At 42.9% G+C, this 144,179-nt stretch overlaps 1 protein-coding gene across 3 annotated transcripts; it reads left to right on the forward strand.

The window, feature by feature from the left end:
* Positions 1 to 52,309: 52,309 nt before the first annotated feature.
* Positions 52,310 to 117,803, forward strand: GNA12 (G protein subunit alpha 12). 3 transcript variants are annotated; one of them, XM_033963826.1, is made up of 5 exons: positions 52,310 to 52,425; positions 53,241 to 53,598; positions 85,029 to 85,244; positions 112,683 to 112,733; positions 115,211 to 117,803. In XM_033963826.1, exons 2-5 carry the CDS (start codon positions 53,284 to 53,286, stop codon positions 115,778 to 115,780), a joined length of 1,152 nt encoding a protein of 383 aa, XP_033819717.1. In that variant the 5' UTR covers positions 52,310 to 52,425; positions 53,241 to 53,283; the 3' UTR covers positions 115,781 to 117,803. The 3 variants fall into 3 exon arrangements, with proteins under 3 accessions (XP_033819717.1, XP_033819715.1, XP_033819716.1); XM_033963824.1 differs by lacking the exon at positions 52,310 to 52,425 and adding an exon at positions 52,650 to 52,757; XM_033963825.1 differs by lacking the exon at positions 52,310 to 52,425 and having other exon boundaries at positions 52,853 to 53,598.
* The last annotated feature ends 26,376 nt before the right edge of the window (positions 117,804 to 144,179 follow it).

Here is a 144,179-nt window from a genome sequence, read left to right on the forward strand (position 1 = left end):
AGCAGAGGAGATTGAAAGGGGATATGATCAAAACAGTCAAAGGACTTAGTAGATAAGGACAGGTTGTTCACCCTCTCCAAGGTAGGGAGAACGAGAGGGCACTTTCTAAAGTTGAAAGGGGATAGATTCCATACGAACATAAGGAAGTTCTTCTTCACCCAGAGAGTGGTGGAAAACTGGAACGCTCTTCCAGAGGCTGTTATAGGGAAAAACACCCTCCAGGGTTTCAAGACTAAGCTGGACAAGTTCCTTGTAAACTGGGACGTACGCAGGTGAGGCTGGACTCATTTAGAGCACTGGTCTTTGACCTGGGGGCCGCCACGTGAGCAGACTGCCAGGCATACTGGTCTGACCCAGCAGCGGCAATTCTTATGTTCTTATGACCCACTAAGGCTATTCTTATGTTCTTACGTGAGCCAAGTATAGGCAGTCAAGCCATTGTAACATCACTGATGAGGCTGGCTCTTAGGTACTGTGGAATGAGGCATTATGACATCATAATCTCAGCTCTGGAATGTTGCTCTCAATGGGGTTCCATAATCTTGCTATTCTTTGAGATGCTGGAATGTTGCTACTTTTTGGATTTTGGCCAAGTACTAGTGATCTGGATTGGTGCGATCAGATGGGGGGGGGGAGAGGGCAGGGGAGGGGCGCCTCTCACCCACGCAATGCTACTGACCTATTCTTAAGTGGGAGCCTTGTCCATGCCCCGTTCACATATTCACCACTTACATTTATGAACTATGCAAATAATATGTCCTTTGATAAAGCCAGAGGTGTAGTTTGGGGTGGGGAAGGGGCAGGGGTGAACCTCCCTGGGTGCCATCTTGCTAATGGTGCAACATCCCTTCTCCTCTCCACCACCCGCCCACTCCTGCGTGTCAAAGCAGCTTCTGATTGGTGAGGCCCGACTTTAGTGCAGGAAGAGGCGGGCGGAGCATACCGCGAGTGATTTCCTTCACTCGCTGGCGCTCCGACTGCCCTCTCCTGCCTCTCCGGGTGCCCTCTCCTATCTACCCTGCTAAAAACCGTATTCGCGGTGGTTCCTGGAATGGAACCCCTGCAAATATTGGGGGAGTACTGTAATGGAATCTGGGAGCCCATGTGATATTGCAGAATAGGCTCCCACCGCGTCTACCTGGGGCATCTAAATGCAAGTACACAGTTGGCAAATCGTCCCCTTAGGGCTGGATTCAGTGAATGGCACTCAAAAATTCAGCACCCCAAAAAACAAAAAATCAGCGCTGAACAGTAACATAATATAAACTACTTCTGGCTCTCTTCAGGCACACTTCATGTTTCAAGTTTATTATAAAATTTGTTTAATCGCTTATTCCAAATTCTAAGCGATGAACAAATCGATATAATTACAAAGTTAGGGGAAACAAACATAACTAACAAAAAAGACTAAATCTATGAAACATAATAAAAGCCAACTTTACAAACATAATAAAACACAAGGAAAGAATAGGAAAGAAATACAATTTGATTAATAAAAAGAAAGACAATTAAGGTCAAAAAATCAATAGGAAGGGGAAGGACAAAAACTCTCAAAAGATATAAAGATAAAATGAAACTCCTGAGCAATTCATTTAGTTTATTTAGTCATTAAATGCATCTTTAAAAAGAAAGCTTTTGAGTTTGCTCTTAAATTTTTCCAAATTTTTTTCCTCTCTTAAGTAAATTGGAAGGGAATTCCATGTTTGAGGAGCTGTAACGGAAAAGATGAATTGCCGTTGTGTGTTAATAATTTTAAGGGAGGGAATGATTAATAAGTGTTGGTCACTAATGAAAAATGCCCATTATTATTATTTTTTTTAATTCTTTATTTAAATTTTATAATTTGACATAATAATCAGTCAAATCAAAGAAATATTCCAATACCAGTCTCAACAATACTTAACAAGATAATCAAAAAGATAAATTTAGATGAAAAAAGAAAACAAAACTAAAATACAATAGGAAAAATTTTTTTTTTTTTACAATTTTAAATATGCTGGATTGAAAAATTAGACCTCAATAAGAGGGGAGAAAGCTACATTCGCTGAATTTCAATCAAACATTACTAAGAAAATAAGGATAGCATTGAGTGGGGACAAGAACCTAATTAAACTGAGCAGGGTTGAAGCAACAATTCTCTCAAGAATATTAAGTTTGCTCTTTCGCAGAAATAAATTTTATCAGCTGCTGAGGTTCAAAATAAACATGTCTATTCCCCTGATAGACCATCACACATTTACATGGGTATCTGAGTACGAACGTAGCACCCAGCTGTAGGACCCTCGGTCTCAAAATGAGAAACTGTTTTCTTCTCTTTTGGGTCATCCTTGACACATCAGGATACATTCTCACTGTTTTGGTCATAAATGGTATGTCCTTGAACTTGAAAAACAACTTAAGCATCCATTCTCTGTCAGAGTCTATAGCAAACTGTACTAGCAGCGTTGCAGTTGCCGGTGACTCATTATCTGACCTCTCAAGGAAATTTGTCATGTCCAAACTATCAGCAGACAAATTCTGCTGGTCTGGTTTCTGAACAGGTGATCTAGTTGGTAAATAATATATTTTAGTGAGAGCTGGATAAGAGGTTTCGGGAACTTTCAAAGTCTCTTTCAGGTATTTCTTAAACATATCTTGTGGAGAAATAAGTGGTAATCTTGGAAAATTTATAATCCGAAGATTACATCTTCTGGTCATGTTTTCCAGCATTTCAACCTTAAAATTAAGATTTCCACTGTCCCTAACCCACACCGGGGCCTGGGACTCCACAGATTTTATTCTGGTCTCATGACCCTCCACTTTTGTTTCCACACTAGATAAGTCTATTTTTCAGTTCCAAATTTTCAGAAACAACAGTAGTATATCGTGTAGTAAGTTGCTGCATTTGAGATCCTATAGAGAGTTGTAAAGTAGATATTACTTCCCATAATGTTTCCATAGTGAAAACTTTGGGCCTCTACATAGGTGTTAGTTCAGACCCCCAGACCCTCTGTTACAGATAAGTTACCTAAAACCTCAGCTGGAGATATATTCAGTCTCAGGAAATCTTGAGGAATTTGCCACTCCAGTCTCTCCAGGTGCACAGATGTCTGGTTTGGCTTCCCTTCTCCGCCCGCCGAGTCGTCTCCCGAACTCGGTTATGCTGGCGAGGGAACACCCTGGGACGCTCCGACCTCCATCTGCTGGTCTAACGCCCCCGGGCGACTCGGAGGACTCCGCTCCTCCGGAGACAGCTATGTTGCTTCGAGGGAGAGAACTGATGCTTCAGCCGGCGTGTCTCTCCTAGCCGAAGAAAGCTCCGGATGACTCGTTCCAGCCCCACGCTGGAGGAAAACATCCGTCGGGCCCGCAGCTGTTGCCAAAGATTCTTCCGGGAAAACCCGGAGCTTAGATTTGCGTTTTACTATCTTAAGGTGAGAACCAACAGCTCCAACGCCTCCGTGAGTGCTTAACTCCAGCTACTCGCAGCCATCTTGCTAGGCTGCACCCCCCTCAAAAATGCCCATTATTAAAGCATAAGCTACCTCTAGGAGATCTCTTAAGATAGTCTCCACAGCCACACTGTGAACTCAGCCTAGGCCCCCCACCCCCACCCCCTAGGCTCACATTACCTATATAGGCCCACCCACCAATCACCCTTCACCTGTTGCCCAACCAAATCCAACCAGCACAGAATAAAAGTTACGAAATTAAAAATATAATTCAACCACCCCAATGCTATACCTTAAACCTATAATAATCTTCCCCATCATGTGCTTTCCTATCCCAGTTATCAACCAGGGCCGATATGCTGACCCAAAAAGTCCCTCCCAACACAGCCCCTACAACCTGAGAGGAATCTCCTTCTCATCGTACTCTCTGATAAATGCCAGACCAAAGACATCAGACTAACAGACCTCGCAGATAAAAACTGGGACGTATCACTGACTATTAAAACCTGGCTTAAAGACAGCGATAGTGACACCAGGTATATTTCCCTTACACTATCACATTTTAGCCATTACCTGCCCATGACAAATGGATGGCAAAGAAATGTATATTGGCACTGCCTTATTCGACAGAAATATCACCTAAAAAGTATCTACACCAAACACTAAATCAAATTCTATTATTTCAAATATGTCCACTCCTGCGTATAAGTCTGAAATTTTTTAACAATTTTTAAGATTCTGCATATTGTAACTCGCTGACTGTCCAGCTCTCTTCAATGTGAACCGCCCTAGAAGTCTCACGACTATGGCGGTATAGAAGAATAAAGTTATTATTATTATTAATATGTGTCACATCAGGTTAAAAACTTGTCTTGAAAAAATATGCGCTGCCAGGGATAACTATGCAAATAGTAACCGGAAAATTGAATTGTTTGTTCTAGATCCCTAGTTTGTATCAAGTTAGGATTCAGCCTTGTATAGTAAACTTATTCTGTAGTTTCAAGTTTCAAGTTTTATTGATTTTGATACACCAACCATCAAATTAATATCTGGCCGGTTAACAATCGGATTATGTCAAATTGTAACCTGTCAACTATATAATATGTATGATTAACCTGTAAGCCGTTCTGAGCTCTTCGGGGGCAACGGGAATGAAAATGAATGAAATAAATAACATAAAATTTTTATTTGTATACTGCAATGCACCATGAAGTTCAGTGCACTTAACAGGGGTTAAATAGAAGATTATACATAAGAGGTGAGGGTACAATGACAAATAATATAGGAATGTAAATAACAAAGGATCGTGGCATGGTCTGAGTCAAATATAATGGAGGTGAGGCAATATAAGCAGTAGAGAATGACACGGGGAAAAAATTTGTCCCCATCTATGCCTCGTCCCCATGAGCTTGGTCCCCCATCCCCACAAACTATCTGATCCCATCCCATCCAGCGACCCTCTCCCTCCCTCCCGCCCACCCGCCTGCTCGCTCGCCGCAGTCCGAGCATCTCCCTTCCCTTCCCTTCTTTGGCTTCTTTTCATTTTCTCTTAACAAGCATCCGGAGCCTTGAAGTTGCATGCAGCTGCCGGCAGGCGATGATGGAATTGAAGTGCAAAAGGTGGGTGGGGGGGAGGGGGGTAAACTCAAATACTTTAGTCATGTAATTTGGGCATGGCCAGTGTTCCCAGATATGTGCCTATTACCCCAGTCCTGAGAGAATTATACTGGTTATCAATCCAGGTGTGCATTGAATTTAAAGTAATGTGCAGAATTTTCAAACTCTTGAATGATGGCTGTCCAAAGATGATGTGCTCACTTTTGCATCTATATCAGCCAAAGCGGATAAATTGTGTCTGGATGTTCCTCCTTTGAGTGTAGTTAGGTGGGCAGGAGCACATAAGGCTATGTTTTCCGTACAGGGTTCAACTGGTTGGAATGTGCTACCGCTGGATTTGATACTCTACTTGAAACTCGACAGTGATCTTAACCATCAGAGATTATAAACACCTTTGCTATGCAGTTTTTCTGGAACCTCAGGCCACCACTCAGAGCTCAAACTCGTTCATTGCTCTAAGCTTTATGTGGAAGCTCCTCATCGGATCCTTTTATATTTTTTTATATAAAACCACTTTTTACTTTTGTGATTCGTTTTTTGTTTTTTCTTAAACAGTTTTTTAATGAAACTCAGAGCTTAAAACATTAAGCAATACTTAGCTCGATCTTGTGGTCTTTGGCTAGGGGGGACTTCATACCAACATGTTTCGCTAAACAGCTTTATCAAGGTTTAACCCCTAAAATATAACAAAAGCCAAATTTACCATCTCAATAGAAACACAACCAGATACTAACTTTACTAGAGTGCCCTATTATCACGCTTACCTTTCGAATTTACCGCCAAGACTTGTGACCACTTATCCACAAATATGGCGGCTGGATTTGAGACATGCTACAAGACAGTTTAATAACTTGTAAGTTTCAAGGCTGCATGTCATATTTATTTCTTCAGTTTTCTATACTGTTTTCCCAGAGGAGCTCCGAACGGTTTCATTCATTTATTCAGGCATTTTTCCCCGTCTGTCCCGGTGGGCTCACAATCAAGTTTCAAGTTTTAATTTATTTGATGTATCGCTTATTACAAACTAAGCGATTAACAAAATATAACAAACATTGTTAAAATTATATATTATTAAACATTAAAGGGGTAAAATTAACAATATATTAATACTACTTTAACAGAAAGGGAATTGGACACACAAGACAATATAACCATACTATGACACATAAGGAATGAACATGAGGACTAAAAGTTACAAAAATATTGTTTCCCTAAAGGGAGAGAGAGTGATCTGAGAGGGGAGGGAGGAAACATTTAGGAAGGGATTGAAAGTTCTAAAATAGAAATTAGCAATGAAGTGAATTTAGAGGTCAAAAGAGATTTTAAAAAGAAATGATTTTAAATTAGTTTTAAATTGATTTAAATTTTTATTATTTCTGATATATAGAGGAAGAGTATTCCAAGTGAGAGGAGCTACTACAGAGAAAATATCGTGGCGTTTTGTCCCTACTATTTTTAAAGAGGGAACCATTAGTAGTTCTTGGGTTTCGGATCGTAAAGAACGATTTGAAGAATGGGGGATTAATAGACGATCTATAAATTGTGGTTCATTAGTATTTAATGTTTTAAAAATCAGTAGAGCTATTTTATAAATTATTCGGTTATTTATGGGCAGCCAGTGTGATTTGATTAGAAGAGGTGTTACGTGGTCATATTTTTTACCATTATGAATTATTTTAATTGCTATGTTCTGAACAATTTGTAAATCTATCTAATGTACCTGGGGCAATGGGGGGATTAAGTGACTGGCCCAGGGTCCCAAGGAGCAGCGTGGGTTTGAACCCACAACCTCAGGGTGCTGAGGCTGTAGCTTTAACCATTGCGCCACTCTAGAAATCAAGATGTAATAAAGGTGAGCTGAGTATAGGACAATCAAACCATTGTGACATCACTGATGAGGTTGGCTCATATTGGTGGAATGAGGCATTACGACGTCACAATACCAGCTCTGATCATCAGAGGCTGAAACTAGTCACACTATTTATTTATTCAATTTTCCATGCTGTTCTCCCAGGAAGGCTCAGAATGGTTTACATGAATTTATTCAGGTACTCAAGCGTTTTTCCCTATCTGTCATGGCAGGCTCACAATCTATCTATTGTACCTGGGGCCATGGGGAGATTAAATGACTTGTGCAGGGTCACAAGGAGCAGCATGGGTTTCAGGGTGCTGAGGCCGTATCTTTAACCATTGCGCCACGCTCTCATGACTCCCAAAACAGGTTCACATTTGGGACTATGCAGCTACCATCAAGCTAGCTACAAATCTGGCATAGATATGTGGGGTGGGGACTGTTCTCTGAAATTTATATATAGGACAATTGATTTGGTATAAACATGTATGTAGAAATAGGATGATGGATTATGGCATAATCATGGCAGTATTAATAACTGTAGCACCACCTCACGACTCCTTATGGCAGGAGTGTCAAAGTCCCTCCTCGAGGGCCACAATCCAGTCGGGTTTTCAGGATTTCCCCAATGAATATGCATGAGATCAATTTACATGCACTGCTTTCATTGTATGCTAATAGATCTCATGCATATTCAAGTTCAAGTTTATTAATTTTTAATATACCGACCATCTATAGGAATTTAGCTGGTTTACAATAAAATGTTAAAAGAAGAATAAAAATAATACTAGTAGGGAATAAAGTATAAAGAAGGGAAGGGAAGTGTACATTGAAGACATTAACAAGACGAACTGGAAAGTGATGATAAAAAAAAGAAAGTTACATTACATTATTAAAGATTTAAAAAACTTCAAAAAAAAAAAAAAAAAAGGTTGAAAGAAAATGGAAGGGAAAGGAATAAAACATTATAAGAACATAAGCAATGCCTCTGCTGGGTCAGACCTGAGGTCCATCGTGCCCAGCAGTCCGCTCACGCGGCGGCCCAACAGGTCCAGGACCTGTGCAGTAATCCTCTATCTATACCCCTCTATCCCCTTTTCCAACAGGAAATTGTCCAATCCTTTCTTAAACCCCAGTACCGTACTCTGCCCTATTACGTCCTCTGGAAGCGCATTCCAGGTGTCCACCACCCGCTGAGTAAAGAAAAACTTCCTAGCATTTGTTTTGAATCTATCCCCTTCCATTGGGGATGGAATTACTTCTTTAAAGCGGTTGGCTGATTTGAAGATGAGAAGGATCAAGAGCAGTAGAATGCATCTTGAAATAGGAATGTTTTTAAATTTGTCTTGAATTTATCGATTAATTTTTCGTGGCGAAGTTGATATGGCAGAGCATTCCATAAGGTTGGAGCTATTCATTGGGGAAATCCTGAAAACCCGACTGGATTGCGGCCCTCAAGGAGGGACTTTGACACCCCTGCCTTATGGTAACATCTCTACAGAAGCTAATGTATCATAACACCTTTACAGAAACTCGTGTAGTGTAGCGCTTTTGCAGAGGGTCATGTAGACCGCTCTGAATTGACTGCCCAGTCATTAGCGGTATAGAAGCTCACAATAAACAAATTGTTACAATAATGTCTCAACAGGAGTTATATGCGAGTGGGTTTGCAGCCCTCTAGGCTGCTGTGGTATTGCTCACAATCACTGCTGGAGTTATTTGTTGCACATTATCCAAAACAAGAAATGCATGGAGGCCAAACACAGAATTGAAGATAGTAGCAGGTTGCTAAGAAGATTAACATGGCATAGGTGAAAGATTACAGTTTTCTTTGCTTCTCTGGTTTGTTGTCTGCTGGGATAACAGTGACATCTAGTGGTTGTATAAGAGAACAGTAGGCAGTACATTCTGAGCTTGTGGATTTGTTGTTGATGGTTTATGTAGGAAATGTTAAACAGATGCTATTTCTATTAGTTTGAAAACAGTCAATCTGAATATTAAAATTAGACCACAGCAGGAAGAGCTCAGAAGCTGCATCTTTGCTAGCACAGTAGAATATGCACCCAGTACAGACCTACCAACTGCTACAAATATTTGCTCTTTTACACAATTAAACTGTGGGCTACATCATTTTTAAAAATATGGAAGAGGGAGAGAATTGAAATTCTCCCACAATGGCTCACCAATCCCAACATACATTTGTGTACTAATGCTTCTGGGCCAAATATGTGCAAATGGATAGAATGATGATCTTGTAATTTGAAGAAGCAGAATGTAGATTTTTGATTGCTTTGTTGTACTGGAGATGCCAACACTTCACATAAAAACTGATGACTCTAACAAATAATGGCTGTACAGAATAAGATGCTTTATTTTCAGACATTCAGATTCAACAACAGATTGCTATTTATTTTTCCTAAGCAGCAAACAAGGGAGAAATCAACTATTTCCCGTGCCGCATTTGAAAGCTTTTATCTAGCCAAATGCCTTGGGGAGAAGCTGTCAGATGCTTTGCTGTTTCTTCACAGTTCATGAATAAAAATTTCCACTTCAAGTTATTTATATGAATACTTTAAGGATATTTTTCAAAAACTCAAAGATTATGAAGTCATTATAAATCCCTGTGGGTAGGGATCTAAAAGCCTCTATGCTCATTTGTCTTTTCAATGTATATATTGTGTTCATTTTCATTTTTTCCCCCTTTTATGCACAACTTTCTACAAATGTACAACCTTTTATACTGATCTTCTATAAATAAGAATAAAATATTTAAAGAAAGAATATGGAACACATGAATCTCAAAGACAATGGTATTCGCGGTAATAAATCCCAATTTATTACAACCATTAAGAGCTATATTGCACAAACCCACCGCCCAGAAATCCTTTCAGAGATTCCTCACAGCACCTTTGACACTGTTTCACACAGGAGACTCATAAACAAAGCGGACAGTCTGCAGATAGGTCCTAAGTAGTAAACTAGATTAGATAATGGCTGGGTAATAAGCAATACAGGGGGCAGATAATGAAGCTCACCCTGTGGAGAAGGTGACTAATGGGCTGACAGAAGGGTCAGTGCAGAATCACAGTTTAGTCTTTTCTTAGATAATGCTGCAGAGGGGTGAGATGGGAAAGACATAACTTTTGCAGATGATGGCGACAGCTGTAATAAGGTAGATACCCTAAAGATGAGTTTCCTCAGCCCTTCGCTTACATCCAGTTTTTAACTAGTCCAGTACTTAAAAGAATGGTATACAAGTACAGTTCATTAACATTATCCTTATTGGAGGTCCAGTTGGTCCTGGTATATCTTGTTCTGTTCCATGTCCCGCCCCACTGAGAACTGCTTTGCTGCATCTCTCTTGTCTCTGGATTCATCTGCTGCTGATGACAAGGAAAGAAAAATGATGTTCTTACCTGATACTTTTCGTTCCTTTAGTCACAGCAGATGAATCCAGAGTCCCGCCCTGTTCTGTAGGGACTGGCCAGCTGGCAGCCTCTGAAGCATTACTCGGATCCTTTTTTGCTGGGGAATCCATGAACCAGTTGGAAACGGGGTGCATAAATTCTATCTGATAATGTCCAGGAACCAGCGGACAGACGTTATCTGTTCCCAAGCCTCCAGATAGTCTGAGAACCGTCCGCCAGTCTTCAAAGGAGCAGCATGAGGACTGGTGTCATTGGGGCTCTTTGGCTGGCACTACAGAGCGGGAACTTGAACCTTGGTTCCTCCGGTTCTCGGAGAATTTCTATCTGGAACCTAGAAAGGCTCTCTGAGTAGATGCTCCTGATGAATACTGGCAAGAGCGGCAGGACCACGAAAGGACCCCCCAGCTCTGGCCTCTGGCTGCTCAGGGTCTGCAATCTGGCACACTGGCCATGAGATCATCTGTCCCCTGAAAGGGAGCTGCTGTGTCACTTTAGAGGTTGAATCACCTGCCCATTGCCTGATCCAAAGCATATGACAAGCAGCGATTGAAAATGCTGAGACTTTTCCCATGACTCTGATAATGTCATAGAGTGCATCTGCTATGTAGTCTATTCCCGCCAGCACAATCTCTGATTTCTCAGCCTAGAATGACAGGTGCATGCCACAAAGGAGGCGCTAAAGCAGTGTCTGGCAAACTTTTTTACCTCCAGCATGCTAAACAGAGCAAAATGCTTTTTGCAGCTCATTATACCTGAAATTATACCACTGTAAATGTTCGCCGACAGGAAATGACATCAGAAGGGAGCCAAGGCTGGCGGGAGCAGCAGGTGGAAGATGACAGACTCTTGCATACATGAAGTACAAGTCATCTATTCTAGTGTATATTTATTTTTATGATTTCTTATGAAGGGAATTTAAAAAATAAATTCTGGAATCTCTTGTGGTACACCACTGTGCTGTAAACCCTGGTGTAAACCTTTCTAAAACTATGCATTCAAGCTGTAGCTTACTTCAGTGATTCCCAACCCTGTCCTGGAGGAACACCAGGCCAATCGGGTTTTCAGGCTAGCCCTAATGAATATGCATGAGAGAGATTTGCATATAATGGACGTGACAGGCATGCAAATCTGCTCCATGCATTTTCATTAGGGCTATCCTGAAAACCCGATTGGCCTGGTGGTCCTCCAGGACAGGGTTGGGAACCACTGCTGTAGCACAGTTTGCGAGTCACTGAGCTAAAGCCTCTAACTGCCTCTGGAGGACCATATCCACTCTTTGATCCTGCAGATCCTTTAAGACCATGCCTCCCTCACTGGTAAGGAAGTGCGTTTGGTCACCTGGGCTACCAGGGAGTTCATTGGAGAATACAGAAGTAGATTGCCGGGCCTTTCTTTTGTGCAGTATAAATTTGATGATGTCGCATCAAATGCAATCCTTCGCCTCCAACACTGCCCATCTGCTGCTGCTGCCCAGATGGGTGGCACATCGTTAGTCTGAAACCTGTCCTCCTTGGGAGGCCCTGCTGGTAGTGAAACTACCGATGGCATAGCTTTCAGCTTGACAGATGCACGCAAGCCCCAGTGGCACAAGCCTGTGTGCAATGACTGGAGGGACAGCAATTACCAGCCTGAAAGTGTCTTTTCCCACAGTAAACAATGTTATTGTTTCTGAGCTTTAATCCGATTCTCAGCCTCTTAGGGTTTTGGAACAGCAGGGTTAATGCTCTCCAACAAACAAATGTTCCATGCATATGGAATGTATGTCTGTGCAAAATAAAATAGAGGCTCTAGAGCAGTGGTTTCAAACTTGCGGCCCTCGGTATGTTTATCATAATCACAAAAGTAAAATAAAAGTTTCTTGATCATCATATGTCTCCTTAGCTATAAATGACAATATTATGATAAAGACTTAGCCAAAAGGAAAGATTAATAAACTATAAAGAGTTTTACCTCATGCAAAGTTGTCATTTCTTTAATAAGACATGAACTATTTTTTCTGAGGCCCTCCAAGTACCGACAAATCCAAAATGTGGCCCTGCAAAGGGGTTGAGTTTGAGACCACTGCTCTAGAGAGTTCTGCTTGGATACCTAACCTGCACATTATATATGGTAGTCTATTTTCAAGATCCATATGTACTTTGTACCCACAGAGGCAGCACCAGTTCTCAAAGCAAATGTACACATCCATATTCATTTTCAAAGTTTCTACAGACATAAAGTATGTGCAATCACTTGGACGAGCTATTTCTGCAAGTAAAATTTTGCTGGAAAAATATGTGCAAAGTTTTGAAAATGCAAGCTAAGAGCAGGCTTTTTTCCTCCCAACAACTTAAACCCATCCCTGGGGATGCCTCTTTTTCTTTTTATTTATTTATCATTTTCATATTGGAACGATCAAGCATAAACTTGTACAGAAAGCTTTAAGCATAAAGCAATACTTTGAAAATTATTATATAAAGTAACAATAAATGCTAAAACTAGCTCTAGTCCCCAGTTAATGGGTTCCAAGATTTAACTTAACGGAATCAAGAAAAATGAATAATGAATTCAAAGGCTGACTTGGCTGAGATCAAGTTGACATGATCACCTCATTACTATCTCTAATATTGGGTTTTTCCTTCTCCAGGCGCGACAGGGATAGGAAAGTTGTCAATTGAGCAGGTTCAAAAAATACATACTTTTGAGAAGAGTATCGCACCACACATTTACAAGGATGACGTAAGTAAAATGTCGAGGGGGGTCACCTCCTTTTCAGCTTTCAACAAGGTACAAACCTTCAGTTCCATTGAGTGAGGTCAATTTTCAGATAGCCAACCAATTTGGGTAAGATGCATTTTATCCACGTACATTGCTTTGAAATTTTACCTTTCTAAATTTTCCTAGGTCTCCTCATATGACTCCTAGAATCATGTTTAAAAATAATTTTGCTGGAAATTAAAAAAAAATACCTTTAAAATATTTATTTATTTAAAAATTTTCTTCTCCGCTTAGTACCTTTTAAACCATAAATACATGAATGAGTTATCTGGTTTTGAGGGGGAACCCCTCTGATATGCCCATGTTCCCCCTTCCTAATGTGCTTGCATAAGAACATAAGAACATAAGAAGTTGCCTCCGCTGAGGCAGACCATAGGTCCATCCTGCTCAGCGGTCCGCTCCCGCGGCGGCCCATCAGGCCCATTGCCTGAGCAATGGTCTATACCTATCTGTACCCCCCAATCCCTTTTTCTTCTAGGAATCTATCCAAACCTTCTTTGAAACCATTTAATGTTTTCTTGTCTCCAACAGCCTCTGGAAGCGCGTTCCATGTATCCACCACCCTCTGAGTGAAAAAGAACTTCCTAGCGTTTGTTCTGAACCTGTCCCCTTTCAATTTCTCCGAGTGCCCCCTTGTGCTTGTGGTGCCCCTTAATTTGAAAAATCTGTCCCTGTCTACTTTTTCAATGCCCTTCAGGATCTTGAAGGTTTCTATCATGTCTCCCCTAAGTCTTCGCTTTTCCAGGGAGAAAAGTCCCAACTGCTTCAATCTGTCGGTATATGGGAGATTTTCCATTCCCTTTATCAGTTTAGTTGCTCTTCTCTGTACTCCCTCAAGTACCGCCATGTCTTTCTTGAGGTACGGCGACCAGTACTGGACACAGTACTCCAGATGCGGCCGTACCATTGCACGATACAGCGGCATGATGACTTCCTTCGTCCTGGTCGTAATACCCTTCTTAATGATACCCAGCATTCTGTTTGCTTTCCTAGAGGCTGTGGCGCATTGCGCCGATGCCTTCAGTGTTGCGTCTACCATCACTCCCAGGTCTCTCTCCAGGTTACTAACCCCTAGTGGTGTTCCCCCCATTTTGTATGTGAACATCGGGTTCTTTTTCCCCACGTGCATGACCTTGCATTTCCCCACGTTGAAGCTCATCTGCCACTTTTCGGCCCACTTTTCCAGCTGCGTTAGATCCTTTTGGAGATCCTCGCAGTCTTCCTTGGTTTGAGCCCTGCTGTATAGTTTGGTGTCATCTGCAAATTTAATGACTTCACACTTAGTTCCCGCCTCTAGGTCATTTATGTAGATATTGAACAAGAGCGGTCCCAGCACCGACCCCTGCGGAACTCCGCTCGTGACCCCTTTCCAGTCTGAGTAGTGGCCCTGTGCATGCTGTGGTCTGGCCAGTAGTAGCCAATCACGTCTGAATCTGTGGAACATCCGGTATGCCTAGAAAGGAGAATCCCAGTCAGCTGGTTTGTGCTAGCAGCTGCTTAAGAGCCCCATATACTAAGCTACACTAAGGGCTCCTTTTATCAAGGTGCGGTAGGAGGTTAACGCGCGGAATACCGCGTGTTCAACTACCTGCCGCGCTAGTCGCTAACGCCTCCATTGACAAGGCGTTAGTTTTTTGGCTTGCCGCAGGGGTTAGCGCGTGATGAAATGTCCGTCGCGCTAACCCCCTTAGCGCGCCTTGATAAAAGGAGCCCTAAGGATTTCCAAGTACTACGTGACAATTTTGGAGTGGAGGAGAAGCCTAATGGTTAGTGTAGTGGACTATGATTACGGGGAACTGGGGTCAATTCCCACTGGAGCTCCTTGTGACCCTAGGTAAGTCATTGAGATTGTGAGCCTAAAGTACCTGCAATAATAATGTGCACAATGCTGCATAGGTTCTATAGAAATTAGTAGCAGTAATAATTTTGACAATTAGCATGGTTAACTTGGGGTGATCCCCAAATTTATGGCATACAGGTAACATTAAAAAAAATTCATGGCTGCAGTCAGCTACTCCTCAGGAGGTAGCGACAACCAGGGCTGTGGAGTCGGTAGATAAATGTTCCGACTCCGACTCCTCAGTTTTTTGTACTTCAGACTCCGACTCCAGGTACCCGAAATTTCCTCCGACTCCGACTCCTCGACTCCGACTCCAACTCCACAGCACTGGTTAATTTTCAGATCGTTAAAATGGAATGTCAAGTTGAGAGAAATGAGCATTTTCGACACCACCTTCTTTTTGCTTTTAAGCAAGGTTCTAAGGCCGCAGAAGCTGCTCGCAACATTTGTGCTGTGTATATAGTGGGTGCTATAGCTGAAAGAATCGCTCGTGATTGGTATGCCAAGTTCAAAAATGGAGTCGGTAGATAAATGTTCCGACTCCGACTCCTCAGTTTTTTGTACTTCTGACTCCGACTCCAGGTACCCGAAATTTCCTCCGACTCCGACTCCACAGCCCTGGCGACAACGTTGGTTATTGACTCGGATGCATGGAGAGACTAAATTGGAGTAAGGCTGAGGTGGGGGCAGGATAGGCAGAGCAAGTTAAAATACTTAGAGTGGGTTTAGGGGTGGCATCTACAGTAGTGTTCAGCAGCACCGTAACAGAAATCCTCTGGTTCTTGGCAACCCTAAAATGGTTTGTCTAGCAATGTTTTAATAGGTTGTCAAATGGCCACCAGGATTCAGATCTGCTGGCCTTGAGTTTATTGTTCTGTTCTCAAACACGTTTAGAATAAGTACGAGGGGTACCTAATGCACAGAGCAGCAGGCCGAGAACCAGGGAAGCATGGGTTCAAATCCCAATGCTATTTCTTGAGCATTTACAAAACTGGTAAGGGGTTTGAACCAAATGAATGAGAAGATGTACTGTTTACTCTGGAAGAGAGGAGGGACAGGGGAGATATGATACAGACGTTTAATAATAATAATAATAATAATAATTTATTTTTATATACCGCCATACCCACAAGTTCTAGGCCAGTGTTCTTCAACCACCGGTCCATGGACCAGTGCCGGTCCACAGAAATTTCCTGACGGCCCACCAGCATGTGCCCAAAAACAGTGTTCTTCAACCGCCGGTCCACGGTGCGATCGATGCGGCGTTATCTTCCTAACTGATTCAGTGCACAAAGCCACGGACAGCGGCTCCTACGGGCATCCTGCGCTTGAACCGGAAGCCTTCTCTCTGATGTTGCAACGTCAGAGGAAAGGTTTCCAGATGAGGCACGGGACGTGCAAGGTGCAATTAGTACTTGGCACGGGACGTGCAAGGTGCAATTAGTACTATTATGGGGGCAGGGTCTGGGGTGGAGATTGGGTAGAGATGGGCGGGGTCTAGCCCACGACTTAGCCCCGTGTTCTTCAACTGCCGGTCCACGTACCGATGCCGGTCCACAGAATAATTCTTTTATTTCTGCCGGTCCATAGGTGTTAAAAGGTTGAAAAACACTGTTCTAGGCAGTTATCAACAGTCAAGCTTAATACATGCAATGCAAATGAATACATCAAATTGAGGGACGTGGTGGAGAGGAAAACAGTGATGGATTTCAAAAATGCATTGGATAAACATATAGCATCCCTAATTAGCAAATGAAGGATGTAAATTAAAGAACTAAGGCCGGTACTGGACTAACTTGCACGGTCTCTATCACATATGTGGTGATTTGGTGTAGGATGGGCTGGGGAGGGCATCAGTGGGAACTCCAGTAACTTGGAACATGAGGATGTTACTGGCCAGACTTTATGGTAGAGATCCTGCAAACAATGGAATGGTTGGATAGGCTGGAGTGAGCTTGGACGGCAACTTCAGCATTTGGAACCTACGACAATACCAGGTGGACTTTACAATCTATGACCTAGAATTATCAAAGAAGGGACAAGTTAATTTAATCATGTATTTTTAATAAGTATAACTAATTGGCAGACTGGATGGACTGTTTAGGTCTTTATCTGCCGTCATTTACTATGTTACTATGTAAGTAAAAGGGTCCTGTCAAACTGCACGAGAAAAGGGGTGGAAAATAGGAACAAGGCAAAGAGCTGATAGTCAGCAAGCCGCGCTCAGCATTTTGCTGACCACCACAACCGTGGGATCTTGAGAGCTAGATTTACAGACTTGAGATCCAGAATGGGTCCCCAGTCCTTCCAAGTCTTTCTTGGGTACATTGAAATATATGTAGTATCTGCCCCAGCCCAATTCTCCTTTCAGAATGTGCTGCATGGCCTCTGGCCAGAAGGTGCTGTACTGTCGCCCATACTTTCTTTTCATTGTCCGAGCGGCTGTAGGGTGACTCGACAAAGAGATCTGGAAGAGGGAAGGCAAACTCCAACGTGTAGCCTTCTTGAATAATGTCCAGCACCCACTGATCTGATGAGATGGCCACCCAGGTCTCCCAGTGCTCTGTAAGCTGACCCCCTATCCTGGGTGGGTCGCCTACCAGCCTAGCATCATTGCATTTTCTTAGCTCCCCCTGTCAGATGCTGAGATACTCCTTGGGGGCATCTGGCTCCCTATCCTTGCTGTCTGTGGGGCTGAGAACACTCTCTGAACAAAGGAGCCTGTGGAGCTCTGACAGAAACGTCGAGAGTCTCAAAAGGAACCATGACCAGATCCACCAAAGGCACTTGATCGATCTGTGCTGTCCGGTAGGGATTTAGGCCAATGATCTGCTATGCAGGCCATGTGACTGTCTAAACCCTTGCCAAAAAGCATCTGTTCCTTAAAGGGCAAATGGCTCAAAGTGGCTCTAGAAGCCGAGTCAGCATTCTCTGGGCAGACACCACTAAGGCTGAGGCCTTGCTCAGGACTCTAAAGGTATCATAAAGAGCATCAGCTACATAATCTACTCCTTCCAGATCAAACTGGGAGTAAGCATCCCAGGGTCCTGAAGGAATTAAAGGAGGAGATAGCGGAACTACTGCAGCAAATTTGCAACCTATCCTTGAAAACAGGCATGATCCCGGAGGATTGGAAGATAGCCAATGTCACGCCCATCTTTAAAAAGGGATCAAGAGGTGACCCGGGAAACTACAGACCAGTGAGTTTGACTTCGGTTCCGGGGAAACTGACGGAAGCACTGATTAAAGAACACATCGATGAACATCTGGAAAGAAACGAACTTTTGAAAACAACCCAACATGGTTTCTGCAGGGGGAGATCGTGCCTAACGAACTTATTGCACTTCTTCGAAGGAATTAACAAACGGATGGACAGAGGAGACCCCATAGACATCATATACCTTGATTTCCAAAAAGCCTTTGACAAGGTGCCTCACGAACGTCTACTCCGGAAACTGAAGAACCATGGAGTGGACGGAGACGTACATAGATGGATCAGAAACTGGTTGGCGGGTAGGAAACAGAGGGTAGGGGTGAAGGGCCACTACTCGGACTGGATGGGGGTCACGAGTGGTGTTCCGCAGGGCTCAGTGCTCGGGCCGCTGCTATTTAATATATTCATAAATGATCTAGAAACAGGCACGAAGTGTGAGATAATAAAATTTGCGGACGATACAAAACTATTTAGTGGAGCTGGGACTAAAGAGGAATGCGAAGAATTGCAAAGGGACTTGAACAAATTGGGGGAATGGGCGGCGAGATGGCAGATGAAGTTCAACGTTGAGAAATGTAAAGTATTGCATGTTGGAAACAGAAACCCGAGGTACAACTATACGATGGGAGGGATATTATTGAATGAGAGCAACCAAGAAAGGGACTTGGGGGTAATGGTGGACATGACAATGAAGCCGACGGCACAGTGCGCAACAGCCGCTAAGAAAGCAAATAGAATGCTAGGCATAATCAAGAAGGGTATTACAACAAGGACAAAAGAAGTTATCCTGCCATTGTATCGGGCGATGGTGCGCCCGCATCTGGAATACTGCGTCCAATATTGGTCTCCGTACCTTAGGAAGGATATGGCGTTACTCGAGAGGGTTCAGAGGAGAGCGACACGCTTGATAAAAGGGATGGAAAACCTCTCATACGCTGAGAGATTGGAGAAACTGGGTCTCTTTTCCCTGGAGAAGAGGAGACTTAGAGGGGATATGATAGAGACTTATAAGATCATGAAGGGCATAGAGAGAGTAGAGAAGGACAGATTCTTCAAACTTTCGAAAAATAAAAGAACAAGAGGACACTTGGAAAAGTTGAAAGGGGACAGATTTAAAACGAATGCTAGGAAGTTCTTCTTTACCCAACGAGTGGTGGACACCTGGAATGCGCTTCCAGAGGGAGTAATAGGGCAGAGTACAGTACAGGGGTTTAAGAAAGGATTGGACAATTTCCTGCTGGAAAAGGGGATAGAGGGGTATAAATAGAGGATTACTGCACAGGTCCTGGACCTGTTGGGCCGCCGCGTGAGCGGACTGCTGGGCATGATGGACCTCAGGTCTGACCCAGCAGAGGCATTGCTTATGTTCTTATGTTCTTATGTTCTCCTCAGAGAGAGCCTGACACAATAGTGTGGCACACACATACCACAAAGGAGGCAGCTGCTGCCACTTTCAACACGAAGGCTGAAACCTCAAACAGCTGTTTGAGGACCAAGTATACCCTGTGGTCCTGTACATTTTTAAGGATCTATACTTCCTCACAGGGAAGGGAGGTATGCCTGGTGACCTGCGCCACCAAAGAATCTACCTTATGTTGTACCAAAAAGGTCTGAAAATCCAGCACTGGCAGGCACAACCTTAACAGGGTCTGAGACACTTACAGGGGACTTTCCAGGGCATCCCACTGCTCCGTAAGTGTAGCAGTGATCTCCAGATGAGAAGGAAAACAATCTGACTGGGGTTTAGAACTGCTCAAAGCAAATCTTTGAGCAGAGGTAGATGCAGGAGCATCTACATGCAAGATAATCTTCATTAAAGCTGCTGGTTTGAAAAGCCGGCATACTGCTGGATCCTTCTGGTCCAGGGACATTGGGGACTCCGGACCCTGAGAGACACTGGGTGAGCCTGTATCCTCAAAACCAGAGAATTCTTGGTTGAGGACAAAAGGCATCTCATCCAATTAGAGAATGACACGGTGACAAAATTCATCACTGTTCCTGTCCCCGCGGATAACCGTGGAAACCATCTTCATGTCATTCTTTAAGGAGAGAGGAAAGAATCAGAGTATAATTGGGCACAACCACTGACCCGTAAGCTTTGCTTTGAAGAATGCTGGTGTAGAAGGACCGAGGTTGAAATAGACACTAGAAAATGACATGGGGATTATTTCCCGCGGTTATCCGTGGGGACGGGAACGGTGATGAATTTTGTCACCGTGTCATTCTCTAATCCGAATCCCAATCCACCCTGTCTCCCTCCAACTTCTCCTCAATCTCCTTAGGCTGAACCCCCCGTGGGGGAGGAGCTCACTGAGATGGAAAAACCTGTCCTCCAGACTGACTCTGGCACCACACAGCTTGCACTCAAACCCTAAATGTCTGATATACATGAGGGGTGAGCAGTGCTTCAAGGGGAATGGTTCCCAAGCCACAGCAGAGTTAAGCAGGCTGGCTAAGCAGGTGCCCTACAACAGGGTCTCACAACCCAGGTGTGTCTGTGTCTCCACCAAAGCAGAGCTGACCTAGGAGTGCTGGGTACCTCTAAAGCACCAAAGGCCTCAAAGGTGGTCAGAAAAAAAAAATGAAAATAACAAATCTGAAACGCAGAGCACAAGATAACTTCAACTCACAAGTAGAAGTCAGAACTGAGGAGGTCAGAGCTGGAGCATAGGAGTCAAAAATGTAGATGATGACGTCTACACCAAAACTCGCAAATAAAGATACACAACCCACTAGTCAAGACTCATATGCCTTTTGCAATAGAAAAATACCATAGTGCCCAGAGTTTGATATATTGTAAATGCCTACTGTGAGAGAATTATAAAAATCCAAATATAAGAATGTCTTATGAATCACTGAAGGACGGTTCAGAAGACAAGACATTTTAAAATGAACTTTTATTACAAGCTGAGAGAAGCGAGAGGTTTTCTCTCTCATGAATCTCATTAACAATGGTGCTGCACCAGTGCACTGAAAATGAATGTAGTAGAGGTGAGCAGTTGACATTTGTTACAGGAGAATCTAATGTAAAAAAATTAGACACCAGATGAGTTCAGTTTTAAGGGGAAGATTTGTTTTTGTGCTTTTCCTGGCTATAGACTTTCTAAGGTGGGGGGGGGGGGCTTGGTGAATACAATGCAGAAAATAGGGCAGCACCATGCTAAGTGATTAAAGAAGATAAAAATATAACATATCTGTAGTGCTATAGTGCAGTTAGATTCTTGCGACTATCCATCAGACATTGTACCATGTTTCCCCAAAGATTTTACAGAAACTCTCTGAAATTTATAAACCGAGAAGAGATCTTAGATCTGTAAATGAGATGAAATTAAGTTTGGAGGGCAGGATGTTGATTACGCATGTTTGGCTTGGGTGCCTAAGACCCCTCCCATGGGCACCCGGGCCAATCAGGGCCTTATGGCCCTCCCCGGTGCATTCCAGGTTGCACCGAGAAGGGGAAGGCCCACCATTGTGAAGAGGTGGGCCTGCTGGACGGAGGGAGCAGGCATCCCTCTGGCTAGCTCTACTACAAAAGGTACATGAAGGGGATCGGGGTGGGCATAGGGGTGCCGGGGTAGGGTGTTGGGCTTTGGGGGATGTTGGGGTAGGGGATTTGGGGGTGTCAACAGTTGGGGGGTCTTGGGTTTTGGAGGGCCTGTCGGCAGGAGGGAGTGTATATAAAAGTACTCTTTCAAACTGAGCTCATTACGAGATGTTAATAAGAACATAAGGGTTGCCGCTGCTGGGTCAGACCAGTGGTCCATCCTGCCCAGTAGCCCGCTCGCGCGGTGGCCCTCAGGTCAAAGACCAGTACTCAAACTCAGGGGCGGAAAATTTCATGGCGACACCAGAAAGTATTTCTTCACAGAGAGAGTGGTTGATCATTGGAACAAGCTTCCAGTGCAGGTGATCGAGGCAGACAGCGTGCCAGACTTTAAGAATAAATGGGATACCCATGTGGGATCCCTACGAGGGTCAAGATAAGGAAATTGGGTCATTAGGGCATAGACAGGGGGTGGGTAAGCAGAGTGGGCAGACTTGATAGGCTGTAGCCCTTTTCTGCCGTCATCTTCTATGTTTCTATGTTTCATGTTAGGATTGGAGCATCAATGATGTCTGTGGCCAGTGTAAAACTCTGGAATGCCCTGCCTGGTATTCTATGATGCTGTACTGGGAGGATACATTTTAAGAAAATGATGAAAAACACAATTATTTGCTAATGCTTTTCCATGCTAATGTTTATTCCTTTCGAAAATGTCATCTTCAGAATATTCTGACAGGAATGTACGATTTAACGCTTGTTTGCATTTCTAAATTGTTTGACTTTGATTTGTTCTTGCCTGTATATGCTGATTGTTTTTTGTCACCTACCATAGAATGGATCATTTGATCTAATGCTTTTCTTGCTTCCTCAACTGCTGAAATTTGATTTGACACCATGTATGGGGGGGATGTTAATGGAGTTATCCAGTTATATCTATGTTATATGTATGGAAACCATAGGGAACGTAAGATACTATGTGTATGATATGTAAACCGTATAATAATAATAACTTTATTTTTTTTTTACCGCCATACCACAAACAGTTCTAAGCGGTTTACAAGGGAAGAGACTGTATACAGACAGCGACATTACAGAGAACTTTCGAAATTACATTGGCATGCTAAGTTTAGTCAGGTTTATCTGGAAGTGTTTTGGAAGTACATCCAGGTTGAAGTGGGGTCAGAGGAATTTGTCAAAGACATAAGTTTTGATTGACTTCCTAAACGTTTGGTACGAAAGTGCATTTGAGATGAAGTTGGTTCAACATTTGTTCCATTTGCCTGCTTGGAACGATAGTGTTCTATCGAGGTATCTCTTGTAGGTGCAGCCCTTTAGGGATGGAAAAGCGAACAAGTAGGTACTGCGTGTATTAATTGTGCCTGGGAATTCGAATTGGTGAGACAGATTGGATGGGGATGAACCTGTCATGGTTTGGAAGCAAAGGCAAGCAAACATAAAAACGACCCTTGCTTCCACAGGCAGCCAGTGTAGTTTTCTGTAATATGGGCTTACATGGTCTGATTTCTTGAGGCCATAAATGAGACGGACTGCAGCATTTTGGATGACTCTCAGTCGTTTGATGGTTTTCTTGAGAGATCCCAAGTATATAATATTGCAGTAGTCTAAGGTACTTAAGATCAGGGATTGAACCAGCAGTCTAAAGGAAAAGAAATCGAAGTATAGTTGTATGCGGTATATACATTTTTTAAATAAATAAATAACAACAGTGGAGTGGGGGGAGTAACTTAATAGATAGTGCAGCAGCCTGAGAACCAGCAGAACTGGGTTTCAATCTCACTACAGTTCCGTGTGACTCTGGGCACATCACTTAACCTAAGGCAGGTACTGGGCAGACTTGCACGGGCTGTGTCTGTATATGGCCTTTTGGTTGAGGATGGGCTGGGGAGGGCTTTAATGGCTGGGAGGGTGTAGATGGGCTGAAGTGAGCTTTGACGGAGACTTCAGCAGTTGGAACCCAAGCATAGGATTGGGTAGAGCTTTGGATTCTTGCCCAGAAATAGCTAAAATGAAAAAAATTAAATTGAATCAGACTGGATGGACCATTCGGGTCTTTATCTGCCGTCATCTACTATGTTACTATGATAACCCATCATTGCCCCAGGCACAACATAAGTACTTGTTTATAATATATAAACTATTTTGATTGTAACCACAGAAAGGAAGAATATGAAATGAAATCCCATCCTCCTTTCCCTTTGCTATTGAACAAATACAATACAATACTATGTAATGGGATAAGTATTCAAGTCCCTCCATTGAGCTTACAATCTAAGGTGGCAATTCTATAAAGTCATGACAAAATATAGATGGCATATGTAGCACAAATTCTATAATGGCATTAGGACACACATAAGAACAGCCTTACTGGGTCAGACCAATGGTCCATCAAGCCCAATAGCCCGTTCTCAAGGTAGTCAATCCAGGTCACTAGTACCTGGCCAAAACCCAAAGAGTAGCAACATTCTATGCTACCGATCCAGGGTAAGCTGTGGCTTCCTCCATGCCTTTCTCGTTATAGAATACTAGAAAAATCTGCCTTAGCAGGCTGATATGCAGCAACCACATCTCGTAGCATGCTACAAGTTGTGTGTGTCACCAGGTGGAATGCCTATGACATGTCCACGATTTGCCCATGTACAGGTCTCCCTCCATATTCGCGGGTTCAGCACTCGCACCTTCAATTATTCGCGGTTTTCATCTTGCTGACTCCACCCCCAAGTGACATGGGGTGACGAGAGAAAAGTTCAGCGCTTTTTTTCAGCATGGTCAAATAAATCGCCAGCGTCGATGAAAGTGTGTGATTTGCTGGGATGCCGAGAGAAAAGTTCAGCACTTTGCTTCAGTGTGGTCCGGCAGCACTGTAGAAGTGAGTGACTGTGAATTTTGCTGCAGCTACACCAGAGATACTGTATGAAGTGTGTGACACCATCCAGTGCGAAAGAAGAGTGTTACTGTGAGTTGTGCTGCAGCTACATATGAAGGGAAGGTTTATTATTCACAATTTCATGGTACTCACGAAGGCTATACCTCCCAAACCCCATGAATATGAAAGCAAAACGTTATTCATGATTTTTTGGTATTCGTGGACCAGCTTTGTCCCTAAGCCCTGCGAATATGGAGCTTCCAATTGGGCACTAAGGGCTAGATTCACTAAAGCTCACCGATCTTTGCGATCCGTGGCCGAGTCCCGGCGGGTGACCAATTCACTACAGCTTCCTGATGCAAATGAAGTGATCGGATGCACGCCCTTTACCGACCCCATGGATCGCTGAGGAGCGATCCAGACTCATGGGCAGACCATCTCTTTGCCTGTAGATGTGATCCACACATGCGCCTGCTCTCCGCACAAGCTTGAGGTCAAAATGAAAGGGGGAGAGGTGGCTGCACTCGCTGGAACACGCTTTACAGGGTAACAGAACACGCCATAAAGCCCTGCTTTAAACCCGCGGGTTAAAAACACAGGCTTGCAGAAAGGCGGCAGAGAGCAGGGCACTTTTTTGCATAAGGGCGATGTTTTATTTTGTTGTTTTTACTTTTGATACTAGTGGATTTCAGGGCTGCAAAGAGCAGGCCAATCGGCAAAGGACGTGAGCGACTGGTCGTCAGCAGTCGCTTCTTTTTGGATTGGCCAGCCCAATCAGTGTTCCTTCTTCAGTTTAGTGAATCGCTGCCTTCCTACTTTGCATGCCATTTCCCCTCATTTGCATGCGTGGATCGGGAAGGTTAGTGAATCGGGTCGGGGTAAAATTGCTTTGGTAGTACTGCTTGACCTATCTGCCACATTCGACCTAGTCGATCATAATCTCCTACTTTCCAGATATAGCAAATTAAATAAAACAGAAACTAAAGTCTGTCATTCAGAAAATGCAGTAAACCCCAGACCACAGTGAATCATTAAACTAAGCAATGGACTAAGAATTACTATGAAATAAATAAACGTCCTTCAAAACTTTTCCATTATGTGAAAATACTTGAGTATCTACAATAAAATTAAGGCTTCTATTATTAGGTATTTATAAATTGTACATTGAAATGTTTCTTTTCCAGTTAAGGAGAGGTTCTTGCCTATCGGTGTTTTGTGGCACAAGTACTATTATTGGGTATCTTTTCTGGCTGAATCAAATATATACATTTGTGCGGCTGATGAGGAAAGGAACAAAAATAGAAAGGAAGATCCAAAGCAGCCAAGGGGAGAAATCAACCTCATTTATTTATTTTATACAGTGGAACCTTGGTTTACTAGCATAATTCGTTAAAGAAGCATGCTCGTAAACCAAATTGCTCGTATATCAAAGCAAGTTTCCCCATAGGAAGTAAGGGAAACTGCTTTGATTGGTTCCACCTCCTCCCCCCCCCCCCCCCGAGGCTACTGGCACTGCTCCATTCTCCCCCCACCCTTGAGGAATCCGATGCTGTTCCAACCCCCCCCCCCCCGCGATCCGGCATCCCCCCCGCTCGCGTTGCCCCCTCTCCACCGCGATCCTACTTCCCCCCCCCGAGCAGTCAATGACACCCTTTACCCGACTTGGCACCAGTGCCAGTGTCCGAAGATCCTCCCTCTTCTGGCGCGGCTGGGCGGTACGTCGGAGATCCTCCTTCTTCTAGACCAGAAGGTCTCTCAGAGAGAGCGAGACCAGAAGGCTTTGAGCATGCGCAAATGCTCAAAGCCAGTCCAGCCCAGCCCAGACCAGATGAAGGAGGATCTCCGACGCACCGCCCAGCCCAGGCCGCGCCGGAAGAGGGAGGATCTTCGGGCACCGGCACTGGTGCCAAGTTGGGTAAAGGGTGTCATTGACTGCTCGGGGGGAGGGAAGTAGGATCGCGGTGGAGGGGGGGCAACGCGAGCGGGGGGGGAGGATGCCGGATCGCTGGGGGGATGCCGGATCACGGGGGGGGGGGGGCGCTCGTACAGTGAGGCAAGCTCGGTTTACGAGGCACCAAGTTTGCGAATGTTTTGCTCGTCTTGCAAAACACTCGTAAACTGGTACACTCGTAAACCGAGGTACCACTGTACTAGCTTATCACCCAGCGTTGGCCCGGATATAAATTCACTTGAGGATTAACACCACACAAATTTTCAGTTTTTACTTTCTATTTAGGCTTCATCACACCACAGCTGCACTTCCTTATATATTCTTGACTGTGACATCATTCTGACTGTGTGACATCATTTTCCAAGTTTCACACCCCCTTCTCATCCCCACAGTATTTTCTCCCAGATAGTAATTGATATGTATTCCAAGTCTGTCCATGCGTTTCAGAGTTATGCTGGAACATACATACATACATCCGATTTTATATAGAGAAAGATTAGAGGTGTTTTAAAACCTAAAATTAAATGCCCTAAATGTAATATGAATTGCATAAAGGATTTTCCCTTGGTAAAGAAAATAGTTTTAAGAAGAATCATTACAATGTATACAAACCAGATTAGTGAAGCTCAAGTTTTGTCCATGAAGCAAATACTGTATTGACTTTTGTTTCACCTTGATCAATATTTAGCTCAAATACCAATCTTTACACTCAACTCAACAGAAGTCAATGTTTGCTGAACATCTTACAGGTGTACAACTGAACCTGTTAAACATCTTACAATGAACTGTTTTCTTTATAAAACCCTGCTGTGAATACTAAAACATAGCAGGGAATTAATTAAAAATAAGCTAGAGCTTTAGCAGTTGTGTTCTTGTGGTTTACATATTTGTTAAAATCCTTTCATGAACAGAACTGTATCAATAGCTCAGAAAATATACTTTTCTACTATGCAATATTTCAAAGCTGCATATAACAGTAACATTCACCCATTTGTGGGCATGCATTCAGTTCAGCAAAGCACCATTAAAATGTTGGGGTACACATCCCCCCCCCTCCAGTATTCAGCTGTTGTGGTCAGTGTTTTCTTAAGCGCTGACCACCGGCTAAATTATGTTCCAAGTGGCTGATCAACCACTTCTTCTGAGAAAGGAACCACCATCTCTGAAGCTGATGCCCTTTGCAATGTGCACCCCAACCATATAGGCCAGCTAAATTATGCACTGATGTTCAGTGCGGGCTAATATCAGTGTATAAATATGGGCAGCCTGACCGCCCGGACTGAATATTGAACCAGCCACAAATTTTTTTAAAGCAAAAATACCCTCCCAACCTCCTGCCCTCCCCCCAGCCCCTCTTGTCCTCTACACCCCCCAGCCCACAGCAAAAGCCATCCATTCATCCCTCTCTCTCCTCCCCGGAAGGCTCCCCGCCCTCCAGATCCTTCTCCCAACCCATCATGGACCCTCTTTCTGTCTCCCTCCCTGCAGTAAAATTCATCCCTCCTTCCCCTACCCCCCTTCCAAGGGCTCCCACCTCCCTGTGCCTATCTGCATCTGTTGTGGTCCAGCGGCTTTGATGGGGGCAGCCTCCTCACTCCTGCCCCTTGTAGTGCCTTTGGAAAATGGCTGCCTCTTCTCCATCCCTTTAACACTCTCCAACTTGTTTTTTCAGCCACCTCCTATGCCCCTCACTCTCTACTTGCTCTCCCTCCCTCTACGACTTTCTCCCACTTCCATGTCCCTTGTACACACTCTCCTATTTGCTCTCACCCTTATTTCTCATGCACTCTTTCACCCACCATTATCCATCTCCACTCCCTCTTGCTCAACTGTAATTCTCTCCCTCTGCTCTCTCACACCCAACTCCTTGTCCTATTAGGCTTCTTCCACCTCCCCCCATGCTCTTTCCTCTCCTCTCACTTGCTCTTTTCCTTACACATGACATTTTGATTCCTAAATAATACAACATATGGTAAGAACATAAGAATTGCCATACTGGAGCAGACTGAAGGCCTATCAAGCCCAGTATCCTGTTTCCAACAGTGGTCAACCCAGGCCCCAAGTACCTAGCTAGATCCCAAGTAGCAAAACAGATTCCAAGCTGCTTATCCTAGGAATAAGCAGTGGATAAATACCTGAACTGCTACATAAAATAGAAGAAACTTTTTTTTTTTTTTTACAATTAAACCAGGAAGCTTAACATTAGAATAGTGCAATGATGAAAAGGAACAGTAAGCAAGAGAACAAAGAGGTAAGGAAAGATTACGTTCTAACCTTGGTAATCTTCTTTCTAGTAGACAGACACATTATTCCTGAACCTGTGGGCAGTCAATCCAGTCCCATGAGAATTCTTGTAGAGAGCCTCATTAGCATTTTTTAGCTCTGCCTCCCATCTCTCTGGGCTGTCCTCCAATTCCTCATTTTGTACCAAAGCAGATGGTCAGCCATGGAGAAGAAATAGAATAGGAAGGGTGTGGGGATGAGAAGGGGAACTCCTCTGGTTAGAAACTGAGGCTCCAACCTCCAGGCTAAACTGCTAAGTGCTTCTGCTGTCCAAGGTAGCTGCTGCAGCAGCATATTCCTCTGTGGGCACCACTGGGAGAAGAGCACATTCTGGAGCAGATGCAAGTGTGCCCTTGCCCAGTGAACCAAACCACAACCATGGCCACTACCTGCAAGTAATGCCAGACCATCAGGACTGCCTCACTCCAAAACTTTCATTATCTGACACAGGAGCTTCTCTCTACGGGCTTCCAGAAGAAGCACCTTGTTCTCCCTTGTGTTGAACTGGACTCTCAGATACTCCAAGATCTGCATCGACTCTAGGTAGCTTTATCAAAAGTTGACCACCCAGCCCAGCCTCTGCAGTAGCTGGATCACTCTTTGCATAGCTGTTCTGTATTTGCATTCAAACTAGGCTCTTATCAGCCAATTGTCCAGACAGCGATGTACCTGGGTACCTACTCTGTGTAGGTGTGCTGCAACTACCACCATCACCTTTGTGAAGGTGTGTGGTGCCATAGCCAGCCCAAAGGATAAGGCTGCAAACTGGAAGTGTTTCTCCACCACATGGAAACGTAAGAACTTCCTGTGCTCTGGAAAAATGGGAATCTGCAGATAGGCCTCTGTCAAATTCAGCGAGGCGAGAAATTTCCCAGGTGCCACCAAAGCAATTATTGACCTCACCGTCTCCATCTGGAAATGTGGTATCTTGAGGTCTGCATTGACCACCTTGAGATCTAGAATAAGCCTCCACTCTTCTGAGCCTCTCTTGGGCACTATGAATTATATTGAGAATGCTTCTGGTATGGGCTTCTATGGTTTCCAGATCTAGCAGTCTTTGTACTGTTACTCAGTCTGACCACTTTTTCTGGCTTCCCAGCCAGAGAGTCCATAAAGAGGTCTGGGAGGGGCCGAAAGAACTTGAGCTTGTACCCCTCCTGTATAATATTCAGCACCCAGTGGGCTGTAGTGATCTCTGCCCCTGCTTCCCAATAGGCCAATAACCTCCCCCTTGATGGATGGAGGCCCAGCTGATGGTTTGACATCATAATTGCTTCTTGGGAGCGGCTGTGGAGTGAGATCCTGATTGGGGGCAGCTGGCCCCTCCAAATCTTTGTCTCGAGCTTTGAAATGATCTCTCACCCAAAGGCCCTCCCGAGAATTGGCAATATCCCCTTGAGGCCTGAAAATTACTACGACATGAGCCCCTAGGGGTTCGAGGTCTATTGTTCTGTAAGGTCTTCAGTTTGCGATCCTGCACACTGGCTACAAGATTGTCCAGACCTTTCCCAAAGTGCAATTTTCCTTTAAATGGTAATTTACTCAAGGTTGCCTTGGAGGAGGAGTCCCCCATCTACTAATGCTGCCTGATTCACGATTTGAATCGATTCACCGATTAATTTTGGGTGAATCGGTTTGAATCGATTCAAAAACAACAAAAAAATTGGCCTCCCGGTTTGGGACTGACCCTCCCCGTCGCCCCCTAAAGCAGGATCAGCAGCACTGCCTCTTGCTGGCTGGCTGCTGCTGTTCCTGCTTTAGAGGGCAAGTGTAAAGACAACACTGCAGCTGCTTTTAAATCTGAGACCACAGCTTCAAACAGCTTCTTAAGAACGAAATCCAATCTGCAGTCCTGATCATCTTTTAATACCACGCCACCTTCACTGGGAAGGGAAGTACACTTGGTAACTTGTGCCACCAGGGAATCAACTTTCAGTGGAACAAAGAGCTGGTTAAATTCCCCTCTCATCAAGACATTACAAAAATGCTATCCAGGCAATAACACCCCCCCCCCCCCCCGAGGGACTAGAGGAGGCTAAGCCAGCAGCTACCACCCCCACACATAACGCGACACGTGGAACATGGACAATCTTCACATGGCCAACCAGTGCAAATCTGGTATGAATTCAAAGTATATTCATCTGAGGAGTCCATCACACCTGTTTTTGATCAAAATCGAGGTGTTCTGAAGCAGATAGCTTTTGTTTTCAAATCGTGAAATCCAAGATGGCTGTCGCAGCAGCGATTTTAGCACCAAAAATGGCCTGTGGGATCTACACTGGGGTCTAAAAACTTCCTATTTGGGGATTTTAGAGATGGGGGACCCTGGCGCTAATCCCAAAACACAAAGAAATAAATTTAAAGACCCTCCACGATCTTGATTTAAAGGCTGTCACCTGTTACTCACTGTGTCATGTTATGTGCTGGGGGCTGCTTGTGATAAAACTGCAGACAGCTTACAGGAAGAACCTCTGCCTCAAAACAAGCCTATAATTGTCTCTTCAGACTGCCTCTTGAGCCCAGCAACTGGCCAAAGTCCTCAAATCCCACCAGAACCTTGCCCATGCAATCGGAGGGGAAGAAAGCACTCTGCCCCAATTCTGGAAAACCCCCTCGGAGCCACTCGTCTGTGTTCAAGCCTATTGTGGACAGAACCTGGGGCTAGCCTTACTCCCAAGGAACTGGTCCCTGAGCTCCCGGACTGTTAGTGCAGGCTGTCCAAATGGGTGAACTGCACTCTACCACAGGCAGAGAAGTCCCAAAAACGGGATCCTCTGCAGCCCTGAAAAGCCTCTCAAATGGTAAGCAAAAACCGAATTTAATGGAAAAATAAACATGATCAGAAAAGACAGGCTCCTACCATCTCACTTGTAGAGAGACAACTGAGGACTTGGAGGACAGCCCAGAGAGATCGGAGGTGGAGCAAAAGAATGCTAATGAGGCTCTACAAGAATTCTTGCAGGAATGGATTGACTACCCACAAGTTCAGGAATAATGTGTGTCACACTAGAAGCTTATATTGTATGTCAAAGAGACTCCCCCCAAACCCAGGAACTATTATTTTTCCTTAACAAACTACAAGAAAATAGGAATCTTGTCGGCACTTTTTTTCTTCCTGGCAGCATTCAGTTCACTGACCCACAACTCTTCAAACCATGTAACATTTGCACCAAGAAAAAGGGAGAGATTCCTGGTCCAGACTCTGAAAAGCAGCCATAATTCAAGCATGCTGGCATGGAGGCAGCTGACAGAGACAAAGATAGAAGGGAGAGCAAGGATTTGGGGCAATACCAAGATTCAGGGCACAGGTTCCATGCATCCAGGCTTAACAACACCCTGAGTATAACAATTACAAATTACAAAAGATGAAGAAAATGATGATAAACTCCATTAGTAAAGTATTTGCCCGCAAGCAATGTCTGTTGGATTCTAACAGTTTGTTATAATACAGACAATAAATTGGACTAAATCCAACAGCAATATAAAGCAAAAGAGGCTAAGTTTTACATGAAGAGTGTTCAGCAAAAGAGAACTTTAAAGGTTCTACAGTGGTGTGCACTTGTGAATTTTACATTCTTTCAACTTTCTTTTTTTTTTTTTTTTTTTTTCATCTTTATTCCTTTTTATTTCTTTCAACAAGTGTACAATATTATTACAAGTAATTCACATCACTCACTTGACATTCTTAAGCAATATTATTACACATGTTTTAATTCCCTCCACCCACCTCCCATCCCCTCCCCTATCAACAAAATATTTTATCCAAACATATACATATTTAGACTCTCCCTCCCCCCCATTTTTACAAATTATCCCCTAAGGAAAAAGAATAACCCTTAATCATTACAATATTCAATTAATGGCCTCCACACCTCCTTAAACCTTTTAAAATATCCCCTCTGTACGGCAAGAAATCTTTCCATCTTATATAAATGACAAACTGAGTTCCACCAAAAACTACAATTCAATCTAGAACAGTCTTTCCAATTAGTCGTTATTTGTTGAATTCCCACTCCAGTAAGAATCATCAATAATTTGTTGTTTGCTGCAGATATTTGACTTTTGGCCCTCATACACATTCCAAAAATCACTGTGTCGTAGGATAATGCTACATGATTTTCCATCAATATATTAACTTGATCCCATATTGATATCCAAAATGCCTGAATACATGGACAATAAAATAAAAGATGGTCTAAAGTTCCAATTTCAATTTTACAATGCCAGCATCTATTAGACTTAGAGCAATCTAATTTTTGTAATCTAGTAGGGGTCCAGAATGCTCTATGCAACAAAAAGAACCATGTTTGCCTAATAGATGCCGACATCGTACCTTTAATTCTCCAAGACCAAATACGTGGCCATTGAGATGCATTAATTTGATGCTTAATCTCAATGCTCCAAATATCTCTTAATCCATTTTTTGGTTTCTTATTCAAATAATTAGATATCATTTTATACCACTTTGCGGCCTGGTGTCCCAGAAAATCTGCCTGGAAACATAAGAATTCTAAGCTGTAATGATCATTTAAAGATTTCCATTCAGGGAACCCCACCTGAATAGCCTGCTTCAATTGCAACCACTTATAACTTTGTTTTTTATTCAGACCATATTTATGTTGCAATTGTGAAAAATCAAGCAGCTTACCATTATCAATTACTTCCGTTAAGGATCTTATACCTGCTTTAATCCAATCCTTCCAGACAATCTTAAACCCGCCTATTTGTATCTTGGAGTTTACCCAAATAGTCTGCTGTTTCGATTTTAAAATAGAATCACTAGTTAATTTATCTACAAATCTTAATGTTTTCCAAGTATCCATTAATACTCTATTGTCTTTACGTATTCTAGGCACTTTTATACCAAGCAGAAGATCAAGCCTAAGTGGAAAAATAAGTGATCTCTCCACCCTTAACCACTCTGGTAATTGTTCCAAAAGCTCTGGGAGGACCCAATACATACCTTGGCGCATGATATAGGCCTGATGATACCTATAAAAATTGGGAAAATTTACCCCACCCTCCTCAATTGGTCTTTGCAAAGACACTAGAGCCACTCTTGCAATTTTACCCAGCCAAATAAATTTAACCAGAATACTATTTAATTTTTTATAAAAAGACCCCTGAAAAAACACTGGTATCATTCCCAATTGATAGCAAACTACAGGCAAAATCATCATTTTAACAGTTTGAACTCTTCCCCACCATGACAAATGTAAAGGATTCCATTGCTCACATAACTCTGTTACTTTTTGTAATAAAAATTTTTCGTTTATTCTCATTGTCTCTTCAAGTGTTTTATTCAACCAAATACCTAAGTATTTTATACCATCCTCTTTCCAAATAAAAGGGAAAGAATCAAGTATACCTTTTGTACAATGCACATTTAAAGGTAAAATTTCTGATTTATTCCAATTTATTTTGTATCCTGAGAATTTTCCAAATGTATCTATTATCTCCAGTAGACATGGAATTGTTGTTTCCGGATTCCTCAAATGAAGCAATATATCATCTGCATAAGCGGATACTTTATATTCCACTCCAGCACATGGAATACCCTCTATGTCCTTTGCCTGTTGAATAGCTAACAACAAGGGTTCAAGAACTATATCAAAGAGCAAAGGAGATAATGGACAACCCTGTCTAACTCCCCTCTGCAATTTAAAAGCATCTGAAAAATTATTATTTATGTATAAACGAGCAGTTGGGGAGCTATACAGTGCTTGAATCATTTGTATAAATCCGGATCCAATACCAAACCATTCCATAGCTTGATACATGAAATTCCATTCTACACGATCAAAAGCCTTCTCAGCATCTAGTGATACTGAAAAAGCCGGATCATTAATTTGTCTTGTTAAATAATACATCTGAAATGCCAGTCTAGTATTATTTGAAGAGTGTCTTTGAGCAACAAATCCAGTTTGATTTATTCCTATTATATGCGGAAGAGCTTTAGCCAATCTTAATGCTAAAATCTTAGCTAATATTTTACCATCTACATTTATTAAAGATATAGGCCTGTAATTTGACACCAATGTTGGATCTTTATTTGGCTTTGGCAAAACAATAGTTAAAGATTCTGCCATAGTGCCTGATATACAACCTTTATTCAGTTGGTCCTGATATAGTTTTAATAAATATGGTAAAAGGGAAATTTGAAATTCTTTATAAAACTCCACTGTAAATCCATCTCCACCTGGAGCGGTCCCAACTCTAAGGGATTTCAATGCCATTTGTAACTCTTTTAATGATATAGGTTTATCTAAACTTCCTTTTATATGATCAGGAACCTTAGGTCCTTTAACTAAACTCAAAAAATCCAACCCATCTTTCTCTTTATCTAAATAAGACTCAGAAGAATACAGTGACTTATAATATTTTAAAAATTGTTTTAATATATTTCCAATTTGAGAATGAGAATGTCCTAATTCATCCTTAATTATGCTTATTTTCTCCTTTCTTTTCTTTGCTTTTAAATAATTTGCCAATAATCTTCCAGCCTTATTTGCACTACCATAATACATCGTTTGCTGAGCAAAAATATCTTTCCTTACTAATCCAGAGGAAATTTCATTATATTCACATTTTTTTTTTAACAATAATTGAAATGTCTCTTGTTCCCATTTATTAACCAATTTTAATTCCAAATTTTTAATTTCTTTTTCCAAATTTGCAAATTGCTTTCTTATCTGTTTCTTTTTATACGCAGAATATGATATAATTTGTCCTCTCATAGTTGCTTTGAAAGCATCCCATAATATTCCAATCGACATTTCCTCTAGGTCATTAAGTCTGAAATATTCATTCATTTTTATCTGAAATTCAGTGCAAAATTTAGAATCAGCAAGCAAAGTATTATCAAACCTCCATACAGGTTTGGAATTATCTTGATCTAATAAGTTAACTTCTATCCACACACCACCATGATCAGATATTACTATTGGTTCTATGTCAGCTTTTACAACTTGCTGTACAATCTGATCTGAAACAAATATATAATCAATTCTTGAAAACGATTGATGAACATGTGAACAAAATGTAAATTCCCGATCATTAAAATGAAGAATACGCCATATATCTTTCAAATTACATGCTTGTATCAAATTTTCTAATCCCATTGATTTCATAATTCTACTAGGCTTTTTATCCATTATTGGATCTATAACAGCATTGAAATCCCCAGCCACCACTAAATTAGTAGTAGCCAGTGGTAAAACTAATTGTTGTAGAGATTTAAAGAATTCACTTTGATTCGAATTAGGTGCATATATATTTAGTAACGCCATTGTATTACTGCCCATGCTCATGTCAACAAGTACCCACCTTCCTTGAGGATCTGCCTTTACCATATTAAATGTTGCTGAACATTTTTTATTAATCAATATTGCTACTCCTGCCTTCTTTTTTACCGCTGGTGCAAATAAACATTGTTTTATCCACTTATCTGTCAGCTTCATAGACTCTGTTCCAGACAAATGTGTCTCTTGCAAGAAACATATATCTATATTTTGTTGTTTAATATATTCCAATACCTTTTTCCTTTTTATAGGGTGATTAAGGCCATTTACATTCAAAGAAAAAATTTTAAAACCCATTTTACAAATAAAATATAAAATACATATATAATCCACTCAAACATAAAATATACATTTTTTCTTTTTCCTTAAACCAATATATGAGTCTCCCTCCCTCCCCTCTTTCCCCATCCCCCCTATTCCCATCCCCCACCCTCCCCTCCCCTAACACAAATGCAAACTTCGAAACGCACATATTACTGAGCAAAAATAAACTCCCCACAGGCAATAACATACTCATTTTTCTTTCTCTAATCTTTCAAACAACCAACACTAAATTATCCTGCAGTCAATCCATTCTTCAATACCCTAAATACCTATATTTACTATAATTCTTTATTATATACTTCCCCTCTCATTCAAATTTCCAAACATTCTTCCATCCTATACCTCTAATATATTTATAAAAGTATATACCCAATATTTCGGAAACCATTTCTTACAATATATACCCCCCCAAGATTAATATTATTATTTTATTTTATTTTTTTTTTTTTTTAACCTAAGTTTCTCACAACTTCAATGGAACATACATCACTCCATCCTATAATATTCATTTTTTTTTTTTTTTTTTAACCTTACATCAAAAGAAGGATCAAACATTTCAACCAAGCAGACCTCATATTTTTAAAACTCTCATTAATTTTCATTGCATCTTCAATCTATTACAGTCTATTCTCCATTCTGCACAACTGTAACACTTGTACATCTTCATCCTGCTGTTTCAGTCTCTTATTCCATCTTCTTGCAGATTGCTATTTCATCTTTCTCCAATAAAGTATTTTTGCAACATCATCCTTATATCTCAGTCAATTTCAGATGCAAATTGTAAATCTAAATAATGCTCAAGTCATTTCCATCAGTCCATCTTCACATCTTCTTCTCTTTACATCAATAGTCTTTTGTATTTTTCATCTTATTATATTCTAAGTTCCCACATTTCTCCAATGCAGCATTTATGTGTCCTCATATTATCTCAGTCACGCTCAAATGCAAATTATAAATTCACATTAAGAAACCATCCAAATCTTATAATTGTTCCTCATATTTTCTTCACTTCCTATATGCTCCATCCCTCTTCTTACCTTGTCAAAATCTTCTTTTCTTCTTTTCTTATTGTCTCTTTAAAATTTTTCATTTCTTTTCTTTAAATCTTGTTTGAAATGTTGATCCCCCTTAAACCTAACTGCAACAATTTTCTAGAAAATATTTTCTCCTTTTCTATTTTTTTTCCACTTTTTCCTTCTTTATAAAATATCTTTCAATTTTCACTCAAAAATATAAACCAAAAATAATCTAAGTATATTATTTATTACATTTTCTAAATAATTTCATGAAACCATAGGCAAATTATATTGATCTAGAAATTCCTGTAATTTGCCTGCTTCTTCAAAATTATAAGTTTTATTCTCATAAGTTACCCTCATAATAGCAGGGTATATCAATCCGTATCTTGCTCCCATTGCTCTCAGTTTAGGTCTTAAATCCAAAAGCTGTTTTCTTCTGTAGGCTGTAGCTTTTGCAAAGTCAGGTACTATAAAGATCTTAGAATCCTGGCATTTAAGATCCTTGTTTGTTTTAGCCAGCTTTATAATCTCTACCACCTGCTGATGTCTTAGCAGCTTAAAGATTATTGGACGGGGACCCTTCTGACTATTTGATCTTTTCATCGGTATCCGATGTGCTCTTTCTATCTCCAAAGGAAAAGAACTTTTAAATGGCAAGATCTTTGGGATAAAATTAGTCACAAATTGAATAGGATCATTCTGCTCAATCCCCTCAGGTATTCCAATCAGACGCAAATTATTCCTTCTTTCACGATTTGATAAGTCTTCAAAATCCTTTTTCAACGCCTCTATTTCTCTGTGATCTTTTTTACACACCAGCATCTCTGCCTCAGATTTCTCAGCATGCTTTTCTAACTGCTCAATTTTGAAGTCAACTGCCTGCATTCTATTTGTCAGACTCTCTATTTCCTTCTTCACATCTTTTATATTTTTAGCGTTATCACTTACTATTTCTTTAATTTTCTGAAGTTCATTCATCAAATCACTGTTATCAATTTCTTCCTGAGGCAAAGGGACCGCTGTCGGGGATACCGAATCAATTTTTGTTCTTTTTTTACTTCCTGCTCCTGAATTCACCGGATTACTTTTACTAGTTTTACCCGAAGCCATTTCTTACTTCAATTCTCTCTTTTCCTTCACTTTTCTTTAATTTTAACTGCCAAAATCTTAATAAAATTTGCCTGTCACAACAGAGCTAATCCTCTACCCAGCCATCTTCGTGCGCTGCAAAGTTCTCATTCTTTCAACTTTCTGACCTTTTAATTTCTTTGTTGACCCATTAGATTTGTCTGTGTACCATATTATAAGGGATACATTTGGCTATTAGAATCAACTTTTTAAGATCACTAATTTTATAATTTTGTTGTTATTGGAACATAGCTACTATAACTTTTACAGATCATGCTTCAAAATCGGATTGAGACTGTCCAATCAGCATGTGTTATTTCTGACCAATCAGGAGGCTACTTTCATCAGCCAATCACAGTTAAGATGTCTAGGTAACAGGGCAGCTATAAAATGTGCAGGCTTTGGGGGTTTCATATACTTTATGCATTAACTGTGAACTAGACTCAGAACCTGACGTTGGAGGAGTTTAATCATGTGTCAATGATGAGCAAAGAGGGATTTTTGTGCCGCCAGAAGACCAACAAAGTCGGCTGCAGTCATAGCGCAATAGTAAAGATTGTGCATATGAAGAAAGCAATGGGTTCAATGGTAGACAAGCCTTGGTTCAGTCATCCAAGTGCATCAACATCATGTCAAGTCTGTGCACTTTGACGCATTTCACTGACCAATCGCAAGTTGACCTCACTTCAGTACTGTGGGGGAAGAGGGGGGGTCAGATGAGTGTCAGCTGATTAACAATTCATTGCCGGTGCCTGAAGTTTGGTCTGTAGGGCTGCAAAGCACAAATCAAGCCACTACTGACTGACATCCAAAGGTGCAACCAGATCAAGTGGGCTTTGAAGCATGCAAGCTGGACATGTGAAATGTGGGACAAGGTGCTTTTCAGCGATGAAAGCACCTTCTGCCTGTTTGGTAACCAGGCCCACACCTACGTGAGGAGGTTTCCTGGAAAGGAGATCAAGCCTGAGTGCCTCAACTTCACTGTGAAGCATCCTTGGAAGGTCATGATCTGGGGCTGCATGGCTGCCAGTGGCATTGGACGCCTGCACATTGTTGATGGAATGGTCAACGGGACTAAGTACATCACAATACTGCAAAAGTGCATGATGCCATCAGCTTAGTAGCTATTTCCAGGCCAGTTCCTATTCCAAGATGACAATGCATCTTGCCATCGCTCCAAACAGGTGATCAACTAGAAGCGTCAGAACAAAATCGAGTCAATCAACTGGAATACGATCGAGATCTTGTGGTACAAGGTTGCCTGGGAGATATCCAAGAGACTTCCAACATCAAAACATGAGTTGACTGAATCACTCATTGAAGCCTGGAATTGCACTGTCACCCATGATCACCTCAAACTGGTTTATTCAATGCCAACATGGTGCAAACAGGTGATCAAAAACAGAGGGTTTCTCATCAAATACTGAGCCACCACTGACACACAAAACAGCCTTTTGCAAAGCCACCTACATGAATATGAAGAATAGATGACGCTCTTATGTGCTTTTTTGGCCAATGAAGTACATTACTTGATTTATGCAGAAAAACAATATAGCAACTTTAACAAACAAACTTAGAAATTTAATAATAAGTTGATTCTAATAGCCAAATGTATCCCTTATACAAGTGGTTCTAGACTTTTGCAAACCACTGTAGATCCAACAGTCTCTTGGACTCAGGGCTGACCAACAGTCTCTTGGACTCAGGGCTGACCTTCAACAGGGCCATTCCTACTTTAAAATTCAGCGCCAGACAGATCCGGAAATCCCAGGGCCATAGCTGTAGCCAAAGACTTTGGCGTCTAAGACAGACCTTAAATTTGGAGCCATTCCAAACTACATATTAGCACATTGTACACCTAACCTTGGTCACACATGCAGAGCACAGACAGAGCCTCACCACATATAGAACAAGTGACCACAAATTAGAAACATAATATGCAGCCAAAATTTGAACAGGAAACTCAAAGAAGCCAAACTGTACACTGTGCAACAACGGAGAAATAAAAACGGAAATGCATTTCTTCCTGTATTAAGTTTAACAAAAATAATACTAAGAAAAACAGTATAACAATAAGAAAATTAAAAATAACCTATTTGGCAATATGTGGAACTAACTACTGGTCTTAAATTCATACATTTTAATTATAAGCCATTTTGGAAGCCACTTTTACAGCAGGACAGGAACTTTCCCCTGATGCAGCTCGTACAACTATATATGAAACAAGGATTTCCTACTGGGAAAATACTGTAGCTATTTGGTCTCCTTGAATTTTTGAGGTGTATCAGAAGATTGGAGCAGTTGAACCTAAGTTAAGATTATTATAAGATTTTTTTTTTTTTTTTTAAATAGTGCACATCAAATTTGAAATGTTATGGTTTGTTTTTTTTTAAATATATGTGGAGTCTTAATTACTATTCTTTTTCAGAGATTTTTGGTGGTTTTTGTGACTCCCCCGTTCTATTTTAGATGTTTAAAAATTTTTTCCTCCACCAAATTTTTATAACTAGTAATTTTGTAGTTACTAACTTAACTTTTTTCTTCTCCCCCTCATTTCACTTACGTCAGTCTGTTTATGCTCCCGTTTTCTTTATTTTTCTTTTCATTTATTTTAACTTTAGATATGATATATTTTTTATTCTTTTCTTTTACACTTCATTTCATTGTAAACCGTTTAGATACCTGACTGATAAACAATACAGTAAAACCTTGGTTTACAAGCATAATTTGTTCCAAAAGCATGAAAGTAATCCAAAGCATTCATATATCAAAGCGAATGTCCCCATAGAAAATAATGGAAACTGACAATTCATTCATTCATTCCACAACCCAAAAACTTTAGTACAAAATACTATATGTACTTAAATTGCAAGACCTCGTTCATTTAGAACAGTCACTACACTCCTGCAGCGTCAGAGAGAAAAGAACCATCGGCTCAGTTGTGATGATGTGACACATGTCTACTGTATATACTCGTATTGCAAGACCTCGCTCGTTTAGAACAGTCACTACACTCTTGCAGCGTCAGAGAGAGAAAAACCATTGGCTCAGTTGTGATGTGTGTATACTGTATGTACTTGTATTACAAGACAATGCTTGTATATCAAGTTAAAATTTAATAAAATGTTTTGCTTGTCTTGCAAAACACTTGCAAACCAAGTTACTTGCAATCCAAGGTTTTACTGTATTTCAAAATATAAAGAAAACTTGAAACTTGAAAACTTAAGTGGAAGTGTGAATCTAAGATTGGTAGCTAGCTCCACACATTGCAGAAACAGGTTATTTTCATATTCCTGTACAAAGCAACATATACTAGGGCAAGGAGCCCATCAAAAAATTATTTTGAGGGGGGAGGAGCCATGCACAACTATACATTCCCACACCAATGAAAATGCTCTTTCCTAAGTGGCTGAAAGTATGCACACTGCATAATAGTGCAAAGACTTTCCCTATAAGACACATGAGCTTTGCTAGCTCAACACACACTTCTCCCAGCTGGAAAAAGTGCACCCACTGTTATACACCGCAAGCACCTTCATGCACACAGAAGCTGGACCATAGCCCAAATACCATCTTGCATGCATAATGTTATTTCTTCCTGCATGAAAATCATTTTCCATGCATTTCATTTATCCTTCATTGCCTCAGGTACAACTTAGATTGTGAGCCAATTTGGGCAGGGAAATAACTCATGTATCTGAATATGTAACTCTCTTTGAGCTAAGATTTGGAAAAGGTGAGTAATAAATCTAAAATGCAAAATTGTCAATTAAGGTTATTAAGACACAGTTGTTGGCAAGATGTCAAAAAAACACCTTAAAGAAATAAAATCAATCATTAAGGGGTCTAAGTTATGCTAGCTGCCAATGTGGCACCTTAGCAGTTAATATATGGAATAGGACGGAGAATGAGCAAGGACTGACTATAGTTAACACACAGAAAAATATCATGCATTAACTAGAGTGACCGAGTTTCAGTTTTTGTTACATAGAAACATGACAGCAGAAAAGGAACCTGGCCAAAAATTGTTTTTCTGCTTTTTTCAGTTGAAAGGCTAGGGCCATGGTTTTTGTTTTGGCCAAAACTGACCATGTGTTTTCAGTGGAAGCTAAAACTTTGAACTTTGTCCTGTTTGTCTCCCTCCTTCCAAACAGAACTTGCCTCTCCCCTCTGCCCACATACAGGGTCTATCTCACAATCCCTGGAGGTTAGGGTTGTCCAGAAAAACCTAAAGTTGGAAAAATTGTGCAAATGGAAGCTATTCCCATGAATTTTATTGTGCTTGATCAGAAAATAACTTTTTTTAAAATTTTTGAAAGCTCATCCTGGAGTCCCTCAAAGACACAGATAACATAAAGCTCCATTATTCTTAAAATTTGATATTACTTTTCCTTAATAAAGCAAATTTATTGCTATTATAGCTATTTTATGTTTTCACACTCAGCAATTGATAAAAATACTTTTTATGCAAAAAAATCTAGCACTATTTTACTAAATGAACCTTCAATATCTGCACTTTATTTTGGAAAATAACAAATTTAACAAACTTTACTAACAGCTAAACATGAACACTTTGGTGTAGTCATCTACCAACGGTGTTCTAAACACTATGGTGGTGGTGGTGGTTAAGCTCTGCTGATAAAACCTGAGGCTTTTTCTTCCATTTGAGCAAGTGGAGCTTTTTGCACTACTTTATTTATATTTCCCCACTTCACCTTTTGCAATGTTGTTCTAAACACTCAAGCATTCAATATGTTTATTTGCTACTAACACTACCAGTATTTAAAAAGTATCTAAAGTGTTTGGAGTTGGAGTTTTTATTTAAAAAAAGAGAAAAAATAAAAGGCAGAGAAGTTAATATAAAGGAAATTTAGGGAGAGGTTTTTTTGCCTATGATTGGAATGGAAGTATTGCAAAAGCTGATTCACCCGATAAGGTATATAGCTCCCTTTTTGTGAGGTGTGATCCCCAGTCACTTCTGCCCATGCTGGCTCTACTCACACAATGGCTGCTATGACTTCTAGAGGTAACTTTGAGATTGCCGTGGGACATCATGACAGCTATTTTTGATAATAGAACTGACATGAGCAAGAGCAACTGGGGATAGTAACATAGTAGATGACGGCAGATAAAGACCCGAATGGACCATCCAGTCTGCCCAACCTGATTCAATTTAAATTTTTAAATTTTTTCTTCTTAGCTTTACCCAGTACTGTGCTTGGGTTCCAACTGCCGAAATCTCTGTTAAGACTTACTCCAGCCCATCTACACCCTCCCAGCCATTGAAGCCCTCCCCAGCCCATCCTCCACCAAACGGCCATATACAGACACAGACCGGGCAAGTCTGCCCAGTACTGGCCTTAGTTCAATATTTAATCTTATTTTCTGATTCTAGATCCTTTGTGTTCATCCCACGCTTCTTTGAACTCAGTCACAGTTTTACTCTCCACCACCTCTCTCGGGAGCGCATTCCAGGCATCCACCACCCTCTCCGTAAAGTAGAATTTCTTAACATTGCCTTTGAATCTACCACCCCTCAACCTCAAATTATGTCCTCTGGTTTTACCATTTTCCTTTCTCTGAAAAAGATTTTGTTCTACGTTAATACCCTTCAAGTATTTGAACGTCTGAATCATATCTCCCCTGTCTCTCCTTTCCTCTAGGGTAGACATATTCAGGGCTTCCAGTCTCTCCTCATACGTCTTCTGGCGCAAGCCTCCTATCATTTTCGTCGCCCTCCTCTGGACCGCCTCAAGTCTTCTTACGTCCTTCGCCAGATACGGTCTCCAAAATTGAACACAATACTCCAAGTGGGGCCTTACCAATGACCTGTACAGGGGCATCAACACCTTCTTCCTTCTACTGACTACGCCTCTCTTTATACAGCCCAGCATCCTTCTGGTAGCAGCCACTGCCTTGTCACACTGTTTTTTCACCTTTAGATCTTCGGACACTATCACCCTAAGGTCCCTCTCCCCGTCCGTGCATATCAGCTTCTCTCCTCCCAGCATATACAGTTCCTTCCTATTATTAATCCCCAAATGCATTACTCTGCATTTCTTTGCATTGAATTTTAGTTGCCAGACATTAGACCATTCCTCTAACTTTTGCAGATCCTTTTTCATATTTTCCACTCCCTCTTCGGTGTCTACTCTGTTACAAATCTTGGTATCATCAGCAAAAAGGCACTTTTCCTTCTAACACTTCAGCAATGTCACTCACAAACATATTGAACAGGATTGGACCCAGCACTGATCCCTGAGGGACTCCACTAGTCGCCTTTCCTTCCTTCAAGCGACTTCCATTAACCACCACCCTCTGGCGTCTGTCCGACCACTTTGGGTCCTAACTTCAGCCCTTCAAGTTTGTTCAACAGCCTCCTATGAGGAACTGTATCAAAGGCTTTGCTGAAATCCAAGTAAATTACATCTAGCATATGTCCTCGATCCAGCTCTCTGGTCACCCAATCAAAAAATTCAATCAGGTTCGTTTGGCACGATTTACCTTTTGTAAAGCCATGTTGCCTCAGATCCTGTAACCCATTAGATTCAAGGAAGTACACTATCCTTTCTTTCAGCAAAACTTCCATTATTTTTCCAACATCGGCCTGTAGTTTCCTGCTTCATCCCTGTGACCACTTTTATGAATAGGGACCACATCCGCTCTCCTCCAATCCCCAGGAATCACTCCCGTCTCCAGAGATTTGTTGAACAAGTCTTTAATAGGACTCGCCAGAACCTCTCTGAGCTCCCTTAGTATCCTGGGATGGAGCCTGTCTGGTCCCATCGCTTTGTCCACCTTCAGTTTTTCAAGTTGCTCATAAACACCCTCCTCAGTGAACGGCGCAGAATCTACTCCATTTTCTCGTGTAACTTTGCTAGACAATCTCGGTCCTTCTCCAGGATTTTCTTCTGTGAACACAGAACAGAAGTATTTGTTTAGCACATTCGCTTTCTCCTCATCACTTTCCACATATTGGTTCTCAGCATCTTTTAGCCTAGCAATTCCATTTTTCATCTTCCTCCTTTCACTAATATATCTGAAAAAATTTTTATCTCCCTTTTTTACATTTTTAGCCATTTGTTCTTCCGCCTGTGCTTTCGCCAGACGTATAGACAAGTGTCTGGACTCCTTTAGCCTATTTTTGGAAGAATCTGTATCATGCTTGTTCTTAATCGGTTTTATAACTGAATATAAAATGGGAAACACCTCAATGCTTTTTCTTGTTACCTGTGCACAGTTTGGAAACACATTAAAAACAGGTAATCATGACCTTTTTTATGTGCTTTTACAAAGTTCTTGTCTCAGAAGGTATCTAAATACTTCTGCATTGACTTGGGAACCTAAATGTGCTAGACTCATTGAGAAGTCCTTGTTAAAATAGCTTGTCAGTCTGTGCTTGCAGTTTCTAGGGCAGAAGGGTAATAACCTCCTGTGGGTTTAGTAGAGGGCCTCATTGGTTCACATTCACACAACTAATCTTTAGTTTCAGTTTTGGATGAAATCAGGCGATAAGTTTCAGCAGTTTGTGTTTTGGCTGAAACTGACAAAAGCAGTTTCGGTCGGCCTCTAAACTGGAGTGGAAAAGTAGGCTAGTAGTTAGAGCCTTGGGCTGACAGCCAGGAACGCCCGTTTCAAATTCCCGCTGCTGCTCCTTGTGATCTAGGACAAGTCATTTAACCCTATATTGCCTCAGGTCTGAACTTAGATTGTAAGTCCTTCAGGGATCTACCATAAATCATAGTACACCAGAATATAACTCACCTTGAGCTACTACTGACAAAAGAATAAGGTAAACTCAAATGGATATGGCAGATAACTTCTTTTACCTCCCTTTTTACAAAACCACAAAAGCAGTTTTTAGCGCAGGCCGGTGCGCTGAATAAAGTTCCTATGAGCATCGGGAGCAGCGCAGAGCATTCAGAGCGCCGGCCTGCGCTAAAAACCACTTCTGTGGTTTTGTAAAAGGGCGGGGGGGGGGGGGTGTTAATCAGAAGTGGAAGTTAACTCACATCTCTGATTACTAGAGTAATAAAAAGTCACAAACTTACTGGTTCATAAATCTAAGTTGAAGATCCCTGGACCTCCAATCCTTCAAATCACCTCTCATAGCCCACTAACTCATGCTATTTGTGAGGCTGCATGGTCCCATTTCTCCTCCCCTCTCATAATTCTTGGTCTCTGATTTGAAAGAGTTTGTATAGCCTACTAGATGTCACACATCAGCCACTTAGATAACATGCCCATAAGGTAAGGATTTTGCTGAAATCTCAATTGTTTAAATAGTTGCAATATGCTGTAACGCCTTTGTGCGAGTCTCCATCCAGTATATGTAGGGTTACCATACGGCTCCAGAAAAAGGAGGACGGATTGACACATCCAGATTTTACTTAACATAACATAAAATTGTATTTATATACTGCAAAACATCATGAAGTTCGATGCGGTTAACAGGAATTAAGTAAAAGACCGTACATAAGAGGTGAGGGTACAAGTACAAATAACAGGAGGAAGACAACATGGTAAGACAGTACGGCAAAAAAGAACTCAAGTAAGTGAACAGCTTTTGATAACCGGTACAGATAGGGTTATGGAGACCCAAAAATGGGTGGTGAGAGGGAAGGGGCGCTAGGTAGTAAGAGTTACAAGTATCAAACTGTGCATGGAGCTTTATCGTCGTCTTGAGGAGCATGTGAGACATGCATAGAGAGCGCAGGGTTTAATGCTCTACTAGGAATTACTTCCATTGCTTTCAATGGAAGTAACACCTGGATGTCTCAATCCGTCCTCCTTTTTTTGGAGCCATATGTTAACCCTAAGTATATGTAAATTCCCAGCAAAGATCCTGAAAAAAAACAATTCCAACTGACTGAAATGCCTGGGGTAAATATCTAATCTAATCTTTGTGCGTCGCGCATACCTAATCAGGGTCTAGGCCACTTAAGGGAAGGGAAAGGGTAGGGGTCATGAAACCTAAAACTTAGGCAAATAAGTAAAGGTCAGATGCTTATGATGATCTTGGAAGATTAGTTGTCGAAGAGTGAAGTTTTCAGTTTCTTTCGAAATAGGGTGTGGTTGGTTTCCGTTCTTGTAGTCTCTGTGAGTTCATTCCAGTTTTTAACTCCTAGGTAGGTGAACATGGATTTGAATATTCTTTTGTATTTATGATTTTTTGTCGAGGGGAGGTTCAATTGGATTCTGTTAAGAATTCTATGTGATTTGGCCCATGCATCTGTTAAGAGATTGATAAGTGGGACTGCTGAGTTGCCGTAGGTAATGTGATACATGATACTGGCTGTTTTTAATTTTATACGAGCTGTGATTGGTAGCCAGTGGAGTTGTTTGTGGTAGGCTGAAATGGAGTCGTATTTTTTCAGACCAAAGATAAGCCTTACTGCAGTGTTTTGGATCAGTTGCATTTTATGGATGAGAGTGGCATCGATTCCTAGGTAGGCGGAGTTGCAGTAATCTAGTTGGGATAGAATCATCATCTGGACAATGATGGCAAAGTGACATTGGTGGAAGTAGAACAGGCTTTAAACTAAGAGAAAGGGGAAAGCCGACAGTCGACCTAGCATCGATGATTCGGAAGAAGGTATCCCGTGAAGATACTGAGGGGAAAAAAGGCAGGGAAGAAACAAGAGACAAATTACAGGAGTCAACTAACCCAGAAGAGGAGGTTAGAAAGATTGTAGCAAAAGAGAAGACACCAAAGACTGAAGCACAGGGAAAAGAAATGAAGACGACAAAATGCCAGGATCTAAACTGCATATATACTAATGCAAGGAGTTTAAGAAACAAAATGGGGGAGCTAGAAGCCATGGCTAATGCAGAGGACATAGACATCATTGGAATCTCTGAAACGTGGTGGAATGAGGAAAACAAATGGGATACAGCACTGCCGGGGTACAAGCTCTATCACCGGGATAGGTCAGGTCAGAAAGGAGGAGGAATAGCCCTATACATAAAAGAAAGCATACAATCGACAAGAATGGACACAGCAGAGATGATCAACAAACTGGAATCGCTATGGGTTAAAATACCGGGTAGGAAAGGGCATGAAATAAAGATGGGCCTATACTATCGTCCACCCGGGCAAACCGGAGATAGCGATAAAGAAATGGATGCCGAGATGAAGCGAGAATGCAAAAGTGGTTACACAGTTGTTATGGGAGACTTCAACTATCCTGGGATAGACTGGAGTCTTGGAAGCTCAAGATGCACTAGGGAGACAGAATTCCTGGAGGCTATACAAGATTGCTTCATGGAACAGCTTGTAAGAGAACCGACGAGAGGAAATGCCACTCTGGATTTAATCCTAAATGGACTAAGGGGACCTGCAAAGGAAGTGGAAGTAGTGGGACCGTTGGGAAACAGTGATCATAATATGATCAAGTTCAAGGTTGAAGTAGGCATACCGAACAGAAAGAGAACCATAGCGACATCTTTCAACTTCAGGAAAGGAAACTATGAAGCAATGAGGGAAATGGTAAGGAAGAAACTTAGGAAACACTTCCAAAAAATGGCAAACAGTAGAACATGCCTGGTCTTTTTTCAAAGACACAGTGAGCGAGGCACAAAATCTGCACATCCCCAGATTCAGAAAGGGGTGCAAAAAGGGTCGAACAAAAGACCCAGTATGGATGACTAAAATAGTGAAGGAAGCGATAGGCAATAAGAAAAATTCATTCAGGGAATGGAAAAAGGACAAAACTGAAGGGAACCAGAAGGAGCACAGGAAGTATCAAAAAGAATGTCACCGTGTGGTTCGAAAAGCCAAAAGAGAGTATGAAGAGAGGCTAGCCAGGGAGGCACGAAATTTCAAAACCGTTCTTCAGATATGTTAAAGGGAAACAGCCAGCTAGGGAGGAGGTAGGACCGCTGGACGAAGGAGACAGGAAGGGAGCGGTGAAGGAGGAGAAAGAAGTCACAGAAAGACTCAACATGTTCTTCTCGTCTGTATTTACAAACGAAGACACAACCAACATACCGGAACCTGAACAAATCTTCAATGGAAATCAAGCAGAAAAATTAACATCCATGGAAGTGAGCCTTGATGATGTACACAGGCAGATAGAAAAACTTAAAACTGACAAATCCCCGGGTCCGGACGGAATCCATCCCAGGGTTCTGAAGGAATTAAAGGAGGAGATAGCGGAACTACTGCAGCAAATTTGCAACCTATCCTTGAAAACGGGCATGATCCCGGAGGATTGGAAGATAGCCAATGTCATGCCCATCTTTAAAAAGGGATCAAGAGGTGACCCGGGAAACTACAGACCAGTGAGTTTGACCTCGGTTCCGGGGAAACTGACGGAAGCACTGATTAAAGAACACATCGATGAACATCTGGAAAGAAACGAACTTTTGAAAACAACCCAACATGGTTTCTGCAGGGGGAGATCGTGCCTAACGAACTTATTGCACTTCTTCGAAGGAATTAACAAACGGATGGACAGAGGAGACCCCATAGACATCATATACCTTGATTTCCAAAAAGCCTTTGACAAGGTGCCTCACGAACGTCTACTCCGGAAACTGAAGAACCATGGAGTGGACGGAGACGTACATAGATGGATCAGAAACTGGTTGGCGGGTAGGAAACAGAGGGTAGGGGTGAAGGGCCACTACTCGGACTGGATGGGGGTCACGAGTGGTGTTCCGCAGGGCTCAGTGCTCGGGCCGCTGCTATTTAATATATTCATAAATGATCTAGAAACAGGCACGAAGTGTGAGATAATAAAATTTGCGGACGATACAAAACTATTTAGTGGAGCTGGGACTAAAGAGGAATGCGAAGAATTGCAAAGGGACTTGAACAAATTGAATGGGCGGCGAGATGGCAGATGAAGTTCAACGTTGAGAAATGTAAAGTATTGCATGTTGGAAACAGAAACCCGAGGTACAACTATACGATGGGAGGGATATTATTGAATGAGAGCAACCAAGAAAGGGACTTGGGGGTAATGGTGGACATGACAATGAAGCCGACGGCACAGTGCGCAACAGCCGCTAAGAAAGCAAATAGAATGCTAGGCATAATCAAGAAGGGTATTACAACAAGGACAAAAGAAGTTATCCTGCCATTGTATCGGGCGATGGTGCGCCCGCATCTGGAATACTGCGTCCAATATTGGTCTCCGTACCTTAGGAAGGATATGGCGTTACTCGAGAGGGTCCAGAGGAGAGCGACACGCTTGATAAAAGGGATGGAAAACCTCTCATACGCTGAGAGATTGGAGAAACTGGGTCTCTTTTCCCTGGAGAAGAGGAGACTTAGAGGGGATATGATAGAGACTTATAAGATCATGAAGGGCATAGAGAGAGTAGAGAAGGACAGATTCTTCAAACTTTCGAAAAATAAAAGAACAAGAGGACACTTGGAAAAGTTGAAAGGGGACAGATTTAAAACGAATGCTAGGAAGTTCTTCTTTACCCAACGAGTGATGGACACCTGGAATGCGCTTCCAGAGGGAGTAATAGGGCAGAGTACAGTACAGGGGTTTAAGAAAGGATTGGACAATTTCCTGCTGGAAAAGGGGATAGAGGGGTATAAATAGAGGATTACTGCACAGGTCCTGGACCTGTTGGGCCGCCGCGTGAGCGGACTGCTGGGCATGATGGACCTCAGGTCTGACCCAGCAGAGGCATTGCTTATGTTCTTATGTATGGCCTTATGAGTCTTAAGTTGTTTCATGGTGAAGAAGGCTTTCTTTCGAAGTTGGGATATTTGCGACTCCATGGATAATGTGGAGTCTAATATACATCCTAGAATTTTGGAGGTTTTTTTCTACAGCAAGTATGTTGCCCGACTGGAGTGTGATACTCGTTGGTGCTGTTTGTTGGGCACTGTGGAAATAGAGGACTTTGGTTTTGGTACTATGAGTTTTAATGCGGTCAATGAATTTAAACTTAGATCTCTTATACCAGGGGTGTCCAACCAAGAGGCCCCGTGAAGTATTTTGTGCGGCCCTGGTTAAGGGCGATGCAGAGATGATGTTGCTGGATAACAGAGGAAAAACCCTTACAGAGCACCACAGAAGCCAAGAAAACCACAATAAAATTTCAAATTTCTAGACTGCTCACTCATAAGCCAGCGAATGGCCACCAGGATGGTCTCAGGTCTCAAGGATCTCCCGTCTGAGGAACGACTGGGTAAGTTGCAGCTGTACTCACTCGAGGAACGCAGAAAGAGGGGAGACATGATCGAGATATGTCACGGCCGTATCAAGGTGGAAGAGGATCTCTTTTTCCTTAAAGGACCCACGGCAACAAGAGGGCATCCGTTGAAAATCAGGGGTGGGAAATTTCATGGTGACACCAGAAAATATTTCTTCACCGAAAGGGTGGTTGATCGCTGGAATAATCTTCCACAACAGGTAATTGAGGCCAGCAGCGTACCAGATTTTAAGAAAAGATGGGATTGGCATGTGGGATCTCTTCATGGAGGTAGTTAGGGGGTGGGCCATTAGTGTGGGCAGACTAGATGGGCTGTGGCCCTATTCTGCCGTCATGTTCTATGTTTCTACATCTGAAACACAGTGAAATGTCAGTTCTGGATCAATTGCTTTCATCTTAGGCCGTTGCAGAGTTTGATGCAAAATACTAGGAAAAAAAACACCCCCCCCCCCGGCCTCAACTGTACGGTCCAGTCCAAAAGCCAATATTAGCGCCCTAACTTGATTTCCCAGAAAGCCAGTCCCAAATCGCTGCTCCTAACGGGGTCTGCCAGCAGGAGCGACCGAGGCCTAGTTTTGTTTATTCGCGCTCCACCTCGCCCCTCTTTCCTCCCAAACCCAGTGATAAGCGAGAGAAAGTCCTGGGAGACCGACTCTGGCGGAACAGGTCAAAGGTAGCGGCCGATTTCTCACATGAACAAACAGTTCGGCGGCAACTTTACCCGTCCCCGGACCTTTTTTTTTTTAATACTATTATTTAAATAATTAATTATTGTTATTGTTAAGGGGAAAAAAACCCGGCCTTTTTCTCATGGCCTAGAGATAATCACAGTAGCGACTCGGCCAACTAGAGAGCGCGCAACTTTTGACGGACAGATCGTGGCCCAATGATCTCGCGGGGGGAGGGCGCGTGCGTCGCGGAGGGGTGGGGGAGGCCCCGCCTCCGCCCGTTTCTTCGCCTCCGCCCAGTCCCCAGTGCCGGGGGTCGGAGTTTGTGGCTTTTCGAGTACGCGAATAAAAACATCCGCGAGTTGACTGAAGTTTTCGCAAGTTTTATTTTTTTTTTGGGGGGGGGAGGGGGTGAGATTTAAGTCGGGGTGTCCCGTCATACTTTTCTTTTTTTGTTCCCGGGGTGATCTGGGGTGGGGGCGCGGCTGTTAAGTCTGTTTTGGTTGCCGGCGCGCGCGCGTGTGACGGGAACCGAGGTTCGGTGACAAGTTGCGCTCGCGCTGTTTCGCGCCTCATCCACCTCCACGAGCCCCGGGGTCGTTTTTTTTTTTGGGGGGGGGTCCCCCCTTCTCCGACGGGAGAATCCCGGGGGCTTGGGAAGGGGGAGGAGGAGAACGACGTCAGCCTCGCGGGCGGCGCTGACCTTGAGCCAGTGGCGGAGTTCTCGTCAGCGACTTTCTGGGAAGTTTTGTCCGGGGGAGGGGGAGGGGTCCGCCTAAGCCCGCCTCTCGCCCCACTTGTCATTCTCTTGTCCATGCAGGCTCTGTAAGGCGTCGCCTCATCGTCCCCCCCACCCCGCCGTCATGTCCGCGGTGGTGCGGAGCCTGAGCCGATGCTTGCTGCCCGCCGAAGCGGGCCGCGAGGGGGGCGGTGGCGGCAGCAGCAAGGAGAGGAGCCGCCACCTGGAGCGGGAGGCTCGGCGGCGCAGCCGGGAGATCGACGCGCTGCTGTCCCGGGAGAGGCGCGCCGTCCGCCGCCTCGTCAAGATCCTGCTGCTGGGCGCCGGCGAGAGCGGCAAGTCCACGTTCCTGAAGCAGATGAGGATCATCCACGGCCGCGAGTTCGACCGCGGCGCCCTGCTCGACTTCAGGGATACCATTTTCGACAACGTGATCAAGGTAATCGGTGCCTCGCTAAACTCGCTGCCTATGTATGTTGGGCTCTCCTGAACTTTCATCCCGGGAGGGAAAGGGTTTGGGGTGCCGGAGGGAATCTGATCTCTCCTTGCCCCGCTAAAGATCTCGTTGTCTCATGAATCCGCCCCTTCTCTTTCCTTACAAGGGATATGTCCTTCCTCCCCCCCCCCCAAAAAAAAAAAAAAAAAGACTTTGGAATAACATCAGAGTAGCAACTCTTTCCTCTTTTTTGTACATTAAACAGGTGATCCTGTTTGGGTTTGGGGAGCCAGAGGGAATCTGATCCCTCCTTTCCCTGCTAAAGATGAATCCACCCCTTCTCTTTCCTTACAAGGGATATGGCTACTATGTCCTTCCTCCTCCCCCCCCCCAAAAAAAAAAATAAAAAAATAAAAAGACTTTGGAATAACATCAGAGTAGCAACTCTTTCGTCTTTTTTGTACATTAAACAGGTGATCCTGTTTGGGTTTGGGGAGCCAGAGGGAATCTGATCCCTCCTTTCCCTGTTAAAGATCTTTAGGCATCTCATCTTTCTTGTCTCATGAATCCACCCCTTCTCTTTCCTTACAAGGGATATGTCATTCCTCCCCCCCCCCCCCCAAAAAAAAAAAAAAAGACTTTGGAATAACATCAGAGTAGCAACTCTTTCCTCTTTTTTTTTTTATTTATCAAATTTTTCATACAATTCTTAAACAACAGTAAAGGATAAAGAGAGACATCAAAAGGAAAAAAATATCATAAATATCTAATACAAATCTTTCAAGCCCACATTAATTTAGGGGAGCCACCCTAAGTTCAAGTACAATTAAAGAAAATAAGATATTAATCTTAAGAAAAGATACATAGAAACATAGAAATAGATGGCAGATAAGGGCCACGTCCCATCTAGTCTGCGCACCCCAATGACCCTCCCCTACCTATCTACTTTGAATAGATCCCACATGTCTATCCCAGGTATTATACAGGTATAATCTATAAAATCGGAGGTGTGTATGTATGTGTGTATGTGCCGCGATCACGCAAAAACGGCTTGACCGATTTGAACGAAACTTGGTATGCAGATCCCTCACTACCTGGGGTGATATGTTCTGGGGGTCTCGCGGCCCACCTGCACACGTGGGCGGAGCTACAAACAGAAAATCAGATTTCACCCATTCATGTCAATGGAAAAAATGTAAAAAGCTGCCATTCTCACAGTAATTCAAAAACGGCTTGACCGATTTGAACGAAACTTGGTATGCAGATCCCTCACTACCTGGGGTGATATGTTCTGGGGGTCTCGCGGCCCACCTGCACACGTGGCGGAGCTACAAACAAAATCAGATTTCACCCATTCATGTCAATGGAAAAAATGTAAAAAGCTGCCATTCTCACAGTAATTCAAAAACGGCTTGACCGATTTGAACGAAACTTGGTATGCAGATCCCTCACTACCTGGGGTAATATGTACTGGGGGTCTCGCGGCCCACCTGCACACGTGGGCGGAGCTACAAACAGAAAATCAGATTTCACCCATTCATGTCAATGGAAAAAATGTAAAAAGCTGCCATTCTCACAGTAATTCAAAAACGGCTTGACCGATTTGAACGAAACTTGGTATGCAGATCCCTCACTACCTGGGGTGATATGTTCTGGGGATCTCGCGGCCCACAACTCTATGTTGCTTGCTCAGGGCTGGGTTCACCCAAGAATTTATATGTTCTTGCTCCAGGAGGTGAAACTAAAAATGTTGTTTATAATCACGTTTTGCGTTAGTTGTATTGTATTCATTTTGTCAAATATTTCACATTACAATTTGAATATTGTACTTTTTATTAAGCTGTAAAAAAATAATTTCATTCACCACTATAAAGTATCTTTATTTGAATCCATTTACAGTGTTATTGCTATAATTAAATACCCGTGCAACGCCGGGGCATCAGCTAGTTGAGAAATAAATAAATCTAACATGAGAAAATAGAAGTCTTCCCCCAAGTTACATCATTAGTGCTTCACTTCTTATTCTCGGACTCCTTTTAAAGGTCAGTTGATAACTATTTTACTTTATCTCTCTCTTGTTCACAAAACTTAAAAATTGTTGAAGCTGTGTGGGTTCCCAAAAAAATACATTCTTTCTCTTGTAGTTTAATTATACATTTACAAGGGGAATTTTAGAAAACAACTTCTTCAGTTAAAACCTAGGGTTTTAGCCCTAGCTGCTAGGTTTTTTTTTTCTAAAATTCCCTCTTTTTAAAAAATTAAACAGGTGATCCGGTTTTGGGTGCGAGAGGGAATCTGATCCCTCCTTTCCCTGCTAAAGATCTTTAGGCATCTCATCTTCATCTCATGAATCCCCTTCTCTTTCCTTACAAGGGATATGCCCCCCCCCCTAAAAAAAGACTTTGGAATAACATCAGAGTAGCTAGCAACTCTTTCTCTCTTTTTTTGTACATTAAACAGGTAATCCTGTTTGGGTTTGGGGTGCGAGAGGGAATCTGATCCCTCCTTTCCCTGCTAAAGATGAATCCACCCCTTCTCTTTCCTTACAAGGGATATGGCTATGTCCTTCCTCCTCCTCCCCCCCCCCCAAAAAAAAAAAAGACTTTGGAATAACATCAGAGTGGCAACTCTTTCCTCTTTTTTTGTACATTAAACAGGAGATCCTGTTTCTTTTAGGTCATGGATGTAAACTTCTTGAAGCATAAATTTTTAAAAAAGGTTGATTTTCCCTTTAAAAAGTTCACGTTTAGTTAAATGAATACAAAAATAATGCTTGATGGACCCTTGAATGGTTAGCTTCCATGTTGTGGAGAGATTTAAATGCCACCACTAGGCCTTTGAAGATACATTTGTCTATGGGTAACCAGTGAGCTGGGGTGACAAAGGTCATGGGCTTGTAGGTTTTTCAATAGCCTAATTGCTGTATTTTGAACTCGTTGCAATCCCGTTGAATGTTTTTCGATTTGTAACCTAAGACCTCTTTGCCTGACCTCTTATTCCCAAGTTCTCTTAGGCCTCCCCCCTATCTTCCAGCTCACCTTCACATATGGCCCCTCTACACTGTACCTGTGTCCCGCTTACCTATTTAAATTGTATCTTTATCTGCTGATTGTACCTATATTTGCTGATTGTCCAGCCCTTCTTTGTTGTAAACCGCCTGAAACTACTACGGCTTTGGCGGTATATAAGAAATAAATTATTATTATTAAGTCATGCATTGTAGTAGTCCAGGCACAAGAGGATGAAGGCATAGAGCAGTTGGTGAAGTCCTGTTCAGAGAAGTAGCTTTGTATTTTCCGGAGTTGCCAGAGATAGAAAGAGGAGGAAACCCCATTTGAGATGTGGTTATACAGGGAAATAACTACTGCACCTGAATAACATACTGCTGAGTAAGATAAACTTGTGGCATGTGTTGCAATATAACACACACATTCTTGATCTGCCCTTGTCAATTTTCGGGGCACAGACTGTAGAAGTCTACCTGGCACCGACTTTATTTCCAAATTACTAGAGCTACTACTAAAACAGAGGCATGCATTAAACATAAATTTATTTACCTTTGTTAGCCCTAGGTACAAAACTTAGGTTGTGAACCCACTAGCTACAGCGAAAGTAAGTTCCAGGCCAGCCAGGCAGTGATTGGCTGGCTCAGAACTTCCTCTCCGACGTCAGAATTGACGTCAGGGAGAGGAATGCTGGTCAGTTCGACGCTTCTGTAGGGAGAGCTTGGGGCGGTGGTGAGGGATGTCGGGGAGAGGAAGGCTGATCAGCCCGGTAGATCGGGACGGCAACACGAGCCTATCGCAGAGCCCAGGATGGGCTCCGCGATCGACTCGCATTGCCTTCCCGATCTACCGGTCGATCGCGATCGACATATTGGGCACCCCTGCTGTAGACAGTCAGCCTGTGCTGGCGCCTCTCCTTCTCCCTGGCATCTGGCAGCACACAGTTTGCAATATACCGATATAAGTGCACCCAGCAAACTTATCTATTACTAATTTTATGTTGTTTGCCATTCTAGTAAGAGATGCATATTTGTGCGTTGAAACTCCGGGAATTCGTCACATACTCATAAGATCATAAGAAATGCCATCTCCGGATCAGACCTTCGGTCCATCAAGTCCGGCGATCCGCACACGCGGAGGCCCTGCCAGGTGTACACCTGTCGTAATTTATAGTCCACCATATCCTTACATGCCTCTCTTAAGGAGATATGCATCTAGTTTGCTCTTGAAGCCTAGGACGGTCGATTCCGCAATAATCTCATCTGGGAGGGCATTCCAGGTGTCAACCACTCTCTGAGTAAAGCAGAACTTCCTGACATTAGTCCTGAACCTGTCCCCCCTTAGCTTCATTACATGTCCTCTAGTCCGTGTCAAATTGGACAATGTAAATACTCGGCTATGTATTCTGGTTTGTTTAAGTAGTTCAGGTGGTATAGTTTGTTCTTGTGTAATTTTAACAATGTTTTATGCTTTCTGCTAGCAGCAAATTGAAATCTAATGAAGTGGGCTTTAAATTCTGGAGCCAGTATATATCCATTTCATGTTTTTGTATATATTTTAAATCTACCTCATCTTTGGAGTTACTGCTGACTAATCTTAATTCAGACATAAACCATCAAGCCTACAAATTAGTAGAATAACTTAAATACATTGACATTTCTGAACCTGCAGTTGGATTGCCGTAGACTTCATTGTTGGGTCACAGGGAGAGGAATTGCAAGAGGATTGTAAAAAATTGCAAGAAAACCTTGGGAGACTGAGCATCAGAATGGCAGATAATGTTTAATGTGAGAAAGTGCAAAGTTATGTATATGGGAAAGAGGAACTCAAACTATAGCTATATGATGCTGGGTTCTATGTTAGAAGTCACTGCCCAGGAAAAGGATCTAGGTGTCATTGTTGAAGATATGTTTAAACTCTCAGCTCAATGTGCGGCAGCGGCTAAGAAAGCAAATAGAATGTTAGGAATTATCAGGAAAGGAATGCAAAATAAAGATGAAAATCTTATAATGCCCTTGTATTGCTCTATAGTACAGCTGCATCGCCAAACTGTGCAGGTCTGGTTGCTGTATCTCAAAAAAGATACAGCAGAATTAGAAAAGATACAGAGAAGGGAGATGAAAATGATAAAAGGAATAGGACGACTTCCCTATGAGGAAAGGCTAAAGCAGCTAGGGCTCTTCAGTTTAGAGAAGAGATGGCTCAGGAAAAACACATTCAGACCAAGGAGAACACAGACACACTTACCCCCCACTCCCCGGTCAAAGGCATACAAAGCAAAAAATATATATGAAGGACTATTAGCCACCAGAGCAGCGAGACTAGACTGCCACCTCTCCAATCTGCTGACCATGACGCCCAACTACAAAACATTCAGGAAGGAATTACCGTATTTTTCCACATAAGACGCATCTGACCATAAAACGCACCCACCTGTAGAGGAGGAAAAACCAAGAAAAAAAAATTCTGAACCAAATGGTGTGCCCTGTACCCTGTCCCCCCTCTAGTGGTCTAGTAGTAGGCTGGGACAGGGTACAGGGCACGTCTATTGGTGTGCATGTCTAATGGTAGGCTCGTCTAGTGGCCCCCAGCCAACCCCAAGCCAGCCAGCCCCAAGGCAACCAGCCAGCCCAAAAGCACAGGCAGGCACACACCCCCCTCGGTACCTTTTTTTTGGCATCCCGGTGGTCCAGGGCGCTTTCCGTGCTCCTGCCTCAGTTCCCCTGCTCTCTTCCCGGCAGCGGCACAGTGGTGCACGAGGCAGGCACACACTTTTTGCGTGCCTGCTTGGTCCCACACTGCACTCTGAATGGCTGCCTGTCAGTTCTCATCCCACGAGAACTGACAGGCAGCCATTCGGAGTGCAGGGTGGGACCAAGCAGGCATGCAAAAAGCGCACGCCTGCCTCGTGCACTGCTGTGCCACTGACGCTGCCGGAAGAGAGCAGGGGAACCGAGGCAGGAGCACGGAAAGCGCATGGACCGCCAGAATGCCAAAAAGAGGTACGGGTTTTGTTTTGGGATTTTTTATATTTGCTTCTTAAGACGCACCCTTATTTCCACCCCCTTTTTGGGGGTGAAAAAAGTGCATCTTATGGAGCGAAAAATACAGTAAAAACTATGCTATTCAAGAAATTTGTCAAATGCTCTAACTAAACTTTATCGACCCTTCCCCAGATCCTAATGTATATTCTTTCTATCAACCTTGTTATCTCCCTGGGAATGCCCAGGCTAGTTCTTTTTGTAAACCGCCTAGAACTGAAAGGTATTGGCAGAATAGAAGACACCAATCTAATGTAATGTCTATAAAATACTGAGTGGAGTGGAAAGGGCATATGTGAATCACTTGTTTACTCTTTTTCCAAAAACGCTAGGACCAGGGGGCATGCAATGAAGCTGCTAAGTAGTAGATTTAAAAAACAAACTGGAGAAAATATTTCTTCATACAGCGTGTAATTAAACTCTGGAATTCATTTCCGGAGAATGTGGTGAAATCGGATAACTTAGTGGGACCTAAAAAAGATTTGGATAAATTCCTAAAAGAGATGTCCATAGGCCACTATTGAGATGGCTTGGGGAAGTCCACTGCTTATTCTTAGGATCTAGTTGGCAACTGTTGGAAACAGGATACTGGGCTTGATAGGCCTTCAGTAAAGATGTGTCTGAGAGTACGCAGCATGGCCAATTGTTTCACTACTGCCATAACATTTCAAGAGTTTAATTAACCACTTTTTCCAAATTTAACACATTTCAATCACACATCTCTAATGTAGTCTCAAAGGCATGTCTTTCTCATTTGCCATGATGACATATACAAAGTTCTTCCTCTTGCTGTGACCCAACAATAACGACAGTCCAACTGCATGTTCAGAAACAATGTATGTATGAGCTTCACACGAAACAGCACAGTGTTGCCACATCAATTTCTTGGAAAGAAAAACAGACGCAGTCTCATTATTTTTCAATCTGCCCTCGTATTTAAGGGAACAATTTTGCTTTTTAGATTGGATGCGCTTGGGTTGCCTTTAAAATGAAGAGAAATTTTCCATTAGTAAATTCAGAGAGAAATGTCTTTGGCCATTAATTCATGGGACTTTTCCTACGCTGATGTGTAAAATTGTCTTTCCTCTATAACCCTTAAATCTTTATATAAAACTTTAACAATGAGTTTTAGCTGAGTGGTGTTTTGATTTTCATCCATCTTTGACTTGAGAATTAGAACTCCATTTTTGGTGGTTTCTGGTTATGGTTCATGTCTCTTGGACTAAACAATTTTCTTCTTCACTGCACTCAGTGTAATTTAAGATTTTAACTGGGCAAGATCTATTTTGTAGATGCTGTATACTAAACTTCATTTAGTTGTAAAACATTTTGCTGATGTTACTGAGTAGAATAAGTAATTTTAAATAGCATTTGCTTGATGTCAGGTGCATCATTACTTCACCTTGCCTCAGGTAAGACAAGTATTTGTTTTTATTTCCAAACTTGGTTGTAGCTATAACAAGTATAAGAATGGCTGCCTTCTTTTAAGTCATTTTTCATTAATAAGTGAAGGTCATCTATGTTCTTGGCTTGCAATTCAGTTCTCTCTCTCATTTAGGACACAGGGTTCTTTATTGTACAATCAGTTCACTTCAACAAAAATAGTTCATACAATTTTATAAACTGACTGTCTTAAAAGACAACTAATGCTAGCAGGTCATTTTTGTATTGATGTATCTTTCCTATTTAGGGATACATTCTTTATTGCTGGTGACAAACTAGTTGCTATTGTGGCTAACAGCTGCCTCATGTGTCAGTTTAATTACAAATTCTAGCACTTTTTTTTCTCTTAACATCAACTCCACTTCTGAATCAATGGGTTGTTGAGAAACTGAATTCTACTAGTGGCATCATTACGTAAGCTGTGGCTTCCCTGGAACAATCCAGTATTTCTCTGCCTTCCAGCAGCCTTGGTCAGAAGTGGAATCTCTCTCTTCCCTCCATGGCCTCTTGTGAAATGACTGTTGTGCAGGATTGCGCATCAGCCTCATCTGATCTTGTTTGTGGCGTTGGAATGGTCTTATGGGCCTTGGTATGTGGATCTCCAGTGCCTGCAAGTGGAGAGCTGACTTCCACTGCCTAAGAGTTGGGATATTCTCCAGCAAGGGCTGTTAAAGAGAGAAATATGGATCCTTTTTGGCTTATGGATGGCCATTGAAAAGTGGCAATGGGAGAAGTGCAGGTATTCTCTACTTAGTCCAGGTGCTGACAATGGTGCTCTGCACTGGCATACATCAATAAACAAGGCAGCACCTGGAGCCGTGGTGGTTTGGAGACCTTAGATCTCTTCTATACCAAGAATACCAAAACATAAAATTAATGAAATGTTTAATTTATTAATTTCTTTAATTAAATTCATATCCTAAAAACTAACAAAATTTATTTCATCAACATTTAAAATCTACAATAACAAGTAATACAAAGTGCAGAGTGCTACTAATGACAAAATCAAAGGCTGGGAAAAGCTACAGGTACTATCTAAAGCTTTTAAATAGAGTCCATCAATCAATTTTTAAGGCTCTTGATAAGTATTGAAGCCATTCAGACCCAATAAAGCTCACTTAACATGATGATGAGTCAATTAAAAGTCCCAATATCTCCTTGAATTGTAATCCGTAGACTTGACCAAGCTAGTTGTTCCTTATATTCATGATCCAATAAGAAATGCTTAATCAGTTCTGAGGTTCTCTCTTCTTAATCCTTATTGTTTTCCAGTTTTAGTTACCGTATTTTTCGCTCCATAAGATGCACCTGACCATAAAATTTAGAGGAGAAAAAACAAGAAAAAAATATTCTGAACCAAATTGTGCCTCTGAACCCAGCCCCCTAGAAAAATAGACAAATATACTGCAGCAGACAGATTTTGATCACTAAATTGAAATCCTACCTTTGTTGTCTGGTGATTTTTGGTTGCACTAGATAGTTTTCTTTCTTTCCTTCCTTACTTCCTCAGACCCAACAATTGTCTCTTTCTATTCCCTTCCTTCCTGAGTTCTTGCCCTCTCCCCCTCACTGCCTTCCAGCCTTTGTCCTTCCTCCCGCACTGAAGCCTGCATGCCTTCCTCCCTGCCATGCCAATTCCTCCTCCCTGGTACGCCAACAGACACTGCCACCGCTGCAGAACGACCCCTCCAAACTCCACCACCCATCCCTCCCCTGGAACCAGACTTTTTACCAGGCGCCATAAGAAGCACAAAAAAACCTCTTCACCAAACCCTGGTAAACCCCAACACCCCAAATAACCAGAGGCTCACCTCCCAGGCCATACACCAGTGCCAATAACACACCCGCACCAAGCTATCTCCCCCTGAACACACACACACCCCTGAACTTGCCACAGGAACAATCCACCTCTCAGGAGCCCGAAGATCCTCTACAGAAGATCAAATACCGGCTCCTCTGACCAAAACGAGGATCCTGCACTCCTGGACCACAACGCACTCAAAACGAGGCTCCTGCACTCCTGGACCACAGAGCACACCCAAACGCCGCTGCCGACACGGCAGCAGCTGACTCCTGCTGCCGACAGGGCAAAGCGACTGCTGACTCTTGTGCACAGCTCCACGAAGGGTCAGTGGCTTGCAATCGGGCCCACAAGCCTTCCTCCAATGTCAATTCTGATGTCGGAGATAAGGTCTGAGCCAGCGATTGGCTGGCCTGGACCTTCTCTCTGACATTGGGGCAAGACTTGTGGGCCCGATTGCACACTGCTGTCCCTTCTCTTCCTTTTCTGCAGCGGCGAGCAAGTAAGAGGGCAGCGAGGGGATGGCGGGGTGGCGACGAGCATCAGCAGAACGCCGGGGGGGGGGGGGCGCAGAGGTGCATTTGTCCATAAGATGCACCCTCTTTTCCACCCCCTTTTTTGGGGTGGAAAAAGTGCGTCTTATGGAGTGAAAAATACGGTACTTATATTGTTCAATCAGCATAAGCCTCCAATTCCAGCTGAGTTTCAGTTGAGTCCATCATCAGGGAGGTTGAAGATAAAAGTACTAAGACAATAAGAAGAGTTTTCTAAATACTAAATACTACAACTAATGCGTTTACTATAGTCAAATACATTCCAATAACAATTAATCCTCAGTTCCTAGTTAATGTTTAAACTATTTAAAATTATAACTTTTACCTGAAATTACTTCCGATACAGATCTCCGGCTGAGAGTTCCTGCTGGGAAACATCAAGTGAGGGAACTACCACCACAGAGCTCCTTATATAGGAGGAGACTATCTGTTCACATGACTCGCAATGACCTATCCTCTGGGAGCTTAATTGCTATCCAATTTAACATCCAAGGAATGGAATTAAATTGGAATGAAGTTAAATTAGAATCAATTGAGATAAATTAAATTAAATTAAAATGTCCCCCAATAGTAAAAGAGAGCTAGAACATTTTGGCAGGCCATTCAATTTAATGGTTAAGACCCCATGGCTCCACTGTGTGCCAGTCATATTAATTTTTGTTCTTTATAAAGCAAAGATTGAAATAAATCTCCTCATTAAGGTAAAGTTACTTTTATCAGAACTGTATCTTAATTCATTTAAAGTGTGGCCAGCTGTTATCCAATGTTGAGTCAAGGGAGCCTCCATTTTGCTTGTCCTAATGGTGCTCAAATGTTCCATAATTCTCCATTTAATCTGACGACGTGTGTGGCCTATATAGTATAGGCCACAGGGACAAACTATGCATATACCACCCCCTGAGATTTACAATTTGTGGAAGATCTGAATTTAAACACTTTTTGTGAATGTGGCATTATTTCAGTAATGTGCATAGATGCATAACAAACTGAACACTGCCCACAAGGGGCGTGTCCCGAGGAACATTCCATACTGTAAGGTTGGATATCTGCCATTGGGTGGAGGTATACATAGTTAGCAGGGACAGTGTCCAAGCAGACTTGCTCAGCTACTCCCTAGTTGGACTCGGGGAAGTGCTAGCTGAAAACAGAGGTCTACCAGCTAATTCAAAACCATTGGGGGCCACCAGTGTTCAATTTGATGGCCATGATCTCCTGTGCCAAAATGAAGAGATTCTTCATCCGTCACAGGGAGATGGTGTTGTAGGACATAGATGCTTTGGTGCAGCTGTGGCTAGCAGAGGAACCCCAGTATGTGTTTTTCTCTGTGGTCTCTAATAGACTGATTCTTGTGCAGAATTGTGTGTCATCCTTATATGGTGGTTCTTGTGGCTCCCAGATTAACCCTGCTGACCATTGTATATGTACCTTGTTGACCTCCTGGTGTCTGGGCCCTGGGCCACAGGCTTCTTTGGCAAGGACTGATGAAAAAGGAAGATCAGATCCCTTCTGGCTTATGTTCTGGCTCTTAAAAGGCAGCGATTGATAAGGCATGGCTTTTCATCCATGGTGACTTCCATCTTGCTTAGGTCCCAGAAATCTTCCACTTCCTTGGTTTATGTGCAGGTCTGGAAGGTCTTTGAGCAATGGTATTCTGACTGCTCTAATCTCCATGGAAAGCATAGATTCCAGAAGTCTTAGCCTTTGCAGCAAAATTTGGATCGGTGTGAATTGAAATGCAAGTGTGAACTCTTTTCAGTTTTAGGGACCGAGTGCAGGGCCCCTCTCTAGCTGAATATGGGGAGTTGCTTGGTTTTTGAAGGGGTCGCTCATTTGCTGCCTAACTTTGTACTTCCTTCCGTCCTGGAACATGTACCTGGTTCTTAAAGTACTCTCCAAGTTTTCCTTTGAACTGTTGCGGTGGGCCTCCATTAAAGATGTTACACTCGAAGATTTTTCTTGTGGCCATTATTTCAGCCTGCGGGGCTGTGGGAGTTATAGACGCTATCTTGTAGGGAACTGTTTTTATCCCAGGACAAGCAGGCAACCTATTCTCACATATGGGTGATGTCACCAACGGAGCCCGGATGCGGAAGCCTCGCAAGCAGACTTGCTTGTAGAAACTAGAAGTTTCAAGTCGACCGCACCGCGCTTGCGCGAGTGCCTTTCCGCCCAGCGTAGGGCGCGTCTCCTCAGTTCTGTTTTCCGTGGAGCCGAGAAGTCCGTCTTTGACTCTCTGCGTTTAACTTTTTCAACTTCGTGCCTTCTCTCGCCGCGGTTTGTGTTATTTTCTTCACAAATTGCTGTACTTACTTTCTTTTATTTCTCATTAAAAAAAACAAAAACATTTTTATTTCTTCCGTTCGGCTGCCGGGGCAGGCCGCTCGGCCGCAGCCCAGGGGCTTCAACCTTGCAGTGGCTGTTTTTCCTTCTATGTCCCGTCCAGCGACAGGCTTTAAAAAGTGTAGCCAGTGTCAGCTTGCGATTTCTCTCACGGACCCACACAGCAGGTGCCTCAAGTGCCTTGGGCCACAACATCATCCAAAGTCGTACGAACGCTGTGCTACTCTTCAACCTTGAGCCCTTAAATGTCGTCTACTTTCAGTGGAGAAGCTCTTCCAGATGGATTCGACCACTTCCTTGACTCCAAAGCCGACCTCGGTCTCGCCTACGACCGAGGGCCCTCCTGCCTCCACTGCTTCAACCTTGAGCCTCATCAGACCTTCCGCGTTTGCAGTGGTCCTTTCTTCGATGACGTCTGCTGTATCTTCCCCTGTATCCTCAGGTCAGATAGCCCAGCAGACAGTTCCTCCGGTGGTGCTTAAGATGCCTAAGACTTGTAAGTCGAAGTACATTTCCACTGCCTCAGTGGAACTTCCAGCCAAGGCAGGTGGTCCGGTTTCAGACGCGGATCCATCCTTGCCGTCTTCTTTCCAGACCATGTTAGAACAGCAATTTGTTCAGTTTCTCACTAAAATGGGACCGAATCTAGCTATTCTAATCCAGCCTGGGCATTCTGCAGACTCCCACGAGGTCGAGACTATGCAAGTGTCTAGTTTGGCATCTAAGCACGTGAAGCAAGGAGCAGATTCTTTGCAAGTGCATCGACAGGAATCCTCACACTCCATACAAGGAGTAGAGTCTTTGGGAGTGCATCGAGGTTCCTCCATCAAGCCTCTGGAGCTTCGATCCACAGCCTCCAGTCCTCTCCATTCTTTGGTGGAATCGGCTGCTTCCCTCTCCGGGGCGAAGTCTCCTCGATCTTCGAGATCTGCTTCCAAGCATCATTCTCACTGACGATAGAGACCTTCCTCGAGGCATCCTTCCAGGCATAGTTCTTTTTCTAAGGAGCGTCCTTCTTCAACTAAGCCTCGATCTACACTTAGTTCTAGACCGCAGACTCCTCGTTCGATGTCTCCACTTCCACACCTCGAGGACTCGGCGGCTTCCATAGCGTCGTCCAAGTCTCCCTATTCTTTTGAGGCTTTTTATCCAGCCGAAGCTTCATCTTCGACCCAGCCTGCCTTGACGACCTCGAGTCCTTCTCGAGGCAAAGCATTGCCGGATCAGCTATCTTTTTCATCTTTTCTTCGTCAGATGGCTGTGGACTTGGACCTTCAACTAGATGCTGGTTCCAAATACTCTAAGGAGTATCTTGAAGTCATGAATCTTCCTCAACCTCTGGCAGAGTCGCTTAAGCTTCCTATTCACAAGCTTTTGTCTCAAACTTTTACCAGATGCCTGGAGACTCCTTATGCAATTCCAGCTGTTCCAGGAAAATTGGACTCCAGATACAAAACACTCCATTGTAAGGGATTTGAGAATTCACAGTTGTCTCATCAATCTCTTCTTGTGGAGTCCTCCTTGAAGAGGCCCCATCCTTCCAAAGTTTATGCCACAGTTCCTCCTGGAAGAGAAGGGAAAACTATGGTCAAATTTGGACGTCTCATTTATCAAAATGCCATGATGTCCTCTAAAGTCCACAATTATAATTTACATTTTGTCATCTATTTTGAGTTACTTATTGCTCTTTTGCCTAAATTTCTTACCTATTTAGACACTCAAAAACGCTTTGAATTTCAGGAAGTCATCGCTTCTCTATCACATCTCAGACTACATCTACTTCAGTCATCTTATGATGCCTTTGAGTTGTCTGCCCGGGCGGCTGCTTGCTCTGTAGCAATGCATCGCCTTGCCTGGCTTTGTACCATTGACATGGACCCTAATCTTCAGGACCGTTTGGCTAATATTCCTTGTGCAGGCAATGACCTCTTCGATGAATCTATTGAGGCAGCCACCAAGAAATTGTCTGAACATGAAAAATCTTTCGCTTCTATTGCCAGACCTAAGCCAAAGCCAACTCCTGCCAAGTCTACACATCCTCCTCCCATTTACCAGAGGTGTTTTGCTCCAAGGGCGGCTCCTTACACTTGCCCTCCTCCTAAGAAACAGCAGCCTCAGAAATCTCAAAAATCTCAACTTTCTGCTGCACCTAAGGCTTCACAGCCTTTTTGACTGTTTACAACAGAGCATAACCTCCACCGTTCTGTCTCTGACTTCTCTTCCCCTTATAGGAGGTCGTCTCCGTCATTTTTACCACCGATGGATGACAATTACATCAGGCCTCTGGGTGCTATCCATCATCAGGGAAGGATACTCTCTTCATTTCACTCAGGTTCCACCAGAGCTTCCTCCAAGAGAGTATCCTTCCAGTCCATCCCAGACCGCCCTTCTTCAGGAAGCTCAAGCTCTGCTTCGTCTCCATGCCATCGAACCAGTTCCTTTGGAACAGCAGAACAGGGGGTTTTACTCCCGTTACTTCCTTGTTCCGAAGAAGACGGGTGATCTGCGGCCCATTCTGGATTTCAGGACTCTCAACTAATTTTTGGTCAAAGAAAAATTTTGAATGTTGTCCCTGGCATCCCTTTATCCCCTTCTCGAGCAGAACGACTGGTTATGCTTTCTGGATCTCAAGGAGGCCTACACTCATATTCCCATTCATCAGGCCTCCCGTCAATATCTCAGATTTCGGGTGGGGAATCTGCATTATCAATACAGAGTGCTGCCCTTTGGCCTGGCTTCATCTCCCTGAGTGTTCACCAAGTGCCTGGTTGTGGTAGCAGCAGCTTTACGGAACCATGGTCTTCAGGTATTTCCCTATCTAGACGACTGGCTCATCAAAGATTCCACTCCCAGGGGGTTATTGTAGCGACCCAATGGACTACGTGGTTCCTACAAAGTTTGGGATTCGAAATCAACTTTCCCAAATCCCAACTTCAGCCCTCACAGAATCTACAATTCATCGGAGCTGTTCTGGACACTGTCCAACTCAGAGCATTCCTTCCGCAACAACTTCTGGAAGCTCTCCTTCAACTCTTGTCATACAGTGTCTTCCTGCTCTTCCATCTCAGTGAGACACATGATGGTACTCCTAGGTCATATGGCCTCCACAGTACACGTGACTCCTTTTGCCAGACTTCACCTCGGAATTCCTCAGTGGACCCTGGCATCCCAATGGACACAGGTTTGCGACCCACTGTCTCAACACATAACAGTCACTCCTTCATTGAAGCAGTCTCTCCGTTTGTAGATGCTCTCTTCCAATCTCTCCAGAGGCTTGCTTTTAGAAACGCCCCCCCCCCCATCAGAAGATCCTCATGACAGATTCTTCGACCTACGCTTGGGGCGCTCATCTCGATGGTCTCCGTACACAAGGCCACTGGACCAGTACGGATTGTCAATATCACATCAATCTGTTGGTACTCAGAGCGATCTTCAAGGCTCTCAACGCTTTTCAACATCTTCATGACCAGATAGTCCTCATTCGGACGGACAACCAAATCGCCATGTATTATGTCGACAAACAGGGAGGGACGGGATCTGCCTCCCTTTGTCAAGAAGCTCTGATGGGTTGGGACTAGGCAATCCGCCACAACACCTTCCTCAAAGCTGTCTACATCCAAGGGGCGAAGAATTGCTTGACGGCAACTTGAGTTGTCTTCTGCAACCTCACGAATGGACCCTCCATTCCTCGCCTCTTCATCACATTTTTTCACAGTGGGGAACACCTCAGATAGATCTCTTCCAGTTGTTCCTTCTCTGCTTACACAGAGTCGGGGATCTCTGCTTCATCCCAACCTGCAGTCTCTACACCTAACAGCTTGGTACCTCTCAACATAACTACTCTTCAGTTTTCTCAACCTGTCAGATGTTTTAGAGGCTTCCAGGAAACCTACCACTAGACAATGCTATCACCAAAAATGGACTAGATTTTCTATGTGGTATTTTTCTCATGATAAGGAGCCTCAACATTCCTCCTTATCTTCTGTTTTGGATTACCTTTTGCACTTATCCACTTCTGGCCTCAAGTCTACATCGATCCGAGTCCATCTCATAGTAACATAGTAGATGACGGCAGATAAAGACCCGAATGGTCCATCCAGTCTGCCCAACCTGATTCAATTTAAAAAAAATTTTATTTTATTTTATTTTTTTTAATTTTTCTTCTTAGCTATTTCTGGGCAAGAATCCAAAGCTTTACCCGGTACTGTGCTTGGGTTCCAACTGCCAAAATCTCTGTTAAGACTTACTCCAGCCCATCTACACCCTCCCAGCCATTGAAGCCCTCCCCTGCCCATCCTTCACCAAACGGCCATACACCGACACAGACCATGCAAGTCTGCCCAATAACTGCCCTAGTTCAATATTTAATATTATTTTCTGATTCTAAATCTTCTGTGTTCATCCCACGCTTCTTTGAACTCAGTCACAGTTTTACTCTCCACCACCTCTCTCGGGAGCGCATTCCAGGCATCCACTACCCTCTCCGTAAAGTAGGATTTCCTAACATTGCCCCTGAATCTACCACCCCTCAACCTCAAATTATGTCCTCTGGTTTTACCATTTTCCTTTCTCTGGAAAAGATTTTGTTCTACGTTAATACCCTTCAAGTATTTGAACGTTTGAATCATATCTCCCCTGTCTCTCCTTTCCTCTAGGGTATACATATTCAGGGCTTCCAGTCTCTCCTCATACAACTTCTGGCGCAAGCCTCCTATCATTTTCGTCGCCCTCCTCTGGACCGCCTCAAGTCTTCTTACGTCCTTCGCCAGATACGGTCTCCAAAACTGAATACAATACTCCAAGTGGGGCTTCACCAATGACCTGTACAGGGGCATCAACACCTTCTTCCTTCTACTGACTACGCCTCTCTTTATACAGCCCAGCATCCTTCTGGCAGCAGCCACTGCCTTGTCACACTGTTTTTTCGCCTTTAGATCTTCGGACACTATCACCCCAAGGTCCCTCTCCCCGTCCGTGCATATCAGCTTCTCTCCTCCCAGCATATACAGTTCCTTCCTATTACCGGTATTAATCCCCAAATGCATTACTCTGCATTTCTTTGCATTGAATTTTAGTTGCCAAGCATTAGACCATTCCTCTAACTTTTGCAGATCCTTTTTCATATTTTCCACTCCCTCTTCGGTGTCTACTCTGTTACAAATCTTGGTATCATCTGCAAAAAGGCACACTTTTCCTTCTAACCCTTCAGCAATGTCACTTACATACATATTGAACAGGATTGGCCCCAGCACCGAACCCTGAGGGACTCCACTAGTCACCTTTCCTTCCTTCAAGCGACTTCCATTAACCACCACCCTCTGGCGTCTGTCCAACAGCCAGTTTCTGACCCAGTTCACCACTTTGGGTCCTAATTTCAGCCCTTCAAGTTTGTTCAACAGCCTCCTATGAGGAACTGTATCAAAGGCTTTGCTGAAATCCAAGTAAATTACATCTAGCATATGTCCTCGATCCAGCTCTCTGGTCACCCAATCAAAAAATTCAATCAGGTTCGTTTGGCACGATTTACCTTTTGTAAAGCCATGTTGCCTCGGATCCTGTAACCCATTAGATTTAAGGAAGTACACTATCCTTTCTTTCAGCAACACTTCCATTATTTTTCCAACAACTGAAGTGAGGCTCACCGGGCTGTAGTTTCCTGCTTCATCCCTGTGACCACTTTTATGAATAGGGACCACATCCGCTCTCCTCCAATCCCCAGGAATCACTCCCGTCTCCAGAGATTTGTTGAACAAATCTTTAATAGGACTCGCCAGAACCTCTCTGAGCTCCCTTAGTATCCTGGGATGGATCCCGTCTGGTCCCATCGCTTTGTCCACCTTCAGTTTTTCAAGTTGCTCATAAACACCCTCCTCCGTGAATGGCGCAGAATCTACTCCATTTTCTCGTGTAACTTTGCCAGACAATCTCGGTCTTTCTCCAGGATTTTCTAACTTTGCCAGACAATCTCGGTCCTTCTCCAGGATTTTCTTCTGTGAACACAGAACAGAAGTATTTGTTTAGCATATTTGCTTTCTCCTCATCACTCTCCACATATTTGTTCCCAGCATCTTTTAGCCTAGCAATTCCATTTTTTATCTTCCTTCTTTCACTAATATATCAGAAAAAATTTTTATCTCCCTTTTTTACATTTTTAGCCATTTGTTCTTCCGCCTGTGCCTTCGCCAAACGTATCTCTCTCTTGGCTTCTTTCAGTTTCACCCTGTAATCCTTTCTGCTCTCCTCTTCTTGGGTTTTTTTATATTTCATGAACGCCAACTCTTTCGCCTTTATTTTCTCAGCCACTAGGTTGGAGAACCATATCGGCTTCCTTTTCCTTCTCTGTGCAATTACGGCTTTCTATCAGCCTATTGAAGGGAAACCCCTCTCTGCTCATCCGGTGATTTCCAGATTCATGAAAGGACTTTTCAATGTCAAACCTCCTATCAAACCGTCTCCTGTGGTTTGGGGCCTCAATGTTGTCCTTGCTCAATTGATGAAGCCTCCGTTTGAATCAATTGACAAGGCTCATCTAAAGTATCTCACTTGGAAAGTGGTGTTTCTCATTGCCCTCACTTCTGCTCGAAGAGTCAATGAGCTGCAAGTTTTAGTTGCTGATCTACCTTTCACTGTCTTCCATCATGACAAGGTGGTCCTCCGTACTCATCCTAAATTCCTTCCTAAAGTGGTTTCAGAATTTCATCTCAACCAATCTATTGTTCTTCCAGTATTCTTCCCAAAGCCTAATTCTCATCCTGGAAAATCAGCTCTTCATACTCTGGACTGTAAACGTGCTTTGGCCTTCTATTTGGAATGCACCAAACTACACAGAACTGCTCCTCAACTTTTTGTCTCCTTTGATTCAAACAAGTTGGCTGCTTGTATCTCATTCTGCTATGCCCAGGCTGGATTACCCCTACACAGTAGAGTCACAGCCCATAAAGTCAGAGCAATGGCAGCTTCAGTAGCTTTCCTGAGATCTATACCTATTGAGGAAATTTGCAAGGCTGCTACTTGGTCCTCGGTTCATACTTTCATTTCTCACTATTGTCTGGATGTTTTCTCCAGACGGGATGGCCAGTTTGGCCAGACAGTATTACAAAATTTATTCTCCTAAATTGCCAACACTCCCACCATCCCATTCTGGTTAGCTTGGAGGTCACCCATATGTGAGAATAGGCTGCCTGCTTGTCCTGGGATAAAGCACAGTTACTTACCGTAACCGGTGTTATCCAGGGACAGCAGGCAGCTGTTCTCACAACCCACCCACCTCCCCTGGTTGACTTCTCTGCTAGCTATCTGAACTGAGGAGATGCGCCCTATGCTGGGCGGGAAGGCACTTGCGCATAAGTGGTGCGGTCGACTCGAAACTTCCAGTTTCTACAAGCAAGTCTGCTTGCGAGGCTTCCGCATCCGGGCTCCGTCGGTGACGTCACCCATATGTGAGAATAGCTGCCAGCTGTCCCTGGATAACACCTGTTACTGAAAGTAAATCTAGTTTGTGGAGCTGGAGTTTCCAAACAGAGTGGCTGGACCCCTCCGGAAAGGAAGGCAAACAGACTTCCTGAATCACATGGAATGCCAAGACCACCTTGGGCAGAAAGGAGGTAACCACGTGGTTGACACTGAGCCCTCTGGTTACCTTCTTTCTGCCTAAGGTGGTCTTGGCATTCCATGTGATTCCGAAAGTCTGTTTGCCTTCCTTTCCAGAGGGGTCCAGCAACTCTGTTTGGAAACTCCAGCTCCACAAACTAGATGTCTGGAGTAGAGAATGACACTGGGACAAACTTTTCCCCATCCCTGCAGGAACTCATTTTCCCATCCCAGTAAGTTCTTTTCCTGAACCGCCCCATTCCTGTAAGTGTTTCAGGCTTGTGCAGTTAAGGGAGAGCTTATAGGAATGGGGCAGTGACAGCGACAAAACTCATGGGGACAGGGAAATTGAGTTCCTGCAGGGACGGGAAAAAATTTGTCCCCGTGTCATTCTCTAATCTGGAGGATGCTGCTTCACTAATTGTCTTACCAAGAGGGTGGATAAAACTTTTTTTTATTGTACTTTTTAAAATAAATAGAAAACTAATCTTTTTATATGCTTGGGTTTGCATTTCTGAAAACTGAATTTGTGTCTGCAGAGATAACATGTTTCTGTTTCACAGCAAAAATATTATAAAATATACAGAGTTAAGAGAGACTTTGGCCCCATAGGCCCAGATTCTGTAACTGGCACCGTTGTCCGCAGCCGCTGATTGTGTGTCAATCATGCGATGGGCACAGAATTGCACCTATGTCAAAGGTAGGCACTGGAAATGAAGACCAGGGTTTTCCTGGTCTACATTTCTGGCGCCTACTTATGATTAGAGAATGACATGGGGAAAAAATTTGTCCCCGTCACTGCCCCGTCCCCGGCCCACCATCCTCTGCACCGCCCCGTCACCGCCGTTCCCTTCACCGCCCCGTCACCGCCATCCCTTTCACCGCCCCGTCACCGCCACTGCCATCCCATTCACTGCCACGTCACCGTCCCCGCTGCATCCATATAAGCCTTAGTACAGTAATATTTAGCTTATTCCTTTCTTATAAATCAAAGTTCCTGCTGCTGAACTAAAGAAAGAGATGTTCAGCTGGCATGGCTTTGTTTATAAATTTTTATCAACACAACTAATATACTACTTTATCCTAAAGCAAAAAAAAAAAAAATAGAATTTTTTTTTTTCTACCTTTGTTGTCTGGTTTCTGCTTTCCACATCTTCTCATTCAATTCCTTCCATTCACTGTGTGTCTTCTCTCTGCTTCTTCCATTTGCTGTTACTGTGCCTCTCCCTTCACCCCCCCCTCCCAGTTGGTCTAGCACCCATCTTCTTCCCTCCACTCCCCCATAGTCTGGCATCTGTCTTCTTCCCACTCTGTCTTCCACATTTCCCTTCAGGGTCTGTTCCTCTCCACCCTCCTTCAATGTCTGTTCTATTCCTTTCCACCACCACCCTTCCCTCCCTCCTTTACTATCTGTTCCTTTCTACTACTCTTCAGCTCCTCTCGCGTGGCCTATCTATCTACCTTCCTCCCTCTTATTTTCGTGGCATGTTACAATGTAATTTATGCAAGCCAATGGAGCCTGCGAGCTCGGTCCCTGTCCCATCCCCCACAAACCATCTCGCTTCTGTGCTCCTATTTTCCCCATTTCTAATATCTCCCCTATGTATCTGCCATTGCCCCTCCCCCTGTGTCCATATACCATCCCCATGGCATGTCCCCTTTATGTCTCTGTCCCTATGCCCCATGCACATAATTTCCCCTCTTTCTGTTACCTTTCTGTGTCCAGATTTCTCCTATCTTCCTCTTCCATACCAGTGTGTCTCTTCTTTTCAACTCCATCTAGCTTTTTTCCCGCTTTCTTCCCCCCCCCACCCTCCCTGCTTCTAGCATCTGGCTCACCTGCCTGTCCTTCCCTTTCTTTCCTGCTGTGGGTTTTTCTTTCCGTTTTCATCCCCTTGGCCCAGAATCCTTTTCCCTTTCACTTCCAGTTTGAGCCGGGAACACACGGTCCCCGCAGCCCCCACCCGCCTGCCCAATCGATCCTAGTGTTTAGCCAGCTCTCTCCGTTCTCCTCACCTTAGTTTGCAGGCTTTCTTTTTCGGTGACCTGCACGCTTTCCCAAAGAGCCGCGCATGCGCAGCTGCTCAGTGTTCAATCTACTGCTCTGCTCCAACTTCCTGTTTCCGATTGAGTCAGAGCAGAAGATTGAACACTGAGCAGCCGCGGGTGCGCGGCTCTTTGATAGCGTGCGGGTCGCCATAAAAGAAAGCCTACAAACTAAGATGAGGAGAAGGGAGAGAGCTGGCTAAACACTAGGATCGATTGGGCAGGCGGGTGGGGGCTGTGGGGACCGCGCGATCCTTGATGCCTCACTATGGAGACAAGACCATTCACCGCTCCATGGGGCGGTGAATGGTCTTGTCCCCATTCCCGCAGCGACTGCTATTTTCCTTTCCCCGTTTCGGCGGGTTACCCGCGGTTAAATACGGGGTTACCCGCGGTTAAACGCGGCTAGCCACGGGTAACCGCCACCGTGTCATTCTCTACTTATGATGTGAATCGCCTCCATAGGTGCTTTAGGCCGCCTGATGCTAGTTCTGGTGTTAGCCTCACCCACAGTGGCATTAGGCGGCCTAGAGCACCTACGGAGGTGCAATTCTAACACCAATATTTTAGGCTTTGTTTCAATGGTGTGTTGTTGTTTTTTTTTTTTACTGAGTTTGAGTGCTTATTGGAGCCTAAAAAAAACAACTTTATAGAGAATCCGGGCCATAGTTCCTCTGCAAATTGATGTACACAGAATCAACCCTTTACCTCTTAAGTTTCTAAGTTTAGATATATAATCTATACAAGGACCTAAGTGTGAGAAGAGAGGGGCAAGTAGTAAAACTTAAAGTGAAACCTTTTGAGCAAAATATTCCACAAGTCTTTGGATATTTTTGTGTGTATGACTTGAGGTTTATCATATTCTCTTCTTGGTGGAGAAAATCTATAATGGCATCAGGCCATAGGAGACCCAGTTTGGGAATATTTTAATGAAGTTCCTCTGCCTTTGTGAAGGCAGGCAGGTGTGCAAAATGCAAACATTGCAACAAAGAAATGCAAGGCCTAGTGGCCATGAATGAAGCAACATCATGAGGAGTGCTTTGATGATGAATACAAGAGCATGTTTGAACAGGCAGGATCTTTAGGTTTGTAAATGTTTTGATTTCATTATATTTCTTAAATACTGCCTTAAGGCATTGCCATATTTTAAGGAAAAATATATTTGTTATTACTGCATGTTACTGATGAAATAAAGAGTTATAACATTGGGCAGTACTGAGTAGCTGCGAATACAATGAGTAATACCAAATAAATAGAAATGGTATCGATAACAACATTGACCTTTATTGTTTAGGGGAATCTTATCAACCTAAAGGATTTTGAAAACTATCCACCTTCAATATCACCATCCTCCTGTTCTACAGTTTCAGAGTTATCTGTCCAGGATAATGTTTCAATCACATCATTTCAATCGTACAACCACAGTATATCGCCTAAAAGAGGAAAAAATCCGACCATCCAGAACCTCTATAGATAAGTTTGTGATAAACTGCAGATTAGAAAAAGAGGTGATTGATGAGGTGGAGTAATGTCCACAATGATCCTGTTGTAAGTGCTTGTATAACAAAAGAAGGGAATGTCTTTCTTGCAGAAACAATCGATTCCTCAAGGAAATACATATACAGTGGTACCTCGGTTTACGAGCGCACCGGTTTGCGAGTGTTTTGCAAAACGAGGAAAATATTCGCAAAATCGGCACCTCGGAAACCGAGCGTGGCTCGATTTACGAGCGCCCCCCCCCCCATGATCCGGCACCCTCCTCCCTCGCGATCCGGCACCCCCCTGCCGCGATCTGGCACCCCCCTCACCGCGACCTGAAGTCCCCAGACCCACCCGAACCCACTTCTTACTTTCAGCTCGGCCTCGGCACCAGCATGTCCTGTGTGTTGGTGCTGGTGCCCGAAAATCGGCCTCCTCTTCTGTGCTGGGCCTTGAGCATCTGCGCATGTTCAAGGCCTGCGAGTTCACGTTCTCTTCGATCTCCGAGAATCTCGGAGAGAAAGTGAACTCGCAGGCCTTGAGCATGTGCAGATGCTCAAGGCCCAGCACAGAAGAGGAGGCCGATCTTCGGGCACCAGCACCAATGCACAGGACGTGCCGGTGCCGAGGCCGAGCTCGAGCTGAAAGTAAGAAGCGGGTTCGGGTGGATCTGGGGGACTTCCGGTCACAGTGGGGGGTTGCCGGATCGTGGGGGGGCCTTTGGGGGGAGCAATTCCGGGTCTCGTGGGGGGAGGAATAGAGCAGCACCGCTGGCCTCAAGGGGGGGAACGTATCAAAGCGATTTTCCATTATTTCCTATGGGGAATCTCGCTTTGATATACGAGTATTTTGGTTTACGAGCATGCTTCTGGAATGAATTATGCTCTTAAACCAAGGTACCACTGTATAATAGAGTGCTTGACAGGAAGTAGCAGCAAAAGCTATAACAAAATGTGAACAAAAATTCAAATGTCTAGTACGCAGTTTAGTTACAGACAATGCTGCAAATGTATCCCAGATGAGAAGAAATTTACAAGAGCATGAAGAGAATTCCAAGCTAATAACATATGGTTGCAGTTCTCATTTGCTGCACCTCCTAGCCAAAGATTTCAGTGTCCTAGAAATAAAGACTAATGGCATTAAAATTGCTTAATATTTCCATAACAATCCTTTTACAGCAGTAATTCTGAAAAGAATGGGTGGAATCAAACCAACGTTACCACAAGATTTTAGATGGAATCCTATAGTAGACTTTTGAGCTATATATCAAGAACTAGCCTATTCTGATAACAGTTTGTGAACAAACTCAAAAAAAATAGATGACACTGTTACAGCCAAAATCCTCAATATTGGGCGTAAGAGAAATGCTGAGAATCCTGAAACCCATTTCTGAAACTCTAAACAAAGTACAGAAAAATAGTTGTTTTATTGCTGATGCTATTTAAATTTGGAAGGAACAGAGTGAGCACTTAAAAATGGAACTTCACAATGACATAATTAAATTACAACAAATTATGTACAGCTGAAGGACTGGAGACAAAATCAATACAAGATGTACACTGTGCCCTCTAGTAAAGCAACAGTAAATACCTTTAAAGGTAAAACTCATCCTTCTTATTTTGATTTTAGAAAATTGTTAAAGACACAACTATTTGACAGGCTTGTATCATAATATTTCATATTTATTTATTTATTTTTTGCTATCTTTTTTATTAATTTTCATTGTATACAAACACACAATACAAACAGAACAACCAAAATGAACAAGACAAAAAGCAGAAACAGTCGGGTCTTACGTGTCTTTCTTCACAAAGACTCACAGAAACCAACCCCACCATACCCACCAGAAGCCCCCCACCCACGCACTCCAGTGTCAAAAGTTCAGTAAAGAACTACGAGCTCTCGAGGATAATCCCTCCCAAACGGGAGCCCACATGCTCCAAAATTTCCTCCAAGGCCCAGGACCCCCCCTTCGAACATCCAAATATTCAAATTTTAACAATGTAAACAATTCATTTCTCCACATAGTCAAGGTAGGCGCATCAGCTTGGCGCCAAAATAAAATAATACACTTAAGGGCCAGCAATGATACCTTTTGCAATAACAGGTTACCCCCTCTAGTCAGTCCCAAATGAGCCCCCTGAGAAAAAAGCAGAATGTCTGCCCGCAAGGGAATCTGTTTGCGCAGGGCAGACTGCAGATACAGTGCTACAAAAGACTAGAAGGTTTGAATACGGTCGCACGACCAGAACATATGAAGCAAGCCTGCAGGGGTGAACTGGCACCAAGGACACCGAGCATGAGAGGCATATCCAGAAACATAAGCCTGGAAAGGAGAGACATGCAGCCGCAAAAGAAACTTGAAGTGCTGCTCCTGCAGGACCACAGAACGAGTCAGGCGAGGAAGATGTTTCATCAGAAGACGAATCCCCTGGCCCGTGACATGTTCAGATGGGGAGAGATCCTGGTTCCACACAGCCGCCACCACCTTAGGGTCCTAAGGAGTCGCAAAGCAGCCCAAACTGACTTGGTGGAAGGATAAACTAATCCGAGTCCAACGGCACAAAGTCAAAGTCTCACATACTAGGTCCACCCGGTCTCCAGTCAAGGTAGCAGCATCCAGTGAGTGGAGATAATGAGACACCTGGCGATAGAAAAGCCAATCCCGAGCCTCCAAAATACCCTCCGCCTGTAGGTCCTAGAAAGAGCGAGGCACTCCCGCCTCTGACACAACATCATGCACATAGCAGAGACCATGACTCCTCCAGCGCTGTAAATACAGTTTGGATGCATCAGGGTCCAGGTCGCGGTTACCCCACAAGGGCAACAGAACCATGGAAGTAAAAGGCAGCTGCATGCGTTTGCACAGCCACTGCCAACATTGTCGCATAGAACGCAGCAAAGGATGAGCCCTGGTGGGAAAAATCCGGTGTGGACGCTTAGCATGAAGATAATACAACAAATGAGTAGGGGCCATCCAACTGCTGTTCAAGAGTGACAGGGGTATAAAACTGAGTGTCTTGAATCCAGTCCATCAAATGTCGAAGGAGACAGGCAATGTTGTATCTCCTCAAGTCCGGAAGCGCCAGTCCACCCCGCCAAAGATAATTGAGCAAGAGTCATTCTAGGTTTCCTATTATTCCAAAGAAATTTACGCAGTACAGTATGAAACACAGTAATATCCTTATTAGTCATATACAATGGAAAAGTTTGCATCACGTAAACCCATTTAGGGAACAAAACCATTTTGTAAAGAGCTATGCGGCCCCGTAAGGACAGGGGAAAATGAGCCCAAAGACTTAAGAGATCCCTGGACTTGTTCAAAAGGACTATGTAGGCTCGAGATAAACTGCCAGTGATGTATACCCTCAAATATTTGAGTTTGTGTGCCACCTGTCGCAGAGGGAAAGAAACAGACCAATCCCCGTAAGCATACCCACCCACCGCCATAGCCTCGGACTTTTCCAAATTCAACTCCAAACCAGACACCCGGCCATGGTCACCAACCAATTGCAACACCCAGGGGAGAGACTGACCCGGCCTGGTCAACAACAACAATATATCATCTGCTCATATTTATTTTTTAATTGAGTCCTTTATATTCATAATTTGATGTACTTTTATCTACTTTGTATGTACCAGCTTCATTTGTTGTGAACCGCCTAGAACCATTTTGGTCTGGCGGTATATAAGAATAAAATTATTATTATTATTAAGAAAGATGGGACGAAAAAGTAGATAGTGTAGCTGGTTTTAAGAAAGGTTTAGACAATTCCTGAAGGAAAACTCTATGGTCTGTTATTGAGAGAGACATGGGGGAAGCCACTGCTTGCCATAGATCGGTAGCATGGAATGTTGCTACTCCTTGGGTTTTGACCAGATACTAGTGACCTGGGTTGGCCACCCTGAGAACGGGCTACTGGGCTTGATGGATCATTGATCTGACCTAGTAAGGCTATTCTTATGTTCTCAGAAGCTACAAAGGAACATTCCAATGTAACCTTGAAGGAAGAGCCCCACAGTGGCTTATCTTCACTTGTTTTTTTCATTGGCATAAAAAAGTTCCAGCTATGTTCAGCAATTCTGTTAGAAGTTTTCAAATACCAAAGTTCCAGAATACAGATAAGGTGAGCCAGTGTGTTAAGCTCTTTCTTCATAGTTACATTGGAATGTTCTTTTGTAGCTTCTGAGGCTTTCTTTCCTCCTACCTTTCTTACTGAGCTTTGGCAGTTAACTGCCTTTAAAGGTATCTAATATTGCTCTACTGGGAGGGCATATCATTAAATTACAAGCATAAAAAAAAAACCCCGAATGGGACAAGCACTGTTTCCAACTCCATTTTCTTGCAAATATTGTCAATATCTGGTACTAGGGTCAAACTTAAATGCTGAAGAAGAGTTAGTTTTGACATGGGTATCCAGGAATCGTCCATCTGTAATGCCAACTATAATAACTTCAGATCTAAAGGGGAACCATTCAAGAAATATGTTTACCAATGATGATTTAAAGAAAGTCACACCAGTGAACTGGTAGAGGTCACTTATTAAGCACTTGGATTTAGTGACTGTTGAAGTAATGATTTCACTTTTAACAGCAGTAGCTTCTTCTGCTGGCATAGAAAGAATATTTTCTTCCTTTGGACTCATTCCAAATTGAGAAATCGTTTGGGACCCAATAAAGCAGGAGAGCTTGTTTTTTCTTTTCTAGATTATGAACAAACAAGAAAATGAGTGAGCTACAGAAGACAGTAAAGTTTTTCATATCTGGACCCGGCTGATGGTCTTTAGTGGTTTGTTTTCTTTAAGTTTATTTTGTTTAATCATATCAGTAGTTAATATGGATGTTTTAAACAAATTCAAGAATATATCTGCTATAATGTTGTTGTTTTGGTTAAATAAAACTATTTAAATTGTTTTAAGATAATGATGATTTTTTCTCCTTTCAATAAAGTACAGAAAAGTTGTACAAATATAAATGATTAACCTATTAAACTGGAGAGAGTTCACCTCGCAGTAATTTCATAATTATTTATCCATGTATTTCTAATATAACCAAATCAGTAATTATTTTATGTAACTGTAAAACTAATCTGAAAAGTTATTTTCAAAAAAATTAAACCTTCATCTGGTTGTAAATATTAAGATTATACCAGTAAGAATAGGTCTTTCTATAGAAAACCGTGATTTAAATCAAATCAAGTTTTTCTGACTAATGATTTAAATCAAATCCATTATGCTTACCAATAAATTTTGTCTATCTGATCACCTGCTTATTCTTCTCCACTATTGCACAGTGGATTAAGATGGCCCCGATGCAGGCATTGTATGCCGAAACACAGCTCATGGGCCAGTAAAGACAAGTTCATTGAAGCCCTTTGTGCAATTTTTTTTTTTTCTGTGTCTATATTGCTGATATGACTTACTGCCATGATTTGCTTTCCCCTCTGCAGTTTTCCTAAGTTAAAATAAAAAAAAATCAACAGAGAGGTTGAATTCTGAATTGGAAATTTATTCTTCAGGGCTGCAAAAATTTTTAAAATAATAACAACTATTCTATACCGCCATAATCGTGCGACTTCTAGGCGGTTTACATTGAAGAGAGCTGGACAATCAGCAAGTTACAATATGCAGATAGTGGAATTACAGTATGCAGAATCTTAAAAAGTAGCGAGTTACAATATACCGTTTGTTTAGAATTTCAGAGGGGCCCTTTTAGAAAGAAATAGCGAATTACAAAATACAGTTTGTTAAGAATTTCAGAGGGGGCATATTAGGTAAAAAAGAAATGGAATGAGTGTTTGGTGTAGTTAATGTTTAAGTGATATATCTGTCGAATATTTCATTTCTTATTCCTTGGTTCTTAACACTAGTTAGTTTTATATCTTGTCCTCCCAGGAAAACTCAGAACGGGTTACAAGTTTATATACATAGTAAAGCATGGTAAAACGTAACATGACAAACTTTTTATATTGCTTAGATTTTCTCCATATACCAGAATTCTTTACCATTAACCATTTTTATCTTGACAAGCTTAGCCCCCCTTTTACAAAAGCATGGAAGAGGATTTTAGTGCTGACCAATGCATTGAATGCTCTTCGCTTCTCCGATGGTCACAGAGCAACGAAGAACATTCAGTTCGCCAGCCGACACTAAAACCTCTTCTGCACTTTTGTGAAAGTGTGGGGGGTGGGGGTGTTAGAGAGACAAGTGTCCATGAACTGTGTGTGCATGTGCATCATTCATAATTGCTGATAGGTCTGTTATCTCTCATCATTGTATACTGCTGTTAATAAACATATTAATAGAGAAGTACAGGTCATGGCTACGTTGCTGGTACAGTTCGCTATAGATTCAGACAGGGAATGGATGTTAAAATTTTTTTCAAATATAAAGATGTTCCATTTATGTCAAATGTTGTAAGAATATACCCTGATGTATCTCGTTCCACACAGAAGAGAAGGAAACAATTTCTCATATTGAGACCCCAGGCATTGCAATTAGGTGCTACATTTGTCTTGAGGTACCCCTGTAAATGTGTTATGGTCTATAAAGATAGTCGATATGTTTTCTATGAACCACAGCAGCTGTCTAGATTTATTTCCGCCCATGGGCAGTCTAACTACTGCGTGAACCTGCTGCATTCAAGTATATAGCTCAGTGAGGATAAGTTCGGACACCTGTTAGCTCCATCTGATTTTTCTTTATGAAGAGTTTCCTTTCAATTTTTCAGCTCAACTGCAGCTTCTCCTCCAGTTATTGAGGACTGACTATACTTTGTGATTATCTTATTGTTTAATCTTTGTCCAAGAAGTTAATGCTTGCTTCAAGTATTTTTGTTCACATTGTATTTTTTTCTTTATTTGACTGAGAAGTATGTCAAAGTTTAAAATATAAATAATTAAAAACAAAACATATTAATAGAAAATAATTAGAAGTGCTATTTTTAGATAGGTTAGTTTTTTGTTTTTTTTAACAAAAACCTGCATGTGTGTCTAGATATTATTTTTATTTTAAGTCAGCATTTTTATCCACCTTCCTTTCTTTTAGTGATGCATCTCGGCTTTTATCATCTCTAACTATAAAAATACAACTAATTACTTGTAATAGAAAACAGATCAGCATTACCGCTGCCACGACAAATTCTGGGCTTTTTGGCCTTTGTTGATATTGCATACATTTTTGTACCAACAATTGTATTAAGGCCCTTTCCCTGGCTGCTACTTGGTTCAATTTTATTTTTTTCTCTTCATATTTGGGGGAGGAAAATCAAATGCCCTTTCCAACATTTGCATGTGATTCAGAGATTTATTCTGAGTATCCTATATAATAAAATCCTAGCCGCACATGCGAACTCCTACCTGCGTGTTCCGTTTTCCCTGATCCGTGAGATGTAAGTCTGTGGCGGCAGGAATGCGCATGCGCGAGTCCCCAGCCTTACAGCACCTAACTACACTCGCGGCAGGACTGGCCACCAGCGGCAGGACTGGCCCCGATGTCTGACCAGCCCCCCTTCCCTTCCCGCGGTCCAGACTCCAAACCTGTCTGCAGCACTCTACACACGCTGCTTCGGGGCCTTCTACTGCCCTGATTTGCTCTGCCATGTCTCTGATGATGTCATCAGGGATGTGCCAGAGTAAATCAGAAGGCCACGAAGCAGCGTGTGTAGAGTGCTGCAGACGCTATTAGAGTCGGCAGGTTTGTCGGGACCACGGGAAGGGAAGGAGAGGTAGGGGGCAAGGGACTAAGGGAGCCGGACAGACTTCTAGCACCCGTTAATGTGGTTGAGCTAAAATACTAGTTTGAATATATTTTGGATACCCCCTGAAAGATTTTATCAAAATAGTAGTTTGTTGCTCTGTCTTGTACATTATTTTGGGTAGTAGAAGACAGATGCATAATAAAGTAGGGCTGCTGTTAGGAGGGTATAACAAGTTCAGTTGCTTGCTGCTAACAGGCTTTGGGATTCCCTCTCAGATTTCTGCTGTAGGCCACAAGTTCATCAAATATTTCTCGTATTAGTAGTTTATTTTTTACACTGTAATCTTTTATGAGCACATGATTTTTGTTTTATTTTGTTCAGGTTTTATACCATAATGAATTATACTTGTACCCAGTTTCTTGCCTTCTTTTTGTAGGGTACCAGGGTTCTGGTTGATGCACGAGATAAATTAGAAATTCCATGGCAGTACCCAGAGAATGAGAAGCATGGAATGTTTCTTATGGGATTTGACAATAAAGAGAGGATGCCTGTGGATCCAGCCATGTTTCAGCTGTATGTACCAGCACTCCAGGCAGTCTGGAATGACTCAGGAATCAAAGAAGCTTTTAATCGCAGGAGTGAATTTCAACTGGTGAGTATTTATTTCTGTTAACCTTAACAAATTATCAAAAGCAACTTACAATACTCATTTACAGATGTATGAGGTCTGTTCAAAGAGTTCCAGGACAGTTTGAATTGCGCACCAATGGGAAGTTCTATTGAGATGCGCTAGGCAGCACTGAGTAGCTTGAAACCTCACAAATAACCTCCTTTTTTCCGTTTGTTGATAATCTGTTTTTGTCTCCAAACTATAGCAATTTTTGTAAAAATATGTTTTTATGATTGGCTATTTTTCATCATGTGCGACCTCGGTGAGCAGCAGTACAGCGTGAAGTTCTGTTTTAAATTAGGTAAGACCACTTCAGAAACTTATGAAATTTTGAAAGTGGCTTATGGAGGAACTTGTCATGGAAGGTGTTTTGAATGCGTCAAAATTTGCAAATTTTGCGCAGAAAAAAAAAAGATGACATTTCTTCCCCTGCCACCTTACTTACTCTCCTGACTTGTTTTCTAAACTTAAATCCACACTGAAAGGAAAGCAATTCAACACAATTAAAGACACAAAGCAAAATTTGATACAGCAACTTTTGGCAATTCCTGAAGATGCATTTAAGGACTGTTTCCAGAAGTGGAAACGATGTTGGGGAAAAGCGTATATGTAGGGAAGGGGGAGTACTTTAAGGGGACCAAATGGTATAAGTTGTAAGATTATTTAATAATTCTTTAATAAAATCAATCCTGGAACTTTTTGAACAGACCTCGTATACTGCAATAATATACAATAATCATAAGAAACCCAAAAATAGACCCCCATATAATGCATTAATATATAACTAGTATAAAAACTGTGCAATGTAAGTTACACACAGATTAATGGCCAACTAGATCCAGAAGAGAGAACATTGAACAAGATGAAAAACAAAACACCTATCTCCCTTTTTTGGTCATCTTTTCCCTACTGTTATTTCCAGGGTCTAGTGCTTGCTTAGAAGCAGAAAGATCAGGGAAGGGAAGAGATTTTCGATTAGGTATGCATTTTTGTCAGTTGTAGCTGAAGACAAAATATATTGTGATACAATAGGTGTTTTCCTGTCCCACAGGCAGTTTAGGATTACATGATTTGCCAAAGATCACTAGGAGCCAGAGTGGGATTTGAATAAGGCTTCCCTGATTATTGGCCATCACTATAATTAGGCTGCTCTTCCATTCCAGGGTGGATTATAACTTCAAAAATGACTCAGCATCTTCTGGCCAGCAAAGGCATTCTTTCAGTCCTCCATTTCTCAAAGCAGCGTTTCCAAATGGATTTAATTTGTACAGTCATGACAGAAATTACTCTTTCTCCTGAGCCAGAGTTGCATATAATCTGTTTCTCATAAACACTTTACAGTTTATTTTCTTTGAAATGTTCCTTTAATACTTGTACATCCTCCAAGATAATGGCTTTTATCCCAGGACAAGCAGGCAGCCTATTTTCACATGTGGGTGACTTCGTACACGGAGCCCGGATGCGGACAGCCTCGCAAGCAGACTTGCTTGTAGAAAACTTAGAAGTTTCGAGTCTGCCGTATCGCGCATGCACAAGTGCCTTCTCAGCCTCGTAAGCAAACTTGCTTGTAGAAAACTTAGAAGTTTCGAGTCTGCAGCACCACGCATGTGCGAGTGCCTTCCCGCCCAGCAAAGGGCGCGTCTCCTCAATTCTCAGTTTTCCGTGGAGCCGAGAAGTCCGTCTTTGACGCTCTGCACTGAACTTAGTTCGCTTCGTGCCTTCTCTTCACCATAGTTCGTGTTTTATTTTCTCATTACCGGATCGCTGTGCTTTTCTTTTCGTTTCTGTAAAAAAAAAAAAATAAATGTATTTTTTCGTCGACTGATTGGCAGGGCCTGCCATACACCCACAGCCTGCGAGCTTCGACTTTGCAGCGGCTATCTTCCCTTCTATGTCCCGGCCAGTCACTGGCTTCAAGAAGTGTAGCCAGTGCTAGCGTGCGATTTCCCTCACTGACCCACACCGCTGGGGCCTGACCATTGCCAGGAGTCATGCATTAGCTGTTCAAGTGGAGAAGATTTTCAGGTTGGACTCTTCTGCTACACCCACAACCTCAACCTCCAACTCGGTCAACCCTTCTGCGGGGTGTCCTCCTGCCTCCACAACTCCGGCCTCAAGTCTCATTAGACCTTCCTCATTTGGATCGTCCTTGACCTCAGGTAAATCTGCCAAGTCTTCTCCTGAGCTTCCCTCAGGTCAGATGCCTAAGCAGACGGTTCCGGCGGTGGTCCTCAAGCTGTCCAAACACTTCAAGCCGAAACATGTTTCCTCTACCACCTAAGAGCCTTTAGCCTCAGCAAGTGGTCCAGTTTCAGACTTGGATCCACAATTGCAGGATATTATCCAGACCATTTTAGAGCATGAATTTGATCAGTTACTGAGCAAATACAGACCTGCCTTGACTCTACTTCCTGCAGTCCAGCCTGGGCACTCAGCAGTCTCACAAGAGGTCGAGTCCTTGCCTGTGCCTAGAGCTGAATCTACACACTCTATGCAAGGAGTCGAGTCTTTGCGAGTGTCTGGTCTGGAATCCTCACACTCCTTACAAGGAGCTGAATCTTTGTGAGTGTTTCAAGATTCCTCAATCCAAATCACTGAGTCTATGGGGTTTCAATCTACAGCTTCCAGTCCTATACCCTCACCAAAGGCATTGGCTGTTTCGAGACACAGGACGAAGTCTCTTATCTCGCACGAGACCTGCTTCCAAGCAGCACTCTCGTCGCTGGTCAAGGCCCTCATCGAGGCGCAGGTCCTCTTCCAGAAAGAAGCCTTCCTTGTCCAGGCCTTCCAGTTCTTCGAGGCCTCCAACCCCTCGATCGAGGACACCAATAGCAGAACCTGAGGACTCAGCTGATTCCAATGCCTCGTCCCAGTCTGTCTATTCACTAGGATAAGAACATAAGAATTGCTACTGCTGGGTCAGACCAGTGGTCCATTGTGCCCAGCCAGTCCGCTCACGCGGCTGCCCTCTGGTCAAAGACCAGCGCCCTGAGACTAGCCCTACCTGCATACATTCCGGTTCGGCAGGAACTTGTTTAACTTTGTCTTGAATCCCTCAACGGTGTTTTCCCCTATGATAGACTCCAGAAGAGCGTTCCAGTTTTCTACTGCTCTCTGGGTAAAGAAGAGCTTCCTTACGTTTGTATGGAATCTATCCCTTTTCAATTTTAGAGAGTGCCCTCTCGTTCTCCCTACCTTGGAGAGGGTGAACAACCTGTCCTTATCTACTAAGTCTATTCCCTTCAGTACCTTGAATGCTTCGATCATGTCCCCTCTCAATCTCCTCTGTTCGAGGAAGAAGAGGCCCAGTTTCTCTAATCTTTTGCTGTACGGCAACTCCTCCAGCCCCTTAACCATCTCAGTCGCTCTTCTCTGGACCCTTTCAAGTAGTACCATGTCCTTCTTCATGTATGGCGACCAGTGCTGGACGCAGTACTCCAGGTGAGGGCGCACCATGGCCCGGTATAGTGGCATGATAACCTTCTCCGATCTGTTCGTGATCCCTTTCTTTATCTTTCCTAGCATTGTTTGCCCTTTTTGCCGCCTCCACACATTGCGCAGACGGCTTCATCGACTTGTCGATCAGAACTCCCAAGTCTCTTTTCTTGGAGATCACTCCAAGTACCACACTGGACATCCTATATTTGTGCAGAGAGGCTTCACCATCGTTTTCCACTTGAGGTGCCTCAAGGTGTTCAGTCCCTCTCGAGGCCATGCTTTGGCGGACCAACTCTCCTTTTCCTCTGGCAAATGGCTGAGGATCTGGATCTGAAATTGGACGCTGGTTCTAAGTACTCTAAGGCAGTTGTCCCCAACCCTGTCCTGGAGGACCAACAGGCCAATCGAGTTTTCAGGCTAGCCCTAATGAATATGCATGGAGATCTGCATGCCTGTCACTTCCAGGGTCCTAAATTATAATTTTATTTAAACTACTTATTTCAAGTACTGATTGATATATTTCCAGGTTTTTCCAAAGACCTTGGTAAGCACAGACATTTGGAGTTTCAGCAAGTCACTGCTACCTTGGCACAGCTCAGATTGCATCTCCTTCAGTCATCTTATGATGCCTTTGAACTTTCCTCCAGGGTCACCACATTCTTGGTAGCGATGCGCCTCCTGGCCTGGCTTCGCACATCGATATGGATCCCAGTCTTCAGGACCGTCTGGCTAATATCCCTTGTGAGGGTAATTACCTCTTTGATGAATCCATAGAGGCTGCCACCAAGAAGTTGTCTGAACATGAAAAATCTTTTGCTTCTATCGTCAGACCAAAGCCTATGCCAGCTCCTGAAAAACCTTCTCAACCTCTTACATCCTATCAGAGGCGTTATCCTCCAAGGGCAGTTCTTTACACTTGAGCACCTCCCAAGAAACAACAGCAGCAGAAGCAACAAAAATCTCACCATTCTGCTGCACCTAAGGCTGCTCAGCCTTTTTGACTGTCTCACACAGAGCATAACCTCCATCGTTCTGCCTCTGTCCTCTCCCCTTCCCATTGGAGGTCATCTCCATCACTTTTACCACCACTGGGAGATGATTACATCAGACCTCTGGGTGCTGTCTATCCTCAAGGAAGGATACTCGCTTCATTTCCTCTAGATTCCACCAGATCTTTCTCCAAGAGAGTATCCTTCCAATTCATCGTAGACCACCCTTCTTCTTCAGGAAGCTCAAGCTCTGCTTCGTCTCCGTGCCATCAAGGAAGTTCCCTTGGAACAGCAGAGCTGGGGATTTTACTCCCGTTACTTCCTAGTTCCAAAGAAGACGGGCGATCTGCGCCCTATCTTGGATCTCAGAGCACTCAAACAAATTTTTAGTCAAATTCCGCATGTTGTTTTTGGCATCCTTATATCCCCTTCTAGATCAGAACGAGTGGTTATGGTCTCTAGATCTCAAAGAGGCTTACACTCACATTCCCATTCATCCAGCCTCTCGACAGTTCCTCAGATTTCGGATGGGAAATCTGCATTTCCAATACAGAGTGCTACTCTTCGACCTGGCATCATCTCCAAGAGTTTTCACCAAGTGCCTAGTTGTAGTAGTAGCAGCAGCTCTGTGGAACCATGATCTACAGGTGTTCCTGTACCTGGAAGACTGGCTTATCAAAGATTCAACATCTCAAGGGATTATTGTAGCGACCCAGCGTACTATTTGGTTCCTCCAAAGTTTGGGGTTCGAAATCAACTTTCCCAAGTCCCAGCTACAGCCCTCTCAAACTCTACAGTTCATTGGAACTGTCTTGGATACTGTACAACTCAGAGCATTCCTTCCTCAGCAGCATCAGGATGCTCTCATTCACCTTTGTCACAAAGTGTCATCCCTCACTACACTGTCAGCGAGACACAAGATGGTTCTCCTAGATCACATGGCCTCTACAGTTCACGTGACTCCTTTTACCAGACTTCACCTCAGAATCCTTCAGTGGGCTCAGGCTTTCGACCCACTCTCTCAACACATCAGAGTGACTCCTTCGTTGAGACAGTCTCTCCACTGGTGGATGCTCTCTTCCAATCTCTCCAAAGGTTTTATTGTTTCAAACACCCCCTCATCAGAAGGTCTTCATGACAGATTCTTTGACCTACGCTTGGGGGGCTCATCTCGATGGTCTCCGTACTCAAGGCCTTGGTCCAGCACGGATCGTCAGTGTCGTATCAATCTGTTGGAACTCAGAGCGATTTTCAATGCTCTCAAAGCTTTTCAGCATCTTCTTCACGACCAGGTAGTCCTCATTCAGACAGATAATCAAGTCACCATGTACTATGTCATCAAGCAGGGAGGAACAGGATCTCTCCCTCTTTGCCACGAAACTCTGACGGTTTGGAATTGGGCAATCCTTCACAATGCCTTCCTGAAAGCTGTCTACATTCAAGGAGAGAAAACTATCTGGCGGACAAATTGATTCGGCTTCTACAACCTCATGAATGGACACTCAGTTCCTCGCCTCTTCATCACATTTTTTCTCAGTGGGGAACTCCTCAGATAGATCTCTTTGCGTCTCCCCACAACAACAAACTCCCTCAGTTCTGCTCCAGGATATACTCCCTTCACCGACAGCAGGCAGATGCTTTTCTACTGGAATGGACAAATCTGTTTCTCTATGCGTTCCCTCCAATCCATCTCATTCTCATGACACTTGTCAAACTCAAACAGGAACATGCCACCATGTTTCTGATAGCTCCAGTGGCGTACCAAGGGGGGGGGTGATCCACCCTGGGTGCACGCCCCAAGGGGGTGCACAGCTGGCCACCCTCCAGTGTTCTCCCTAGGCCCTACCTAGGTTGGCAAACTGTGGCTCTTTAGCCACTTGAGTTCTCCCTGCTTCTCTTTTCCATGGGGCTGACCAACTCTCGCCACCTGACGTCAATTCTGACGTCGGAGAGGATGTTCTGGGCCAGCCAGTCACTGCCTGGCTGGCCCAGAACGTCCTCTCCGACGTTAGAATTGACGTCGGGCAGCGAGAGTTGGTCAGCCCCGCGGGGAAGAAAAGAAGGGAGAGAACTCAGCGCCGGCGGCAGCATTTTCCCAATGGCGGTGGCATAGGGGAGGGAGGAGCAGGGAGAAAGAAAGGGGGGGACAGGGAGCCAGAAAGAAAGAATGGGGGCAGGGTGAAATAAAGAAAGACATGGGGCACAGAGAGAGAAAGACATACAGAAAGAAAGGGGGGCATGGAGAGAGAGAGAAAGAAGGGGGCAGGGTGAAACATGAAAAAGTTGGGGGAGGGAATGAGGTCTGGAGGCGAGGAAGCATACAGGAGGCTGAAAGAAAGGAAGAAATATTGGATGCACTGTCAGAAGAATAAAGTGCAACCAGAGACTGATGAAATTACCAAACAAAGGTAGGAAAATGATTTTATTTTCAATTTAGTAATCAAAATGTTTTAAGTTTTGAGAATTTATTTCTGATGTCTATATTTTGCACTATGGCCCCCTTTTACTAAACTGCAATAGCGGTTTTTAGCGCAGGGAGCCTATGAGCGTTAAGAGCAGCGTGGGGCATTCAGTGCAGCTCCCTGGGCTAAAAACAGCTATCGCGGTTTAGTAAAAAGGGAGGGGGTATATTTGTCTATTTTTGTATAGTTGTTACTGAGGTGACATTGCATAAAGTCATCTGCCTTGACCTCTTTGAAAACCCACGGAATATAAATAATAATTAACATTTTCTCTGCATACAGTGTGCTTTGTGTTTTTAAGATTTTATTATTGGTAGATCATTTTGACTTGGCCACGAAGGTAAGGGGGAGGGAGGGAGGGAAGCTGCTGAAAGACATCTAGTAATCCTTGCAGGCTTGACTGTGCAGGGAATTATTTTTGTAAAATCATGTTTTGTTATGTGACTGGCATTATTTAGACCAGGGGTGTCAAAGTCCCTCCTCGAGGGCCGGAATCCAGTCGGGTTTTCTGGATTTCCCCAATGAATATGCATTGAAAGCAGTGCATGCAAATAGATCTCATGCAGATTCATTGGGGAAATCCTGAAAACCCGACTGGATTCTGGCCCTCGAGGACCGACTTTGACACCTGTGATTTAGACTTTAATTTCTATGAATGAATAGAATGAAAATGATATGAAATTACTTGCTTGTTTTTATGTGCGTGCGCTGAAAGAAAGTGGAGAGAAAGTGGGCTGCGGACGCTGAAGGGAAATTAGGAAGAAAGTGGGGAGAAGACGCTGATTTATAAATTGACCAATTTTATGGAATATTGTTTCTTTTTATACTTTAATATAATAAGTTCAATATAAAACAATTCAAGGCTTGTGTGGATGGAATCAGGTGGTTTGCGGGGATGGGGACCGAGCTGACTGGGAGGTGACGGAGACAAATTTTTCCCCCTTCTCTAGGCTCTGCCACAAATCGATTTCGACTACGTGCGGACGAGCAGGGTGTCAGTCGGGTTGACGTAGCCGTCGTAGCGCAAGCGGGCACGGGGTATGGCTCTCAAAAAAAATCTTAATCGTTGTACTTCTGATTTTTGCTCTTTTGACTAATGAGTTTGCCTACCACTGCCATGGGGCCTTTTAGCTGGGTGCTGCGCCCGACTAATTTACATCTATCATGAATCCTGCCGCTGCTCAACATTTAAAAAAACAAACAAAAAACCCCACCTCTCACCGGCTTGGCGATTTCCCACCTTAGCCCGTAGCGAACTCATGCTTCAGGGCTTTAAGGTGTGCGGGCCAGCTTCCCTTCTCTTCTCTCCGAAACCGGAAGTTATGTTCCGGGGGAGGGGGAGGAGAGAAGTCAGCACGCACACGTTCGAGCCCCGGAGCATGAGTTCGCTAGAGCTAAGGTCAGCGACGGAGGGAAGTTAAAACTTGTCTTGCTGCTCTTCCTTGCTTCGGGCCTTCCTGGCTGCCAGGTCCTGCCTACTTTCTGTTTCCGCGAAGGCAGGACCCAGCAACGAGGAAGGCCCGAAGCAAGGAAGAGCAGCAAGAGGTCTGCGATGGAGGGAACTTGTGACTCCGCCGATGGGAGAGATGGGAAGAGAAATGCTGCTGCACCCAAGGGGGGGAGGGGGAAGAGAGATGCTGTTGCTGCACCCAAGGGGGGGAGGGGGAAGAGAGATGCTGCTGCACCCAATTGAGGAGGGGGCAAGAGAGAAGTGCTGCTGCACCCAATTGGGGGGAGAGAGGGGAGAAGGACCAGGGAAGGGAGAGGAAAGAGATGCCAAAACCATGGAAGGAAAGGAAAGGAGCTACCAGACCATGGAGGGGGGTGGGGAGAGATGTCAGAGGGGAGGGGAAAGAGGCAGATGCCAGACCAGGTGGAAGGAAGGAGAGAAAGGAAGGAGAAGAGATGCTAGATAATGGAGTGGGAGGGGGAGACGGAAGGAGAGGAGAGAGATGCCAGGGCATGGGGGGAAGGAAGGGAAATTAAAGGAGACAAAATGCCAGACGAGAGGAGGTGCCAGAGGGAGAGATAGGAGGGAGATGCCAGGGAATGGAGGGAGAGAAGGGAAGGAGATAGAGATGCCAGACCATGGGGTGGTGTGGGAAGGAAGGAAGGAAAGGAGAAGATTTCACCCCCTCCCCTATGCCAGAGCATAGGGGAGGGGGTGAAACCAAAATAAATCATATACAAAGGAGAGAAAGGGCACAGGATATACATTTTATTGAAGGGACATAGAAAGAGGGAAGATGCCATATGTTACAGAGAGAGGGTAGACAGTGGATGCATGGGGCAGAGAGGGTGGACAGTAGATGGAAGGAGTAGAGAGAGAGTGAGAGAGAGGGCACAAGGTGGGTGGAAGGGGCAAAGAGAGGGCAGATGTTGCATGGAAGGGAGAGAGGACAAACATTGTATAGAAAGAAAAGAACAAAGAGAAGATGATTAAAACAGAAACGACAAAAGGTAGAAACATTTTTTTGTTGCTTTACTTAGAATCAAATAGTATTGTAACTGTATTGATAAAATTTTATAAATAGGAAATGGAAATAAGGCAATTTTTTTGGTCTAAACCCTTTTCCTCAGGTCAGGACATGATACCATAACAGTACTGTTCTGAAGAAAGATTTGGCCTCTGAAAGCTAATTGAAAAATGCATTAGTCCAGTAAAATGGTATTTTCTTATTTCTCATTATTTGTTTTATAACAAAGTGATGATTGTTATGTATCAGTTTTTTTAAATTTACATCTACTGTCTTTATATTTTGTACAGTATTAGAGGACATGTTTGTGGTGTTGCATTGTATGCAGAGTCTGGTTTCTTGGCGATTTAGTTTAACTTTTGTCTACATATTTCTATTTTTAGTTTGTGATTATTCCATATTGGGTGAGGGTGTATCTCTGTTCTGTGTGTATGAAAAGAATGTAGTTTTCAGTTGGCATTGACTGCAGGATCAATTGACTGTGCGGGATCTGGCTTGTTTAGTTTTACAAAGGAAGTATTGGTGTTCTAGTGCTCACTGCAGTGTTTAAGATGCTGCCTTTTCCTAGGTACAGTCTTCTTGTGCAATATGTGGATTGTTACTAAAAATCATATTTTTCATATAGATGGGGGGGTGTCAAAAATGATGGGCCCCGGGTGTCACATATGCTAGGTACACCACTGGATAGCTCCTCTGTGGCCCAGGCAACCTTGGTTCTTCCTTCTACTTCAACTCAGCAGCAGGGAGTCGCTACTTCTACCAGTTTTTCCCTCTCTGCAGTCTCTACACCTGACAGCTTAGTACCTCTCAACATAACTGCCACTATATAGTTTTCTCAATCTGTACAGGACATTTTAGAGGCTTCTAGGAAACCTACCACTAGACTGCTACAATCAAAAATGGACTAGATTTTCTGCTTGGTGCACCATTCATCACAAGGAGCCTCAATCTACCTCCTTGTCTTCAGTTTTGGATTACCTGTTCCATTTGGCTCAATCAGGCCTCAAATCCACATCCATTTAAGTCCATCTCAGTACAATTGCTGCTTTTTATCAGCCTATCGAAGGGAAACCCCTTTCTGCTCATCCTGTGGTTTCCAGATTTATGAAAAACCTTTTAATGTCAAACCACCTCTCAAACCTCCTCCAGTGGTTTGGGATCTCAATGTTGTTCTTGCTCAATTGATGAAGCCTCCTTTTGAACCAATGGCTTCAGCTCAGGGGTCAGCGAGCTACAAGCTTTAGCTGTAGACCCACCTTTCACAGTATTCCATCATGACAAGGTGGTCTTCTGTACTCATCCTAAATTCTTACCTAAAGTGGTTTCAAAATTTCATCTCAATCAATCCTTTGTACTTTCTGTGTTTTTTCCAAAGCCTCATTCTCATCCTGAAGAAACAGCTCTTCATACTCTGGACTGTAAGCGTGCTTTGGCTTTTTACTTGCAAAGAACTAAGCCACACAGATCTGCACCTCAACTTTTTGTCTCCGTTGATCCAAATAAGTTGGGACATCTGATTTCTAAGCGCACCATCTCCAACTGGTTAGCTGCTTCTGATTTCCAAGCGCACCATCTCCAACTGGTTAGCTGCTTTGCATCTCTTTCTGCTATGCTTGGGCTGGACTGCATCTACAGAGTCGAGTCACAGCCCATAAAGTCATAGCTTTCCTCAGATCTACTCCTATTGAGGAAGTCTGTAAAGCTGCCACTTGGTCCTCGGTTCATACCTTCATTGTCTGGTTGCTTTTTTCAGACAGGATGGCCATTTCGGCCAGGCAGTGTTACAAAATTTATTCACCTGAATTGTCAACTCTCCCACCATCCCATTCTGGTTAGCTTGGAGGTCACCCATTTGTTGAGAACAGGCTGCCTGCTTGTCCTGGGATAAAACACAGTTATTTACCGTAACAGATGTTATCCAGGGACAGCAGGCAGCTATTCTCACAACCCACCGACCTCCCCTGGTTGGCTTCTCTGCTAGCTATCTGAACTGAGGAGACGTGAGACTTGCGCCCTGCGTCGGGCGGGAAGGCACTCACGCATGCACAGTGAGGCAGTTGCAAACTTTCTAAAAGTTCTTCAAGGAAGTCTGCTTGTGAAGCTGTCTGCATCCGGGCTCCGTGGATGACGTCACCCATATATTGAGAATAGCTGCCTGCTGTTACGGTAAGTAACTGTGCTTTACTGTACCTGTACTGTAACTCACATTGTCTTCAGATCTGGAAAAGCAAGCAATCTGATCTAAAATCCTAATCCAGAATCAAACTATTTTATTAATCTACAGCTTTATCAAAAGATTTCTCTTTTTCTACTTTGAAACAGTATTTTTGTTTTTTTTTGTGGCACCAAAACAGATGCATATTCTTGTTAGATTTCTTGATTTCTAAGCCACAGTTTAGCATAGTAATTAAATAGTTTGATTTAGAGAAACAGGAATCCTGAAATGAGCTATTTGACATTTCTCATATTGTCAAGCTGATACATTTTTAGTGGAGATGCAGGTCTCTTGCCAGTGAAACAGACTAAAAGACTGCAGCTGCAAGCATGGAATGAAGGAGGAAAGTAGTGATTCGGTTATATACATTTTGAATATGAATAGTTTAAAAGCTTTCAATTAATCTATACTCATCAAGATCATTTCAGAGTTGTGGCTGCTGCCAGAAAGATGAGACAGGTTTACTATCTGTAAATTGCTGTAGTTTAAAGCCATGAATGAATGTCTTATTTTGTAGTTGCATCAAATCTCAAGCATTTCATTCTATTTCTAATTAGGCAGGCTCTGTAAATTCTTGTATCAGAAACATTAAACACAACCTTATCACAGAAGAAAGGCATTTGGGCATTGGCCTTGAAGTAATGTCTAGTACTGGAAGATATTTTTTCTTCTCCCTAGTTGAATTAACCCCATACATGCTAAAGTTGTTAGTAGTAAATGGTATACATATTGCTGTAACTAGCAGCAAGAACAATTAAGTTACAGAACTTTCCTACAAAATACCCATACTAACAGCTTTCTCTCCCACATTTTGTATATCTCTGTATTAAGTGGGCTTTGAGTCATGCAGCAAAGTCCTCAATGGCCTTTCATCCCTTGTAATGATAGGGCACAGGCCCGCTTTCCACCAGAGATAATAGGAGGATGTCAAGCATGTTTTACTGAGAGGGGTTCAAGTTTACCACAGACCTATCCAATGTTTGTAAAGTAACACCCCTTCCAACCTCACTTCTGTATTCTAGGGCACTAATCGCTGGTACGCAGAAAATTTCTGCCGGTCTGCGGAGGGCCGGCGAGATTGATCCAGTTAAATTTCCTGTCGGGCATCTCTTCTCCTTTCCCTTCCAGGGCTGGCGTTAGGATCGGCTGCGGTACTGCTACAACGGACAGCAAAAAGAAACATAGAAGCCGCGGGACTTTTCCTCTTGCTCTGCCGATCCTGATCCCGCCCCCCTCTGAAGTGACTTCCTGTGTTTGAGGGGCAGGATTGAGACCAGCAGAGCTTGTAGCGAATAACAATGCAGGCAAGAGGAAAGGTCCCGCGGCTTCTGTCTTCGTTCTAGCCGTCTGATTTAGCGGGACCACAATTGAAGGCAGGGCTGATAGCAGTCAAGTTCGGGAGAGACATCCCTAAGCCCTATGGAATGGGTGGCTCCCCTGCCACTGCAGTTCAGCGCTTGTCTGAGGCAAGTACCAGCAAGCAAGGGAGGCAGACAGCAGCATTATCCCAGGACAAGCAGGCAGCATATTCTCACATGTGGGTGACGTCATTCACGGAGCCCCAGCGCGGACAGCTTTTCAAGCAAACTTGATTGAAGTTTCAAGTTTGCACACTGCACCACGCATGTGTGTGCCTTCCTGATCCACTAGAGGGCGCATACCCTCCTCATGGTCCTCAGTTCTTAGTTTTCCGCTGAGCCAGAAAGACCTTGTCTCTCTTCTCTGCGTTCTTCTAAGTGCCTTTCTGGCACCGCGGCTTCTTTATTTTGTTAGGGAGTCGCTGTGCGTTTGTTAATTGATCGTGTATTTCTTTGTTTCAAAAAAAAAAAAAAAAAAAAAGAGGACTTTTTATTGTGTTTTTCCTCCGGCAGGCCCTTCTTGGGCCTCAGCCATGCGGCTAGGCCTCATTTGCCTGCAGCTGTATTTTCTTCTTCCCTGGCCTCTCTCTGGGCTCACCGCGTGTGAGCAGAATGGCCGGGACCCTCTTTCCTTCGTTGGAATCGGACTGTGCAGCTTCGATCCCCGGTAAGTTTTTCTTTCTTTCTTTCTTCTAGGTGCGTTTCCTCGGTAACGCCACCGGCTGAGTCTCAGGCATTCCAGGCATCGAGTGCGATCGTGCCCGCCTCTACGAGACCTTCAATGCGTGCCTCCTTTCATGGGAATACTCATATCGAGGTTGCCCTTATGGAGTGCACTGCTGCACCTTTATTACCAGTTTCATTGGTACGGTGCCGACTTCTGAAACTCGATGTGCCTCGACGTCGACTGGAGCTTCGTGCCTCGACGTCGACTGGAGCTTCGTCCCTCGACGTCGACTGAGGCTTCGTGCCTCGACGGAGGCTTCGTGCCTCGACGGAGGCTTCGTGCCTCGACGTCGACTGAGGCTTGGTGCCTCGACGGAGGCCTGGTGCCTCGACGGAGGTTTGGTGCCCCGACGGAGGCTTCGTGCCTCGACGGGGGCTGAGTGCCTCGACGTCGACGGGGGTTTCGTGCCTCGACGGAGGCTTCGTGCCTCGACGGAGGCTTCGTGCCTCGACGGAGGCTTCGTGCCTCGACGGAGGCTTCGTGCCTTGACGGAGGTTTGGTGCCTCGACGGAGGCTGTGTGCCTCGACGTCGACGGGGGTTTCGTGCCTCGACGTCGACTGAGGCTTTGTGCCTCGGCGTCGACTGAGGCTGCGTGCCTCGAAGGAGGCTGCGTGCCTCGACGGAGGCTGCGTGCCTCGACGGAGGCTGCGTGCCTCGACGGAGGCTGCGTGCCTCGACGGAGGCTTGGTGCCTCGACGGAGGCTTGGTGCCCCGACGGAGGCTTGGTGCCCCGACGGAGGCTTGGTGCCCCGACGGAGGCTTGGTGCCCCGACGGAGGCTTCGTGCCTCGACGTCGACGGAGGCTTCGTGCCTCGACGTCGACGGAGGCTTCGTGCCTCGACGTCGACGGAGGTTTCGTGCCTCGACGTCGACGGAGGCTTCGTGCCTCAACGGAGGCTTCGTACCTCGACGTCGACGAAGGTTTCGTGCCTCGACGGAGGCTTCGTGCCTCGACGGAGGCTTCGTGCCTCGACCTCGACGGAGGCTTCGTGCCTCGACGTCGACGGAGGATTCGTGCCTCGACGTCGACTGAGGCTTCGTGCCTCAACGGAGGCTTCGTACCTCGACGTCGACGAAGGTTTAGTGCCTCGACGTCGACTGGGGGCTTGGTGCCTCGACGTCGACTGGGGCTTGGTGCCTCGACTGAGGCTTGGTGCCTCGACGTCGACTGAGGCTTCGTGCCTCAGCTGAGGCTTCGTACCTCGACGTCGACGAAGGTTTCGTGCCTCGACGTCGACTGGGGGCTTGGTGCCTCGACGTCGACTGGGGCTTGGTGCCTCGACTGAGGCTTTGTGCCTCGACGTCGACTGCGGCTTGGTGCCTCACCACCGCCTGAGGCCTTGTGCCTCGACGTAGTATGCGGCTGGGTGCCTCGACGTCGTCTAAGGCTTTGTGCTTTGATTTTCTGACTCAATGTCGACTGGGGCTTGGGGTCTCGATGTCGACTGAGGCTGTGTGTCTTTGTACCTTCAACGTCGGCTGCGGCCGTGTGCTCCGCGTCATTTGACGCTGGTGCTTTGACGTCGCTGAGGCTTGTGCCTCGACGTCGACTGAGGCTGAGGGCCTCATCGTCGGCTGGAGCTCGGTGCCTCGTCGTTGCCGAGGCTTCGTGCCGTCGACGGAAGCTTTGTGCCTTGACGTCACTTGGGCCGTTTTACCTCGGCAGCGGCTGAGGTATTGGGCCTCGGCGTCGACTGCGGGTTTGTGCCTCGGCGTCTCCAGCTCCGGTTCGAGAGGCTTCCCCACTTTCTCTTCGGTTCATTCCGGGCAGCCGTGACGGAATCTTGTAGTGCGGAGTTTGGTTTCCTGGAGGAGACTCTCTCCCTGCTCCGGCTCTATTGCTCCCGCCATGCGTCATCTCGCTTGGCGCAGAGTGTGGCTGAGGATCCGAACCTCCAGGGTCGTCTCGCCGCTTTTACTTGCGTGAGTTCTGCGCTTCTTCAGGCCTCTCTTGCGGTGGCCACTAACCGCCTCTCAGACCGCGACCGGTCCTTCGCCCCTCGGGACGCCTCCAGCTAAATCCCGTCTGCCTTGGTGGGTTGGTCTCCTTCTCCGGAGGGGCCCTCTGGATACCTTTCTTGTGTTATCTCGGCCTCCTTCGCAGCAGCCGCAATAGCTGCAGCAGCGCCGGGTTAGGGTTCAGCCGCCGGCTTCGGCGACTCCGGGCCGTCCTTTTGACTATTCTCGCATAGCCTCTGGGTTGCTCCCCTTCTGGGGATTCCTCCCCTCCCTTCGGGAGGGGTGTCTCTGTGTCTACGCACCGGGAGTATTGCCTCTCTTCTGTCGGTTGGGCATTCCCATCCTCCCTTCTGCGTCTGGTCCTGGCCCTTCGTGACCTGCACTAGTTTCTAGTACGGGAGTGGGTCAGACTCTGCCCACCCCGGTCTCGGGAGTCCGTCGGGGCGGACCTGGACCCAGTTTGTCTGCGCTCCTTCTTGTCTCGGCCTCAGGGGGAGGCCCTGGTTTGTTTATGCCGGAAGGTGGCCCCTCTGTCCTCGGTCCGCCTCCGGTCTTTTCTGCCTCTGCCTCGGCAGGCTGCCTGTCGGCGCTTGAGTCAGCTGGTGTCTCAGCGGTCTTCGGCCTCGGCTGAGCTGTTGCTGATCCTTTTTGGATCAGGGGTCTCCACGGTGATGTCCCGCTGTTCGTCTGGTTTCATCTTCGTGTTCCCCGCTGGACCCGAGCATCTCAGTGATGGCAGGATCGGGATCCCGCTTCCCAGCACATTGTGGTGCCTCCCTCCTGGACACGCTCGTTTCGTTGGTGGGCCACCACTTCGTATCCCCGCATCAGAAGGTTCTGCCGATGGACTCCTCGGCATGGGCTTAGGGGTGCACCTCGACGGCCTTCGGACTCAGGGTCCTTGGTCGGGTGCAGACTGTCGCAGCCGCATCAATCTGATGGAGCTCCGGGCCATTTACAATGCCGTGGTGGATTTTCGTTATGGGTTGCAAGATTGCGGGGTCCTGGTGCGTCCCGACATCTCGGTGGCGTTATTTCTGTGACCAAGCCAGGGTGTACAGGTTCCCTGTTACTTTGCAGGGAAGCCCTTCGTCATTGGCAGGGGACGTTACACCACTGCTTCTTTCTTCGGGCGGTGTTTTTCCAGGGCGTGCAGCATTGTCTGTTGGACACGTTGAGTCGCCCTTTTCGACCGCATGAATGGTTGCTCCATTCTCGGACTCTGCGGCATGTGGTTGTTCGGTGGGGAACCCAACAGGTAGTTCTGTTCGCTTCGCCCCTCACTCACTGGTTGCCTCGATATTGCTCGAGGATGTTCTCCTGGGTTCGCATCGAGGAGGATGCTTGCCTTCTCGATGGAATGGGCAGGTTCCTCTATGCGTTCCCTCCCTTTACTCTGATTCTCGGGTCTTTGATACACCTCCTGTCGGTCTGCGCCACCAGGATCTTGATGGCTCCTCTGTGGCCCTGGCGGCCATGGTTCTCCCTGCTCCTCCAGCGTGTCAGGGAGACTCAGCTTCTACCTATGTTCCCGTCTCCGCTGTCTCAGTGTTGCGGTTTCTGTTGCATTCCAATCTGCAGTCTCTACACTTATCAGCTTGGTTCCTCGCAACGTGCCTCCCTCCTTCTGTTTCTCTCAGTCGGTGGGGGTGTTCTCGAGGCCTCTCGAAAGATCTCCACTCGGCAATGCTTTTCCCAGATATGGTCCTGATTTGCTGAGTGGTGTGCTGAGCACCGCATGGATTCGCTCTCTGCCTCCTTGCCTTCAGTGCTGGATTTTCTGTTGCACTTGTCTCGGTCTGGTCTCAAATCTACATCTATTCGAGTCCACCTCTGTGCTTTTGCTGCCTTTCTTCGGCCGCTAAATGGGACGCTGCTCTCCGTGCACCAGATGGTTTCCCGTTTTATGAGGGATTTCTTCATTGTACATCCCTCCGGTGGTTTGGGATCTTTTTGTGTTCCTGGCTCAATTGGTGATACCTCCATTTGATTCCATTGATGAAGCTCTTTTGAATTACTTCACCTGGCAGGTGGGTTTCCTGGTTGCTCTCACGTCTGCTCGCAGAGTCAGTGAGCTGCAAGCTCTGGTTGCGGACCCGTCTTTTCCTGTATTTCATCATGACACGGTGGTCCTGCGTACTCAACCCCAGTTCTTGTCCAGGGTGGTTTCGGACTTTCCTTTCGATCTTTCCATTGTTCTTCCGGTCTTTTTTCCGAAGCCCCACCCGCCTCCTAGCGAGGTGGCGCTTCACACAATTGACTGTCAGAGGGCGTTGGCTTTTTGTCTTCAACGCACTCAGTCTCCTTGGACGGTTCCTCAATTCTTTTTGTCCTTCGACCCTAATTGGTTGGGACGCCCAGTTTCCAAGCGCACCTTGTCCAACTGGTTGGCTGCTTGTTTTTCCTTTTGCTACGCTCAGGCTGGTCTCGCGCTGCAATGTCGAGTCACGGGACATAAAGTCCGAGCGATGGCGGCTTCTGTAGCTTCCCTCAGGTCGACGCCTATCGAGGAGATTTGCAAGGCTGCCACTTGGTCTTCGGTTCATACTTTCACCTCCCACTACTGCCTGGATACTCTGTCCAGGAGCGACGGCCGGTTTGGCCAGTCAGTTTTGCGTAATCTGTTTTCTTGTATTGCCAACTTCCCTCCGTCCCTTTTTGGTTAGCTTGGAGGTCACCCACATGTGAGAATATGCTGCCTGCTTGTCCTGGGATAAAGCACAGTTACTTACCGTAACAGGTGTTATCCAGGGACAGCAGGCAGATATTCTCACAACCCGCCCGCCTCCCCGAGGTTGGCTTCTTTGCTAGCTATCTGAACTGAGGACCATGAGGAGGGTATGCGCCCTCTAGTGGATCAGGAAGGCACACACATGCGTGGTGCAGTGTGCAAACTTGAAACTTCAATCAAGTTTGCTTGAAAAGCTGTCCGCGCTGGGGCTCCGTGGATGACGTCACCCACATGTGAGAATATCTGCCTGCTGTCCCTGGATAACACCTGTTACGGTAAGTAACTGTGCTTTATTGGACTTAACTCTGAATGAAGAACAAGCCTTTCAAGTTGCTTCCAGACTTCTGGGCAAGGGAACTGTAAGTAAACTGATGCAAGTTAAGAGCTAGGCTGCTTCCGATTTAGTGTCAGTTATGGTGAGACCAGCCATTGTGACATTGGAGTCACTCTGGGGCCAGCAGCCAAGATAGGGAATAAGAGATGCTGGATTCCCACATGTTGTGGGAAGGGGATGGTAGACCCAGGGGGGGGATTGGTGTGACAGAAGGGAGATGGTGGATCCCCTTGGGGGAGGATAATTATTGGAACTAGGTGGGATTTGGAAGAATAGGGACACAAAGACAGATGCTGGACCTTGCAGGTGGCAGAGAGACATGGAAAATGCTGAACAGGAGTAGGGTGGAGTACATGGGTAGAGGGAGTAGGGAGACAGAAGGGATATGCTGACATGGTGAAGGGGGAAATAGGGAGACAAGGAGAAGATGCTGAATAAGGAATGGAGGGAGTAAGGTGATGGAAGGTATCTGCTGGATTAAGATGGGGAAAAGAGGGAAAGTACTGGAATGCGTTCAATATAAAATCATAACTGAGGCGTGCAGATGGGATCAGATGGTTTGCGGGGACTGAGCTTGCAGAGACGGGGCGGAAATGTATTTTTCTTATTTCTTAGTCTTAGTAGTTTGCCGGTCCACAAAATAATTCTTTTATTTCTGCCGGTTCACGGGTGTAAAAAGATTGAAAAACACTGTTCTAGGGCCATTCAGTTAAAAGTAAGGGCAAACTGGTGTGGTGGAGGGTGGGGGAAGAGGAGAAGAGGCTTATACCTTGGAGAACAGCACTTGTGATGGTCCAAGTTTATTTAGAACTAGTCTTTTAGCCCGTTGCATTAACGGGTGCTAGAATATATGTCTGTCTGTCTGTCTTTCTTTCTTTCTGTCCCTCTCTCTCTCTCTCCCTGGCCCCCTTTCTTTGTCTTTCTGTCTCTTTCCCTGCCCCCTGTGCAGCAGCAGCAGCATTTCCCCCCACCCCCCTCCCCCTAAAATAACTTCTTAACCACTCTGATCTGAAGAAGCCAGGAGGTCTATAAAATTTTAATAAACAGACATGCTCTAGTTCAAAATGCTTGCTGCACACTATGCAACCTGTTTTCTCATGTTATAGTAAGGTGCCCACTGGCTGTTTAGATCTTGCACGCACTCTGGCACTAAGAAACTGGGCACAAGTCCAGTTGGGTAAACTACCATGAGCCTGGCAAGAAAGCTGTTTGAAGCTCATATTTTTACCATCAGTCTCTTCGCTCTTAGTCGGTGCTCTGCCTTGTAGCCGGTGTCGCCATGTTGGGGGCTGTAGGCAGTTGTTCGGTTGGGGCCCTGCGTGCGTTGAGAGGGGGGAGGGGGAGGAGATTGAGGTTGTGGCTCGTGGAGGCGATCGGCGGCTGGCTGCGGTCCTGGCTCGTGAGAGGAGCTGCTAAAACTTCTGGGGTCTGCGACAGACTGAAGCATGGTGAGGGGCAGCCGTGGTGTCGCGTGACGGTAACGCTCGACTGTTGCGCAGGCGCCGCTGTCTTTTTTTTGAGTTCCTCCTCGGCGCCGTAATGATCTCTCTTGGACTGAAGGCTTGCAGCTCTTTGAAACAAATCGCCTCCTCTGCGCGTCCCCTTTCCTCCTTCCTTCCTTCAGCCGCCGCGGCCGACAGGCTCCGCGCTGCTGCGCGCATGCGCACTCCTACCTGCAGGTCCCTACCGCTCACGGAAAACGGGAGCACACAGGTGGGAGTGCGCATGCGCGCTTAGGGCTTTATTATATTAGATTTCTTATACCGCTTATCATATTTTTAAGCGGTGTACAATAATAATCAAATTTGTACAACATTCAACAAAGCATAGAGCAAGGTTAAAAACAATACAATATTTGCATATCATCAACTGGGAAAAAAATAGTAAAGATGAAGACTTACAATACAGACAGATTGAAAACAAGAGGAAGAAGGGGAGAAACTACAAAGTGCAAAGAACAGATTGAAAACAAGAAGAAGAAGGGGAGAAACTACAAAGTGCAAAGAAAAGAAAACAAATATGGGAGGTACAAAAGGGTGGGGTAAGACTGCAAATAAACAGTGTGACTTAGCCCTTACAAAGACCATTATGAGTCATAAGCATCAAGGAATAAAAATGTTTTTAGCTTTGCCTTGAAGTGACCTAGGGAAGTTTCTTCACGGAGATAGTTTGGTATGGAATTCTAAAGGTAGGTGCTGTCATTGAAAAAATGTTTGATCTCATGGTGTTGATATGTTTTAGGGATGGAATAGTTAGAAGATGTTGGGTTAAGAAACGAAGAGATTTAGCTGGAGTATAAGGAATGAGTAATCTATCGATGAACTCGAGTTGACTGCTTAAATGGGTTTTGATTGTTAGAAGGAGAATTTTGTAGTTAATTCTGTGTTCAACCGGCAACCAGTGAGCTTTGTGTAAGAAGGGGGTGACATGATCATATTTCTTTTGCACCGAATATAAGTTTTACTGCCATATTTTGTATTATTTGAAGGCACCAAATTTCTTTTTTTTGTTATGCCTTTAAAGAGGGCATTACAGTACCATAGTCTATACAAGAGATAACGAGCAAATGAATCAAGATATTCAGAGAGGCAGGTTCTAGTAGTTTGGAAAGAGATCTAATCATTATTAAACAGTGAAAGCAACATTGAACAACAGTACTGATGTGGAGGTGATAAATGAATTTAGTATCAAATGTTACTCCTAATAGTTTTTAAAAAAGAAATGGTTTTGATGGGTAGAGAATTAAATTTTAAGGGAGCCTGTATAGTTAATCTTTCTTTGATTGGAAAGATCATTACTTTTGATTTGTCAATGTTGAGGGACAATATGATAGAATCTAGCCAGGATTTAATTTTTTCAAGTTTTTGGTTGATGATGGATATCTCATCAGGGTTATTCAGATCAATGGGATGTATCAATTGCACGTCATCAGTATACGCAAACATTGTGAAGTCAGTGGATTGGCCTTGAGTTAAGAGAGGAGCCATGAAGATATTGAAGAGTAAAGGTGATAAAATTGAGCCCTGTGGAATGCCATGTTCATTATTAAAGGGTTCTGATGCTGTTGCATTAAAAATTACCTTGAAAGAATGGTCAGTAAAGAAGGATACGAACCAATCCATGACTTGGTCAGTAATACCAATTTCTTGAAGACTTCATAAAAGAAGTTTCTGGTCAATCATATCAAATGCCGACGAGAGGTCTAGTGAAATGAGTAGAACTGATTGGTGATGATCAAGATGGTAAAGAATTTTTGAAGTTAGCCCGATGAGTGACAGTTCAGTGGAATGGTGTTTACAGAATCCAGTTTGGTTAGAGTGGAGCACATTGGTTTTTATCGATGAAGTCGGTCAATATGTGGAAGTAGCTAGGAAGTTCTGGTAAAGATGTGCACGGGGGCTGGATTTAGATTTTTGGCCTTTGTTTCATTTTATACATTAATGATAAATATTTTAATGTATATTAAATAACTTTTTAATGAAAGCAAATCAACTTTCGAAATCGATTTTGCACATACTAACAAATCAAATGTGTGGTAACATGCACATTCAAGTTTCTAGTAGTATCAGGAGATAGGAGAACTCATGTTCTTCGACTGTGAGCCTGTAGCATGTAATAATGACTAGTTATGGCAAGGTCACTGCATCTACTGGTATTGCTGTACAGGTTCCTCACACACTACCTTGGCCTCTTTTGTGCCTGACCTTGAAGAATGTGTTAGTTTCAGCTGAAACCAAATGAGTACTGTTCAAAATCCCATACAGCCAACAATTTTTATTTGTTTATATTGTGAGCTTACCACAACTGGCCTTCAAACTTTAAAAATAGTTGTGCAGTACTGGCCAGCTCGGTCTCCTTAAATAGGATCCTCATGTTGTCCAACAGATGTTAGTGTGTGCTGAAAAATCTGGGAAGCTTTCTGTTGAAGCAAGATTCCTTTTGAGAATTAGCACTGGCATATCTCATTTCTTGCATGGGAAGCTATTCTGGTTTAGTTCACACTTTCCTGCTTCTAGTAATGCTAATGCTCAGCCAATCTCCTTTAAAAAAAAATCTTTTTTAACTAACCCCCTCCCAGCCCCCCTTTTTGAGTCCTTCTGTATAATGTGCCTTGTTGTTAACCTTTCTAGTGAGGCAATTAGTTGAATTTAGGGTTTATGAAGCAATTTTTCATATACACAGTGCAGAAGGTGATGTATGAGCAGTTACGTTGGAATAAAAATAGATAAAACTGCAGATAGCAGACACACATCCTGCTTATCCCAGTCTTTTTGTGGCAGTGAGTCCTTGATTAAGGCCAGATATAATCATGTGACCCCGGAGGTGCAAAGTAATTATGCATCTATGGAGATCCTGCCCAGGTCTTTAACCTCCAAGCATAGGTATGGTTTGGGAAGCATTGCACTAATATGTATTTGGATATAAATTTTTGCATGTATCTATTTATTTTTCTCTAACGTTCTCTGTATATTTTAGTCTATTTTTCTTTCCTTATTCCCATTTCAGATGAGACCAAATAAGTGGGTACAGACACACAATGTGGGGCAGCAGGATTGCTGAGCTTCAGCACTGGTCTCCTGGCCATCCTCTGGCAAATGAAATGTCGAACATTTAGTGCTAGATCCATTTAACATTTAATATGAGAGATTTTAAATTTACCAAATCCCCTTTGTTGGGGGATGGTGCAATTTAGAGTGTGATGGAAACTGTTTTTCAAGTTTTGACAAAAACTGGCTGCCCAGAGCCCAAATCGGCATTACGTCCCAGTTCTCTCTCCCTCCCACCCCCAAGCAGAAGGAAATGACTGTTCTTCCCTCCTTCTGCTCCCCAAACAAGAGAAATTGGCCCCACTCCCTAACCCATCCATGCCGTCCCATCCTTGGGGACATACCTTAAATCCTGGTGGCCTAGTTGGGACAGGCTTGATCCCCCAGTCACTCCTGCTGATGCCAGCTCTGCCATTGAAATGGCTGCTGCGAATTTCAGCAGCAGTATTGGCAGCAGCAGCCGTTTTGAGATGGGAGCCAGTATAGGAGAGGAGGAGGAGGAGGGACACAGCCCAAAGTTTTTCAGCTGAAAATATACTGATGTTTTCGACCAAAATGAAACAAGGCTGAATGAAGAGTTTGGGCCAGTTTCGGCACTGAAACTAAAATCCAGTTGGCTTTTAGTACAAATCATTCATCAAAGAAAATGCCTGCTTTCTATATTGCTTTCTTGAAATAATTATGGTTTCAAAATGTTGTCCTAATAATAGAACATCATTTTGTAGGCTAGTCAGAAGTCCAGCATTGCAGTAAAGTCCTTTTTCCTTTTCATTCTGCTAAACCAGTCCACACAGATGGGCTTTGTTCCGTTTCAGTCAACAAATGGAAGTAGAGCACAAAACCATTCCTCCCTTTTTAATAGAAATTTCTGGAGATCTAGAGAGATGGGCTAGGCTAAATCACACATGGGTGGGACCAGGGTGGATTTAAAATATCCAATAACTCTTCAATTTTTAAAAAAAATCAGATTTTTTTTTTAATAAAGTTTTCCTCAAGTCAGTCTGTTTTCTATTTAAGATACATTATAATCCAAAAGTTATTCATCATGAAATAAGGATTAGTTTTTAATTTCAAGGGCTGATTGAAAAGTAATGCCTCTGGTTTTATTTCCAAGAAGTAGACGTGGCAATACTGTGCTGGTTCTTGTGACGCTCATACATCGATGTTTCTGAACCTGCAGTTGGACCACAGCAAGAGGAAGTACTTTGTACTTTTGTCATGGCAGACGTGTCTGTAAGAGTACGCCAGAGGTATGTGATTGAATTTTGTGTTAAACTTGGGAAGAACGGTAATGAGAGTCTTGAAATGTTACAGCATGCACAACACAGAATTCAATCATGCACCTCTGGCATACTTTCACAGACATGTCTTCCTCATCTGCCATGACAAAACGTACAAAAGTTCTTCCTCTCGCTGTGACCCAACAATGAAGACTATGGCAGTTCAACAAGAACCAGCACAGTATTGCCACATCTACTTTTGGAAAGAAAAACAGAAGCAGTTTCATTACTTTTCAACCAGCCCTCGTTTGTAGCATGACTCTATATTTTCATGCAGTGTGTTAAATTTTTGGTAAATGGAATTCCATTATATCCATTCATAATGACTCAAAAGGCTCTTACTGGACATGTTGAGATGACCTTCAGAATAAGCTGTCCATTATGATTGAATTCTGCACAACAGCTGGCATATGGACCACCTACAACAGAAGCTTTTTTGGAGTTACCGTACACTGGATCAAGATCAGTACATTGGAATGAAAGTCTGCAGCATTGGCATGCTTACGTTTGCGAGGGCGACATACTTTCGACCTGATTGCATTCACACTCGAAAATCCACTCGAAATTTCATATCGCTGACAAAGTTCTCTGCACAGTTATAATGGATCAAACTTTAAGGCAATCAAGGTGTTCAGAGCCAGAAACAAAGATCATAGGACCAACACAAGTTGTGCCCTCACAAAACGACAACAAAGAGGTGACCTTCACGAATATTGCAGACATCCTAAATAATGGAACAGATGCAGAAGCAACAAGAGTATGTATGCACTTTCATCTTGCCATCATTGTAGTACCCACACAATGAGCATGATTGCTATGTCTGATTCAGAAGGGGCCAATGCAGATTACAGAAATTAAACCATAGAACCTTGGCGAAATGCAATGCCCTCTGGAACAAGTGTAGTAAAAGTCCACAGGCAGCTGAAATAGTGTGCAAAACTTCAGAAACCACACTTGCTGTACCAAATGTTACTAGATGGAACTAATTCTATTATGCTGTTGGCAAAGTGTATTCTATTGTGGAGAAGTCAGAAACTGTGATCAATGACATCTGTGAGAAGCTTTCCCTACCAGCTTTCCGCTCAAATGAAATCCCTGCGTGCACATCTTACCTCCATCAAGCCTTTACTCAAATATGCCAGACCAATTGTTGATGCTGTAATGAATGGAATCATTAAGCGTTTTGGTCCACTTGAAGCTAAGGATTTGATGGTAACTAATGTTTCACATCCACAATTTAAGCTGCGTTGGATCCAGACAGATGCTGTCACAGCTCATGCCAAATACTTGTTAATTGCAAGCAATGCAACTCCTAATGCAGCACCAGCTTCTTCTGCTTCTATGAATCAAATAAAGGGGACAATGCTGTGCAGTCTGAACTAGACATCTTCTTGAATGATGCTGCATGTGATATATCCAGTCTCCAGCATTATCCAACTGTGAAAGAAGTATTCTGAAGAATGCAAGCCTTCCATCAAACACACCATTGGTGGACAGATTCTTACACCATGCAGGAACAGTTTAACCGATGAGCAATTTTGAAATGCTTTTTAATGCTCAGAGCCAATAAGAAACTTTTTTCAACATAAAGTACATGTTGCTGTAGTTTTTCATATAGTTAATAGTTTTTTTGTTAGTTAATTTTTTTTGTAACTAGTAAAATATTTATATTTAGTGAAGAGTAAATGAAATCAGTAACTAGTTAAACTTTGTATCCCATGTAATTAGTAATGGTAACTACCATATATACGCGAATATAAGTCTATCCAAGTATAAGATGAGGCACCCCTTTTCTCCCCCAAAAAGGTTGACTTGAATATAAGATGAGGGAGGGGTTAATATTCATGTGCCTTGCCAGGATTTGTGCCCTGCCCTCCCTCCCCTGCCAGGCTCTGCATCCAGTCCCCCTTCCTGCTAGGCTCTGTACCCAGCCCCCCTCCATCCCGATGTCCTGCAGGCCTTCACCAGGCCTGCCGTATGACCTGGTGGGCTGGAACAAGAGGGATCCCTCCTGTCTCCTCTCCCGGCCGATTATTCCAATTTTTTTCCCTCTCTCCTGCCTACCCCCACATACATTTTTGAATCTCTGGTGGCCCAGCGAGAACCAGTGGCAGCCATTTAGGGAGCAGCTCAGCACCAAACAGGAACAAGGAAAGCTTGCTCATGCCCAGTACACCACTGGGCTGCGAGAACTCGAGGTGGCCATTCAGGGATGGACTCAGCATGGAAACCTCGCACAGCAATTTTACAGAAGAACATGTTCAAAAATGGATGGCATTGTTTGAGGTTTTGACTGTGTAAGCCACAGGTGTCAAAGTCGGTCCTCGAGGGCCAGAATCCAGTCGGGTTTTCAGGATTTCCCCAATGAATCTGCATGAGATCTATTTGCATGCACTGCTTTCAATGCATATTCATTGGGGAAATCCAGAAAACCCGACTGGATTCCGGCCCTCGAGGAGGGACTTTGACATCCCTGGTGTAAGCAGTGGTACTTGTGCTTGTAAGCAGCAATTTTGAAGCTATAAAACTTGTAGGTTCTATTTTCTTGAGGAGGCACCACCTTCCCCAATCTTCAAACCCTAGGTCCAATGAACATTTGGTTGATATCTGCACATTGGAGCAGATGTAAATGCTGACTAGATTTTTTTTTTTTCTTTTTAATGTGCATTCCTCCCTCCCCAAAAAAGAAAAATAACTTGTATATCATTCCTGCCTAAACCACTGAGTGTATACATTTTGAAAACTGCACATAAGTGTCTTTCTAAAATTACTGTTTAAATATATTGGGACATTTGTTTGTTTGTAAACCTACTATTTTTCAGATGTAAATAACCACACAAGAAGCCTTCTAAAATGACTTCCTAATTGCATGTATCTATAAGATTATTTTTTAAATTCATAGGGTGAATCTGTGAAGTATTTCCTGGATAATTTGGACCGGATTGGGGAACTGGTGAGTGTTTAAATATTTAGATGGTTATTTTGAATGCACTCCCTTGAATTCCATCTGCATAAGATTTGCTAAGATCGAAAATACTGACAAATGATTTTGAATTTTCTAGCATAAGCTTACCTTCTGTTTTCTCTGTCTTTCATTTTTTTTAAACTAAAAATAAGTTTAAATACATTTCTAGACAATCTGGTTGATGAGAACTCAATTTTGATACTAACTTCTCCCCCTCTCTGTCACCCCAGCTCTCTGACATTCTTCTCCCCTCCGATCTTCACCTAACCCTTTCCCTGGAGTTCCTTTCTTATTACAATCCTTGTAAACCGTGCCGAGCTCCACGACCATGGAGATGGTGCGGTATAAAAACCTAAGGTTTAGTTTAGTTTAATGGAATGTAATTTCAAATAAAGACAACACAAGCAGAATACCAAACAAATAGTATATATCATCAGAAGGTATTCACTCAATATATCTCATTATCTGCTTCAAAAAGAAGATTTTTGAAGCAGTAGCTTGTTTTCAAATCAATTCCCCTGATGCAGCAGCAATTGCGAAACAGGGCCTGTCGGGAGTTATATAAGATGGGAGTTACAAGATTTTCATTACGCTGAATTGAATTTCTGCACCGGGAGAGTGTTTTCTATAGAGCAGCGGTGATCTTTCCCATATCCGAGGACATTATTGAGATAGGTTTCTTGTTTGTCACAAGTATTTCTATTTAAAGAGACTTTGCTAATATATTTAAATATTTACTGCACTTTAACGGAGTTTTTCTATAACCGAGGATGTGCTCTCTATGACAACTTAGTAATTGTCATAGTAGTTTCCCGCATTTGCTCTCAGGGAACACTGAGGTCTTTTCTCCGTATTAGGACCCTGCTCTTACCAGTCTCAGATAATGGGATATATTGAGTGAATACCTTTTGGTGATATATGTAATTTAAAATGTCATAATCTAGAATTTGTGGAAAGTAATTTATAACAAAGTGCCTAGGTTAAGTGACCGTGAAGGCACTAAAGGGCAAATTCTATAAGAAGCGCCCAAAAGATAGGCACCTACTTAGGCACTGTTCAGCGCCTTTCAAGTAAAATTGGGTGCTGTTTAGTGAATCGCACTGAGTGGCACCTATTTGGGCACCTATTTTGGAGGTGCCCAGTAAATAGGCCAGCTCTAGGCACAACTAAAAGTTAGGCGCCCATGCGAGTGCTTAAGCACGCTTAAGAGCAGCGATTCTGTAAGAAGGCGCCTAACACATAGCTGTGCCCACGCCTAACATGCATAGTGCCTATTTTTTTGAAGGCTGCCTAAATTTTTAGAGGTGCCTTGTTACAGAATTGCGCTTTCTTGATAGGCGCCTATGTTTCAATCAGTGTTGATTAAAAAGCCTAATTGAGCTTGTAAATCAATTTAGATAGGCACCTATCTAGGTGGGCGCCTCTGAAATAGGTGCCTAACTGTAGGCACTGGTTACAGAATTTGGGCCTATGTGACTATAAAATACTAACTCAAATTCCATAGCAGTAGCACCTACATTAAAGGCAGGTTGAATATTGGCATGTATGTAAAATAGGTACATAAATTCTGACTGTTCCACCCAAACATTGCCCTGTGCATACCTACTTGTGCAACCACATGCCAGCCTGCACAATTTTGTAAATGCCCATTTATGCACTTATGGTTTATAAAATTACCCCCATTAAGTAGAAAGGCGTGTATGTATGAGTGAGTGGGATAATTCTCTAAACCATTTTGATGCAAAATCCAAAGGTGGTACTTTTTATCTCCTTGACTTTGAAAGTTTTCACAGGACACGCACACATGTACTTTTCCTTTATTAAAAAAATAAAAATAAAAAAGTTGGCTATGGTAAATCACTTCTAGATATTTAATTCTGCTCTTTCTGCCCAAATTTCACCCCTGTAGATGCTTACTGGCAAAGTATATGTGCCATCATATTGCATTTACCTGTGTAAATCTATTTTATCCATGAAAATGGTTTATCATCCTGCAGTATAAGAGGTTTTATTCATCCTTTGGAGCAGGTGTAAATGTGTTCCTTTACTATGTATTTGTTATGTATTTTATAAAATGTGTATACATTTCCGCTTTGTCCCTGCTCCACCTAAGTTTTACCCCCAGTGACACCTACATATTGTATACATTTCCGCTTTGCCCCTGCTCCACCCAAGCTTTACCCCCAGTGACACCTACATGTTGTATGCATATAAGTGTGTGGTTGTCTTGTCACCATGTATACTGACACATGCATGTATACTGACACATGCATAGTATAGAATAGTTTTATTAAAAATGTCTTCCACTTGTAAAACAGCCTTTACATGTGGAGAAACATAAAACTACCCCCCTTAATGTATAGAACTGATTGCTGGTTATGTGCCTCTTTAATAAGATTTCATTATCTCTTGGGGTGTGGGGGGGTTTTCCTTCTCCTTTCATTTTTTTTCCACATCTTCTACAGAATTATATTCCTAGCAGGCAAGACATTCTTCTGGCTAGAAAAGCCACTAAGGGGATTGTGGAGCATGACTTCATTATCAAAAAAATCCCATTCAAAATGGTGGATGTGGGAGGACAGAGATCCCAGCGTCAGAAGTGGTTTCAGTGTTTTGACGGGATAACTTCCATCCTGTTCATGGTGTCATCCAGTGAATACGACCAGGTTCTCATGGAGGACAGGCGAACAAATCGATTAATGGAATCTATGAATATCTTTGAAACAATTGTAAATAACAAGCTTTTTTCCAATGTTTCCATCATCCTTTTTCTAAATAAAATGGATCTTCTTGTGGAAAAAGTGAAGATCGTTAGCATTAAAAAGTACTTTTCCGATTTCAGGGGGGATCCTCACAGGCTGGATGATGTCCAGCGTTACCTAGTTCAGTGTTTTGACAGAAAGAGGCGAAACCGCAGTAAACCACTCTTCCATCATTTTACAACAGCCATAGATACTGAAAATATTCGCTTTGTGTTCCATGCTGTGAAAGATACAATCCTCCAAGAAAACCTGAAGGACATTATGCTGCAATGAAGGAGGGAACTGTGCCTTTATTTCTTTTAATTTATTTCAGACATTTTATTCAATGGACCCTAGCATGGGTTAAAGAATCTCAAATATAGTGATTCTAGGATCCTTTCTATAATTATCCCAGCTCAGGAATGCTGCAAACCAGCCAACCTAAAGGCAGAAGGGCTTTAGAGACTGCTGGCTACTGAATCATCTGGTCTTCTAAAGCTACTGAATTCAATTGGTCCGATTAGGTTTTATCATGCTTCTGTCTTTTTGAATCATAATATGTTATGGCAAAATTGTTTTGAATGAAGAAGACTTCAAACCAGCTAGTGATAAAATACAGTTCAGGATAATTGAATTTGAGCTGAAATTACATTTGATCTTGCAGACTTGCCAATGGTTATAACTGAGAATAAATTATAAGGAAAAAGGCAATCATTTGATTCATGACTTTGATTGTGCCATGCCCTTGGCATGCACATATAAACTGTTTTGCCGATTACTGATCTCTTCTAGTCACCGATACCCAGGTACATATTCTGATTGTCATACTAAAATACATTGAATTTATTTTTTAACAGATTTTGTCCCTACTGCTCTGGGGGAAAAAGGAGAAGCAAAATAAAATGAGAATAAAGTGATCCCTTATTTTGGAAAAGTGTACCCTCCTAAAAGGAGAAAAATTTAAAAAAAGAAATTATAGATAGATATATATATATATATGTATAATAATATGAGAGAGATGAATTTTATTTCATAATCAGCTGTTATGCTAGGAATAGCTGCGTTAGGGGGTATACAAAATTTCTGCTCTTTGGTCACAAACCTTTCTTTTGCCTTCAGTTCAAAATGCCACTCAATTTACCCAAGATGCTCTCACAAAAGCTTCAAAGGAGTCGATCCTTAGCCGAAGTAGTTGTTTCAGCTCTGTTCGGTAGAGATGCTAAGCACTTGACTACTTGGTACGACTAAGGATCGACTCCTTTGAAGCTTTTGTGAGAGCATCTTGGGTAAATTGAGTGGCATTTTGAACTAAAGGCAAGAGAAAGTGAGATTTGTGACCAAAAAGCAGAAATTTTGTATAACCCTGATGCAGCCATTCTAACAAAACATGGCCCTAGCAGGTTGCGTGAAAATTGATAAAAGAAATAAAATCCATCCTTTTTTGGTGCTTATGATCCTTTTGCATGCACATCCTTTTCTGTTTGTGGTGCACCCACTTCTGTGTGTTTGTAAGGCCTTATTTTGCACAGCTGTGCGGGTTGTTGCACAATAGAACAAATTCTAAACAATAATTTGGATTTATAGGGCATGTGCTGGTTTATAGTAAACATTCACATTTTGAACCTTCAGCCACATTGGGAGCATATACTGTGAGGGGCTGGTGTCTTATTTTCCTGGTAGCTCAGCACTGTTTCACTCCTGCTTTTACTAGAATTTAGGATGTTTTGTGCTCTAAAGTAACTTTTAGAATTTTGTCTCCTTTTGTATAAGATCTAGCAACTGGCAAAACCTTTATAAAGCTATTGTCAATATAGCTGTTGGCTGGTTCTTAATATTTAAATGTTACAGGAGTAAGAACTCTACCTTGGTATGTTTCAGGTTCACTTGATCAATAGAAACCTTACTTCAAATCTATTTAAAGGTTTATATGTTGGATTATTTTGTACAGTGATCAGTAGTAGTCTTTGTTAAAGCATGTGTTATAAATATTGTCTCATATTAACATTGTCCATTTCAGATTATCTTGAATGTGAAACCACAAAAGTCTGAGTAACACTGACAGCTATTCAGATACAATTCTTGCACCATAACTGTAAATGTCTTTTTTAAATTTCTAGGTGCTTTATCACTATAAAATGTTACATTCTTTACTAAACTGAAAAAATAGACCTATTTCATTGTTTTTGTGGAGCCTTAGAATTTTAAGTACTCTGACTTTCAAATAATTTTTCTTTTTTCAAAAATTTAAGTGTAGTCTGATACATCTAGTTTCTAAAGGCAATTGATCATTAATAAAATGCATCCTAATTAAACTTTATTAACTAACAGTAAACTTCATTGATTCAAATTAAGTTTTCCTGTTTTTTTAATAACTTTTTTCCATACATATACTATTGCAGGTATGTTGCATATTGTCGGATACTTGCAGTCCTCTGTTTTTTCTTGTATCTACTTGTGTTGATAATGATTATATCTTCCGATATTCATCTAAATTTGGTGTTCAGGAGATAGTTTATTACTGTACATTTTAAATATCTAGGTGGTTTACAAATAATAAAATGGATAGCACACACAAAATTTGTATATCTTAGGGCTCCTTTTATCAAGCCGCGCTAGCGGTTTAATGCACGTAATAGCGCGCATTAAACCGCCGGCCACGCTAGCCACTAACGCCTGTCGTGAGCAGGCAGTAGTTTTTTGGCCAGGGTGGGGGTTAGCGCGTGATTAAAAGTCATGTGCGTTACCCCGCTAGTGTGGCTTGATAAAAGGAGTCCTTAGTGATGCTTACTTTTTAAATACCTGTGTAAGGAAAACACTTTGAATTTCAGTTTTGATGGAAGAATTTTGTCCTAAAACATGAGTCTTGGTTCTTTTCATGAGGATTACTTGATAAGACCCTGAATTGTTTTCCTTTGTGGCTGCCAGCAGTTCATGGGTCTTTGTGTGGGTGGATGAACAGCACTTCCTGATTTAGAATAAATCTGTTGTCTTTTAGTTCATCCTGTTACAGAAAATAAACTATGGCAGTGGAAAGAATATTGTGTCTTAAGCAGAGAAACAATTGGCGGTAGTGTAAATCTGTGAAGAGCTCTCAGCAGAACAGAACACTTCTATTTTTAGGTGGGTGATATTTTCAACACTGAAATTGGGGGTCCGGAAACATGCCCTTTGATTTGCATGTTCATTGGATCAGAGTTTGCTTGCCCAGCTTATAATAATAGAGAGAGGTGTAACCTTTAGACAGTTTTTTTAAAGTCTGAATTAGAACAAAAATGTGTATTTCAGGTCCTGCACAGAGTGCTAAGACCAAGCTTGAGTCAAACTAGGCTTCATTTTAACATATCTCTGTTATGTGGAGAACTAAGAAAAGGAGTAATGAACAATGATAGTTTCTGATTTTGCATGAGCACTTTTGTAAACACGAAAAACTGTGGACTGCAGATCACCATCACCACCGTGGAGCATATACACTAAAGAAAAGTAGCAATTTAAAGTTGGTTAATATGTGCGGTGATGGTACGCAGCAGTCACATATATGGTTATAGCATTTTGCTAATGACCTGGGTGGAGGAGCACTGAGCACATTGTAAAGAGTCTTTCACTTAATAAAGTTTGAAGATATAGAGCATTAAGAAAGCATACAAGAAAAATAATTAGTATAACAGCATATATATTTGATGGACTGTTATGTGCATTCCAATGGATTCCTATCTTTAATACCAAATTAGTTCTGCCAAATTTCTTTTTCTATCCTGTTTGTTTTAAAGTTGTACTTACACTATGTACCCAAGCACCTGTGGCTAAAGATGCTGGATACGGTTGGTGTAATCAGCTTTATCCTGGCAAAAAACAGAGTCAAACTGCTATTAGAATTCAATCTCTATAGTGTCATTGGTACAATAAATTCTATTTTAAATTGCCTGTTTGCTAGTATAATAAAATTTTAAGAAATTGATTGTCTAGAGCTACTACAGTATCTAACTTACCTAATTTTACTTTTTACATTTTCTTTATTTTACCATATATTCAACTTCCAATGGTAAGCACAGCTGCAATGTTAACTTCAACTCCATTATCTTAGAGAAATTTGTTAGCACATCTAAATTCATGCTTCACACCTTTCCAAAAAGTAATTAGATAATACTGTAGCCAACAAAAAGGTGTTAGGACTAAGAAATAGCACTTGATGTTATGGTCCTACACTACAGTGTTATGAAGAATAGATAAGATGAATTTATCAAGATATTTTAGTTGTAAGCTTTATAAAATGATTAAGCTTAGCCTATATATCGTCATGTTTTGTATAAAACATCTAACTGGCTTTTTATTTTTGTACTGAATACTGTATTTTGTTATATTTTTCTGGAAACCAATAACTAAAAGGGGATGCAAAAGGAACACATCCTCCTGTTTTTGGGGTTATGCCAGTAGTTAGTGGTCAGATTTTGTAATTGCATCCAGCCCTAGTTCTTTCTGTGTTTCTGTAGTTTTCATAACTGTCTTCAGTAGCTCCTATATCCATTTATTTATCAATACTTATAGCCTGCTTGATCTAAAGCATTCTTGGCAGATAACAATGAAATGCAGTGTTGTCTGCATCAGCCCCACAATACAAAAGAGGATTTAGTATGTCAGAAATGGAAAATGGCTGAATAAGTAACACATCCTAGAATGTCAGTCCTCAGCCATTACTTCATTCCTGTGGTGACAGACAGGGGTTGTTGAGTATGAAATGTTGATTGTATATTGTTAAGAAAACACATTGGATATGTTCTTGGGGAGAAAAAAAATTAAATGGTTTATTTGAAGTGGGTGATCACAAACTATACAGTGGGTTTTAAAAGCTATCATACTTGTATGGCCTTTTACATAGGCTAAGGTTTTATATGCTGACTAAGTTGCAATTCTTGTAGTATTGCCCCAGGTACATTAGATAAGAGCGTGAGCCCGCCGGGACAGACAGAATAAATTCATGTAAACTGTTCCGAGCTCTTCTGGGAGAATGGTATAGAAAATTGAATGAATAAATAAAATAAAGTATGCCTTAACACCAGTTCTAAACAGGCTCGTGAGAGTCCAGATCCTTGTAAGAATATTTTCTGTAGGCTAAATGAAGCAAAATTGTTAAGCTGTGGAGGAAGGAAAACTCTGCTCTAGAAACAAGAAGCTTCAACAATAGGCATTAATTTACAAAATGCAACATACAGTAGAAGAAGCATACAGTATGGATCAGGCTATAACCAAATACAGTAATAAATCTAAAATTCTGATGAGCAAAAATTCAATCAAGATTTGGTTTTGGTTTTTTTTTAAAAGAATGACTTGTGGCTGTGATTATTTTTTTCCTCTTGTGTTGAATTTATGGAATCACACAATACCCTACTTTTCTTTTGGAGCACAGTGGCATCAGTTCAGTACTATTGGGCCCATCTAGTCTACACCATTCTACTTTCTGTTCAGCAGACTCCAATTTGTACCTGGTTTACCTTCACTTCTTTACATAAGAACATAAGCAATGCCTCTGCCGGGTCAGACCCGAGGTCCATCGCGCCCAGCAGTCCGCTCACGCGGCGGCCCAACAGGTCCAGGACCTGTGCAGTAATCCTCTATCTATACCCCTCTATCCCCTTTTCCAACAGGAAATTATCCAATCCTTTCTTAAACCCCAGTACCGTACTCTGCCCTATTACGACCTCTGGAAGCGCATTCCAGGTATCCACCACCCGCTGAGTAAAGAAAAACTTCCTAGCATTTGTTTTGAATCTATCCCCTTCCAATTTTTCCGAATGCCCTCTTGTTCTTTTATGTTTTGAAAATTTGAAGAATCTATCTCTCTCAACTTTCTCTAAGCCCTTCATGATCTTGTAGGTTTCTATCATGTCTCCTCTGAGTCTCCGCTTTTCCAGGGAGAAGAGCTCCAGCCTCTCCAATCTTTCAGTGTATGAAAGGTTTTCCATGCCCTTAATCATTCGTGTCGCTCTCCTCTGGACCCTCTCAAGTATTGCCATATCCTTCTTAAGGTACGGTGACCAATACTGAACACAGTACTCCAGGTGCGGGCGCACCATTGCCCGATACAACGGCAGGATGACTTCTTTTGTTCTGGTCATAATACCATTTTTAATAATACCCAACATTCTGTTTGCCTTCTTTGCGGCTGCTGCGCATTGCGCCGTTGACTTCATTGTTGTATCCACCAGTACACCCAAATCTCTTTCAAGGTTACTTCCTTATATGCTTTATTTAGTTGTGGAGGAGAAGGGGTACTTCTGTTAAGGGTTTGTCTCCATAACTGAGTGTTCATTTCATACATCTTTGATACAAAGTGAAATAGTTTTGATTTAGAGAGATTTGCATCTATTATCTTCTCCTCTTCCCCAACATCTCACCTTTAGTATATCTTTGGCTTATGATGCAGGCTCTTCCTGGTTTACAGCCAGCCCATATAATCAGTTGGATGGTTGACTTTAAGCATTAGGTGAGGTCTTGCCAGCAATTTTGTGCAGAGGTATTCTATCACCCGCCTTCCTCCCCCTCCTACTGCTGGTTTCCCCTCCTCCTCTCTCCCCCCCTCCCCCCCGTGTCTTAGCATTCATCTGGCTACCATCTTACTCTGTTTTGCTGCCTTGAGATCATCGGGCAGTGTCCTCCAGAGGTGTCTTGTGTGTTTCGACATCAGTTTTTCAGCCCCTGCTGTGTATTGTTCCAATGGATTTATGAACTTCAAATGCATGACTGCACATTTCTATATTTAATCTTAACTGCTATGCACTTGATCATTTCTCTAGCTTTTTAAGATCACATGTTCTGCCTATTTAGGGTTATTCACTCTGTTACAGATCTTAGCATCTGCAAAAACAGAAGGGTAAAGTTTTTCTTTTGAGCCTTGTAAGTTTAATCACAAAGATATTGTGACAGGACTAGCCTGAAGACAACAGCATGTGGTATTTCACAATGGCTCTTTTCTCAGAATAAATTCTATTTGCCACCTTTCTCTATTGTTTTTCACAACATGTTTCTGTCCTAGTACAGATATAGTTTAGTTTGAATATGTCATAATCTTAAATTGATATGAGCAGGGTGCTGAAACCTACTTTTCCAACCAAGAAGGGAATGACATGAACCCATGAAACATATGAGTTATTCCACAAATTCAACCCTAAGTTCAACACACTTGGCACATTGTGTCTGAAGTTTCTGTAATCATTACAAAAAATACTTTGATTTCTGATCACTGAAATACTGTTCCACTGCTGCAGTCACTGCTGACTTGCTTAAATTGTTCCCCTTTCAAACTCTTTTAAGGTTTGGAAGCAGAGAATAACCATAGGGAGCACAAGCTGGTGAGTAGGGTGGATGATCTATGCACTCAGGGCCTGATTCTCTAAAAGTGCGTTCCGATTTTAGGCAGCTGTAGACGTCCTACAGCTGTCTAATCAGCCAATCGGGATGCACGTTTTTTTTTAAAAAAAATGCTCACCAGGCAGGCCGCCTATATTGAAGGCGAGGCCCGCAAGACACCTAGGCCTTGATTCTGTATAGAACGCCCGGGAGAGGCGTCCTATTCAGAATCGGCCTAAACTAGACACGGCCGCTACACTTATCGCGGCAAGGGATCTCTCTGCCGCTAAAAGTATAGCGGGCCGTGGCCCCCTGACCGATCGCTGGCAGGAGGGTGCCCAAACCTCCTGCCCGAAGACGCACCCCCCTCCCTGACACTACCGACCGCCCCCCCCCCCCCCCCCGACACTACCGACCGCCCCCCCACCCCCGACATTACCGATCGCTGGCAGGAGGGTGCCCAATCCCTCCTGCCCGAAGACGCACCCTCCTGACACTACCGACCGCCCCCCCGACATTACCGATCCCCCCCCCCAACAATATCGGTCGCTGGCAGGAGGGTGCCCAATCCCTCCTGCCCGAAGACGCACCCCCCCCCCCGGCGCTAACCACCCCCACTCTACCAAACCTGTTCTTACAGATGGGTCTTGCACGTCGAGCAAGCAGGCACGCCTCGTCGAAATGAGGCGGGCCTGCCCCTTCCCGGCCCATTCCGCCGAAGCCTAAGGCCTGATTGGCCCAGGCTCTAGAAGCCATCCCCACTTAATCTAAGGCCTGATTGGCCAATCAGACCTTAGACTTAGTAGGGATGGGCGGACCCGCTATGCCTAAGGCCTGATTGGTCCAGGCTTCTAGAGCCTGGGCCAATCAGGTCTTAGGCTTCGGCGGGAAGGGGCGGGCCCGCCTCATTTCGACGAGGCGTGCCTGCTTGCTCGACGTGCAAGACCCATCTGTAAGAACTGGTTTGGTGGAGTGGGGGTTGTTAGCGCCGGGGGGGGGTGCGTCTTCGGGCAGGAGCGATTGGGCACCCTCCTGCCAGCGACCGATATTGTCGGGGTGGGGATCGGTAATGTCGGGGGGGTGCGTTTTCGGGCAGGAGGGATTGGGCACCCTCCTGCCAGCGATCGGTAATGTCGGGGGTGGGGGAGGAGCGGTCGGTAGTGTCGGTGAGGGGGGTGCGTCTTTGGGCAGGAGGTTTGGGCACCCTTCTGCCAGCGATCGGTCAGGGGGCCACGGCCTGCTATACTTATAGCGGCAGAGAGATCCCTTGCCGCGATAAGTATAGCGGCCGCGTCTACTTACAATGTAGACCAGCATTTTGCTGGCCTACATTTTTAAGCTTCTCATCTACTAGGGAGACGCGTAGGGCCGCCTAGGTTCAGCCTAAGGCCCTTAGACGAGCTTAGGCATCTTGCGGGTCTCCCTAGGCTCCCGGAAGCGCCTTCAGGCCTGCCTGGGGAGCATTTTTTTTAAAAAAAACGTGCATCCCGATTGGCTGATTAGACAGCTGTAGGACGCCTACAGCTGCCTAAAATCGGGACGCACTTTTAGAGAATCAGGCCCTAAATCTCCAACTGCATCAAAACAGCCTATTGTTTTGCCAGCCTTGTGAACAGGTGCATTGTCTTGCAAAAAAAATAGAACTTCTTTTCTGCAGCTTCTCTTTTTTTCATTCAATTACGTTACATTACATTAGGGATTTCTATTCCGCCATTACCTTGCAGTTCAAGGCGGATTACAAAAGAATTATCCAAGATGTATTACAACAAGAACTTACAAAAAAAAAAAAAAATTGGTCATTTTTAAAAAGAGTAAGAAATGGGTAAGGTTATTTGTTTGGGGTAGTTGATTTTAGTGAGAGGTGGAGTTTGAGACTTGCGGTATTATTTCTTTTTTCAGAGTTTTCTTGAAGAGTATGGTCTTTATTTATTTTATTTATTTTAAATGCCTCCTTTAATTGGCACAACAAGTTAAAGTAGTATTTTGCATTAACGTTTGGCCTCTTCTCGGATAGTCAATATAGCACCTTCCTGTCCCCCAAACACTGTGGCTATACAATACAGTATAACTTCTTGTATCCTGCAATTTTCTACATGGAATCAAAGTGGCTCACAGCATGAGGGTTTTATATTAACTCAATGTTTAAAAATAAGCAAATTTAGCATTGATGACTCAGGTATAGAGATAAATAATAGATAAGGGTGAAGATAAAGTCCATGAATAGCATTCAACAGTTATGTGACCTTTCCTGCTGACTTTTGGGTCTTGAATTTCCTTGGCCTTGGAGAACCTGAGTGCTGCCATTGCATGGACTGGCTCAAGATTATAGTAGTGTAACCATGTTTCATTAACAGTAGCTAGTCATTACAAAATGTTGGCACCAGCTTGCTGAAAATGTTGCAAAATCAACTTGGAAGTGTCCACTTGATGTCGTTCTTGTCAGCATTCAAACATTTGGCCACCCACTTGACTGAAAGCTTCTGCATACCTAGCTTTTCGTGGATTATACACCCATCATGTTCTCTGGATATATCCATCTATAGCTGCGGTCTCAAACACGTGGCCCTCCAGGTTTTATTTGCAGCCCGCGGTCTGGACACAATCAACAGCATTTCTCTTCCTCTTTCCTTTCCTTTTGGAGCAGCAGCTTGTGTGGCCAGCTCGTTCTGTTCAAAGCCACGGGTTGGCGGCTCCTCGCGCTATCCACTCCTGCATCGGAAGCCTCTCTGACGTCACAACATCAGAGAGGCTTCAGACGCAGGCGTGGATCTCGCAAGGAGCCACCACCCGCGGCTTTGAACAGAACGAGCCGGCCAGACACGCTGCTGCTCCACAAGGAAGAGAACGGAAGGGGAGGGGAAAGAGAAATGCTTCTGCTACATAGGAAAGGGGGACCCTAGGGAAATGCTGCTGCTGTATAGGGAGAGGGAGGGAAAGGGGAAGAGAAATGCCTCTCCACAGGAAAGGGGGAAGAGAAATGCTGCTTCTGTTGCTGCTGCACCCAATTGGGGAAAGAGGGAAGGAAGGAGAAGGGAGTGGAGAGGAACAAGAGAAGAAGCCAAGTTCATGGGAGGGAGGGAAGGAAAGGAGATATCAGACCATGGAGGGGGAGGGAGAGATGCCAGGGCATGGGGGAAGGGAAGGAGACAGATGCCAGACCAGGGGGAAGGAAGGAAGGAGGGAGGGAGAGAAAGGAAGGAAAGAAATGCCAGACCATGGAAATAGGATGGAAGAAGAGAGAGATAGGAAGGGAAGGGAAGGCATGGAAACATAGATTTTGAAAAGAAAGCAGAAAAATTGAACATTAAGTTAATGCCAAAGATGGATGCAAGGCAGAAAGTGAAGACGGAGAGAAAAACAGTCAAAGGACAAGAAGGCCCTGGAAACATAGTTGAAAGCACAGAAAAATAAAGTCACCAGACAACAAAGGTAGGGAAAATGATTTTATTTTCAATATAGTGATTGAAATGTGCCAGTTTTGAGAAAGAAAAGATATTAAACTTTAAATGTGAGGGCTGCAAAAAAAAAAAAAATACAGTACTTGGAGGGCCGCAGAAAAAATAGTTAATGTCTTATTAAAGAAATGACAATTTTAGATGAGGTAAAACTATAGTTTATACACTTCTCCCTCGTCATTTGCGGGGGATACGGGCAGAGCTGGACCGCGAATGCCGAAAAACCGTGATTATCCGGCTCTGACCCACCCCCACCTCCCTGCCGCCTTCCCGGCCTTACCTGGTGGTCTAGAGCGCTTTCGGGGCAGGAGCGATCTTCCTACGCTCTTGCCCCGTGCAGATCGCCATCAGGAAATGGCTGTAGGGAGTTCCCGACGTAGTCTCAAGAGATTACAGGAAGATGGATTTTTTGTACATGAAGACTGTTTTTTTTATTTCCCCTCCCCAGAAAAAATCACGATTATATGAAACCACGAGTGCAGGAACTGTGAACGGGGAGGGGGAAGTGTATATCTTTCCTTTTAACTGTTAAAGGAAAGTTTTATAAACTATAAAGAGTTTTACCTCATGCAAAATTGTCATTTCTTTAATAAGACATTAACTATTTTTTCTGCGGCCCTCCAAGTACCTACAAATCCAAAATGTGACCCCGCAAAGGGTTTGAGTTTGAGACCACTGATCTATAGTGTCTCAGCAATTCTTTTAGCTCATGGACATGGTCAACAATTTCAGGATTTGACACTGTTTAAGACCTCCCAGACCTTGCTACCTCTTTAGTCTCAGTTGCCATGCTGAAAGTTTTTACACAACTCCTTCACAATGGAGTATGATGGGTATTTGTTACTCAAATGTTTGCATACATTCATGGATTTCCTTTGGCGTTTTCTGCTGCAGGAATAGGAACTTTTGTTGTCATGATTCAATCAATTACCTGAAACAATATCAAAACATAGCATTACGATGCTGCAACTTGGCACTTTGCAAAATAAAATCACACACTTTTCAGTTACAGTGGCAAAATAACACTCAGAATTTAGGAAGCTGGATGGGCTGAGAACTTTTCAGCACTCCGTCATACCTAAAGCATTGGGTAAAGAGCTGCTTGGCTAGCATGATGAAACATTGCAGCACCAACTAGTACAAACTTTGTTGAACTTATGACAGTATACAGCTTTTAATGGCTTATCGGAACACCAGATGTCACAAATGGAGGCATATAGGCCCAAATTCTATATATGGTGCTATTCTATTTTCTAAATGGATAATATTTTTTTAAAAGATGCATCTAGGTGGATAACAATATTTTTAAAAAAGATTACATCAAACTTCTCAGCAAATTTACAATAAATAAATCAATTAAAATAATGTTTTGAAAATTTTTTGAAAGATATAATATGAAGAAACTCCTTAATTCAGTAGGAAGATAATTCCAAAGTTTGGTTCTGAAAACAAAATGATGCTCATACAACGAGACCTGACTGCTGCATTCGACCTGGTGGACCATAGCATCCTACTACAAATCCTAGATACAATAGGTATCACAGATAAAGTATACTCATGGTTTGAAGGATTCCTAAAATCAAGAACCTGTAGAGTTAAATCAGACAAAAATCTGAACCTTGGTCAAACCCCTGCGGAGTTCCCCAGGGATCCCCTCTATCTCCTACACCAGGGGTGTCCAATGTCGGTCCTCGAGGGCCGCAATCCAGTCGGGTTTTCAGGATTTCCCCAATGAATATGCATGAGATCTATTAGCATACAATGAAAGCAGTGCATGCAAATAGACCTCATGTATATTCATTGGGGAAATCCTGAAAATCCGACTGGACTGCGGCCCTCGAGGACCAACATTGGACACCCCTGTCCTACACTCTTCAACCTCTATTCAGCCTCCCTCAGCTCCCACCTGGACAAACAAGGCATAACCTCTTACAGCTATGCAGATGACATCACCATTCTCATACCCTTCGATCAACCAATACCCTCCATGACTGGCACAATACACCAAACACTAAAATCAATAGCGACCTGGATGAAAGATCACAAGCTGAAATTGAACCCAGACAAAATTAAATTCATCCTCCTCGAAAACAACAAAATACCAACCATAACCAACATTGAAATCAATGCAATCAACTACCCCATACAACCCACTCTAAAATTATTAGGAATAACAATCGACAGATGCTGCACCATGCAATCGCAAATCAATAAAACAATACAAAAATCATTCTCAATCATGAGAAACTTAAGACAAGTGCGGAAATTCTTTGAAAAATCGCAATTCCAGCTTATAGTACAGTCCCTAATACTAGGCCTACTAGACTACTGTAATATCCTCTACCTCCCCTGCCCTGCAACAATAACAAAACAACTACAAACAATCCAAAACACAGCACTAAGACTCATCTACTCATTGAAGAAACATGACCACATTACAGAAGCATATCTCAAATTGCACTGGCTTCCATTCCCAGCAAGAATACAACTCAGATTCTACTGTCTACTATTTAAGACTTTATATGGAGACAATCCAAGCTACCTGAACAATCGCCTCATCCACAACACCTCAACCAGACAGGAAAACTCACACCCCATTCTCATACCCCCAATTAAGGAAATCAAACAGAAAAAACTATATGATGACCTACTAGCCACTCAAGCAGCCAAACTAGACAACCAAATCGCCAATCTACTGACGGCATCTCTTGACTACAAGACTTTTAGAAAAGAAATAAAGACCATACTCTTCAAGAAAGCCCTGAAAAAAGAAATAACACCACAAGTTTCAAACATCACCTCTCACTAAAGCCAACTACCCCCAAACAAATAACCATACTCATTTTTAAGTTCTTGTAATACCGCCTTGATAATTCTTTTGTAATCCGCCTTGATCTGCAAGGTAATGGCGGAATAGAAATCCCTAATGTAAAGTAATGTAATATTCAAAAGATTTACTCATCAAATACTTAACGAATATATTCGCTTGTTCAATAACTGAGCTTCAAAGAATGCTGGAAACGAGAAGCAATCCTACTTACGGGAAAGGCTAAATATCTTAAGAAACCTTTAGGTCCCATATAGAGAATGACGTGAGGACAAATTTGTCCCCATCCCCGCAGGAACTTAATTTCCCCATCCTGCCCCCATGAGTTTTGTCACTGGCCCTGCCCCATTCCTGTAAGCTCTGCCTTAACTGCACAAACCTCGAACACTTATGTTTTTAAAGTGTTTGAAGCTTGTGCAGATAAGGACAGAGCTTGCAGGAATGGGGCAGAGACAGGAAAAGAACTCACAGAGATGGGAAAATGAATTCCCACAGGGACGGGGAAAAATTTGTTCCTGTGTCATTCTCTAGTCCAATACCATTTTATATATCAATGTAACTACTTTAAAATTTATTCTCTTAACTGTCAACCAATGCTCTTGATTTAAAAATGGAGTCACCTGATCATATTTCTTAGCTTTGAATATCAAGATGCACTCCTGTGTTCTGAAACAATTGCAACTTATATTTCAACTGCAGTGTAATGTCACAGTACAATGAATTACAGTAATCTAACGTGGGTAAAATAATTGCCCTATTGTTTGAAAACTGTTAGTAGAAAAGACAGAACGTATTCCATGAGGTTGATGTAATTGAAAAAAATCCCTCTTAATTCATTAACCTCAAAAGTCAAACTACAATCCAGTATAATACCCAAACCCCCCAGATTTCTCAACTATAAGTATCTTGCCAGTAGACAATACTTTTTTTTTTTTTTTAACCCATAAAACCTGGACTGCCAAAACAAACCAACTAGGTCTTCTGTTTATTCAATCTTAAAAAAATGAATAGATGCCCAATTATCAACTAATGTTATTGTATTCTGAATAAATCTAAAAGCTGCCTCAAAATATTCTAAAGCTGGACTCAAAAATATCACATAAAACAAATATTCCTAAACTAAGCTCTCTGGAACCCCACAATCTGCCAACCAAAAATCAGAATTTGAACTAGCTCCTTCTAAACAATATTCTTCGTCAAATCAAAAAACCAACTCAACACCTTACCATCCACTCACACAGCACTCAGTCTATTCAACATGACATTATGATCTATCGAATCAAACACTGTAGATTATATCAAATTGAAGCAGCAATGTTCATTTACCAAAACTCAGAGAATTTTTCTAACTTCAGACACCAAAAATAATAAGGTTTCCGTGCGAGGTTGTATGTAAACAACCTTCACATATTTTCCAATCAGAAAATTGTTGATATACCACATATTCTAACAATTTGGCCTGCCATGGAATACTGGCCACTGAATGATAAACTTCAACTATACTTAAATCAAAATGTGATGCTTTTGATATTGGTGTAAGTATAATGTCAATAAGCTGAACAGAATATACCCTTCTGTTAACACTTTATTAACAAAGTCAACCAATATAAAATCTCAGATGGACTTGATGGCAGTAAAACAGAAGAACAAATATCTAAAACACATGATTTACACGATAATCACAACAAAAGCTTTAAAACTTCTTGTTCTGAGACTAGAAAACACATCCCAACACAAATCTCCCAAAATTCTTGTTTCCATATTAAAAATATTATAATCGGGTATTTCACATAGAACCAATGACTTGCAGGCCTCCACCGGGCCTGCTGTGAGACCTGGTGGTCCAGCGCTGGCCAGGACAGAAGGGATCACTTCCGCCTCCTGTCCCAGCTGATTCTAATAATTTTTTTCCTCCCACATCCCTTTAGTATCCCTGATGGTCCAGCTGTGAACCACAGCAGGAGTGACCTTCCTTTGCTCCTGCCCATACAGAGCCGCTAGCTGATTAGGTGCATGAGTTCTCGCGGGATCGTGTGATAATGAACAATCTATTTTGAATACTAGCTTTCCTGGTTTACAGCTGGTCCAGTGTTCAATGAAAGGTCTAGGGACTAGTTTTGAGGGCAGTAGGGTGTAACTGCAACTCCCTGCCTCCTCTCCATCACTTCTGAAGGTGTCTGTGGAATAGCTGTTTTCCTAAAAGGACTGTTTGGCTCTTGGAAGTTTTGAGCCATGCACTGTATAAACCTCTAGGCTGCTTTCACCAGACTGAAAACAATAGAGGAAGTTAGTCTGTTTCATTCTCGGCCACGCAATACTGGAAGAAGATAGAATAGATGCACCTGAGGAGTGCTGGTAGCAAAACTTCAGGAAAGCTGAGGGAACCCTAAACTGATGTGAAATCTGGCTTTGAAAGGGCTGAGAACAGAGGTTGATGGAAATTGAGTGGCTGAGATCAGGTTGGGATGAGTGCTTATTGGTGAAAAATAGAGGAGGAAATGAGCTGGGAAGATAAAATGGACAAAGTGTGAGTGAATCTGACAGATTAGATTTTATTTTAGTCATTCAGTGTACCCTACAGCCAGACTGAGTACATCAAAAGGAAGGGGGATCTGCCTCCCCACCACCAACTGCCACATACAAACTAAACCTTAAGTTTGTATACCGCATCATCTCCATAAAGATAGAGCTCGGCACGGTTTACAGGTAATTCAATAAATGAGGGAAGGATATAATAAGAAATTAGAGGTTATGAAGAGGATAGCTAGCTTTACATTTTAAATAGATAGCTTTGCATTTTGGAGAAAAGCCAGGTTTTCAAATAATTGACACACATAATCTCTATTTGTCTAGCAGTGTTTCTGGTTCTTGCATTCTCATCTCTGGAAAAGTGGCCTCCACTTTTAAAGTACTGAAGGTCACTAATCCTAACCACTAGGCTACTTCATGCTGCTCAGTTAATGTATGAGTTGCCTCTTCAGGCAGAATTAAAAGCTTTGCTAAAATAATAGGGAATGAAGTTGCCAAAAAAAGGAAGAGGCCAGATTGCTGTGTACAATAGATTAATTATCTCTTAACACAATGGAAGCATACATTCCAAAAGTTAAAAGCTACTTAATCTACACTTGTGTAACTCTTTTAAACAGCTATATATGAAAAATAAAGACAAAATACATTTAATGGGTTTAATAGAAGTAAATGAGCAATTGAACATATCACTTTTCTACATAGTCGCTATGCAAGATGATGCATTTGTATCGTTCAACTAACTTCTGCATTCCTGCAGAGATGTTTTTCTGTCTCTCCCGAAGCCAGGTGCACACCACTTCCTTTACTTTCATCATGCTTTGTCTTTTGCTGTCTGGGTCACAGTGATAATTCTCTCCAGAATACTCAGATCTTCAACCATCTCAGGAACTGGGTCACAACCTCCACACGATGTTGTTTGTGTAGATCAGTAAACTGTTTGGAAACCCATCATGCGCAGACTTTCCTGCATCCCAGGTCCTCATGCATTATGGCAAATGCAGATCCATAGCTGATATCCAAATCTGCAGCCAATTGAAAAACCGTTATCCATCAGTCTGCTCTAATCAAGGCATCCACCCTTTCAATGTGCTCTTATGTGCGCGTTGTTGATGGGCGACCAAAACGACCTTTTGTCAGTTACACCTGTTTTTCCCACTTTAAAACTTTTTGACAACTCAGAAACCTTTTGTTGATTCATGGTGCTGTGTCCATACTGAGTCAATATCTGCCTGTAAATTTCCACAGATTTCACTCCCTCTGCGTAAAGAAAGCACACTACTGCATGTTCTTTGAGAGTGCAATCTTTCAGTGAAGCATCCATGTTTCTGTCCAAGGTCAAGCACTGCACTGTGCATGGACAAACTATCCAACAGGCAATGTACAAGTACATATGTTGCATTTTGCTAGCTATGTTCTGGTTATCACATAATTTAACAGTTGCCTTTAAGATTTGCCCTCATACTTTAAAGAAGTATTTTTGACTCTTAGAATGTGTACAACTTTAATTAATTATATTGCATATTAAATATTTATGTGAAAAACTCAGACCCTGAACCCGTGAAATAGTGTAACAACACCAACTGAGGTTCAATAGGGGACCATCATAGTTTTCACTGTCCCCATATACCATCCAAACAATTTGAAACAATAAATACAACAAAGTACTTATCTGAATCAGGTCATTAGAGTGAATTTTTCTTCAATCAACATAGGATTTGTTTTTAATTGCACTTGTCACTTTAAATCCTCTGAGGCTCTATATCAGCGGAATACCATCTGATTCAGATAAGTACTTGGGGGCCCGTTCCAGTAGGGCACCCGACACTGTCTTCGCTCCTCCCCCATTCCAGCATGGGAGAGCCGAAGGAGGAGGGCTGCAGTCCGGCCATTGGACCAACGGTTGGTTCGGGGGTCCGTTCAAGCTGGACTTCAGTTTTGACTGTTTTGATTTTATTTTCAATTCTTTTTAGTTTATGATATATTTTTTAATCTCACTTATTGTTTTACCACTTATTTTGTTTTATTTTATCATTCAAATTTCATTTAAATTTCCCCAGAATTCTATTGCTTCAACGGTTCTCCCTCTGCATCTATTCTTATCTCCCCTCTTTTTTCAACCTTTCAAAGTCCTTTAGATCATTGTAGTCTTATTAGAATGTTTATTTTCTTATTTTTCTCATCTATTCTCTATTTTATTTCTTCATTACTCTACTAATTGTCATTTTTCCAGGTACTTTAGTTAGATTGTGAGCCTTCGGGACAGTAAGGGAATTTCTAAGTACCTATTTTACTTATAATTTTAATGCACCCTATTGTCTATTTTTCTGTAAACCGCTTAGAATCCTAAGGGAGTTTAGCGGTATATAAGAAATAAATTACATTACAAATTACAATACTTTGTTGTATTTATTGTTTCAAATTGTTTGGATGGTATATGGGGACAGTGAAAACTATGATGGTCCCCTATTGAACCTCAGTTGGTGTTGTTACACTATTTCACGGGTTCAGGGTCTGAGTTTTTCACATAAATATTTAATATGCAATATAATTAATTAAAGCTGTGATTATTGTCAACATTTGTTACGTTATTATCACAGAAGAATACAAATTTTCTCTCCATTATTGGCGAATCTTAGAATGTATAGTCTTCTTGTGATTATAAAATAGATTTGAACCTTCGCTTCCTATTAACTAGTGCTCCTTGTGACCTAGGGCTACTCACTTTACCCTCCACTCCAACTGAATCCCCAAACAAATATGGGAATATAAAAATGCTTCCAGGAAGTGATATCCCATCCTTTCCTTCTGCTCTACCCTCCCCCTCTCCCCCATTTTATTTTTTATTTACACAATGTAACTTACAAATCTTCCCCTTCCTTCTCTTCCCTTTTGTTTCATATCCTACGTAATCAAGTCTTTGTCCTGACCTCCTCCCCCTACTTTCATAAAGATTTTATTTTATTTTTTTTATATTTAGATTCAACTTTTATTTAAAAAATTTTTATTTTCTATTTTTTTATCTTCTTAATATTGTAAACCGACCAGATACATGTGATGGTCGGTATATCAAAATACTAATAAACTTGAAACTTGATTGGGGAATATTTGATGAAGACATAAATTCAATATTGTTTTTTTTTGTTTATTTTAAGTTCACATCTAAAATTTGATATAACTCAACAGTCACTCAAGCAAAGAAATTGATCATATTTGTTTGATTGTATCTGAATTCAAGAAAGCATGAAACAGGTATGTGGGATCTCTTAGGGAGAGGAGAACATAGTGGATGCCTCAGATGGGCAGACTGGATGGGTCATTAGGCCTTTATATGCCATCATGTTTCTATGTTTAATGTGATAAATATGGTTCCAAGTAAGCGGCACAGAACTTTCAGCAATACTGACATATGTCTGGCAGTGCTATAAATGATCAGTAGTACTTGTAATCTTTTGTCTGTTTTCATCTAGATTTTTGTTCCTTTTTTCTTTCTCGGTTCACGTCTTTCTTCCTGTGATCTTAGCGCTCTTCTAGGGACATAAGTGGATAGTTTAGTTGAAGAGTAACTGGGGAGCATGATGTGAAAAGTTTTGTAGGCTAGAACCAGGGTCTTAAAGATACGTGTTTTGATAGGCAACCAATGGGAAGGAGCTAGCACCTGGGAGACATTTTTGTGAATACTCAAGTATTTCAGAAGATGTATTGCTGCATTTTATATCTGTTGTAGTTTCAATAGGCTCTTATCTGGCAGTCCCACAAAGAGTGTGTTGTAGTAGGCCATATGAGATAGGATGGAGTAACTGGGCAAAGTCCATTTTAGAGAAATATATTTGGATTTTCCGTAGGTGACTGTGACAGAGTGAAGTTCCTATCACAGGCCAGCAGGGGAAGCTTTAGCAGCAGATAGAAGCTAATCTGCATAAAATCCTGCAAAGGACCCTGGGAATAAATGGGGGATGGGTAATGACTGTTCGACCCAATCATTGATGTAAATAATAGAAGGAGTGGCTCTGATTTGTGAGACAATTTGGAGTTGAGCAATATTCTTAGGCTGTGTACTTGATCCTTGGCTTTTAGGGTAGCATTTTCCCAGGAGAAGGAGAGATGGGAGTATGGACAATTTTCCCTATGTATCCATAGAAGTTCTCTCTTGGAAGCATTCAATTGTAGTCTATTTGTGATGCATCTAGTCCTTGATTTCTGACAGGTAGTCGTGTAAGTTTTTTTATTTGGTTGTCCCAATCTAATTCTAGTAGAAAATATAACTGAATGTCATCGGCAAGTGAGTGGATCCTGAAGCAGTGTCAATGGCTGGTCTGATATATAGATTAAAAAGCAGTACTTATTGCAAACTGATATGAAATTGAAATATAGGAACAGGAAGATTGAGAGAGTACCCCTAAATATGCTTTAGGTATGTTAGAGTTCTAATGCCAGTCTTTTTTTGGCTACTTTTTAAAATGTTTATAAAAAGGGTAGTGCCGTATGATAACTTCTTTAGCTCAATGCTTAGGTGGATAATTAAATAATAAATTATTATTCACATTCTTCTGGTGCAACTCTGTAGAGGTAAGAAAGGACCTGACCAAAGTAAACTTGACACAGCTAAATACTAACTGATGCATATTGACTGAAAACCCCCCCCCAAAAAAACATTTGGAGCAACAAATACATGTAATTAGAGTGATAGAGAAGTCTCTCCAAATTTGCTCACAAACACTGCAGAACAGCAGGCTGGTATGATGACACAGTTGATGGGAGCAGGGCTAATGCCACACCCCTGAACTTCCCAGCAAATGAGTAGAACTTTTAGAGTCAAGACTGTCTCTCAAGATGATAACGTGCTCAAAAATGGTTTCAGTATCAGGTTCTATAATTCAGAACTAAAAAAAGCTAGAAAAAATTTTTATGGTGACAAAATTACCAGATCCAGTAATCAAAATAGTACTCTATTTAACATCTGACACTCCTTAACTTCTAACAATGATTCATCCATACATCCTTCCTCCCCCAGTAGTGGATGATGTAGCAAAATTTTTTAATGACAAGGTTGCTACTATAAGAAACTTTTCCATCATTGGTTTGTTACGACTCTCTGGTGCCCAGCGACACCACTTCTACCCCAGTAGACAGATCCTGGACTATCTTCTAGTATGTATCTGAGGCTCAGGTTTCAAAACTGTGTCACAAATTAAGATCTTGTAAAAGCGTCTTGGATCCATTTCCCTCATTCCTATATGAGAAAATTCCCACTCAGGCTATCTTATCGCTCACCAGACTTATAAATTCTGCCTTACTGTCAGGTCTATTTTCTGAAGAGATGGGCCACATTGCACTGACCCCACTACTGAAAAATGTTGGCCTACACCCTTCCTCAGCATCTAACTACAGACCCATAGCGAACATTCCCCTCCTGACTGTCAGGTCTATTTTCTGAAGAGATGGGCCTCATTGCTTTGACCCCACTACTGAGAAAAGTTGAACTAGACCCTTCCTCACCATCTAGCTACTGACCCATAGTGAACATTCTCCTCCTGTCCAAAATGTTAGAGTCTATCATATCTGCTCAACTTTCATCATATTTAGAGAGATTTTCCATTCTGTTACCTTGCCAATATGGTTTCAGACCTAACTTCAGTATTGAATCTCTATTGGTCTCACTAATCTCAAAAGTTCAGCAACTACACTCTTGTAATAAGTTTGCTATTCTATTACAATTTGACCTATCTGCGGCCTTTGACGTCGGTCACCATAACATTCTGATCTACTAACTTTCTGAGATAGGTATCTTAGACTGGTTTTCAAAATTCCTAAGATCTCGCTCATACACTGTTAATATGAATGGCATCAGGTCATCACCCTGGAAGCTGTTATGCGGAGTCCCGCAGGGATCACCTCTGTTTCCTATTCTTTTCAATATCTATATGTCCACCTTGAAGCTTTTTCATCTCTCCCCCTTTGAAACACTGTATACATATACAGATGACATCTTCATCCTTCTCAAGATAGATTTGAATCTTACTAACCTCACCAAGAATATTATAGAATGCATAACGAAACTTCAATCTTGGGCCCTTACTGCACAAATGAAGCTAAATGAGCCCAAAACAAAACTACTTTGGCTTGGCCCAAAGTTAGATCAGCTACCTCCTTTCATTCCACTGCCTTCTGGACCTTCACTGCAGATTGAATTCTCAAGCAAAGTTTTGGGTGTCGTTATAGTCTCAACACTTTCATTTACTGATTATCTTAACTCTAGTAAAAAAAATGCTTTTTTAGCTTCCATGGCTATTTTCAAAAATGTAAATTTCCGCTTCCCCCTATCACCAACTCCCACTGTACTTCCCTTTTAATCTTTGTAAGCTGTGTTGAGCTCTATAGTTATAGAGAAGATGCGGTATATAAGCTTAAGGTTTAGTTTAGTTTAGTCAATATGCTGCCAGTTTGTAAAAGAGAGAGCCTGTGATACTGTAGTAGTATTCTCTAAAGTGATGTTATGAAGAATCCCTACAAGGAGGAGCTTTAAACTAAAGCAATGGTTTGTTGTAATTTTCTCCAAGGTACACACAATAAGATTGCCTTTATGGATGTTCATCTGGATAAGACTGGAAAACAAATTTGATAAAGTAGCAAACTTGTCAGAAGAGGAAGACTCAAGAGTTATGAACCTTTGCAGAAAGACTATAGAAGAAAATTTAATTTCAATCCCTACAGGGTCTCTTAGCCTCAGTTTCACCTCTGTTTCAAAATCAAACTGAGCATCCTTTTAAACAAAATTCCTAGCACTCCTATCCTGAGCTGTAATGGTCTGGAATGTATAAATAAGAAACAAGTTGGTATGAAGTGTGATAAAAGAAGTTACAGAATAATTTTGATTCCTGTCCAAATAAAGGTTTTAGGGTTTTTTTGAGAACATGAAGAGCCAAGAAGGAGACAATGAAGCATCTGTTAGACATAGGAGCAATAATTCTTGTAGCTGTAGCAGTAAGGTTTTTCAGGTGTGTCTGCAATTTTTCATAATTCTAAAAAGTTGGATTTCACCCATTATTAGCCCTCAACAAGAAACATGATGGCAAATAAAGGTCAAATGGCCCATCCAGTCTACCCATCCGCAGTAACCATTATCTCTTCCTCTCTCTAAGAGATCCCATGTGCCTATCCCAAGCCTTCTTGAATTCAGACAGTATGTCTGTCTCCATCACCTCTTCCTAGAGACTGTTCCATGCATCTACCACCCTTTCTGTAAAAAAGTATTTCTTTAGATTACTCCTGAGCCTATCATCTCTTAACTTCATCCTATGCCCTCATTCCAGGGCTTCCTTTCAAATGAAAGAAACTCGACTCGTGCATTTATGCCACATTACTGATGATATGAGCTAAAGGTGCAAGAGCAGGTTTGACCAAGTTCAGTCCTTGAGGGATGCAAATGGGCCAGGTTTTTAAGAATATCCCTAAAGAATATGCTTAAGAAAGAGTTCCTTAAGGATATCCTAAAAACCTGGTCTGCTTTCAGCCATTAAGGGCTGAACTTAGTCAAGCCTGGGCTAGAGATTCTCTTTCAAAATAGTATATATTTCTGAGCAAAAGTTTTCTGGTGATCTTAAGCATTCATGTTTCCAACATTAGGTAAAATGTGTGTTTCTTCCCTTTGGAAGTGCTAGTTCATTAACACATAGTAAAGCTGCTGTATGAGTATATTAAATCTGTATCTGTACCTATCACTGAATCTATAATAAACTTGCCTGTTAATGCATATGTTCCTAAAATAGTCATATTTGATTAATGTTATAAAACTTGTGAAAAGGCTTGTTAGAAATTGCAAAAAGTTTTGGAAAATGGGAGTATTAGATCTCTGAACAGAGAAGTAAAGTAATAAAATATCTGAATTTGTTGTCTTTCCTTTTGTTTTTTGAGATAGTGATACTATAGTAAGAAGGGAGAATAAGATGAACCTACTAAAAACAGACCGTTTAGGTTATAACTGATTCCATGTGCAGTCCTCTGTGATCGCAAAACTTTTATTAGGGTAAGGAGCAGTTTATCGTATCCCTTCGGACTAGAAATCCTCAGCCCAGCCTTGGGAAACATCCCTTTAGTCCCCTTATGTTGAAATACCCTTAGACTTTGAAGAAGAAACAAGAAAAAAATCCAACAAAGACTGCAGTGAAGTGAGACAGATGAAAAAACAAGAAAAAAAAACTGCAGACAGAATGTACAAGATGCAGGCTGTTTATTATATCAAATATGAATGCGGTTAATATTACCACCCTTTAAACAAACCTGTGGCCAAATTGTTTACAAAGATTGATCTAACTGAATATCCCTTGAGGTATTAACACAGTTACATTTTCTTATAATCTTTCTACAGTCTGTACTTTTGAATATCTTTATTTCAGAGTTCTCTTGGCATGTTTATACCTTTGCTTCATATCACTTGACTCAAAGACAGCTCAACTCAACTGCAGGTGGGGCTGTATTTAACTTATGGGTCTTGTTAAGGAAATTTTTGGAAATAAAGCTGATCTGGGTTTGCTGTGACAAAGGGTATGAGGATTATGCAATTGAGACTTTTAGGGTTTTTTTTTCTTAATTACTCTTTGACTATTTCTATAACTTTTCTTTCATGTTGAATGTATAGAGAATGTGATGACTATAGCTTTACTGGACAGTTTACAGCTTCCCTGAACAGTCTTTGTAGATTTCCTCACTTAAATCTCAGGCTTTGTGCTGAAAACAGGACTCCTCTGAATGGCCAAACACTATTAAGCTCACTCTGAGTTATATTGGCAATTGTATGAAGCTCCTATTCAGTTAACCCTTACTTCTGTAATCTTGGGGCTCCTTTTATCAAGGTGCGCTATGGGGGTTAATGTGTCAGACATTTCATCACGCGCTAACCCCCGCGGCAAGCCAAAAAACTAACGCCTCATCAATGGAGGCGTTAGTGACTAGTGCAGCAGGCGGTTAAACGCACGGTATTCCGCGCGTTAACCGCCTACCGCACCTTGATAAAAGGAGCCTTTAGTGTTATCAGCCAGACGCAGTAGTTCTTGAAAATCTTTCTTTAATAATATGAAGGAAAGAATAAACACTTACAATTGATGACTTTAAGGCAGTTCAACTTTGTCACAGAATGGTCTTATTCTACCAGCCCCTCCTATTCAAAAATGGAGCTGGGAGTGTGTCCACACCTTGTGGAAATAACGCTGTTCTCCAAACTTAGATATAAAACTAAGCTGTGTTAGATTGTTAGAAATAAAAGGTGAAAACCTAGTGGGAGAACAATGCTAAACTCAGGTTCTCATACAGCCATGCACTCAATCAATATGAAAACTATTCGCTCTCAAACTGAAGAAGAAGGTGGGCTTAAGCTCTGTAGTTGCAGCCTAGCTCTCTGGGAAAAGCAAAGCTTTCTGGGGATTTAAGTCCATAGAGCACACTTTTCTTAGACATCTTAGCATAAACACTTATACTCGTTCTTCTACAAGAAACTGAGCAAAAGCCCACACAGAGCGGGGGCAGAACAGCGAACGTTGTATGGATCTGTGAAACAACCTTCCACTGTAGTGTTTATTTAAAAATTTACATACCACATACAACTATGCGGTTTACATATCACATACATAAAATCTTATTTCCCTACGATTTCCACATATAACATAGACATAACTAGACAACATCATTAATATCCCCCCAATATAAAATGTCAATATACCAAATCAAATCAGATTTCAAAAATTTAAGAAGCAAAAAGGCATTAGATCAAACGATCCAGTCCAAGGTAGATGACAAAACCAATCCACATATAGAGGCAAAACAAATCAAATTCCAACAATTCAGGAATGCAAACAAACTTTAAATCATACATTACTGTCAGCGTATTCTGAAGAAGATATTTTCAGATGAAATAAGCATTAGCATAAGAAGGCATTAGCAAATAATTGCGTTCTCATCATTTTCTTAAAACATCCTCCCAATACAGAATCGTAGGATACAAGGCAAGGCATTGCAATTTGAATTTTGGTGGGAAAATCAGTTGGTCTCTTTTTTTTTTCCATAGAATGGAAAAGTCTCTGGTGAGTATAAAGATGTTCTCCCCATGAAGCTGGGTTAGATGTTCTCTCAGGGGTTCCACAGCTGGCATTGTGCTTGTTGTAGGTTTCCGAGTCTTGCATCTTGTCAGGTAGAAAATGCAAACTGCAGACCTCACAGCATACCCTGAAGAAAGCCACAGCATGATGACTGAAACGTCGGTGTCTACCTTACAAGATGCAGCGAGACCTGGAAACCTTTAACAAGCAAGATGCCAGCTGTGGAAAGAAACCCTGAGAGAACATATGACTTTTATATGGTCCTATTTATGTGGTTAATCAGCACTTAATGGACTAAGTGCCCACTCCACCCTTGGAATGCCCCCAAAATAGCCAGTTATCAGTTCAGTACTAACTGGTTAAGTGCCACTGAAAATGACCGGTTAGTCCTGAAAAGACAACTTATCCAGCCATGAGCCATTTCTAGCTGATTAAATCACATTAAATATTGACCCTGAAGACTTTTCTGATGCTCTGTGTTTAGTGGATAATTTCATAAACTTTTATTTCCATGGGTAAACCCTGCTTTACCTGCAGGGGATGATTTTTATAAAATCATCCCACAAAATAGGCACAGAGAATGTCTGCACTTACTTTTTATGTGCTTAGAGGGAAGGGGTGGTAGTGGGAGGAGTTTGGACTGTTATAAAGTACTAGTCTTATAGCCCGTTACATTAACAGGTGCTAGAATATATGTGTATGTGTCTGTATTTCTTCTTCTCTCTCTCTCCTCCTCTCCTGTATTTGTCTTTCTTTCTGTCTTTCTTTTTCCTCGGTTGTCCACCCATTCTCCCTTCCTTTTACATTCCCTGTGTCCCCCTACTACCCCTTCACTGCTCCCCTTATCCAGCAGCAGCCCTTCTCCCTTTTTTTAATCTCTCCCCTGTCCAGCAGCACCTCTTTCCTGTCCCCCTGTCCAGCAGTAGGCCTCCCTTCCTTTTTCTCTCCCCCCCCACCGTCTCTTCCCCTGTTCATCAGCACCTCTTTCCTGCTCCCCCATCCAGCAGTAGGCCTCCCTTCCTTTTTCTTCCCCCCTAACACCTCTTTCCTGCTCCCCTGTCCAACAGTAGGCCTCCCTTCCTTTTTCTACACCCCCCCCCCCGTCTCTCCCCCTGTCCAGCAGCACCCCTTACCTCGCGTCTGCCCTCCGCCAACAGCCGCCGCAGCCTGCAGACGCCGACAGCCATGGTGGCAGACAGCCTCCGTGCTGCCCGAAGCCAACATCCACCTTGGGAGAGAGAGATGCATGGAAGCGCACATGCGCACTCCTACCTGCGGGGACCTACAGCGCACAGAAAACGGGAGCACACAGGTAAGAGTGCGCATGCGCAGCTTAGGCTTTTATTATATTAGATACTACATTCTGAGCAGATATAAATGTATGTGGGTGCATTTATTTACAATTATTGCAGGTTTTCTGAGGCTGATCCACAAAAAGACATGGAAACTATTTACTAAAGTGTACAGGAGGTACAAATTCTATGTGATAACTGTTAGGGGCTTGCACAGTGTCTAACCTTCAAATACTGCACAGGGCAAGCACACCAAATGCTAAATTCATCAGCAGAAAGTGTAAGTGCATACATGCTAGCTGCTGATTTCTTTTTCATGGCCTGCTGCTGTAAACAAACAAAAAAAATTCCAACTTCCCTCTAGCATTTTCCAGGGATGACCCTGGGTTCAAAATGGCAGCCCTGATCCCTGGAGGTAATCTTGTGGAACTAAGGAACAATCTTACTCCCTATTTGGCAGGTTGAGCCAAAGCAGTACTGTAGTATCACAGCATCTCTGGTGCATGCCAGAGGAGTATCGGGAGGAATAAAGATGTTTGAGGTGGGTGGTTTGGGAAGGAAGCTGCCCTAGAGATTTAATAAAAATAAATAATAATAACTTTATTCTTCTATACCGCCATAGTCAGATGACTTCTAGGCGGTTCACATCGAAGAGGGCTGGACAATCAGCGAATTACAGAAAGTAAATGGTGAAGGTACAACATATTATACAAGGAATAGACAGAAGAAAAATATACATTTAGTGAGGCTTCTGATTAGGAGATGAGAGAGAGATGTTGGTTCGGGAAGGGAATGGGGTCCGGAGGAGAGGAAGCGTGCAGAAGGCAGAAAGAAAGAAATATTGGAAATGCAACCAGAGGCTCATGAAATCACCAGACAACAAAGGTAAGAAAAATAATTTTATTTTCAATTTAGTGATTAAAATGTGTCTGTTTTGTGAATTTATATCTATACTAGTTTTATAGCCCGTTATATTAACAGGTGCTAGAATATATGTGTGTGTGTCTTGTCTTTATTTCTTTCTCTCTCTGTCTCCTTAGCCACTTTCTGCATTTCTTTCTTTCTTTTGGCTGTCCACCACCACCCCTTGTGTGCTCCCCCTGTCCATTCTCCCTTTGTTTTATCTCCCCCCTGTGGAGGGTGAACCAAAATTCTCTTCAA

The sequence above is a fragment of the Geotrypetes seraphini genome, chromosome 11, assembly GCF_902459505.1.
Source record: "Geotrypetes seraphini chromosome 11, aGeoSer1.1, whole genome shotgun sequence".
Lineage (NCBI taxonomy): Eukaryota > Metazoa > Chordata > Amphibia > Gymnophiona > Dermophiidae > Geotrypetes > Geotrypetes seraphini.

Bases quoted from the DNA above. Each gene is read 5' to 3' on its own strand.
- GNA12 (XM_033963826.1), top strand. From the start codon at position 53,284: ATGTCCGCGGTGGTGCGGAGCCTGAGCCGATGCTTGCTGCCCGCCGAA. The intron at 53,599-85,028 runs GTAATCGGTGCC...TTCTTTTTGTAG, and splicing joins TTTTCGACAACGTGATCAAG to GGTACCAGGGTTCTGGTTGA. The intron at 85,245-112,682 runs GTGAGTATTTAT...TTAAATTCATAG, and splicing joins GCAGGAGTGAATTTCAACTG to GGTGAATCTGTGAAGTATTT.